Raw genomic sequence first — 108,971 nt, forward strand, 5'->3', positions numbered from 1 at the left:
TACTTTTGAAGGTACCCTCCCCTACCCCATAAAAAAAAAAGAAAGAAAGAAAAGAGGCACAGAGACATTAAGCAACTTGTCTGAAGCTGCACAGCAGAGGTAGGATATGAAACTCAGGGTCCTGGTGCCAGAGACCAAGACTTCTTGGCAGTCTCCTGCTGCCTCCCATGATGGTCAGTTCCTGCCCCCTGAGGCTGTGAGGAGAGGGGACAAAAAGGGAAAACCCACAAAAGTGATGTGGCAAGGTTTCGAGCATTTGGCACTTGCTCAATAAAATTGTAGCCATTATATTTATTGTTATTTTCCTCTTTATTATACGTTTTGGAGAGCCTGAGATAAATGACGACACAGTCAGGGCAAATGGAGGATGGGAAAAGAGTCAGGGCTTGCCAGAGTTCACAGAGCAAGTCAGGGTGGGTCTGCCAGACTCCAGTGCCCAGATGGCACCCCTTCTGCCCCACCGCCCCGCTCCCCACTGCTTGGTCTTTCTGGAGAGTGGGGTGCAGCCGGGCCATCCAAGGCAGGCTGGGTCAGGCTCCTCAGCTGCGGATCCAGCAGTGGCTAAGTGGCCTCCCTCGCTGCTCTAATGAATTCCCCAGACCCTGAGCCTGTGGCTGGGCCCGCCCAGGGCAGGGCGGCTGCCTTCCCGACATACTTTCCCTCTGGATTCACAGGAGAGGCGGCTGGGCAAGCGGGGGGCGCCCACATGTCTCCTGGCCCAGCAGAACTCTGCCAGGGAGGGCTCCGAAGCCTCATCACACAGGCACCAGCCCCTCTGCCCAAGCCTGGCCAGGCTCCTGGAACCGCTGGGTCTAGTGTGGTGGGAAGGGGGGCTGGCTGGGGCGCCAGCCAAGGGCTCAGGCCAGGAGGTCCCGGGCAGCAGTCTTCACAGCTAATGAGGGGCCCGGGTTAGCATTTCTCATCTGCAACCTGTGGCCAAGGGCAGAGAGGGGTAGTGTGAAAGCCTCAGGGGTCCTGCCTTCTCCAGGTCTAATCCTGCCTGTGTTAGCTTGAGCTGTCTCATTCCCTCTCTGAGGAAAATGTGAGTAAGAACAATCTGAAGTATAACTGACTTCGTGTATAAGTTCCGTGTTGTATAATGAGGCTAACACTGGAGGTAGACACTGAGCTCATTCAGTCCTCTCAGCAGTGATCACTCCCACTTTCTAGGTGAGGCAACTGAGGCACAGAGAGGTCAAGCAACTTGCCTTAGGTCACACAGTGAGGCTATGCCCAGCTGACATTCGAACCCAGGCCATGCGGCTCCTGAGTCTGTCATAAAGTACAGCGGGAGCAGGGGTTACTGTTATTAATAGTAACTATGGTACACGAATTATAAGAGACAATAACCATGTGCTACTCATCGTGGCAGGGCTCTCTGCGGGCCCAGGGGCCCCTGGGAAAGGAGGAACAGAACAAAACACAGACATCCCCAGTCCCCTGGAGAGGTCACCCTTTCTCTGCCAGAAATACTCTGTCAGGCATCCTAGGGGAATGTCACGCAGCCCCTAAGCCCTGCCTGAGAAGATCAGGGAGGGCTTCCTGAAGGAGGGGGCATCAAAACCAGATTTGGAGGAAGGAGAACGGTATTTGGGATGGTGGGGAACAGCAGGTACAAGGGCCGGAAGTTCACCCAGAGTGAGTGAGTGTGTAATGTGAAGCTGCCAAGGTGTGAGGGGGAGGAGGGGGCTGCTGCCTGGAAGTGGGGTTTCAGAGCCAGTGGGATCCAGAGAGCAGGAACATGAAACCAGATTGCCCGGCTCCAGGCCTCTGCTGTCTGATCTGCAGACTGGGACAGCCTCAGGACTGCCACCTTCGCCGTTCCCTCTGCCGAGAATACTCTTCCTCATAACTCCTCATGGCCCAGCCATGAACACGGCCACACGTGCCCATGCTTCTAGCCCCATGCCAAGCCTGTGGCAGGGGCCTGGCTTCCATGTGTCCTCATCCTAGCTGCATGAGGCACACGCAAGCCCAGAGGCCCTCCTGGAGCCGTGGTTTTCCCAAGAATCCCAGCACCAGCCGGGAGCGGCCCCCAGGTATGCCGGATGCCAAGGGAAACAGGAGGTGAGCTCATGGCCCTGCCACAGGCAGCAGGGCACAGGCTTCACTAGAAGTGCCCAGGTTGGGATTGGCTCTTCAGCCTCCCCTCCAGACCCACCACTCCTCACTCACCCTCTGTGGTTCCCCATTGCCCTCAGGAGACAGCCCAAGCCCTGTACCACCTGGCACCAGTTCTCCTGAGCCCCACGATTTCCCTACCCCGAGATCAATCTGTCCAGCAGACCAGACTCACTTTTGTCTCAGGGCCTTTGCACATACTGTTCCTCTAGCTAGAATGCCTTTCAGCCATCTCTTTATCTGGCTGTGGTCTCTTCACCTTCCTGGCCATAGCTCTGTGTTCCCTCCTCTTCTAAGAAACCTCCCTAGACTCCCCCTGATGCCCCAAGCTGGGTCAGGCACCTTCTTGGAGCTCCCACTGCTGCCTGTCCCTTGGGACGATTATGGTGGGCTCCCCACGAGGGAGGAGCCCAATCTGGTTTGTCCACTTCATGTCCCCAGCCTCATGGCACATAGCAGATGGTCAATGCGTTTGTGGAATGAATGAATGTGGTTGAAATATCCCCAACTTCAACCTTCACATGTTTCTCTCTGTCAGAATTGTCTTCACCTTTTTTATCCCCTGATCTGAGTCTTCCTTTCCTTTAGATTTCTTGCCACCTCCTCCAGGAAGCCCTCAGTGACTTCTCTGCAACCTCCCACTAGAACAGATCTGGCAATGAGCCTACCTTGGCTTCATCCCTGCCCCTCACAGTGGCTTTCGGCTATTTGCTTCACCTCTCTGGACCTCAGTTTCCCTGCTTATAGAATAGAGGCTTCAAACACTGGAGGGTAGCAGTAGAGAGGGTTAATACCAGAAAACAGAGGTGTTTTGTAGCTTAAGAGCATGGCTGGGCTGGGAGGATTTTCCTGATTAGCAATAATTTCTATTTTTATTACAGGCTGTTCCCACAGAGCTGGACTTGAGCTCCGATGGTATGGGCAAAGTCTCGACAAACAGAAGCACAGGGCTCCCCTTCAGACCTCCTCCAGCCGGAGTCCCTTAATTTGCTAGCCCTCCTGCGGGGACGGACACACACACAGGCGGGTGCACAGACTGGGTGACTGAGCGGGCTCCGGCCTCTGGGCGACCAGGTTGTCACCACCACCTACCCATCAACCAGAGAACGGCAGAGAGGAAAGACCAGAAAGGGGTTGGGGGAGGAGGTAACTCCTAACCTTAAGCCACTCTTGACTCAGTTTCCCCAAGTGTGAGCTAAGGGGAGCCGCTATGGGGCTCGCTTCGGTTCCAGCTATGGTGGAGGCTTGGCACGCAGCCGTCTCTCAAACAAGTGAATGAGAGGGCTGGAGGGCGGTCCTGACTGATTCCCCGCCCCACCAACCTCAGCCCAAGCCCCCTGTGACTCAGTTTCCTCGCCCGATCCGGGTTTAGCAGCGCTGGGCGGGGCCTTGAACGTGGAGGCCAGCGCCGTCTGTTTACCTTGAGGCTGGACGCTGGGCAGGGCCGCGGTGGGCCGTCCCCCGGGCCGGCCGCGCCGCCGGGATAAATAGGCCTCTCAGCCCTCGTGGGCGGCAGAGAGCGAGCCGCCGTCCAGCTCCCCGCCGCCGTCATGGTTCTCGCCGCCGCCCGCGTTCTCTTGCTCACGCTGGCTGCCCTCGGCGCATCAGGCCAGGGGCAGATGCCGCTGGGTAAGCCGCTCCTCCCCCACGCCGTGCCTCTGACTCCCAGAGGGACAGGACTCGCGGGAGGCCTGGGGTCGCGGGCGGCTCCTTGATGCTCGGGGAAAGTTCACCGGGGCGTGCCGGGTGGAGACAGCAGACAGTGGGGCAGAAGCTCAAGTAATTGGGTGGGCGTCAGGGATCCCTGCGGCGGCGGGGTGAGGAGTGGTGATGGGGGTCGCCGGTCCCCGACGCCCCACCAGCGCCCCCTGTCAGCGCAGGTGGGGACCTGGGCCCGCAGATGCTACGCGAACTCCAGGAGACCAACGCGGCCCTGCAGGACGTACGGGACCTACTGCGGCAGCAGGTGCCGGCCGGGGTTGGGGGGTTGGGGGTGCAGGGGAGAAGACAGAGACTTGGAAGAGGGGAAGTGGGTCTCTGAGGCAGGGGAGGTTGGGGGAGTCGGAAGGGACCGGAGAAGTTGGTCCTGATGGAGGTGAAGAGGGGCCGGGTTTATGGAAAGGAAGAGGGAGAGGAGGCGGGGCGGGGGGGTGTCCCAGGGATGCGGCGTTCTACGAGAGAGGGTACGGATCCTTGAGGGGAGAAGGAAATCCCAGGGAAGGAGGAGAAGGGGCTGGGAGAGTAGGGATCTGGGGGTAGGGAGTCCGTGGGGAGAGGGTCCGCGACGGTGGTGCCATGGGGAAGGAGTCTGAAAGAGGGAGAGGGGAGACCGGCGAGGGAGGAGAATGATGGAGCCCCGCTGACCACACCCCATCTCCCTTGCACCAAAGGTCAAGGAGATTACATTCCTGAAAAACACGGTGATGGAGTGTGACGCGTGCGGTGAGCGCAGCCGGGGCGATGGAGACGGGGTGGCTGGGGAGCGAGAAGAGATGGGGAGACAGAAACAGATCCAGAGAGCAGAGGACAGACCGGGAGCAAAAGAGAGAAGAAGACAGAGGTTGACAGAGATGGAGAGATTGGATGAGAGATGGAGAGAGAGGAACAGAAAGGAGCCAGAGAGACTGTGGGAGGGGGAGACCCCCCAAAGAGCCAGAAACCTTGCAAGAGGCGCTGGGAGGTGGAGTCGCGGAGGGAGAAGCGAAAAAAAAAAAAAAAACACAAAAAACAAAACAAAACGGTCGGGTGCAGAGATCCAGAGACTGCAGAGACCTGGAGAGCGGACCACTCAGTACGGGGCGGGGTCGCAGAACAGCCAGGATGTTGCCTGGATGGGAGCTCTGTCTCGATAGGCTCCACCCCTGGGCGTGGCCTTAACCACTCGCGCCCCACTCCCTGCAGGGATGCAACCCGCGCGAACCCCCAGACTGACTGTACGGCCGCTAAGCCAGTGTTCGCCCGGCTTCTGCTTCCCCGGAGTGGCTTGTACCGAGACAGCCAGCGGCGCGCGCTGTGGACCCTGCCCCGAAGGTTTCACGGGCAACGGCTCGCACTGCGCCGACGTCAACGAGGTGTGTCTGCCACCACCGCCCCGACGAACCCCCAACGCTTGCCCCACAACTCCCCACCGCCCCGCCCCGACGACCTCCTCGTCCGCTGGGGGTCCTCCGGGAGAGCACCCCCTCACCTCCGGGGGCGCACGTCCAGACGACCTCCCCACCGCCAGGGGACAGTCACCCCTACCACGCCCCTCTCCACCTAGGACGCCCACCCTGACGACCTCCTCCATAGCCAGTGACGTCCGCCCCGACGACTCCCCTACCGCCGGGAGTGGTCCCCCTCAACGACCCCACTCACCACCGCCCGGGGTCGCCGACCCCAGCGACCCTTCCACCACCGGGGCTCCCCCGTCCCGGCAACCTCTTCACCGACGGGCACGCACGCCCCGACGACCACTTCCCCCCTCCGCTGGAGATGCCCGCCCTCAAAATTTCTTCCCCCGTCCATGAGCATCCAGCCCACCGGGTCCCAGAAACAGCCCCACTCCAGGCAGGCCCTTCTCTTCGCCTGGTCTTGCCCTTTCCCACATCAAGGCAAAGCCGTGTGTAACCTCTGGGACAATAGCCTCTGCCCCACATGGCACCCCGTCCCTCCTATAGCTAGCTGATGGCCCTTGAACTTTACAAGTTCAATAAGCCCTAAGGCGCCTCTTTCGGGGAGGCCCAGCTCCTCATCCTCTGATCCTCCCCGGCCCTTCCTCCTCCAGTGCACTGCCCATCCTTGCTTCCCTCGCGTTCGCTGCATTAATACCAGTCCGGGCTTCCGCTGCGAGGCTTGCCCACCTGGGTTCAGCGGCCCCACCCACGAGGGCGTGGGGCTGGCCTTCGCCAAGGCCAACAAGCAGGTGAGGGCCATCGAGGGTTGGAGAGCCGGGAGGAGCATTTCGGGGTGGGGAGGCATTTTGTTAAGTAAACTCCAGCCTCGCAGCCTGCTTGGCTCCAGGGGCAACGGATGGGGACAGGAGTCTGGGGAAGAGGAAGTTAAGGGTTTCCCATCAGGGATGGTCGGGACTGGAGGAAAGATGCAGGGAAGAGGTAGGATTCAGAGGATTCGTGAATCGGGTCTGGGGGTATCTGCCTGGAGCGTTGACCAGTGCGCTCTCTCCCACCAGGTTTGTACGGACATTAACGAGTGTGAGACCGGGCAGCATAACTGCGTCCCCAACTCTGTCTGCGTCAATACCGTGGTAAGGCCTGGGAGGACAAGAAAGGATTGAGAGATGGAGGGTGGGGCGGAGGTGTCAGGCGGCGGGGGCTGACCTCCTGTGGCCTGGGCTCAGGGCTCCTTCCAGTGCGGCCCGTGCCAGCCCGGCTTCGTGGGCGACCAGGCATCAGGCTGCCGTCGGCGGCCACAGCGCTTCTGCCCTGACGGCACGCCCAGCCCGTGCCACGAGAAGGCCGACTGCGTCCTGGAGCGTGATGGGTCGCGATCTTGCGTGGTGAGTGCGAGCAGGCCAGGAGTGGAATGGGATGAGGGTGCGGGTGTAGGGCCACGCCAGAGCACCCACTTACTACCCCACCCGCAGTGCGGCGTCGGCTGGGCTGGCAATGGGCTCCTCTGCGGCCGCGACACAGACTTGGACGGCTTTCCGGACGAGAAGCTACGCTGCTCTGAGCGCCAGTGCAGAAAGGTGGGGGCGGTGTGGAGGGCGTGGCCTGGTAGAGGGAGGGCGGGCCTACTGGCCACGCCCCTAATGCCCGCAGCGCCCACCCCTAGGACAACTGCGTGACGGTGCCCAACTCAGGGCAGGAGGATGTGGACCGGGACGGCATCGGAGACGCCTGCGACCCGGACGCCGACGGGGACGACGTCCTCAATGAGAAGGTGGGGCAAAAGTGGGGGCCTGGGTGAGACCGGGTGGGGGGCGTGTCTCCGGGTGACCGGTGTGGCCTCAGAGGCTGATCTCGGGGTCCCAAAGGACTGGGGGGGGGGTTTCCATGCAGAGGAGGCGGGGCCTCGGAGCTGGACAGTCTGGGGAGTGACTTTTGACTCTCTAGGACTGCCTATCCCCTAACCGGCCCTCACCTCTAGGACAACTGCCCGCTCGTGCGGAACCCAGACCAGCGAAATACGGATGGCGACAAGTGGGGTGATGCGTGCGACAACTGTCGGTCCCAGAAGAACGACGACCAGAAGGACACAGATAAGGACGGCCGAGGCGACGCCTGCGACGACGACATAGACGGCGACCGTAAGTTCTGGGCAGAGGAGGAGAGGAGAGGAAAGGGCGGGCACCAAGGGGTGGGGTTTGGCTGGAGGCGGGGCTCAGCCTCTTCTGGAAGCCGAGGAGCGGGTGAGCTCGCCTAGGGCGCAAGGGACCGCTGACCCTGCTCCGCGGGCAGAAATGCAAGCTGGGAGGCCGAGGGAAAGAGGGAAGACCTTTTGGAGGAGGGAAAGGGGGACCGTGCGTTAGATGCTGCAGGGGAAAGAGGACAGAGCCATGAGCATGAGGGACAGGGCCCCCTGGAGGAGGTACCATTTTTACAGCCGGGAGAGACTCAAGGTGGTGCACACACTGAGCCAGTCCCTGCACCGCTCCATTCATTTAGTCTCTAGGAGGCTGGGCACTGGGCACGAATACCTGGTTTAACTTTGTAGTTATTGGGAGCCAAAGGTGGAGTGGGGACTCTGTCCCAGGCTAATCCCAGGTCTGCACCTGCTCTGCTGAAGTCAGCCTGGCCCCGGCCCCATCTGGGGATCCGGTTCTGTTCCTCTGCTTCTCACAGGGATCCGCAATCCGGTGGACAACTGCCCCAAGGTGCCCAACTCAGATCAGAAAGACACTGATGGTGATGGTGTAGGAGATGCCTGTGACAACTGTCCTCAGAAGAGCAACGCAGACCAGGTGAGTGTAGGCCGGACTCCAGCTGGGGCAGGCCCCCAGGTGGGTCCCAGGCTGGTTAACAAGGCTCCAGCCCAGTCTGAACAACTTGGGGTTGGGGGAGGGGGTTGTTGCTTGGGCTCAGGAGAATCTTGACTCTGGAACTGGGGGTGGGGAAGAGGCTTCTGAATTCTTCTGCCATGATTATGAACGTCTGTATCCTCCCCCTCCTCTGGTCCCCAGAGGGATGTGGACCACGACTTCGTGGGAGATGCTTGTGACAGCGACCAAGACCAGTAAGCAGGCCATCTGGGGCTGAGGTAGGGACCCAGGGTGGGCAGCGCCTGACCCGGCTTTCTGGGGTCTCATTGTCCCTGTTCCACCCACTCTAGGGATGGGGATGGGCACCAGGACTCGAAGGACAACTGCCCCACAGTGCCCAACAGTGCCCAGCAGGACTCAGACCACGACGGCCAGGGTGACGCCTGCGACGACGATGATGACAATGACGGGGTCCCCGACAGTAGGGACAACTGCCGTCTAGTGCCCAACCCGGGCCAGGAAGACAAGGACCGTAAGGCCGGACGCAGGTCCCGTGGGGGGGATGGGGCCAGGGTGAGGTTTGGGGTGGGCATGGTGGGGGCAGTGGCATTTGTGAGCCGAGCCGGAGGCGTGGCCTGGGCAGGGCCAGTAGCTTGTATGGGCATGGCCAGGCCTGGGGCGGGGCCTGGAGCTCATTCTATCATTTCGGTGGGGGGGGGGCCTCCCACCTCCTCTCAGGCGACGGCGTGGGCGACGCGTGCCAGGGCGACTTTGATGCGGACAAGGTGGTAGACAAGATCGATGTGTGTCCGGAGAACGCTGAGGTCACCCTCACCGACTTCCGGGCCTTCCAGACGGTCGTGCTGGACCCTGAGGGCGACGCGCAGATAGACCCTAATTGGGTGGTGCTCAACCAGGTGGGGGCGGGGACTAGGCGGGAAGTGGGGGGAGCCCAGGACCACCACAGCGGGTCCTAAACTGGGGGCGGGAAGCCCAGTCCTTCTGGCCTGACGCCCTTCTTCCTTTGAACCTCACCAGGGTATGGAGATCGTGCAGACGATGAACAGCGACCCAGGCCTGGCTGTGGGTGAGACGCGGGGGTGGCCAAGCCATGCAGGGAGCTGCTCGGGGGGCGGGGCCGGAGGAGAGGCGGGACAGGGGCGGGCCTGGACTCGGGAAAGGCGGAGCCAGGTTAGGTGGGCTGGACTCTGGGCTTGGGCGTTCTGTACTCCGAAGGGGCAAGGTTCGGGGACGGATCCCGATCCCGGTAGGACAGGGGCTAGCGTGCCTTCCTCTCCCCAGGTTACACGGCCTTCAATGGCGTGGATTTCGAAGGCACGTTCCACGTGAACACTGCCACGGATGACGACTACGCTGGTTTCATCTTTGGCTACCAGGACAGCTCCAGCTTCTACGTGGTCATGTGGAAGCAGATGGAGCAGACGTACTGGCAGGCGAACCCCTTCCGTGCGGTGGCAGAGCCCGGCATCCAGCTCAAGGTGCCAGGCCCTTCCTGAGCGCTTGGTTTCAGCGTCTTCTCTGAGGCCCCCTACCCTTCCACAGACCCACAAGCCTTACAGTCCCCGGCATTATCCTACGGACCTCAAAGGCTTTCTACCGAAATCCTCCCAGTTCCTCCCACAGGCCCTCAAACATTCCCCCAGGATCCCCTGGTCTTCCTGTGGGCACCCAAACCCCCTCACAGAGCCCCAAGCTTTCTCTCAGGTTCCAAATCCTCCTGCAGACCCCCTAGAATAGATGTGCTCAGGCGTGTCCGACTCTTTGCAACCCCATGGACTGTAGCCTGCCACGCTCGTCTGTCATAGGATTCTCCAGGCAAGAATACTGGAGTGGGGTGCCATGCCCTCCTCCAGGGGATCTTCCAGACCCCGGGATGGAACTCCCATCTCTTGCATCTCCTCCATTGCAGGCGGGTTCTTTACCACTAGCACCACCTGGACCCCAGTATTTCACTGAATCCCTGAAATTCCCTAAGTCCTCTAGACTCTAGTTTATCCTACTGACCACTGCTGCCCCCTATAACCTACCTGTAAACCTCCATGTGGCCAAGGCTTCCTTGAGGGTCTCCCATCCAGGCATACCAGGGGCCCCCACCACTCCTCTATGACTCAAAGCTCCTTGCCCGTCTGGGGCCTTGGTGGCCTGTATGGTCCCTGACCCCACTCCCCTCTTCCTGGATTTGGTAGGCCGTGAAGTCCTCCACAGGCCCTGGGGAGCAGCTTCGGAACGCACTGTGGCACACAGGGGACACAGCGTCACAGGTGCGGCTGCTGTGGAAGGATCCCCGGAACGTGGGCTGGAAGGACAAGACATCCTACCGCTGGTTCCTGCAGCACCGGCCCCAAGTGGGCTATATTAGGTGGGAACCCACCCTCCGCCAAAGGGCCCAGAGTCCCTGTTCATTCCTGGCTCTTGTGGGAGAGGGTTGCTTCGGGGGGCCTTGGTCCCCTAGCCTGTAAAATAGGAATAATACAGGCAGAAATAACTGTTTGGCTCTGGGGCACGATACCCCTCCGAGGACATGGGGAGGGTTCAGGTCCGGCAGAGAGGCTCAGTGGGCGGGGCCAGAGGGTAGGCGGGGGCCAGAAGGTAGGCGGGGCCAGAGGGGAGGCGGGACAGGGGCGGGCCTGGACTCGGGAAGGGCGGGGCCAGGTTGGGCGGCCTGGACCCAGGGCTGGGGGTTCTGAACTCCGCACATACATAGCAGAAGGTGGGGTCTCACCCACTCCCCGTTTCCCAATCCCCACTCTGCGCTGCCAGGAAGTCTAGGCGCTATGTTTAGCAACTACTGTATGCGCGCCCTGCACATCCGTCGTCACACAGGGGTACTGAGGCTCACATCAGGAGCCCCCTCTGCCCTGAGTGTGGCCCAGGCAGGGAGACACACACTTCCCTCTCCTAGAGAAGAGAAGCTAGTTCACTGGGCAGGGTGCTGACGCTCTGAGAGGGGAGGGCCTGGCCTAGGGCCCCGAGTCACGGTCTCCTCCTCCCCTGCAGAGTGCGATTCTACGAGGGCCCAGAGCTGGTGGCAGACAGCAACGTGGTCCTGGATACGACCATGCGGGGCGGTCGTCTGGGGGTCTTCTGCTTCTCCCAGGAGAACATCATCTGGGCCAACCTGCGCTACCGCTGCAACGGTAAGGGGACCCCCATCAGAGAAGGCGGGAGTCTGCACCCCCCACCCTCACCCGCCTCTCACCTGCTCACCCTCTCTCCACAGACACCATCCCCGAGGACTACGAGGCCCAGAGGCTGCTGCAGGCCTAGGGATGGGGTTGGGGACCTGCCACTGGGTGACAGCCACCCGCGCGGCTGCCCTCACCGTAGGAAGTCATCAGCACCAGGCCCCAGGAGGCAGTCGGCCTGGGGGGCAATGAGAGGGGCTCAGGGAAGACAAAATAAAGTGTGTCTGTGTGGCGGAGGGGCTGGCTGTGGTCTCTGCTTCGGGGAGATGGTAGGGTCAAGTCTCTGAGGGGAGGCTGGCCCAGAGACCCCAAACTTAGGCAGTGGCGGTGGGGACTGCCACTGACTCCCTGCCTAGCAGCCTGACTAGGAGTGTCGGGCCTCGATTTGCAGGCCCCAGGCCTGCTGCTTCGTCCCCTCCGCGCCCCTGGAGCATCTGGCCAGGGATCCTGCGGTGTGTGTGTGAGGGGCTCAGGCCTGGGTGTCCGTGTTCATGGGTGCGTGGTCTTTGGGCAACTCCCACCTGGCGCGCCTGCAAAACCCACATCTCATCCTTGAGGTGGGAGAAGAGGGAAGGAAAAAAAGGGAGGAGGCAGAGACGAAAACAGTGAATTTTTATTACGTTTCATTACAAAGGATGCAAAGATACAAAGACGATAGCGCCCACGCCAGAAAGGACGGGCAGGGGCTGGCCGAGTGCGCCCTGAGCGCCCGCCCCCGCCCGCTGTGGGCACCCACGCGTGCAGCCCACGGGACAGCCACAGCACAATGTGCATGCTGGGGAGGGCAGAGCCAGCCTGGACAAAGGGACACAGGTGGGACGGGGCCGGGCCTGGAGGGTTTGCATATATCAGTGGTACTGCCCAGCTCCTGGAAGGGGAAGGGCAGTTTCCTATGGAGGGCATGGCAGGGTCAGTGGACCTCAGCTGCCAAAGCCCTCCCTCCCGAAGTCTGGTGGCAAGTGCCACAGCTGTGTCCCCTGGTCCCCGTTGGTAGGTCAGAAATGACAGGCTGGGCATCAACTGCCCCCAGATTCCACAACTCTGTGAGAGGAGGGCAACCCATGTGTCTGGCTCCTGGGGACAGGGTGCTGGGCGCTGGTCAGTTGGGCAGAAGGTGGGGAGAGCTGCCTGGAATCAGCTTCTGACATCTAGCCCCTGCCTCCCACCCTTCCTGGGACGAGCATGGGACCCGGATACCATGGACCTGAGCTCGTAATGACAAGAGGGAACTGAGGCCTTGGTCACAAGAGTCTTGCCCGCCCCCTGGTGCCTTCAGAGGTACCCCAGTCAGTGCCCAGGCCTGGGGGTGCAGGGCACCCCGCTCTGCTGGGGAGAATTCTTGTCTGTGGCCAGGCGCCTGTGGCACACCCATGGTTACGAGAGGTGCCTGAGCCCCACCAGCCAGGACCCCCAAAAGCTGAAGGAAACCAAAAAGAGCTGGCTCGGGCCAAACTGATGAAGGAACGTCCCAGGGACCCCATCATACGCTGTGAGACCCCCCCGGGGGTGGGGGCCCAGGGCCCACAGAGAATGGAACAGGGCTTAGAAACAAACCAGGCTGCCGACTCACCCCGGGCAGGCCTCCCAGAGCAGGAGGCACCCAGTACCCCCCTAGCTCTTAAGGTCGTGTGGCTGGGGTGCAGGCTCAGGCGGCCACAGACCCCTCACCTGAAGCATCATGCCCAAGAGCACCAGGTACCCTTGACCTGGCACCTCTGTGCCCCAACCCCACGCCAAGGGTACCCCGGGGCCTCTGACCACAGCTCCCTCAGAACCCAGGGAGGGTGGGGGGTGGTTGCTCCCGTTTTGTCACAACTAGGGTGGGGGCAAGGGAGGTGGAGGGTCTTTCAACCACACCAGGCCTCACCACGCCTAGCCCGCACCCTGGGGTGGGGACACCTTCTTTGGACATGCGGGAAACTCAGAAGCCGGAGTGGGAGCAGGAGGTTGGCAGCATGTCTGGTTATGAACTAGCTCAGGGTTGGCCCAGCGTGGAGATCTGGGGAGAAGTGTAGCATCCCAGGAGAACTCAGCCCCAGGGAGGTCTCTGGGTCCACAGAAGCCCCTCAAGGAGCAGTGATCGAAGGGACTCTTGAGGCCCCGGCCGCGGGAGCCCTGCCAGCCCCGTCACAGGCCTCACACCTTCCCCCATCTCCCGTGAGCAGGCCACAGCCAGCTCGCACCCGGCACGCAGCCCCTACAGCAGACAGCTACCCTGGCAGGATGGACAGACGACACGGGACCTCTCACCCTCCATGCAAGGGTCTCACCAGCATCTGATGGACAGACAGATGGACAGCCACTCTCGCCCACCCGCATGTGACACAGGGGCCTCATGATGGCCCCACTTGGCCAGCCATCCTCCTCGGAGGTGGGCCGCCTGAAGCAATTAGGCCCAACACACCTAGGATGTCCTAACTCTCCTGGCTCAGCCCTCAAAATCCACAAGTAGGTAACAGCACCCAGAAGCCAGCCAAGCACCCAAAGCCGGGCTCCCAGCCCCTGTGCACACCCACCAGGCAGGCAGGTGGCCCTAAGGCCAGTGGAGAGGCTGGAGGTTAGCACAGAGGTGGCATTCCACACCCACCTGCGCCTGCCTTCCGGCCTTGCAGGCCTGGTCCCAGGGAGCTCTGTGGACCGCAGTTGGGGTGGGGGCTGGACCCAATGCAATCAGGGTCCCTTCTGCTGTGCGCCTGTCCCCAGCAGGGAGCCTGGCCAGCTTCTGGGTACTACTGGCTGTGGGTCCCCAAATTTTGCTGAAGGACAGACCTGCCCCCTGAGCTTTCCATTGAGGGGGTCTCAGGGCCCTCTACCCCAAGGGGCTGGCCCCCGAGCTTCTTGCCCAGGAGAGTGCTGGGGGGAGCAAGGTGAGCCGGGAAAGTGGAGGGGGCGCTGCAGTCCACCCCAGCACTGCCGCCGTCTCCCCTCTGGTAACGGCACGCGTCCTCATGGGCACCTGTGACGGGCTGTGACCCCCAAAGACACCCGCCTTCTCCTCCCCCAAGTCCACCCTGGGCACTGCAGGGGGTGAAGCTGAAGAGCGGAGGGTGGGGCAAGGATACAAACTCTCCTCTCTGGAGAACACAGAAAGAGGCTGACCCCAGGTCTCATCCTCATGGGGGGACACGCTGCCCACCCTGGGGGCTCAGAGGACTGGGGGCAAACCGAGGCATGGCGTGTGCTCCCGAGGGACGGATGAGGGGAGCTCAGCCGCAGCGAGTGAGGGCGCGGTGGTGGGTCTATGTACATGACGCAGGGGCCCCGGCTCACCCCTCACGGCGCAGCTCGCCTGGAATCACAGTATTTTCACATCACAAGTCAAAGGGCTGATTCCCCTAAGCTGTCCTGTTCCTAAAAGTCTTGGCAATTCAAGAATACTTAGTAGAGAAGTGATATATAAGAAAAGACCCAAATCCCCTGTTGTAGACCCCCCTGCAAAGGCCTGCCCGGGGCTAGGAGGGGGCAGCGAATCCTTTGAGGATGCCTGGCCGCTGGTTTCTGGCTGGGTCCCCTCCCCAGGAAAGCTCTGCACCCACGCCCCTCATGGGCCGAGGCTGCCGTGTTAATACAAAGTCACCTGTGCTCCTGGCCAAGGGATGCGAGAAACGGGCCATGGGGCTGGACACCCCTCCTTCCCTGCCCACCTGCACCAAGAACCCAGTGCTGGGCAGATGGGAAGTGTGGGCTGACGGGGTTCCCTCATGGGGTCCCCAGTGCCTTGTTTGAAAGTTGCATCCAGGAAGGTTGTTTGTAATTTTATTAAGGCCATTTTTTTAAAAAGTTCTACATACAAGTCTAATGGTAATCAAACCCTTCTATGTACATGTAGTTCTTCTTAAAAAAAAAAACAAAAAACAGTCCCCATTCTTTGCCCCCAGCCCCCGCCACACAAAGAGGACAGGCCCCTGACCTGGATGGACTGACACTGTGTCCCCCAGCCAGACAACAGCGGTGGAGGCCAAGTGACAAAGGACAGGGGGCTCCCCGTGGGTGTGGCCACCTGGCCACTTGGCTATGTGCTAACAGCCCAGCTGGGGAACAAGAGAGGGACGGTCACTAGGATCTGGCTCCCACAGACACGAGGCGGTGCTCCGGAGACCCTGATGGAGGTGGAAACGCACCAGGCAGGAGGGGCCAGCCCGGCTGGCAGGCAGAGAAACAAGTAAGAACTCAAGATGCGGTGTCGGAGGGAACCAAACAGAGGCTCTGGTTCCAGGGCAAAGCAGAATTCGAAGCCTGCCCTGCTGCCCGCTTGCGGGGCCTGGAGGGCAGATGGCCGGCCTCTGGCGCACCAGTGAGCCCGACAGACGGTCACCTGGGCCTCCTGAGGCACTTTGAGAAGCACCTGGAAACCAGCCTCTGAAACGCACACTGCTCTTTGCCTCCAAAGCCAGCCCTGCCGGGAGCGGCCACCAAAGAGATGGTGGGAGAGGATGAATGTTGGCTGGTTCTCGGGGCGGGCTTGCTGAGGACAGGCTCGTCACTGGGGCGCCTCAGAGCAGAGGGGCCGCAGCTGCCGCCAGCCATGGGGTCTGGGATGGACCCGCCCTGAGGACTGGCTGGCACCTTCAGGAGACCCTTAATGCAAGCCGGGGCTCCTTCCCGGAAGTCGGTTACGGGACTGGAGGGGAGGCACTTCCGGCCGCTGCTGCCAGCTTTCACCGGGGTGTCCGCCCAGTCCAGCCTAACCTCACGTCCTTCTGGTTTGGGATAACGGAGCAAAACTAAAAAGGCAGGAGATGCAGCTCAGACCTGGGCAGGCAGCAGGCTGCTTCCAGTTAGCTCACAAGTATTACAAGATTGGATTTCTAGAGTAAAAAAAAAAAAAACATGCTCTCAGGCAAGTGTTGGCTTGAAGGAGTCAGTTACTCATCCACAACCAAAATGTAAATACGAACCGAAAGAAACCAATGAAAAGAAACACAACAAAAAATGCCCTGGCCACCCCCTCCCCACCCCATTCGTTAAATAACAGTAACAGTGACCACAGTACAAAGAAAGATGGAAACAAGTTGCACCCCGCCCCCAGAAATATCTGCCTCCATGTGCGTCCCCGACAGGCTGGGGTGGGGGTTTCACAGCACAGGTGGCCGCAGAGGGGCCTGGCCGGAGGGTGGGGGGTGGGCGGGTGAGGCAGGGACCCTGGAGGAGACTTAGCTGCTTCCCATGCTGTTCACATGTTCGCATCCCACCTCTGTGTGATGGATGCTAGCGTTCTGTGTGTGCACAGAAATATAAAAGACAGCAGTCCAAATAGTGTTTATTTCGCTTCACGTCCGCCCCCTCTCTCTGGCACTTTCTCCCTTTGGCAGGGTGGGGCTGGCTCGCTACCTATCCAAGGGCTGGGGGCGCGGGCAGGTAGGGGGCCCAGGGACAAAGGAAGGCAGTGAGAGCTGGACAACAGTCGCAAGATGTACCTCAGCCCACCACCGTTGCGGAGCATGGTGCCCACCGAGGCTGGCAGCCCTGCCCAGCACGCTTTCCGCATCTTACAGGGGATGAGAGAGCAGGGAGGGTCCGCGGGGGCGACAACGCGCGGCCTCACGCGGGAGGTGAACGACCGGGGCGGGGTGGGCGGGGGGCGCTTGGCGGCATTGCAAGCTCAGAATCACAAGCTCGGCCGTTTGCGAGGGACGGAGCGCCGCTGTCCCCAGGCTCGGGGCGATGCCATCGGGACCACTGGCCGGCGGGGTGACAGAGCCGGGGGCTGGGCGGCCATGTGCCACGCGACCCGCTCACAGACGGTCCATCCGGAAGGTGTCCTCGGTGGCCGGGTCGGCCAGGACCATATCTGGGTCATTGAGCATGTGCAGTCCATCCAGGGTCAGGGGGTCAATCTTGAGTTCGTCCAGGGGGAACTGGTTGTCAGAGTCGAAGCTGACATCACCGACCCCGGCCAGAGTGCTGGTCAGTTCTTTAGAGAGGCTGGGAGGGGACTCTCCTGTCACTGGGGTGGGGGTACACACAAAAGTCTCGGCTTTACCCTGGCCCCCGGCACCCCCACTCCGTACCTCCACAGCCCCTGTCGACGCTCAGGCCGCACCAGGAAGCTCGCCTGAGCGGTCTGCGCTGTAGGACATCTGCAGTGTCCGAGGGTATTTTTAGTTGTCACGACTGGAGGGAATGCTACTGGTGTCGGGGTGCAGGCTGGGGATGCGGTGACGCTGCTCAGCACCCCACAGTACACAGGGTGGTGCCAGCCCACATGTCGGGGTGCCAAGGCCAGGACGCCCGGGATGAGGTTTGTGACACAAACTTCAGCGTGACCTGAGGGGAGCAGGGGGCCTCTCCAACTCTGCCAGGCAGTCTGCCCTGTGTGCATCAGGGGACTTGGCTGTGGGCAGGAGGGAAGCCCAGGTTTCTCCGCAGAAACCCAGGTTCAAACCTGGGCTCCTGTGAGATCATGGACCTCTGTTTCCCACTCTGGGAAATGGACATGTAAGTTCTGGTCTTTCTGGGCTACTGGACAATCAGAAGCCTGATCGTCTCATACAATCTCCAAGGCCAAGGCTTCTGCACTCAAGAGTATCTCCTGCAGACCCTGGGTCCAGGCAGGTGGCCCTGGGTCTAGTCCAGGCTGTGCGGGGCTCTGGAGAGAGAACCCTCCCATCCTAGAGATGCCAGAAGGACTGCAGAAAGGGTCTCATCCTCAACCCCACGTCAGCCCTGGCTTATGAGAAAACTGCTGCTTCTTTGATAATACCAAGAACCTTTAGGGGCATGACAAAGGGTGGGGAGAGAAAACTGGAAGGTCTGAGCATGGCTGGGTGGAGACGTGTGTGTGTGCGCGTGTGCCAGGGCACTGTGTGTGCATGTGCGCACACGCATGCATGTGCCCGGGCACTGTGTATGTGTGCCCGGGCACTGTGTGTGTGTGTGCACACACGCGTGTTCCCGGGCACTGTGTGTGCATGCATATGGGCGTGTGCCAGGGCAGTGTGTGTGCATGTGTGCACACGCATGCATGTGCCCGGGCACTGTGTGTGTGTGCACACGCGTGTGTTTCCGGGCACTGTGTGTGCGTGCATATGGGCATGTGCCTGGGCACTGTGTGTGTGTGCACACGCACATGTGCCCGGGCACTGTGTTTGCGTGCATATGGGTGTGTACCTGGGCACTGTGTGTGTGTGTGTGCACGCACGCATGAGTGTGCAAGGGCACTGTGTGTGTGCGTGCGTGCGTGTGCCCGGGCACAGTGTGTATGTGTGCACGCGTGCCCAGGAACTGTGTGCATGTGTGTGTGTGTGCGTGCGTGAGTGTGCCGGGGCACTTGTGTGTGTTTTCATGCGTGTGCCCAAGCAGTGTGTGCACGCGTGTGTGCGTGTGCCCGGGCACTGTGCTTAGGCTGCTTGGGGATGCCCAACACAGTATGTGTGAGCTCTTGTGTGTCTGTTGGCTGCACAGGACAAATCCCACCGGGCATGTTCAGCTACTGGGGCACACACGCTGGGCAAGGGGTGAAGGCGAGGTGAGTGAGTGGCTCTGTCCCATCCCTACTCTGCATCCGGGACACTGGACCGAGTCCGGGGTCAGCATGTGCACCCTGGCCTGCATCCCGTAAGCTCTGCAGTGAGTCAAGGTGGGGCTCTGGCCTCCACGGGTCTGCACTGAGGCAGGGCTCCAGCTCCCCCTAGGCTCCCACGGGGACACTGACGTCAGGACCCGCCCCGAAGACGCCCTGACGGGGGGCCTCACCTGTGAGGATGATATTGGGGATGCTGCTGTGGCTGGGGTAGCCGAGCTGCTGTGTGTCTGGCAGGCTCCCGTGGCTGCCCGTCAGGCCCATCATGGCCGCCTGGGAGTAGTTGAGCGTCGAACCTGGGCTGTACAGGCTGCTGGAGCTGATGGCGTTCTCCATCATGTTGAACTGCTCCAGCTGGAGAGGAAGCACGGGGGTGTGAGCCAGCTCCCCCCACGCTGGCCGGCCTGCCTGTGGCTGCCCGGCCCTCCCGCCCCACGGGATGCCCAGCACACCCATGCTCGGGGCTGCCAAGCACGAGTCGCCCTGCCTTCGGGTCTCCCCGTCTCTGAACCTGCCTGGGCTGGCCAGCACACGGCCCCGTCCGAGCATGTGAGATGGATGGATGGATGGTTGGTGAAATGAGTGAAGAGCTCTGAGTAGCAGTCCGCCCTTCCCATGCACACACCCCCTCCACCCCGGGGCCCACGCAAACCCACGTGCACGGCCCACACCAGGGCACCGCTGCCACAGCCCCTGCCCGTCCCTGCCAGCGTCCACCACCTGCCCTTCCTCCCCCTCTGTGGGTGGCCTCGTTCTTCGGGAAGGGTGCAGACGCGGGGGGACCAGGCCAAGCCACCCCCTCCAGGGCTGGGGCCGCTGCAGCTCGGGGAGCGGGCCGAGGAGTGGGCGGGGTCTGGCGAGCGTCTGCGGTGGGCGCCCGCTCACCTGGTGGGACAAAGCATTGGCCTGCCTGGCCGCCATCTGCTGCTCATAGAATGAGTCCCCAAACACGCCGCCCAGGGTGGAAGAGTGCTGCAGACAAAAGAGAGGCCCGCTGTCGTCAGGGCTGCCCAAGCCAGGCAGGGGGGGTGAGGCCGTCGAGGGGCGGTGTGCCCAAGCCAGGCAGGGGGGTGAGGCCGTTGGGGGCGGTGGGAGGGTACGCCCACGGGTGGGCTGCACCGAGACCCTTCCCCCAGGACCTCACCACTGGCCTGGGCTGGGAGAAAGGGGAGGCCTTTGGAACTTCCTGGAAGATGCTCGGAATGTGAGAAGCTGACCCTGTCCATCTCAGGGCTCCTGGGAAAGCCCATGCCCCCTGCGATGGAGGGGTGCACGCCTAACCTCAGGACGATTGCTCCTTTCCACCACCTGATCTTGGGGGCCTTTGCACCCCAACTTCCCTCAAAGTGCCATCCCATCTCCTCTCTGTGAGCCCATTTTCATCAGATGGAAGCCAAGGGGCCACAGGGCCCAGGAACCGCATGTGACAGCCCAGAGGAAAGTGTGTGATTGGAGCAGGGCAGGAGGGTCTCTGGGTGTCCAGGATGCGACGAGTACCTTGTCAGACATGGGAGACATGGGACAGGAGGCAGGCCACACATGTGGGCAGGAAGGCTTCACAGAGTAGGACAAGACAGGCACACAGAAGGCCCTGCCCCCTGGCCCCCACGGCTGAGAGGCCAGAAAGCCCCACTCCAGTTTGCCCAACACCAGCTGGGGCAGAGGGATGGGGCTGCTGGGAAAGGAGCAGGGGGCTGGGGGTCCTCAGAAGCAGCGGAGATGCCAAAGAAGGAGCAGGGAGCTCCTACCCACTCCTGAGATGCTGCCAGCGAGGTGGCAGGAGAGAGTCTGCGGGGACGCAGAGGGGAGCAGAGGCGGAGCTGTGTGCGTGGCCAGCTCACAGCACAGGCAACAGACCTGGGGAAGCAAGTCCCCAGCCCAGCACGCATCCAAATCAGTCTTCACAGACCACAGACCCTGGACCTCCTCTCTTGGAGCGCCCTGTTCTAGAAAGGTCCCCATGTTCTCTGACAACTGCCAAAGCTTGACTCTCAGGCCTCTACTGCAAAGAAGAGTTGGTCACAAAACCAGCAGTCACTCTGAGTGTCTAGTGGGCTGACCACAGAAAAGGCACAGCCAGCCAGGTGGAAGGCGGGGCGGCTCCTGGGGATGGACAGGCCACTAACACCACGGAAGAGTTAAAAGCGCTAATGGAGTAAGAAGGGAGAAAAGCTAACGGGGCAAAAGGCCACCTCTGCCCTAAAAATCACCAGCTGCAGGTTTGGAAAAGGGGGTGGCGAGGCTGCTGAAGGCAGCAGGTGACCACCTCAGCTGAGGCCTGGGGCATGTCTCTCTCCGGGGCACCTGACCCTGCGCCCATGGCCTTGGCCCCAGAGAGCCCCAGCGCACACACAGGAGACCCCAGCTTCTCGTGTAAAGCTGCCACGAGGGTCTGCCAGAAAGGTCTGCTCAGAAGGAAGCGGGGGGGGAACAGAACAGGCCCAATCCCAGCTGCCTCAGGTTCCGGCAGCAGCTAGACAGATAAGACATCCACGCGAGGGCAGGCGTGGCAAGCTGGCTGCCTCATGCCTCCAGGGGAGATGCTGGCTGGGCCGGGAAGGTAGGGGCTGACCCGGGCCCAGGGGGCTGATGAACGCATCCTCTGAGATCCAGCTTCAGTGGGAAGCCCCGTCTGCCTTCTGCCATGGTTTGTCCCCAAGCAGAGCTCCTAAATGGGGCTGAAGGGCCTCTCAGGGCCATCTTCACATCTGAGTGAGCAGCCTTCTTCCCCGCCGGCGCACAATGGATGGACAGACAGACACACAGACACAGGCTTGATGAGACAGCAACATGCTCTCTGCTCAGGACGGACCACTCTGGTCCAGGCGAACCTCTCCCAAGAGAGATCCACTCCACTGTAACCTTCCTCTGCCACCTCACGCATGAGAAGGGCCGTTACTCAGAGACCAACCCAGGCAGGCTGCCCACCGTGGCTTCTCCTGCCTGGAGCAGCATCTCCCATTACCACAGCCCTCCAGCATCACATGACGAGACCAGACACAAGCGCGCAGAGCCCACAGGATGACCGGGGAGCGCGCGGACACCAGGCTGGCCCTCGGCACGCCCTGAGCTCACTGCACCTTTCCTGTCTTCTGCAGAGCCGGGGGAGAGTCCCAGCCCCTGGCTGCCGTGGGTGGTGGAGCAAAAGGCCCTCTTGTGTCAGTGAGCCTCGAGAACAGCTTCTGGTCCCCCCGAGGGGAAGGCCACTGTCCTGACATGCAGGGCCTGGCTCGGGGCACGCTGAGAGCCTGGCAGACGGGGAGAGCGGGGCACGCCCCCCACGGCCCTGCCTGAAAGAACAACTCCTGCTCTGCCCCGGAAGGAAAGCCATGGCTGAGGGTGAGACGTCCTTGGGCGCTGCAGTGACTCCTGAAGTCTCTTGACTTGGTGACATTTTGGGGATGGGGTGGCAGGGTCCTGGGGAGGCTTCACTGCTATGGCAAAAAGCTTTGGGCCCAGACGTCAGCTTTTCAGGAACCCCCTCTCTGATGGAAGGTTCTGGACAGAATGTAGCCAAAGGGGGAGCAGCACCAAGGGGGATTCTGAGGAACCTGCAAAGGTGTGTGTGCATGTGTGAGACTGGGGACCTATGCTGTGCGTGTGTCAGGGAAGCTGTGTGTGTGTGTGATCAGGGACCTATGCTGTGCGTGTGTCAGGGAACCTCTGTGTGTGTGTGTGCATGTGTGTCACAGATCGGGAACCTGTGCTGTGTGTCAGGGAACCTGTGTGTGCGTGTGGTCAGGGACCTGTGTTGTGTGTGTATGTCAGGGAACCTCTGTGTGTGTGTGTGTGTGTCAGGGATTGGGAACCTGTGTGTGTGTCAAGGATCAGGTCCTCTCTGTCTGTGCATGTGTGAGACTGGGGATCTGTGCTCTGCATATGTCAGGGAACCTGTGATGTGCAGGGACTGGGGACCTGTGTTGTCTGTGAGTGTCAGGGAACTTGTGCTTTGTGTGTGTCAGGGATCAGGAACCTGTGTGTGTATGTGTATGTGTGTCAGGGATTGGGAACCTGTGCTGTGTGTGTGTCAGGGAACTTCTGTGTGCACATGTGTGTGCGTCAGGGATCAGGAACCTGTGTGTTAGTGTGTGTGTGAGGGAACCTCTGTGTGTGTTTGTGTGCGTGTCAGGGATTGGGAACCTGTGTGTGTGTGTCAGGGAACCTCTGTGTGTGTGCGTGTATGTGTCAAGGATCGGGAACCTGTGCTGTGTGTGTCAGGGAACCTCTGTGTGTGTGCGTGTATGTGTCAAGGATCGGGAACCTGTGCTGTGTGTCAGGGAACCTCTGTGTGTGTGTGTGTGTCAGGGATCGGGAACCTGTGCTGTGTGTGTCAGGGAACCTCTGTGTGTGTGTGTGTGTCAGGGATCAGGAACCTGTGCTGTGAGTGTGTGTGTGTGTCAGGTAACCTGTGAGTGCGTCAGGGATCAGGAACCTGTGTGTGTGTGTGTGCATGCACGTGTGTGTGTGTGTCAGGGATCAGGAACCTGTGCTGTGAGTGTGTGTCAGGTAACCTCTGTGAGTACGTCAGGGATCCGGAACGTGTGTGTGTGTGTGTGTCAGGGCCAGGGTCCTCTGCGCTGCCTCGTATGAAGGGAGACCTGAATCTGACGGACACGCTCCAGCCCTGTCTGCTGTCGAGGGTGAGCTTCGGGTTCCTCATCCATGCGAAGAGGACGAGGACCTTGGACAGGCCGCCAGGCCACTCAGAGAAGCTTCCCAGGCTGGAGGCCTGGAGGTGAGAGACACACCTTCACGAGGGGTGGAGGGCGCTGAGGAGCAGAGCCCCCGCACAGGCTGGCTGTCACTCAGCTGTTCCCCAAAGCGCGGGGAGCACCCCCCACCTGCAGAAGCCTGGAAGCACGAGGTCTCAGGGCAGACATGGGCAGGGACGGAGCAGAGGCTGCTGGAAGCCTGCTCCGAGCCGCACCCTGGGGTGAAGCTGGCACCGATGTCACTGACGTGAATGGGGAGCCCGCCACCCTGAGCAGGGGCTCCGCACAGACTGCAGAGGTGCTGTGGGAAAGTGAGAGCTCCGGGGGGAGGGTGCCTGCTCCTTGGCCCGCGTAGGGCGGCTGCGCCTCACCGGTCCCCACCCCGATGGAGTGAACACGATGGCGTGGGCTGAGACAGGAGGTACAGATGCTGGGCAGGTGCACAGGGGCCACGCTGGGGGCGCCAGCCAGGCTGGAGTTTGGGGGGGGGGCGGCGTCCCTTACTTGCGGGGAGCTCCCGGGGGAGAAGCCTTGATTGGAGACGGGCGAGGTGGGAGACTGGTTGGCTGGGGAGCCGGCGCTAGCGCGGTACTGCTGCAGAGCCGGTGCCTGCGATGACAGACAGGTCAGGACGCTCGCACGGCCCGGCCGCCTGGCCAGGTCCCCACCCTCAGCTAAGCAGAATACCCGGGCGTCTGTAGGAGGGCACCTGAGCCCTGGGCCGCAAAGGGGCCCGGCCTCCAAACCCAAGTCTGGGAGGGGTAGGAGCACATGGTCAGAGTCCAGAACCCAGCCTCGCAGAGTTGCCCTGGGGGGCTCCGGAAGGGCAGAGGGGTCGGCCTCTACTCAGCGGGTTTAGAGCACTCACACGAAGGCACACCAGTACCCACACACACACACACACAGCCGTGCACACACCAACACACACGCTCGGGCAGGGAAGGCCTCGAGCGATGGCAGGACTGGGTGCAGAGCAGGGGCCCTGGTGCTCGGGGGTCGCTATCACCCATGTTGCTTGGGACCGGCCCTCTGGGTTATGCACAGACTTCTAAAGGGCAGTCACCTCTTCACTTGAATGACAAAGGGTCTTGGCGTCTCACCAGAACCCTGGGGGCCAAGACCCGCTAGGCCAGGACCTGAATCTAGTCCCTGCTCTGGTCCCGCCCAGGGCAGCCCTGCTGCGTGTCTCTCGGCAAGCTGCTTGACCTCTCTGAGCCTGCCGTTTAATGAGACCCAGCTGGCCGGCTCAGGGCCCCCTAAGAACTACGTCTCCTTCATTTCTTCCGTGGCCCGAGAAGTCTGGAATGGGGGTTGAGCCCCATAGGGCAGGGGGCTCCGGTAGCAAGGCTTGAGTGTCCGAGACACAGCAAGGTCGCTTGGCAGTGACCAGCTCAGGTCTTCTCGGAGCTGGGAAGATGAAAATGACGAGAGGGACATTCTCACTTGAGCGGGTGTGCAGAAGCTCACACAGGCTGCCCCTGGAGGCCGAGCCCTGAGACCGCCAGCTCCCGTTGGGGTGGTGGGTGGATTACCCCACCACGGGGTCCTGATCCGAGCTTGGCTCGGACACCCCGTGCCTCCACTGTCCCTCCAGCTCCACCGCTGGGTTCTGCCACTGCAGTGTCATGGGACTGGGTGCCCCGGGCAGCTCCACTGTCAGAGCCTCCCCTGGAACTGCTGTGTCTCTGCAAAAGGCAAGGTTTGGGTGCAGTTCCATCCTGGGGACCCCTGAGGTCTGCCCTCTGAGGGATCAGAGCGGCTTGGACATGTGAGCCTCCCCGTTCGGGGACCTGCCGGCCCTGTCCGGCCCAGGAGGGCTTGTTCTTTACAGAACACACGGTGTTCTGATGACATGTACCCTGGGGCTGGTGGCCATGGGCCAAGTGAGCAAGGAGGGCTGGCTGGGCCCCCAGCATGCATCTGTTTCTCTGAATATGGCCAAAGGTAGCTGTGACCACTCCCTTCCCACCAGGGCAACCTGGATAGAAGTCTGAACAGACAGGAAGGTTTGCAGGTGCCATCAAACCGCCCCCGAAGCTAGCATTTGTTACCCTGAGCCTGGTCCCAGGCCAAGGGGGTCCCACGGGCTGAGCTGCAGGCCCTGGGCCCAGAGCACTATGCGCTAAGAACTGCAGAACTGGTTTCACCCCTTCTGTTCCTCCCAGGTCATCTCCATCACTCTGGCTCCTGGAAGTCCATTCCCTAGCTCCTGCAAGCTGTGTGCTCCCCGCCTCTGAGGAAGCCTTGGGTCGGAAGGGCTGAGGGGGGGATCCAGGCCCATGGGAGAGGGACACAGGTGGCCCATGCTGCGTGAAGTCTGGGGCACCTGACCCTGCTCATGAATCAGTTTCCCCGTCTCTGTGGGGAGGACAAACTTGGCTTGAGGACTTCAGGCAGAATTCCTCACTGAGCCCCTGGCCGCAGACAGCGTTTGCCTCTGCTCCGACCCCTGGCCAAGCTGGCCTCAAAGCAGAGCCTCGAGGTGGCTACAGATAAAGCCAGGAGCCCTGATGCTCCCCCCAGCCCCCAGGTTCCTCCTGCACAAGCCCCCCCGCCCCAAGCCAGGCCCCTTCCCGCCTTACCGAGGCAATGTCGATCCCCATCGGTGGCTGGCCTGCGTTCTCTGGGGGGGACTGGGGGAGAGAGGACGGTACCGTGACCGCGAGCGGGGGCAGCTGGGGCCCCCGTGTCAGGCTGGCACTCGGCATCAGGGAGCCGCCCTGGGGGAGGCCGACAGGCACCTGCGGGGGCTGTGGGGGCGGCTGCTGCTGGGAGGCCGGCGGCGGGGGCGGCGGGGGCTGAGGCTGGGGCGGCGGCGGCTGCTGAGAGCCTGCCTGGGTGAAGAAGGCGTAGGGCAGCTGCTGCTCCAGAGACAGGGCGTCCATGGCCACGGCCTGGAGGGAGAGGAGGGAGTCAGGCAGGAGGCACGCTCAGAGGTGGGGGCCCCCACGGCCTGGTGTGCGTAGCAGCGAAGTGATGGACAGACCAGAGGGTGTCCCGACCCTGGACTGGGACAGCAAAGGCTGAGCAGGCAGGCCTCCCCCAGGGCCCACAGAGGACGGGGCTGCAGCTCGGTGGGCCTGCCCCCAGCGAGGTTTTCTCCCCGCATGCCAATAGGGGGCACCAGTTTCCATATCTGCAGACTTAGAATCCTCTCCTCCTCTGCCTCTTTGAGCTGGAGCTTCCCCGCTGTAGGCAGGCACTGGGCGTACACTCGGGGAGCTCAGTGGGGAGCCAGCACGTAGCCCCTGCGGAGTCTTGTAAGGGGCAGGAACCCCCTTGCCACCTGCAGCCAAGGGGAGGCTGGTGAGGAAGGCACTGGCGTGGTCACTGGGCAATGACCAGCTCTGGGCTCTCTTAAGAGTTGGAAAGAGGAAAACAACCAGAGGGAAGTTCCATCTACACAGGCAGTTCCCCAGGCAGGCAAGGGCTCCTGCCTTCTGAGGGAGACTGGAAGCGTCCGGGAACTACAGGATATAAACACTAAGCAGAAAGACTGGCCTCTCATTAGTCGGTAGGCAGTTTGTGAACAGAGAGAAGTTTTCGAAAGAAGAAGGCAGGCCTCAGGGGTGGTGCGTGGCGGGGAAGGGAGACGAGGCCAGGGTCCCCCAGATGGAGAGACTGAAGGCGGTGGCATCAGGAACCATCCACGGCTCTGGCTCCTGATCTGAACAAGAACTGGATAAGAGGTTCTTAACCTGGTGGGGGAACAGGGCCCAGGCCAGGCATGGGAAGATGTATTAACAGAAGAACTATTGTTAAATTTCATCTTAGGTGGATAAGATCAACAAGGTCATGTTAAAAAACAAACAAACAAACGTTATCTACTAGGGACTATAAAACAGTCGACATGGACAAACTCCTCAGAACGCACAAACTACCAAAACGGACCCAAGAATCTGGAAAAGGAAGTCTGAGCAGATTGGTATCAAGGGAGAAGTCAGATCAGGCGCCACAAACTTTTTAATGCAGATCCATCGAGACTGTGGCACCTACGCTGAATTCTACCAAACATCCCAAGAAGTAACATCGATGCTTCTCAGACTCTTCAAAAAACACAAGAGGAGAGAATACTTTCTAATGTATTCCAGGAGCCCAGGCTAAGTAAAAAAGATTAGATTCCACCTGTGGAAATCAAAAAGGAAAGGGGGAATGTAACTTTACAGAAATTAAAAGGATTATGAAAGAGTGGGCTTCCCTGATAGCTCAGTTGGTAAAGAATCCAACTGCAATGCAGGAGACTCCGGTTCGATTCCTGCAATGGGAAGATCAGCTGGCAAAGGGATAGGCTACCCACTCTGGTATTCTGGCCTGGAGAACTCCATGGACTGTATAGTCCCATGGGGTCGCAGAGTCAGACACGACTGAGCGAGTTTCACACACACCGCCTACAGATGGGCTTCCCAAGTGGTGCTAGTAAGTAAAGAATCTGCCTGCCATTGCAGGAGACTCAAGAGGTAAGGGTTCAATCCCTGGGTCAGGAAGATCCCCTGGAGAAGGGAAATGGCACCCTACTCCAGCATTCTTCCCTGGAGAATCCCACAGACAGAGGAGCCTGGAGGGCTGCAGTCCATGGGGTCGCAAAGAGTCGGACACGACCGAGTGACTTAATGCACAGTCACTGCCTATGAGCAGCTGTGTGCCGGCACGGGGGACAACCCTGATGAAATGGACCAATTCCTAGACACAATCTACCAAAGAAGCAGGTGAAGGAAACCTGGTAAAGTATTTTACCAGGTTTTCTTTTAACAGAAAGACTCTCAATATTGTATTTTGAGAGTTGGGACATGCCAATGAGATCCTAAAGAGACTAGCATACCGAAGAATGGCCAGTCACACGGGCACAATCTGTCAGCCGAGATGGACCCAGAGGACTCCAGGCCACTTGATTTCTACATTCCCCGTGTCTTTGAAAATTTGACCACAAAAAGCCAAAAAAAAAAAAAAAAAAAAAAAAAGGAAGCTTTTTAGAATTCTGCTCCCTGGGAGGAGCATAAGGCCTCCCAGAGAGGCACAGTCGGGCGCACCTCCCCTGCCCCACTGAGCCCTCGCACCTGAGTGATGGGTGACAACGGGGACAGGCTGGGCGACACCTGCTGGGCCTGCTGCCGCCTCGCCTCTGTGCTCAGCGACAGTGGGCTGACGCCGGCTGGCCGGTGCTGCGGTGAGGAACCGGGCGTGCTCATCCCTGAAAGGGAGAGAGGGTGGGTGTGACGCCAGCCACTGGGACCAGGGCAGGAGGCACTCACACACGAAGGGTCACTGCCGAGGACAGCCCGTTCATTCATAGGTACCAGCAGGCACATCCTGATCGCCAAATCCGGGGAGACCCCCCTGAGGCCCTAGTACCCTGACGGGAGGCTCCCCCAGTGCTGCAGGGGCTCCCACCTCCAGTGCTGGCCAACATGCTCCCCAGTGATCCCGCCAGCCCCCTGGGAGGGGCGTGTCCCATAGGCCCAGCCAATCAGCACTTCCCCCACTCTGGGCTACCACAAGATTGTCCCCTGGATGGACACCTGACCAGGCTGGGCAAATGAGATCCTGCCCAGGGGATTTTGATGGAATTCCAAGAAGGAAGGTTCAGAGTTGTGTGCGGGGTAACCACAAGGGAGCTGAGGGGTAGAAATAGCACCTGAGCCCCAGAGGCAGTCATGCTGGCACTTCGTGGTTTCAGGAGACAATGAATTCCCTCCCTTTTCTTTTTGCCTAAAATAGCTTGCATTTGATTAGCTCCAAAACCAAGTTGGTCTTGCCTGATGCTGCAGTTTCTTCCTGAACCTCATCGTTCTCCTCACCCTCATCCCTCCCCAGGACTGCTCCTTCGGCTAGCTCTCCTCTTGGTCCCTCCCCGCAAGGGGCACATCCACAACCTTCGCCGCCGCCCCCCATGCACTTGCCACACTGCAGCACCAACCCCGCTAGTGACCGAACTGGAAACTCAGTTACTTTATCTTCTTCCCGCCGGAGCTTCTGCTGGAGTGTTCCAGGTCACCCCTTCCTTCCCTCACCCTGACCCTCTCCCCCAGCAAGCTGATCCCTGATGTGTCTGTTGTGAAGGAGCCAAGAGAGGTCAGGTTCAGTGTGGCAGCAGTTGGGGCCTGCTGGCAGATCTTGGGGTACAGGGCCAGGAAAGCACAGGCCCCCTGATGCTGGAAGCAGGAGGGGTGCCCTGGGGGCCAGGCTTGATGCCCCCCGACTCGGTTTCCTTGTCCCTTCCAGTTCAGCGTGAGGCCCCAGTGAGGTGTTGACCAGGCTTGGAAGAGCGTCTAGCTTGCAGTCAAGGCCAGGTGAAGTTGGCTGACTCACCAGGGGAGCTGGGCCCAGCCTGCGGAGGGCACCAGATCAACTTTATTCCAGTGGATGAGGTGGCAGGTTCAAGGGTGGACGAGGGTACAGCCCGCACACACTCCGGAAGGGAGATGACAGGCAGCCTTCCCTCCACCCCGAGGCAGCTGTTTGCTGGGGCCGTGTCACCGGTGCTGGGCGAGCCCAGTCATGCCTGCACTTCCCTCTCAGATGCCCTGGCGGCTCCACTCAGCTGGACACCGAGGTGGGGGGTGGGGGCTGACACTGCAGCAAAGCCCCTGGGGGCCAGTTTCCGCACAGACCCTGCACCCAGAATCAGGCTGCTGCAAACACAGCAAAGTCAAGGGAGCCGTCGACAGAGGCCTAGGTGGGTGGCGTCTGGAAGACGCCCGCTGAGGGCACCCTGGAGTCGGGGCCCTGCGCTGCTCCCTTGTCTTCTCTGAGCATCCAGCGCTCCACTCGTCCAGCAGGCCAAGGGACGCTTGCCGCCCACAGAAGGAGTGGATGTCAGGAACTGATAAGCACGAGAAGATGCCGGGGTGAGTAGGCTGGAGGGGCGACAAAGCCAAGAGAGGCCTGCCGCCAACTGGAGAGCTCGAGTCCCTGTGAGGTGGAGGACCTTGGCCCACCACACTGGGCCTGATTCTTCCAGTGAGGACTGAAATCCAGGTTTTTACATGCGTGTTTGAATGTCCATTCAAAGCATCACACACAGTCGGAGGCCAGCCAAAACACACTGGGCGGTTAGGCTGCCCGCCTCTAACGTCTGTGCTGAACACAAGGGAGGTTTTTAATCCTCTGCCTGGCTGCAGTGAGCTCCGGGCCTCACAGGCGGGCAGGCACCACCCCCGAGACACCGGCTGGGCCGAGGGAAGCCTTGCTGCCGAATTCCTTCGGACAACCTGGATCACCTTTGGGAAAAGAAGTGGGGCCAGCTGGCAGGGAGGCCAAGCGTGGGCAGGGAGAGCTGCCAGGGGAGGGCAGGCCAGGTGGCGGGAGCCTGGCCTGGCAGCATGCAAGCCCTCTGTGTGGGGCTGGCTGGCCCCAGAGGTGTGCTGCGAGGAAGGACCCCAGCCTGCCCACCTCCCACGCCCAGGAAACGACTTTAGCAAACGTGGAAGGAGAGAGAGGGGCCTCCCTCTTCCTCCCTGTCCTGACTGCAGGGTGGGCCAGGCAGGCAGGGGGAGGGGGCGGGCTCCACGTGTGCCAGGGGCCGGGTGGCGGCTCTGCTTGATGTAAAACGCGCCGGGAAAACGAGGCCCCGGCCAGGCAAGCTGCCGTGGAGTGGCAGGTTCGCAAACAACCGAACACATGTCAGACATTACTGGGCCGACGCGCCGAGCCAGGCAGGCCGGGGTCTGGGCCCCCGCTTGGGGTCTGTGCTCAGTCCTGCATCTATGGTTTTCACATGTGTTGTGTTTTCCTGTGCTTGTTTAGACTCGGCTCGGGCTGGAAGTGCGTGGCTCCTAGGCGGCTGCTGGGGCTGCGGGTGGGGGCGGGGCTGCCAAGGACCCTCCGGCAGAGGGGATGGTGCTCTGGAGGCTGCTGCAAGGCGTGAGGAGAAAAACGGAGGCCAGGAAACAGTGACTCGGCGTGGGGCGCCCTCCCTAGCAGCCCCAGAGGCGACCCTCCAATTTCTCGCCTTGCACAGGCCTGTGGACACTGCCCACCCACTGGTCTCTTGGCGGGCCCAGGATCTTGGGGTCCCCTGAAACTGCCTGTTTTGTGTTCTGGGCCTTCCCTGGAAGAGGGGGACAGGGGCAGGGCCAGGGCAAGTGTCTTCTGCCTGATGGCTGAGCCAGCTTTTCGCTTGAACACTTAGGGAGCGTGCACTGCCCTCAACAACCCTCACCTGCCCCCAGCCCTGTCCGCATCAAAGCCAGTAAGGGCTCCGGGTTCCTTCACTCCCAACTCCACCTGGCTCCAAGGCTGGCCCACTTCACCCTGAAACCTCTCTGCACAGCTGCCCACGGGGCTCCGCCCTGGCCCAGGGGCTGCTGCCCATTCTTTACAGTCGGCTTCCCCAGAGGAATTGCGGCCAATATGAATCTGAGTGTGTGATTCTCAAAAAATCCTGTGTGGCACCGCCCAGCAGGGGGGAGTGCGGGGTGCAAGTGCTATGGGTCCGTGGACCAGGCGAGCGTGGGGCCCAGGCTGTGGCTCCAGGCTGAAGGAGGGCATGATGAGGTGGTGCTTATCAACCACTGAGTCCCAACACACGTGGGGACACATGTGAGTCCCCATGGCCCCTCTTGCCTGTCCCACCACCAGGCTACTGGGGGACTGCCCCTTCTCCCTGTATGCAAACCCACACACCCCACAGTCAGCATGGGTACAGGGGTCACAGCAAGGATGTGTGAGACCAAGCCCCAGCCCAGGGGATGATGAGAGCAAAGCAGTGACTTGACAGCAGCTGGGTGTGTGCAGAAAAGCCACTCGGTGTGAGAAGGGGCAGGTCATGGGCAGGGGGTCAGGAAGCCTGCAGAAGGGAGAGCGGGTGTCTGAGCAGGGAATGGGGTGAGGAGCCCGGAGGAGGGGGGGGGTCTGTGGGGGAGGGGCAGCATGTGCCAGGGTGCCCTGTGTAAGCTCACTGGCTGGCGAGGAGTTGGGGTGGGGAGCAGGATTAGGGGGCTCCCGGGGGCCTGAGCAAAGGAGAGTGGTGAGCTGATGGCCATTCTGTGTGGGGGGAGAGGTGGGGGGACCCAGCACGTGGGGGCCACGGAGGGGCGTCTGGGGTCCTGTCTAAGTCACAGGGGGACAGTGCCGCCGGGAGTCCTCAGGAGAGACAGGGCCAGGGTGGCACTGAGGGTCCCTGGGACACTGGGACCCTGAGATGTCCTCAGGGATGGGTGGCCGCGCAGTATGGGGAGGGGGCCGGGCTGGAGTGGCCTAGGCTGTCAGTCACAGTGGGGCACGGGAGGGGGAGGGAGATGAGAAGGCGGAGGGGAGTGGGCGGGGCGGGACGAAGAGCAGGTCAGGGGGGCACATGGGGAAAGCCTGGGCTACCCCAACTCTCTGAAGCCCCCAACACCCGATAAGAATTGTGCTCTAATCCCTGGGGGCATGCGCCTTCCCAGCCCCGGGCCTCTGCCCAGAAGCCCTTCCCCTTGGGTCGGCCTGGCAGCCCCAAATCCCCACAGTGGACTCTGCCCTCACTCACACTCACACACACACACACACACACACATGCGCGTGTCATCCTGTCGGGCAGGGGCGCCCGGGGCCCTCCACCCCCGTGAGCTGGCTCAGCCCTCACTCACACACACACACACATGCCATCCTCATTGGAGGGGCACCCCTGTCGGGCAGGGGTGCCCGCCGCCCGGCTGGCTTACCCTGGCCGGCAGCACCGATGCCCAGGTGTGTCAAGTTGGCTGCCAGGTTGCCGGTGCTGCTGGAGCTGCTCAGCGCGGGGAAGGTGGGCTCCTCGGGGTCCAGCGGGGTCGGGAGGGGGGAGGGGAAGTGGATGTTGGTCAGGTCAGGCAGGGAGCCCCCAGTGTTGTGGGTGGCGGGGATCAGGGCTGTAGTGTTTTCCTGGTCGGCGGATGGAAAGATGCTGGGGGGGAAAGGCCAGACAGAGGGGGAGGTGAGCTCTCAGGATGGCAGCTGGCTTATTCTCCCCCAGAAGCTGTGGTGGGGGCAGGAGAAGGCTGGCTGCAAAAAAACAAATCAGCAGGTGCAAAATGACACCCCACAATGAGGCGCTGCTCTGCTGGAGAAACAGCTACCAGCACCTCCAGTGGAAATTGAGGAAGTGGCTGGTGGCTTGGGGCTGGAGGGAGGGGCTTCCCACTGACCAGGAACAGGGTGTGTCTGAGGTGCGAGGGGGCTGGGGAAGGGGCTCCGTCATCTCAGGCAGGCAGGGGTAGGAGTGTCCCCCAGCGTGGGGCTTGCTGGGTGGTCGCCAGCGGCACAGAGCCCTTCTTATCAGGAGGTGTGGCCTCATGAGCGGATGGGAAGACCAAGCAGCCCTTGGTGGCCTTGGGCACACAGGGTGGGCCCTGCTGAGACTTACTTGATTCCAGGAACCTCGCAGGACTTGGGCCTGGGCCCCGTCTGAAAGAGAAGACAGCAGAGCCTGAGCCAGCCTCCTCACATGCACTGCAACCCCTCACAGTATGGCTGACCTCCCTACAAGGGCTACGAAGTACTCCACAAGAACTGAGTTTACTGGGACTTCCCTAGTGGTCCGGTGGCTAACAATCCAGTGGCAATGCAGGGGACACAGGTTCGATCCCTGGTCTGGAAACTAAGATCCCACATGCCATGGGGCAACTAAGCCCATGAGCCCCGGAGCCTGTGCCGCACAACAAGATAAGCTATTGCAGTGAGAAGCCTGCATGCAGTGACAAAGACCCAGCACAGCCAAAATTCAACAGATTAATTTTAAAAAAGAAGAAAGTTTAGTCTCAGATAAAGAATATGTGGCCCCAAAGAATAGGAGGAGGGGCTGCCCCAGACACACCCGGGGCAAAACCAAGAACTGTGTGGAGATGGCTTTCCTACAGCCCGTCCCGGCTTCACTCTACCTGGTAAGGTGCGCATGGACCAGGGGTGGTGTGGTCCCGTCAGAGCAGGCATTGGGGAAGTAGAGGAATCCTGCCCACTCTTCACATCCGAATCCCCTGGGGCTGTACCATGGCTGTTGGCAGCCAGCGGGGGGGGGAGGGGGGCAGGACCACTGAAAACCCACTCAGGTGCCTGGAGGCTAACACCCTATGTCACTCCTGAATCAAGGCAGGCGGGGCTCTGGTGGCAGAGGCTCCGCTGCTCAGAGTCCCTCTGTCCATGGCAAGGAAGGACATCACATGGAGAAGCCTCAGGAGGCTCAAACCGGATGCCACAAATAACACGGAAGATGCTGACCACGCCCCCTGCTGACCTGCTTCCAATGGCGTGGGGGCCTGAGCTGTGATTCCCAAAGGGACCCTGCTGCTGGTGTGCTCCCTGGCCCACACTGCCCAGGGACGGACACTGTGGCTGCCCTGTAGACCAGCCCTGGAGAAAGGGTCCCAGAGAAGCTCTGCTTCCTCTTCCTCTTCTGTGAAGGGGGACACTATCGCCATCCAAGAACCACAGGCTCCAGGCAGGGTCCCTAGACTCTCGTCCAAGGACAAAGAAGGGACTCTCTTCCCCTGGCAAGCGGACATGACTGGGCAGAACCTCGCATGCCAGCAGAGGGCTCGGCTGAGTCATGTCCCCTATTCGTCTCTGCCTCTCAGGCCCTCGGGCACACACTCCCCGTATTCTTTAAGGATTATCAGACAAGAACGTGGACACACCAGCAGAGGGCTAGGCCTGCCTTCCATGCGCACAGCCAGTGAGCTGGGGGGTGGGGAGGAGGGAAGGCCCAACTGGCAGTGATTGGGGCACCGAAGGGGTGGCATGTGACCACCAGGCGTTTAGCCCCTGCAGGGAATGCCGGAGGAACGGGTTTCTACTTGGCCATAGGCTCCTTAATTCCGTGAGTAAACACTCGCTTCATTACCAGATTACTTTTTGCAAAGCTCTTTGACAATGACTTTTTCTAAAGAGTCTTTTCAAACGCATTCCACGGATGTTATGGGATCCTAATGGATTTCTAAACAGTACGAAGAATTCACCCATCATCCCCCGTCCCACCCCCAACGAATCCACAGGAATTCCTTTCCTGACATCCTCACAGATGTATCCTTTAGTTTCGAGTGGCAGTTAAAAGGAGTCTCCCCCAGATGCTGGGCTCTGCCACCCTCCTCTCACTCCAATGATGCGGGGGCTCCTTCCCTCCCCGTCGTGACTCTTGCTATCTTCGCTGGCTTTGCAGCAGCAGCACGCTTGGGCAGGTGCAGGGACCCCGTTCCCCTTACTGACGCACCTCTCTGCAACTGGACATTTCAGTTACTTTTTCCTTTGGGTTGTTAGAGTTTCAAAGGTTTTTACCGAGTAGGAAAATCACATGTGTTCCTCAGGCAAAACTGGAACATGCGGACCGGGTCAAGAGCGCTGGCCACAGCCGCACGTGCGTCTCCCCAGGGCCTGGCCCAGCACACCCAGGGATCTGTGGGCGTCTCTGTGCGTCTTCTGCCTTTCTAAACAGCTTTATCCTCCTCTTTCTGCGTACCAGTTATCTCACAAGTCTCTCACGCCTTTAGATCCCAACTCACACACACAGAGCTTTCTACCCGAGGGCCTGAGGACAATTTCCTTATAACTCCCCCACTGGCAAACATTCAGGCTGTTTTCAGTTGATTTCAGAGGCTCTGAACACACGCCTTCCTGAGCACAGGGCTGCCTGCTTTATCATCCCCCTCCGAGTTCCTCAAGGGAATGAGCAGTTTGAGTTGCTGCCCCTTTCACTGCAACTTGACCAGCAATAGGTGTCAATTCTTTTTTTTTTTACATTCAAAATCGCCTTAGTGTTAAATGCATTTTTGTTCTATTCAAATTCTTTGAAATCTATTCACAGCACAAATTCTATCTTATCACCAGATCTTTTTGTAGGCTGAAACTGAGAAATTTGTTTCTGGACCAAAAATAATACAGAAATCTCAATCCAACTGGGAGTTCCAAGCAGACTCTGTACTGCAATAAAAACTCCAATTACAGTGCAAATAAACGGAAGTTTATGTTTAAAGAAGACGACAAATGACCATAGTTATCCAACACCACGGGTTAGTAGAATGACCACAGGCTAAGAATTAGGTAGAGCAGGTTCTAAACCCTAGGTATCTTCACAAGCTTGTGCACATCACCTAACCTCCCTGGCTTCAATTTCTTTTTTAATTGAGATATAATTGGCATATAATCTTATATTAGTTTTAGGTGTACAATGTAATGATTCTATATTTGTATATACTGCGCTGATCACCATAATAAGTCTAGTTAATAGTTAACGTTCATCAGTACATGTAAACACATGGAATGCTTCATGAATCTGCCTGTCATCCCTGAACAGGAGTCATGTTAATCTTCTCTGCGTTGTTCCAATTTAATACATGCTATCAAAGTGAACATGGATTTTAATTCTTTACATGGTTTTTCCCAGTGTTAACAGGCCTTCCGTTAGCATTTGAGGCCTAACTGGTTAAAGCTAAATGAGGTTTGGGGAATTCCCTGGCAGTCCAGTGCTTAGGACTTTGTGCTCTCACTGCCAAGGGCCTGGGTTCAATCCTTGGTTGCGGAACTAAGATCCTGCATGCTGGGACGCAAAAAAAATAAATTAAAAAAAAAAAAAAAAAGAATGAGGTTCACATTTCAGGAAAGGGGATGTTCCCCCAACATACTATTTCACCATCTTCACTTGGGTTGTGCTTCTAAAAAGAAATTTTTAAAAGATCAAGAAGGGAAACCACTTTTAAAAGCGCTAAGGCTCTTACCTTCTTGGTGTCCCATCCTTGCTTGGAAAGATTCTTGTCCGTCTCTGATGCGGTCTCCTCCATACCCGGGACCGTTAACAGCAAGACTGGGGTGGGGTGGGGTTGGAGGAGAAGCAGAAAAGGGATCTTTGCAGCTTCGCAGTGGTACCAGGTGGTCCCCGACACACAGAGCCACAACCGTGACATGACTGTAACTGCCCCAACAGTAACTTCTGGGGATTGTACTAAAGAACAAAAGAGCTTCATTTTTTAAAAGAAAAGTTAAAAAAAAAAAAAAATCAGAGGACCTGTGATTTTAAAAGAAATGAAACTGAAAGCGCTGGAGCTCAGGGCGTGTGTGGTCTACTCAGGCTTCAGAGGCCTCGGGCCGCAGAGGACCGCCAAGCGTCTCTCCCAGGAGTGACTGTCTTGCCTCATGTGCCCCACTTGCAGCCCTGTGGACACCGGTCTCCTGGGCTGTTAGCACCCAGAGGCTGGGCCCCTATTGGGGTCTTGGCACCAAGCCACAGAGCTCAGCGCAGGCTGAGGTCCATCCACCCATGGCAGCTACGGTCCCATGAAAGACCTGCGGTGCTAACCAGTCCCAGCGGGGAAAGGAGGGGAGAAAGGGGCTAGAAGGCATCACTCAAGGCCCTGGAACCAGCTGTACCGGAAGCCCCTTTCCTTAAACCTTTCAGGCAAGGTGAGAGTAAACACTTTATGAGATCCCATTTCTTTTATGCCTGTTGAAGGTTGCTTTTCACCTGGAATAGCGGAATTAGGAACCTAGCCAGACGGGTTAATTCCTCCTTCTCGAAACCTAGACGAGGGCATGGGAGGACAACCAGGCTAATCCTAGACTCTGTTACTGCCTGGGCCCCTCCTAGAGGAACAGGAGAGGTGTTGTTTCCTGCCCCTGACCCCAAGGCCAACAGGACTTAAGAGTTGCCAGGGGTCACAAAGAGTCCCTGGGAGGGCAAAGTCCACTTGTCCACGCCAAAAGCCCAAGCTTCTACGGGGACCTCCCTCAGGGTAGACCGTGCTCTCTAAGTTCCCTCCAGCATCAGGACCAGGAGGGCCGCGACAGGTGCACTCTCATCCACCCAGGAGTCTGGAATCCTTGCTTTATTATGGAGACATTCCCTTCCGCGATCTCGCTGCTGGTGCCCAATGAGCTGGAAAGCTCACATGAGCAGGGTGCCTGCCAGCCGAGGGGTGAAGCTTTGGTGCCCATCCTCCTCCTATGAGCAAAATCTCCCCGGTGTGTTCACATACTTGCACAGTGAAATGCTACCACAAGAGTGGGAAGCATCTGGACATCGGCGTACATGATTCATTCTCTGGTTTCAGGGTCCTGGAGCAAGTCAGGCCCGCGTGGATTTCGAGGGCTGGCCTCATAGCATCACACTGCCCTCTCTGGGTGTCGCTGCCCCAGTTTTTAAGATGCTGTGTACCTCCCTGGAAGGTCCCAAGGACACTGCCTCCACACCTGGCTCCAAGGAGGGACCAGGGCCTGGGTACAGATCTGCCCCAGCTACAGAGGTGTGTGCACGACCCAGCTGTAAAGGAGGCTCTGGACACGAGTTAGGCAACAACTGGCCTCTCTTCCACTCACTGTTTCAGGATGGACCTTAGGGACCAAGCGGGTTCTGAGCATCAGAGCCAGGAAACGATCCAGTGTGAAGCCAGGGATTGAATGGTAGCTGAAGATGAACAACTAGCCCCAACTGTTGGTCATGAGCTGATAAAAGCCCCTTCTGCTTCGGCTTGCTGCTCCCAACATTTGAAAGAATCTGCAAGGACCCCTAGACTGTGAGGTCTTACCCTGAGTCCATCAACAGAAGCCAGTGTGAGTTCACAGGGACTGTTTTCTCTGCCCAGAAAACCCCTACGCATCCCTCAAAATCCAGCTCAAGCAGTGCCATCTCTGAAAGTTTCTCTGAACTCCTCATGTTACAGGCATTGGCTGAGTCTTCCTTCTTAGGTCTGTGACCATGAGGGCACAGTGGCCACCTACTGGACCTGCCTGACCCTAGGAAAGATGCCCGTGGGCTCTGCCGATACCTCTTTTCTGGTGCGCGTCCTGGGACCCCCCTGTAAAGGGCTCTGGCTGGGTGGGCGTCATTGTGCTCTGGTGCAGGGCGGAGTCAGAATTGGTCCTGGGGAGAGGAGAGAAACAGTGAGCCTCAGCCCCAAAGGGGATAAAGGGATAATCTTGGCTCCACCCCATCTGGGACCCACACGACAGAGGGTGACAGTGGCGGGCATTTTTGTGAGCTGCGCCCTGAGCAAAACCCTGAAGAACAGCAAAGCCCCTGCCCGTCCCTGCCCCTCGGATGGGCGTCTCAGCTTTAGGCAAAGGGTGGTGCCTTCCTGCTGAAAGCCTGAAGAGAGCGGGCCTGCCAGTCCCACAGCGGCCATCACGGAGTCCCCTACCAGTGACAAATAAGCCAAGGAAGGTCTTGCTCCAACCAACCCAATGCTGCCCAGCACCCAGGAGGGGCCCCAATGACATAATATGCCCTGAGCTGCCGAGGCCTGGAGGGAGGCTGCCTAAGAAACCAGAAGCAGCCTTGGGAAGCTGGGCAGACACACAGAGGGCAGGACCAGCTGCACAGCCAACATTGGGGGTGAGAGTAAGAGCCATGTGCGCCCAACAGGAATGTCCCAGATGCTGAGAGTGAGGCGGAGGAAACCTGGTTCAGGGCCAAGAGCAGACGACAAAGGGCGGGGCTGTCTCTGACCCTGGGGCTGGGTGAGCAGTGAGGCGCTGGGGGATCCTGGCCCCCCTGCACCAGCTGTGTGTCCCTGAGCAAGTGTTCTGACCTCTCTGTGCTCTTATGCCTAAAGACGGGGAGAGTAACAGCCCCGACTCTATGGAGCTCTGTGTGTCTTACATCAGTTGACGCCTTACTGACTGGAGACGCTATCAACGCCACAGGCGTTCGTCTGCAGAAATCCCCTGGTCAGTAATGTGTTAACGTATGTGACGGTTGAAATAGGACCTAGGCTATGACTACGTGCTTGGTGGGCATTTAACTGTGTTACTCAATTACATATATTTTGTGGGTTTTTTTTAACAGCTTGCTTACTTTTGATCTTTGTTTCCTGACATCACCTATGTATATTTTTCTGTGTGTATGTACTAAAATAAAGTTTGCCTTTTTAACCATTTTTAAGAATACACGCCTGTGTCATTAAAGTACATTCATGTGTGTGCACGTGGGTACGTGTTAAGTGGCTTCAGTCCTGTCTGACTCCTTGAGACCCCATGGACTGTATCCGGCCAGGCTCCCCTGTCCGTGGGGATTCTCCAAGCAAGAAGAGCAGAGTGGGATGCCATGCCCTCCTCCGGGGGATCTTCCTGATCCAGGGATCGAACCTGCGTCTCTTACGTCCCCCGCACTGGCAGGCAGGTTATCACTGGTGCCACCTGGGAAGCACCAGGTACATTAACACTCGCCTGCAACTATCAACTGTGTTATTGTAGATATTTATATTAGCTCCATTGCCGTTGCTGTATCTCCCTAGATGATGACATTATGGGTTTTTTTAATCTTCTGCATGTATTTATGTATTTCCCTAATTTTCTAGTAATATATAATACTTACCAATCACATTTTCTATGGCTTTTTGGGAATGTGGGACACAATCATAATGGCACATTAAACGAAATAAAGCAAGTGACGACACTGGATATTCCATACAATCCCCACTTTGGTTAAGAAGGAAAGAAAAAGAAAGTCATAAATCAGAGAAAGAAAAAAAAAAAAAATCCCTGGAAGACCCCAAAACTGTGACCTCATTGTTACAGGGATAGAGCTGATTTCTAGAAACTTCTGGATGCTTCTAAGTTTTGCCATTTTTAAGGGACTACATCTTGGTTTTCCAAGTACGACCATGATGGAAGTATTGCTTTGTTTCCAATGAGAGGGCTGGGGGTTGGTTCTGGGTCACTGACCTTCTCCAGCTGGTGTCCGCAGGTGGCGAGAGGTACACGGTGCCATATGGGCAGCTGTCCACGTGCATGTGAGTTAAGGGGATGGTGCTGCTGGCTCAAGCCCTCCCTGAGCCCCAGGAACCCTGAATGGGCCAGCCCAAGGAGCCAGGCTGCTGGGAGGCTGCGAACAGCTGGGGCCTCGGGGCGGGGGGCCTTTCCTGCCTGGCTGCAAGCAGCCCCCAGGGTGCAGCCCCGTCCACCTAGCACTCAGCACTCACCCCCTGCAAGCGCACGTGCGGGCTGCGCCCCTTCCAAGAGAGGCCTCAGCCGTGAAACAGGGGCCCGTGGGGGCGGGGGGCTGCAGGGAGTCTAGTTCAGCTGACCCTGGCCTTGACTCTTAATTCTGGGCTGACGGGGTGGCTCCCGGGGCCCCAAGCGCTCGGTCTGGGGCCCAGCTGCTCAGGCTCCCCCAGCCCATGGAAACAAGAGGCAGGAAAGAACAGCCTTCTCTGTGCTCGAGAGCTGGGCTTCCCAGGAGCAGCCACTCGGATGCTGGGGGCGGGGGAAGCTGGCTGGCGAAGCACCAAGGGGCAGCCAAGTCGGTGGGGGGTTGGATGGGGGGATTCTTGACAGTCTTCTCTTCTTGGCCAAGGTGCAAAGGCAAATTTTGTGTCTTCCGATAGCCTCCCTCTGATCTGTCTGGGTCTGGCTCAGGCTCAGATCCCCCTCAACCCCCCTGCCTCGGCTGGGCTGCCCTCCGTGTAGCCCCCGGAGGGTTCACCACCATGGCCCTGACGTGTGGATGCCCGGCTCACAGCTTTCCTGGGCCCCCCTGCCCAGGCAGGCATCTGAGTGCACCCTCCCAACTCATCTCAGGCTGTGTGCTCCAGGGGTCTCTTCTGTATCACTGTTCCCTGTGCTCCCCTAATCCCCGGCCTGGCTAAAGTCTCCTCAGCTTGCACTGCCTCCTCCAGGAAGTCTTCTGGGGTTGCCATGTGATTGTACGCCCTTCCTGGTGCTGCCCAGTAGCCCTGGAAGACTGGAGCAGCCCTGATTCTATCATGGTATGGGTAGCAGGCTGCTCTGTCAGCTGAAAGCGGTCCCCGCCTCAACCCCCAACCCCCACCCCCGCTGCCCACATCCTCTGGGAAAAGGATATCTGCCTTCCGTGTTTGTCCACTGACAGGGGTCGGCGATGTGGGGAGCCCAGCCGGCCACGCTCCCGGTACACTCTGTCCACTAGCCCATGGTGCCGGGTAGTTCGGCTGGTGTCCAGGCCCGAGGACTGGAAGGGTGTCTGGGGGTGGGGAGGGGACCGATGCGGGGAGGGAGGAGAGGAAGAGATGGAACAAGAAAAGAGAGGAACCCACACCACGGTTATCTGCTGTGATCCGAGATTTGACCCCCCAGAATCTGACCTCAAGGTCCCCCCAACAGCCCCCACCGCCCAGCTCTGGAGACACCCTTGGCTATTCCAGATGGGCCTCCTTTCCTCTGGGGCCCCTGTCCCCAGCCTCCGAGCACTGTGGGGGGGGGGGGCAGCGGCGAGCCGGGGGTCCCAGGCTCCGGGGTGGCAGGCGTGCAGTGCGGCCGGCATGCACGGGCCAGGCAGAGCAGCGCAAGCTCGGGGCCCGGTGCCGGCTGGGGTGCCAGGGTGCAGAGGGCCCCCCTCCAGCCTCGCCAGGTGCAGACAGGCCTCCGCCCTCTCTCTCCGGGCCTGGCCGACCTCCTCTCCCCACCTACGTCATCCCTGGAGGGGCCTGCCAAGAGACAGCCCCAGGGCTTCCAGCCCAGGACGTCAGGGGCCCACCTGGCCAAGTTCGGCTCCCCGGAGGCTCCTCGGCGAGCCTGGGGCTGGTCTTGATTGAGGCTCGACCCCCACGCACCCTCCCCCACGGCCCTGTCCCAGCTCCACCAGGAGCCAAGTGCAGGCGCGCTTTCCGGAGCCCTGGCCCACAGCTTGGCCGGACGGGGCTCCCTTCCAGAACCTGGGGCTGGCATGAGGCCCCTGGTCAGGCCCTGCTCCCGCCCCGGAGGTCCCCAGGAGCCTGCTCTCTGCCTGCCTTGGCGCCACGGGGCCCCCACACCATCTGATGGGGGCAAGACTGGCAGCCGTAGCCTAGCTCTGGATGCAGCTACCGGCCCCTACCCAGCCATCTGGCCCTTGGGCCCTTCTCTCTTCTCTGCGCAGCCAGGCGAAAAGCAATTTCCTTGGGAAGCCTGCTCCTGGTGGCCTCATTGCTCTGCCCCACCTGTCCGAACACCTCAGCTAGCACTCGGGGCTGACTGCTCTCCCTGGCGCCCGGGGACCCGTCTTTCTTGGACCCTGCCAGCTTGGGTCTTTATGTGTTTCTGCTTCCAAAAGCCTGCAGGCCCGGGAGACGGCAGCAACCTCACCATCCAGGCATGGGTACCAGAGGGCACAGGCCGTTCATCTCCTCCAAGAGATGTCTGGAAGCCCAGAGGGGAAACTGAGGCAGCTGAAGCAGAGCCAGAGGCAGAGAGCAGCTCAGACCAGCCACAGCCCCGCTCACCAGGCCAAGTCTAGGACCTGAGCACACGTGTGTGCATGTGTCACAGGAACGAACCCATGCAGCGTCGGCGCGCATGCTCGGATCCCCAGGGCAGGGGTCTCTGGACGCGCCCACACGCACTTCCCCAGACCAGGGGGTGCAGGGCGGATCTGCTTCCACTGGCAGAGAGGACACCTCCCACGGGGCCACAAGGGTGGCCGCACAGGAGTACCTAGCGCCCGCGCACGTGCCGGGGATGCCGAGACCTCAGCCCAGGGGCTCATTTACCAGAGAGACAGGAGCCGCTGCCAGAGCCTCCCCCAGAAATCCGCTGGGCTGAAAATGCAAAGAACCGAGACTTTGAGACACTCTTGCCTCGCCTGGTCCCCCAGCGGGAAACCCCTCTCAGGGGCCCTATGGTAGCCCCAGACCGGGCCAAGCTTGGGGTGCCCAGAGAGACACACTCCTTGAGGAAGGAAGGGATGGGGAAAACAGAGGAAGGGGCGAGCAGGGAGGAGGGGAGAAAACCCACCAAGGAGGGGCCCTGGCCAAGATGAGCAAGACCTCCTGGTGCATGTGCTCTGACGTGGAGGCCGTCGGAGGAGGCCCTGGGGACTCAGAGCTGAGCCAGCCGGACCCCGAGCCAGCCTGTGGGATCCGGGGCCCCGTCACATCCCCACAGTGGTGCGGGAGGAGCACAGCTGGGGAATGAACGGGACTGAGCTCCCTGCGGGGCCGACCCAGCTCCGCCTGGCCTGTCAGCACGCACACGGACGAGGCTGTTTCTGGGGCTGTGTCCCAGCCATGGGACAGGTGTGTGGCTGCTCAGTGGACTTGTCGCTGCAAAGCCCAGACACCATGCTGGGGTGGGGGTGGGGGGGCGGGCAGCTCTCGGCCCGGCTCCCGGGCCCACCATGCCCCCACTTCCACTGCAGATCAGGGTCGAGGGATGGGGCCCGGGGGGAGAGGCAGGCGGTGGGCCTTATCTCTTATTTACGATAAGGATGTACGCGGCAGCTACGCGGCCTGCGGGAGCCGCGCTGTGTGCGTCTCTGCCAAGAAACGTTTGCAGACAAGTGGGGTCAGGCCGCGGGGCGTCCTTCTGAGAACTGCTGGGCGTGCGGATTAGTGAAGCGGGACGGAGCCAAGCCCCAGAGGCCCTGAGCGGTTCCCGCTGCTGCACAGCCGGCCAACAGGTGTAGCGGCTGCCGAAATGCTCACCGCCAGACCTTGGCCTTGCTGCGGGGTCTGCTGACAGGGGACGGGCAGGGGGGATCCAGGCGAGGCCTGGCCAGGCCATCCCAGGGGAAGGAGTAGGCGGGGGGAGGGGGGGGGGTGGAATATGTGGCAGGGAGACAGGTGGCAGCAATTGCCTGGGAATCCCCGACGTTCACAGGCTGGTATACAGGCACTCTCGCGCAGTGATCAGGGTGGGGCCCGGCCTGGAGCACACCCCAGGGGGGAGGTGGCGTGGGGGAGGGAGGGGGGCTCACCTGGAAGGGCAGATCCACGGTGCTGCTCCCAATCTGGTTCACGTTAGGCAGGGACCCGCCATAGTACTGGCCACGGCTTGGGCCCAGCTGCAGGTACTGGGACTTCTGGAGCTGGAGCTGCAACAGAGAAGCTGACAGCTATAGTGGGGGGAAGGGGAAGACACCTCCGGAGCACACCCTGCGGAGCGCCATTCCCAAGGGCCCTAAGCATGACACCAGGCTCAGAGGATGTGGGACTCCCGTGACTCAGATTCTCAAAGGAGCCATGAACCAGCAGAATCAGAGACCCAAGATGCCCCAGGTGGCCCACCCCAGGCAGGGAAACTAGCCTCCCCAACCGGGAGGGTGCCGCCTCCGTGAACTTGAGGGAGCCTCACCAGCTGCTTCGAACAACTGGTGAATAAGCACGAGTATCAAGTGGACCTGGAGCCTGGAAGCCTGAGCAGGAGGCCCCTCACCCACCCGGGGGAGCCATTTCTTATCACGCCAAAGGCTGTGTTCCTGGGGCGCGGGCCAGAGGCTGCGAATTTACGCCCGGACACGGGAGAAATTGTCTTTCCACTGGTCTGAATCAGAGGGGCCGGCTCTGAAGTGCAGCGCTGGCTTTTCAAAGTACAGCATGAGCTGGCCTGCCAGATCCTGCCTGAGTTCTAAGGAGTCCGGCCCAAGCCCCCAGGCCCCCTCTGCCTGTCCCGCCAGTCTCACCCACTGGAGAGCCTTCATCCGGGCTGGCCACATCCCTGCACAGCCGTCTGCCATTCACTCACATGTGGATTTGTCCCCTGGGCCAGGACTCAGAATCAAGAGCCCAGGGCTCCCTGACCGGTCACAGCTGCCTCCGAGCAGGGCTGGGACCTGGCCTTCCCTCGCCAGAGCATCCATTCCACTTCGCCAGGAATAGCAGATGCTCCTGACCCGGCTGACACCACCGGTGGCCTTCGGGCAGGTCCCCGAGGCCCACCAATCTGCCCCGGGATGCAGTACCGTGACAGAGGGGCGGCCGCTGGGCACCAGTGGAGGGGTGGGCGTCCACCCCGGCCGGCTGGGACGGTTGCTAGGGTCGACACTGTGTACACAACAAGAGCAGCTCACGTTCCCTCACAAACAGCTCCTGGCAGCGCGCCGCTCGCTGGCCGCCCACGCCGCCCCACTCTCCCACGCCAGCCCCAGCTTCCTGGGGGGCCTTGGACACCGGAGGGGGAAGTGAAGCTCAGGAACTGGCCGCTGGCCCGGCCGAGCACCTCACCCAGGTAAACAGCTGTTTCCTGTGAAGGGCAGCGGGGCCGGGAGGGAGCCTAACCCCGCTCCATTCCTCCACGGGTGGCTCTCAGGCATTTGCTGGACCCAGACCCTGACTCCAAAAGCTGGAGATGTTCGCCATGAACACCCTGGGTCCCTCCTCCCCAGGGCCCCGGGGCACGCAGGATGAAACAGGCCAGCCCCTGGTCAGGAGGGGTCAGGCAAGGCCAAGCAGGGTGGGCTCGGGTGTCCTTGGACCTGAGACCCGCCCCCCAGGCCCTTCTTGTGTCTGAGCCACAGGGCAGGAACCCACATTTATCCCCACCTCTCAAGTACCACCTGGCCCTGGAGGCTGCAGCCCCTTCCTGGGCCTCAGTTTCCCCTCCCATAGAGTGGGCTGTCCAGACTGAGCGTGTGTGTGTGCGTAAACACCAGGCGTGTGATACAGGAAGTGCTCACATCACACCTTCCGGGCCGAGGGAGCCCAGAAGGGGAACGCACTGCTCACGGCTGTGTGTCTGCAATAATACTGGCCCTCCCAGGCATCTCAGCTGAAGCCTCTCCTTTCCACGGGGGCCCCTGAACCCCACCCACTTTGTTGCGGGAATGTCAGGCTTTGCGGTACGGCCTCCAGAGTGGATCCAGGGTGGGCCCCTCCCTGCCTCTGGGTTGTACGTGGAGCGCCACAGGCAGGCCTTCCCAGGTGGCTCAGTTGGTAAAGAATCTGCCTGCAGGGCAGGAGACCTGGGTTTGATCCCTGGGTCGGACCTGAGTTGGGAAGAGCCCCTGGGAAAGGAAACGGCAACCCCCTCCAGTATTCTTGCCTGGAGAATCCCACGGACAGAGGAGCCTAGTGGGCTACAGTCCACTGGGTCACAAAGAGTTGGAAAGACTAACACTTTCACTTTAAAGAGTTACCCTGGCCCAGGGCTGTTTGACCTTTGCTCCCAGCTCCTGGGAAGTGAAGGTCCTGCCACAGAAAAGTGTGCTTGTTTGCCTGGGGCTCCGGGCCACACTGGGTATCTCTGCTAACAGTGTGGGCAAGGGTGGGGGGCTCAGGCCACCGAGGTTCTCAGCTCTTCTTCTGCTGGGGCTGCGTCTGAATGGTGAACCCCAGGAAAAACCCTGGACCCCAAGGCTCGGGGAGACCCATGGCTGCCAGCCCCAGGCGCGCCACCGCACGCTGGTGCCGGGAGAAGCAAGCGCTGTGCGCGTGACTCCACGGGCAAGGGAGTCCTCCAGCTGTGTTGGGAAATCTCCTGGCCACTGCCCCATTCCAACTGTGACCTGCATCCTCTCACTGTAGCAGACCACGACCGAGGGTTCCCTGGCGGTCCAGTAGTTACAGAATCCACCTGCCAATGCAGAGGACACGGGTTGGATCCCTGGTCCAGGAAGATCCCACACGGCACGGGGCAAGTAAGCCCGTGTGCTGTGCTCCAGAGCTCATGATCTGCGATAAGAGAAGCCACCCCAACAGAAAGCCCAGGCACGGCACCTAGAAAGGGCCCCGCCTGCCACAACTAGAGAAAGCCCGCGCACAGCAACAGACCCAGTGCAGCTGTAAATAAGAACAAATGGATGGATAGAACTCCTAAGAAACAGACCATGACCGTGAGTAGGAAGGTCTTCAGTGACTTCTGAGTCCTTCCAGTGAACCGTTGAGCTGAGTGTAGTGTGTTGTTGTTTTTTTTTTCAGTCGCTCAGTCGTGTCTAACTCTGTGACTCCATGGCCTGCAGCCCTCCAGACTCTTCTGTCTATGGAATTCTCCAGGCAAGAACACTGGACTCGGTTGCCATTTCCTTCTGCAGGAGATCTTCCTGACCCAGGGATGGAACCCAGGTCTCCCGCATTGCAGGCAGGCTCTTTACCATCTGAGCCACCAGGGAAGTCCCAGTATAGTATTGGGAGCCCTCAGTCTCTGCAGCTGGTGTCAGAAGTGAGGGTGGTCTTAAGGGCCCCTTAACTTTTGCAGGGGCTGACTGCTGTCCCATGCGTGGCCAGGAAACCCCAGGAGTAAGCAGACGCTGGGGTGGGGAGGTGCCAGCCTGGGCTCCACCCATAGGCCTGATGCCTCCAAGGGTGCCCAAGGAGGACAAGAGAGTGATGCCACTGGGAAGGGTCTGACCAACTGCTGGACACAGAGCTCAGGCATCTTCCCCCGTCAAACCACAGTCCCTCCTTCTGCATCCCTCTGCCCAGAGAGAGGTTCTCCAAGGCACTTCCTACCCTACCCCCAACCTCACCATAAACCCAGCATCCAAGCCAGGGTCTAACCCTCAGCAGCACCTGCTGGTGGAACAAAGGAGCACAAGAACTCAGAGTGAGTAACCGAATGAATGAGTGAACGAGCATCACGGCTCCCACGCTCGGGAGCAGACTTCCACGAACCAGGTGACAGCCCCACTTGGAGGCCACGCGAGAACCTTCCAGGACACTGACACAGCCCCTGCTGCCCTGAGGCTTGGGCCTGCCCCTCCCCTTGCCCCGTTCCCATGGGTTTTGGCGGAAGGCAGCATGGCAGGGTGGTGACGTCTGGACAAGACCTGCTGGCACAGAGGAGCTGCACCCCTCAGGCACCCCTTAGCTTCTGGCCCAAGGGTCAGACAGCCTGGGGTCCAAGACCAGGCTCCCCCACTGTGAGAGCAGACCCCACTCCAGATGCGGAGGGTGGGCAGGTGCCCTATCACTCACTTTCACAGGGGCCTCCCTGCCCTCTGCTCTCCCCACTCCTCCCTCCCTCCAGCATCCAATCCCAAAGCACCCTGAGTCTGTGCTCCCCCTACCCCAGGGAGCCGCCTGTGACAGCCCCACCTCCACATCCACCCCGGAGGGGCCTCCCTGACACCCCACTCACGGAGCAGGCCCCCAGGTCACCTTCACATTGGCCTATGGCTTTGCTGTTATTGCTGTTGTTATAAGGCATGTCAGATCTTAGTTCCCCAACGAGGGACTGCCTCTCTAACCCTGCATTCGATGCACAGAGTTCTAACCACTGGACTGCCAGGGAATTCTCACTGTTGTTGCTCTTAAGCTCCGTTTTCATTATCAAAGGTTTAGGTTCACAGAAAAACTGCGAAGATGGTAGAGGGAGTTTCTGAATTGCCTACCCAGCTTCCCATAAAGCTACCCTCTTCCTCCACTGAGTTAAAAGGAAGAAAATCACAACAGTAAGAGAACCACTGACCCAGACTCTTCCCATACGCCCCTTGGTTTGTCTAGCCACATTTGCGCGATACAAAGTGCCTGGCCCTCGACTTCCCTGCTGCTGCAGTGGCTGACACTCTTCACATCCAAGGCAAGGGCTGGGTGCGCTCCCTGATCAGGGAACTAGACCCCACAGTTCAGTTCAGTTCAGTCGCTCAGTCGTGCCCGACTCTTTGCAACCCCATGAACTGCAGCACGCCAGGCCTCCCTGTCCATCACCAACTCCCGGAGTTCACTCAGACTCACGTCCATCGAGTCGGTGATGCCATCCAGCCATCTCATCCTCTGTCGTCCCCTTCTCCTCCTGCCCCCAACCCCTCCCAGCATCACAGTCTTTTCCAATGAGTCAACTCTTTGCATGCGGTGGCCCAAGTACTGGAGTTTCAGCTTTAGCATCATTCCTTCCAAAGAAATCCCAGGGCTGATCTCCTTCAGAATGGACTGGTTGGATCTCCTTGCAGTCCAAGGGACTCACAAGAGTCTTCTCCAACACCACAGTTCAAAAGCATCAATTCTGCAGCGCTCAGCTTTCTTCACAGTCCAACCCTCACATCCATACATGACCACAGGAAAAACCATAGCCTTGACTAGACGAACCTTTGTTGGCAAAGTAATGTCTCTGCTTTTCAATATGCTATCTAGGTTGGTCATAACTTTCTATCCAAAGAGTAAGCGTCTTTTAATTTCATGGCTGCAGTCACCATCTGCAGTGATTTTGGAGCCCCAAAAAATAAAGTCTGACACTGTTTCCACTGCTTCCCCATCTATTTCCCATGAAGTGATGGGAAAGAAGATCCCGCATGCCGCAACTAAAGATCCCCATCTGGAGCCCGCCTGCCAGTGCAGGGGACACGGGTTAGATCCCCGGCCCAGGAAGATCGCACATGTGGAGCAACTTAGCCCACGCACACCTGCTGAACCTGTGTGCTGCGACTAGTGAAGCACAGTGGTGGGAAGCGTGTGCGCCGCAACGCAGAGCAGCCCCCATTCGCTGCAGCTAGAGAAAGGCTGCTCACAGCAACGAAGACCCGGTGGGACCAAGAATACATAAATACTAAAAAGAAAAGATCTTGTGTGCCGCCACTAAGACCCAGTGCAGCCAAATAAATAAATTCAGTGTTAAAACAAAACAAACAAATGCCTGACCCGAGACCCTGTCTACCGTCCCCTTCCTGCCCCGCCAGGAGGGGGCACCCGGGACGTACGGTCTGCCAGGCACAATGTGTCTGGTGCCGACCCTGCATGTGGCCACATGGGGCCCCAGGCGTGCCGTCATATATCTGGCCTGGCCTCCCACCAGCACTCTGCAGCCCCAGATCTTTCCAGAACAGTCCAGTTCATGCCTCTCAAACCCTCCTGCTCTCAGGTGTGAACCAACCAGCCAAGCCCATGGGGCCACACCCTAGGGTCCAAGACGGGGCCGATGGGGCCACACCAGACAACCAGAAGCACAGCGCTGACCTCAGCCACCCTCTGCTCAGCATCTCCCTACCCCACGTGCAGCAAACGGCACCCCAGAGGCCCCTGCCACCACGGGGCACAGAGCCCTTCTCTGTATCAGTGCATTTAAGCATCACAAATGCCCTGTCTTGAGTATCCTGGGCTGACTGTAACAAATTCCCATCAAGTGGGTGGCTTAGAACAACAGGAATTCACTCCCTCACAAGTCCAGAGGTGAAGTCCAAGATCAAGGTGTGGGCAGAGTTGATTCCTTCCAGAACCGCAGACAGAGGATCCACCCCCGGCCTCTCTCGGCCTGAGAGGGCTCCGGGCATCCTTGGCTCATGGCTCCGACCTCTGCCTCCGTCTCCACACAGCCTTCCTTTCTGTGGCTGTGTCTTACACCCCCTCTCCTTTCTCTCAGAATAATACCTGTCATTAGATTCAGAGCCCATCCTATTTCAGAATCATCTCATCTTGGGACCCTTAATTACATCTGCAAAAGTGCTCTTGCCAAGTAAGGCCACGTTTCCAGGCTACGGGTGAGCATGTGGACATATCTTTTGAGGGGACACAACTCAATCTAAGACAGGACCTTTGAGGGGGTTCCCAGCATACTCCACTTTCCAGATGGGAAAACTGAGGCTGAGCAGGCAAAGGAACGGCCTAGGGTCACCCGGCTCAGAAGTGGCCAAGTAGGGCAGGGACTACACTCCTGGAACCTAACTCCTGGATAACCTTGTGGACCAGTGGGCGGCTGGGACCACAGAGCGTCACAGAGGCCACGTCACATCACAGATCAGAGCGCACCACCTCGTCTGGAAGCTTCGAGTCAGAGCATCAACCCGACCACGTCGGCTCTATCGAGGTGGGGATGCGGCACGAGTCTCACTGTAAAAAGCCTCCTCAGGGGGACTTCCCTGGTGGTGTTAGTGGTAAAGAACCCCTCTGCCAATGCAGGAGACATAAGAGACGTGGGTTTGATTTTTGGGTCGGGAAGATCCTCCCTGGAGGGGGAAATGGCAACCCACTCTTGTACTCTTGCCTGGAGAATCCCATGGACAGAGGAGCCTGTGGGCTACAGTCCACAGGGTCACAGAGAATCGGATCTGACTGAAGTGACTAAGCCCGCACACACGCATGCAGTGCAGGGCTGAGGGTTCGATCCCTGGTTGGGGGAACTAAGATGTCAAGTGCCTCAGGGAAACCAAGCCCACGTGCCACAAACTACTGAGTCTGCACAGCACAGCTAAAGGCTCCATGCACTGCGACAAAACGTTCCGCGCGCTGCAACCAAGGCCCAACACAGCCAGAAAGTAAGCAGATTCTTTAAAAGGCCACCTCAAGTCCTGCCTCAGCCCTGGGGCCCTTGTTTTTAGGCAGGAAAGCCCCACTGGTCCCTGACCCAGCCTGAGTCAGGACCGACCCCCCACACCCATCCCCACTGCCCCTACAGAACGGTGGGGAAATGGTGACTTCTCCAGCTTCCCCCAACCCCCTTGCTGGAGGGACCCCACGGGGACAGAGTTGCCCTGCAAGGCGTGTATCCCGTTTCTGTGTCCTCACCCCTCCTGGGCACGATCATGGGCCAGTGGCCCTGAGAGGCATGGCAGATGCAATCACCTCCCCAGGGCAGTCCCAATCCTTTGAGACCCCACAGGATGCAATGAATTCCCATCTGTCAGCTCCTCCCAGGCCTCGCTGTCTGGAAGGAGCCAGCCCTGCTCGGGCCCATCACAACCACCATGGCAACTGGCCAGCCTCCTAATGAGATTAAGGGGAGTGGCCACGCTGAAGGCTGAGCTCTGTCCTGCAAAGCCAGGGCAGGCACGGGGGCCACAGCAGAGGGTCCAGGAGGAGCCTTGAGCTCTGAGCAGACCTGCGTCCCCCTCTTGCCATGAAGGCCTGCACTATCTGGCCCCTTGCTCCCCAAGAGTCACCGTACTCCGCCCACCGAGGGGGCTGCCACAGGGCCTTTGCACTGGCACTCCTTCCTCCAAGAGGTTCTTCCCGCTGGACCGGCCCAACATGGTGCTCCTCTCCCCTGTAGGGTCACCTCCACGGCTCACTCTCCAAAGCCACTCAAGGTCTAACTCTTGCCATCAGACTGTCAGCCCTGCGAGGACCCTGGCACAACAGTGTGGCATGGCATCCCCATGGGGACTGAGAGACCAGACGCTGGAAGAACCTGTGAGTGCAGGAACGATGACTCAGTGTGCTCGGAACCCCAGGCGGGACCATGTGCCTCCCATGCCCACGTGGGACAGAGCACCCTGTCTCTGGGGAAACTGAGGCCCAAGGATGAAGAGACAGCTTCCCGGGCACACGGGCAAAGAACCACTCATGAGAGGGAGGTGGAGAGCAAATCCACCACTTTTGTCTGGCTGTGTCCCTGCAGGTTCTTTCCAAGGAACCGGCCCCAAGAGGCTGCCCGGTCTGAGCTCCAGCAGCAGACGAGAGTTTGAGGAGGGGAGGCAGGCCCTCCCAGGCTGCATTCAGCACCGTGGGATGACCTGTCTCTCCGCACACCTCTGCTGCCCGCCCTGGGAACGAACACCTGGGGCTCAGGCAGAATGCTGCAGCGGCACAGGCGCCCAACCAGGAAGGTCCGGGGGCGCTTTTCTCTCCTTTTAAACTTTTTCCTTTCTTCTTTATCAAAGTCACGCAACAGAATATGAACCATTTTAAGGTGCACAAATCAGTGTCATCTAGTACATCCAGAGTACTGTCCAATCATCACCGTTAGCTAGGTCAAGGGCATTCTCATCACCCCAAAAGAGACCCAGTGCCCATTAACAGTCGCCCCTCAGCCCCCTCACAGCCCCACAACCACCAACTTGCTTCCTACTTGTCTGCATTTGCCTATTCCTGACATTTCATACGAAGGGGATTAGGCTTCCCAGGTGGCGCTACTGGTAAAAAAGCAGCCCACCGACACAAGAGACATGAGAGATGTGGGTTCGATCCCTGGGTCGGGAAGATCCCCTGGAGAAGGAAATGGCAACCCACTCCAGTATTCTTGCCTGGGAAATCCCATGGACAGAGGAGCCTGGCAGGCTTCAGTCCGTAAGGGCTGCAGAGTCCGACACGACGGAAGTGCCTTTAACACGCACAAAGGGGACCACACACGATTTGTCTGCGTCTGGCTTCTTTCTCCCGGCATGTTTTCAGAGCTCATCCGCATTGTGTCAGAGCTTCACTCCTTTTGTGTCTGAATTAACATCCCGCCGCACGCATGGGCCACGCCGCGTCTGTGCGTTGGTCTGCGACGGCCGTGTCGCCCCACGTCCTGGCGACTCTGACTATGCTGCTGTGGGCGTGCGTGTACAGCACGTGCGCGTGCGTGTACAGCACCCGCCTGAGTCCCTGCTTCCAAACCCCTCAGGAGCACACCTACAGGGAGAGCTGCTGGGTCATATGGCAATTCCATATTTACCTTATTGAGGAGCCGCCAGACTGTCTTCCACAGCTACCACACCATTCTACGTTCCTACCAGCGGTGTACAAGGGTTCCCATTCCCCCACGTCCTCACCAACGCTGGTTAATTTCTGCTGTTTTGACAGCAGCCATCCTGACGGGTGGGAGGTGGTACCTCATTCTGGTTCTGATTTTCATTTCCCTGATGACTACTGACGCTGAGCATCTTATCATGTGCTTACCGGCCATTTGTGTATCTTTGGAGAAATGCCAAGTCCTTCACCCTTTTTAAACACCGAGTTGCATGTTTTTTTTTCCTTATTGAATATATATTCTAGGTCTTTTTTTTTTTAATTAAAGTGTAACTGCTTTACAATATTGTGTTCATTTCTGCTGTACAACAATGTCAATCAGCTATAAGTATTAGTCGCTCAGTCGTGTCCAACTCTTTGTGACCCCATGGACTGTAGCCTGCCAGGCTCCTCTGCATGGGATTTCCCAGGCAAGAACACTGGAGTGGGTTGCCATTTCTCTTCTCCTGACCCAGGGATCGAACCCAGGTCTCTTGCTTTGCAGGCAGACTTTAATGTCTGAGCCACCAGGGAAGCCCTTGGTTAATCAGCTATATGTATACCTATATCCCCTTAAGCCTCCCTCCCAACCCCAGCATCCTACCCCTCTAGGTCATCAGAGGACCAAGTTGAACTCCCTGTGCTATAATGCAGCTTAGCATTTGGAATCTTAACCTCTTATCAGAGCCTGGTGGGCCACAGTGCATAGGGTCGCAAAGAGTCGGAACACAACGGGAGCGACCTAGCACACGTGCACAGCTCTGTGGTTTGCAAATACTTTCTTTCTCTGTCTTTTCATTTTCTTGACAGTCTTTCGAAGCACAGAAGTTTTCAGTGCTGACAAGGTCCAATTCTGTGCTTGCGCTTGTACTGCTTCCTTCTAGGAATTTTACAGGTTGCTCTCTTCCACTTCAGTTTTTAGTTCGTTTTTAATTCACTGTCATTGGGAATGCCCTGACACTCTCATGGTTAGGACTCCACACTTTCTCTGCCAAGGCCCCTGTTTCAGTCACCAGTTAAGGGGACTTTCCTGGTGGTTCAATGGCTAAGACTCCCTGCTCCCACTGCAGGGGGTCAGGTTCGAACCCTGGTCAAGGATCTAAGAACAAGTGCAGCCAAATAAATATATTAAAAAAAAAAATCCCTAGTTGGGGACCTAAGATCCCACAAGGCACAATGCAGCCAAAAATAATAATAACTCACTGTTGCTAACTTTGTTGCTACCCCAGCCCCACCCCAGCATGGGCCCCCACTCCAAGGGAGGGCTCCACAGGGAGGCGAGGCCAGGCTGACCCCCCCGAAGTGTGCCTGGTACACTAGAGTTTCTCCTGACACATCTGCTGAGCGCAGGAAGGAATAATGAATGAATCAGGGAATGAATGAAAGCGTCACAGGCATGTGGCCGAGCTCGGATTCCAGGCTGAGTCACTCCAGCCCCCGGCCCCTGGCCGGTGGAGACACTCCCCAGCTGCCTCCTCGCTAGTTCCCAAAGTGTAAATACAGAACCAGATACACAAACACCGAGTGCCTCGGAATGCCTTTAATCAGCCTCGGCTGCCGCTGCCAAATCCCCAACCCTGGCGGAATCAGAGGGTCCGCTGTGAGCTCGTTTTGTTTCCTTCGGCGGTGGCGGTTGTTGAGCCCAGACGCTCGGCTGGGGAGGAGGAAGGGTCCCTCGAGGTCTGAGCGCGGCACAGCTGGCGCCTGGGGGCCTCTCCCCCGGCCCGCCAGCCAGGCGCCCACTCTGGGTGGGACCCTGAAGCAGCCCGCAGAGGGAGAGGGCTCCCCTCCACTTGACAAGTAGGGAAACTGAGGCCCTGGGGGAAGGACAGGCTCGCGCGGAGGCGGCCTGAAAAGGGAACGGGGCCTCGGGTACGATCCAGACTCTTGCCCCGGCAAACTGCAACTTCCTGGTGGCCCAGAAGGCCCTCCCATGCCTCCCGCCTCTGGGCCCTTGCACCCACCTCGCCCTTTTCTGGAACCTTCCACGGAGCTCCTTCTCATTCTTTGGGTTTCAGCTCAAACATGACATCCTCAAAAAGCTTTTCCTGACCCCATCCTTCCGAAATAACCCTCTGGGGACTTCCCTGGAAGTCCAGTGGTTAAGACTCCTCACTTTCAGCACAGAGGGTGAGGGTTCGATTCCTCGCTGGGAAAGTAAGATCCCACGTGCCATGTGGCGAGGCCAAAAAAAAAAAACCAAGGATCAAAACGACCCTCTGTATTAGCTCAGGCCACCGTAATCAAATCCCACAGAATGGGCGGCTTTTATTTCTCACAGTTGTGGAGGCTGGAGTCTGAGAGGAGGTTGCCAGCACGGCCTCCGGTGAGCGCCGTCTGCGGGAGGCCGCTGTGGCCCAGGGTCCTCGCGTGGCCTTTCCTCGGGGTGTGCTCAGGAGCAAGTCTCCCCCTCTCCCCCTCTTAAGAGGACACCCGCCCTATGGACTCAGGATGCCCCCCTATGACCTCACATCACCTCAAGCACCTCTCAAAGCCCCATCCTCCACCTCTGGTCATGCTGGATGCTAGGGCTTCCACACAGCAATCTGGGGGCCGCAATCTGGCCCACAGCCCCCTGTCACAGGCAAGCAGCTGGCCTGTGTCTGTCTGGTGGGCCAGCCAGCCTGACAGCTGGGGCCCTGCGTGCCCAGCCTCCCTGAGCGCCTAGGGGACCAGCTCTCGTCCCCAGGAAGGGACCATCGACAGCTGTATCTGGAACTGGGAAGCCCAGAATTGCCCCACACCCCACGTCCTCTGGGATCACCCTCAGCTGGCCAGGCCCAGGCAAAGCCAGGGAGCCCAGGACTCTCCCAGGAGAAGCCCCCAGGCTACAGGATGGGGTGGCCTGCGAAGAAGAGTCTTCTCTGGGCCTGGGCTTGGAGAGGCTGGAAGTCAGTGAGGCAGAGGTGACAAGAGATGCGAGCTGTCCCCGGGGCTGCTGGCAAGAGAGACATGATGGGTGGAAAACCACAGCTGGCGTTCCTGGAATCAGCTGCCTAAATGTAAAGTTGTGTGCCTGCTCAACAGGCGCACGTGTGAGGCAGCACCAAGGCACAGGACCAGCCTGGGGTGAATCTGCTCAGCCCCTCAACTTGGGCTCTAAGGCCCATATGGAACTTCAGGATGGAAACTTGTCTGAAAACAGTTTTTGTGGTTGTGATTAGTTAAGGCTCTTGAGATGAGGTCATCTTGGATTTGGGGAGACCCCTAAATCCAGTGACTGGTGTCCTTACAGGAAGAGAACACAGAAGGCAGGAAGGAGGCCAGGTGAAGGTGGAGGCAGAGATCAGGGGACGCAGCTGCAGACAAGGAGCCTCAAAAGCTTACCAGCAGCCCCCAGAGCTGGGGGAGAGGCCTGGGATGGATTTCCCCTTGGAGCTCCGAGAAGGATCCAACCCTGCCCACATCTGGATCCACGGACTTCCTGTCTCCAGAACCATGATGAAGCAGACTTCTGGTTTTTGTTTTTTCCTGTTTTTGTTTTGAATCTGTTTGCATGCGTGCTCTGCGTGCTCAGTTGCTTCAGTCGTGACAGACTCTTTACAATAACACCGAGTGTAACCCTCCAGGCTCCTCCACCCATGGGATTCTCCAGGCAAGAATACCGGAGTGGGTTGCCATACCTTCCTCTAGGGCATCTTCCCGACCCAGGGATCGAACCCGAGTCTCCTATGGCTCCTGCAATGCAGGCAGATTCTTTACTGAGAAGCCACTGGGGAACCTCTGGTAGTATTTAATCCTTTGATTTTTTTTTTTTTACTGCACTACACAGCATGTGGGATTTTCCCTGATCAGGGATCACACCTGTGCCCCCTGCACTGAAAGCATAGAGACTTAACCACTGGACTGCGAGGGAAGTCCCACTATTACTGAATTCTTACATCATTATTAAATTCATTTCTTCCCCAAAGCAGACAGCTTTTATTGAAATACAGTTGACTTACTGTATTAGTTAGTACAGTAACTTATTTAGTTACTTAGTGTATTAGTTTCAGATGTATAGCAGTGATTCAGTTATACAAATAAATACATACCCACACACACACACACACCCATTCTCAGATTCTTTTCCACTGTAGGTTATTACAAGACACTGAATACAGTTCCCTGTGCTATATATCAGTAGTAGGTCCTTGTTGTTTATTTTATATAAAGTAGTGTGTATCTGTTAATCCCAAACCCCTAATTTATCCCTCCCTGCCTACTCCTTTGGTAACCAAAAGTTTGTTTTCTATGTCTGTGGGCCTGTTTCTACTTTATAAATTCATCTGTACCATTTTTTTAGATTCCATATATAAGAGATGTCATGTGATATCTTTGTCTGGTTTACTTCATTTAGTGTAATAATCTCTAGGTTCATCCATGTTGCTGCAAATGGCTTTATTTAATTCTTTACTATGGCTGCGTAATACTCCACTGTGTAATTGCACCACATCTTCCTCATCCGGTCATCTGTTACTGGGCGCGTGGGCTGCTTCCACGTCTTGGCTATCGTAGACAGTGCTGCTGTGAACACTGCGGAGTACGTATCTTTTCAAATCAGAGTTTTCACCTTTTCTGGATACATGCCCAGGAAGAGACTTCAGTGGTTTCAAGCCTCCCGGTTTAAGGTTTTTTGCTGTAGCAGCCTCAGGAAACTAACTCTGGGGGCCCAGAGAGGAGGCAGGGCCTCTCAGAGCCCAGCTTGGGAGAGGCAGGGACCTTGAAAATGGATGATCGGGAAAGGCTGGATGATGGGAACCTTCAAGTTAACAGTCCACGGTGCAGACTGATCTAGTAAGTGTCCAGGCAGAGGGAATATTAAGGAAAGAAGTGGAAGCCCAGGCAGAGAGGGAAGAGAAGGCCAGGCCAGCTGTGGTGGGCCGTCACTGCAGAGTGGTGAGGAGGGCAGGACTGATGCCCAAACCAGGAGGGCACAAGGAGGCCATGAATGCCCAGGTGGAGACCCAGGGGAAGGTCCACCACAGTGGCCCTGACAGGCTGGAGGGGGGAGGTCTCGGCACGCTGGGGGCTGCAGAAGAGCCTCTCCCTGAAACATGCTCCTCCTGGGAGGCCCTCGAGGTGTCCTCCCCCAACTCTACGCCAACCCCACCCCAAGGTCCGAGGGGCTGCACTGAATGGGGCCGCAGGGATGTGGGGTCTCAGGGGGTGCAGAGCTCTGCCAGGACTACACACCTGCCTCTGGCCTGCATGTGGGCACTGCCCCCAGGGGCCTGGGCAGTGTGGTGGCCGCCAGCCCCGGCGCCACAGCATGTCACGCTCAGGCCCACAGGGGGCCCGTGTGCAGCAGGCTGGAGGGCCTGTGTTTGCTCACCCACCCCTGCCCTGTACACGCCCCGACAGGCTCTGGAGAGGTGGGAGGGGCCCCAGGTGGGACGCAGGGGAGCCACGCTTTACAGGCCCAAACGCAGTGCGGAGACAAAGCCCAGTGTGCCAGCAGGACAACTGGAGGCGCTTCTCCCTGCTTCCACAGCCCGGTGTCCGTGGGAGAGGAAGCCGACTACCCCACAGGCCCAGGAGGACCTGCACGTGAGCGCCGGCCCCAAGCCCATCTGTCCGGGCACCACGTCCCCGGCGCCTGGCTGAGCAGCCCCCAAGGCAGGCGGCCGAGCCCCGCACACGCTGAGCTGAGGCCCCTCCCAGACGGCCACGCGCACCGGTTGCACCTGTAACCTCAGGACGCTCTCTCGCCTCCACGGGGGCTACTCGGCCCTGGCCCAGCCGGAGGGTCTGGGGGAGGCCTCGGGGCCAGGTGGGAGGGACACTGGAGGCCAGAGGGGCTTCCCAGAGTGAGACCAGTAGAATGGAGAGCATTTCGAAAGCAGATCAGGCTTGAAGAGCTGCCCGTTTCTATTCTGATTGTGGTCTAACTAACATAACTCAATTTCTGGAGCTGATAAGATCTAGATTTCTGATATTTTTAAGTTCAAATCCCTTAGACATTGCAGTTCTCTTCTGGTTTTGCTTATCCACAATTCATCCCATGCAACTAAAGCTGAAGCAGCCTGGGAATGAAGTTTGGAACAAGGTTAATAAAGTTCCTTGCCTGGTAACTAACAACAAGAGGACAAGAAAGAGGGGGCATTCTGGACAGTGCCTGCTCCTGAGCCCTGGCGGCCGCACTGGGCGGCAGGGCCCAGTGGGAGGGGGTGTGTCTATGTGGGCAGGAACCCTGACCCCAGGGCCCTCTACGTCCACCCCCTACTCTGAGGCACGATACAAGCTTCCTGGGGCAGACCTAACAAATGACCACAGACGGGGTGGCTTAAAAAACAGGAGTGTATTCCCTCAGCGTTCTGGAAGCCACGAGTCTGAATTCAAGGTGTGAGCAGGGTGGGACCCTTCAGGACAGAGAATCTGCCCCAGGCCCCTCTCCTGGCTTCAGGTGGCTTTCAGCAGTTCCTGGTGCCCCCGGGCTTGGAGCCAGGTCACCCTGATCTCTGCCTCTGTCTTCACAGGACCTTCTCCCTGTGTGACTCTGTTCTACCTTCTTCTAAGGACCCAGTCCCTGGATTCAGGGCCCACCCTGTTCCAGGATGGCCTCACGCTGACCTGATGAGGTTCTTTGTTGTTTTCGTTGTTTAGTCACCAAGTCGTGTCTGGCTCTTTGCAACCCCGTCGACTGTGGCCTGCTAGGCTCCTCCGTCCATGGGACTTCCCAGGTAAGAGGACTGCAGTGGGGTGCCATTTCCTCCTCCAGGGGATCTTCCCCACCCAGGGATCGAACCCGCGTCTCTTGCACTGGCAGGCGGGTTCTTTACCACCGAGCCGTCGAGGAAGCCCGAGAATGAACTAGTGGGCTAATAATTAATAAAGACCTGGGAGTTCAGGCCAAGAGCGGCTGGGAAGCACTGCCACAGGGCAAGAGAACGGGCAGCACCAATCATTTCCTCGTTTTCCCTCTGGACGGGACGAGAGGGACAGAGACCCTGTTTCCAAACAAGGTACCACTCATAGTTTCTGGTTAGATGTGAACTTGGGGGACATCCCTGGTGGTGTGGTGGCTAAGACTCCACACTCCCAGTGCAGGGGGCCGGGGTTCAACCCCTGGTCAGGGAACTAGATTCCACATGCTGGAACTGTGACTCGGCGCAGCCAAATAAAGAACTAAGTAAATGTTTTTCAAAGTGACAATAAATATACTTATTTTTAAAAAACTAAAGATTAAAGATGAAGTTGAGGGGGTGGGGCCACTCTGTGACCCCAAAGTCACGCAGTCCTGTGTCCCCGTGAGGCCCACACTGAACATGGCCCCACAGCGGCAGCCCCTGAGCTCCAGCCCCAGCCAGCGTGACCTCACACACGAGCGGCAGCTCACAGACGCCTGCCCGGTGCCCTTGGAGGGCACAGAGGGGCACCTCCAGCTCCAGGCAGCCCCAGAAGGCTGTGGGAGGAGCAGGCGTGCTGGGGTGGCGTGAGGGGGTGTTGGGTGGGCGCTAGGGTCAGAAGCCCCTAAGAGACAAGGGCGGCGGAGACAGATGGTAACAGCAAGACCGAAGTGGCATCTTCCCGCATCCCAGCCAGGCGTGGCCTCAGCCCCCGATGCAGGTCAGCTCGGGCACAGGTGGCGGCCCCACTTGTGCCCCTAGAAACTTAAGTTCCCATCCTCACCCCAGAAACCGGAGACTCTGACCTCATTTGGGAAGAGGGTCTTTACAGATGGAATTAAGTACCTTGGGATGGAGAGGTCTTCCTGCATTATCCAGGTGGGCCCTAAATCCAACGGCCAGCGTTCTTACAAGAGACAGAAGAGGATGGCGCTTTCCTCGTGGTCCCGTGGCTAAGACTCCATGCTCCCAGTGCAGGGGGGCCTGGGTTCGATCCCTGGTCAGGGAACTAGATCCCACCTGCCACAACTAAGACCAGGCATGGCCAACAAACGCAGAGACAGAAGAGCTAAGACCCCACACGGCCAACAAACGCAGAGACAGAAGAGCTAAGACCCCGCACGGCCAACAAACGCGGAGACAGAAGAGCTAAGACCCCGCACAGCCAACAAACGCGGAGACAGAAGAGCTAAGACCCCACACGGCCAACAAACGCAGAGACAGAAGAGCTAAGACCCCGCACGGCCAACAAACACGGAGACAGAAGAGCTAAGACCTGGCACGGCCAACAAACACAGAGACAGAAGAGCTAAGACCCCACACATCCAACAAACACGGAGACAGAAGAGGAGACACACCAGGAGCAGGCCTCGGGGAGAAGAGGCCAAGACCGGGGAGATGCAGTCAAAACCAAGGAGCGATGGAGCCACCAGAATGCTGGACGAAGCCAGAGAACTCCTCCCCCAGACCTTCAGAGGGAGCCACGCGCCTGCTGACACCTTGATTTCAGGCTTTCGGCCTCCAGGGCTGTGAGGGAATAAACTGCTGGCTTAAGCCCCCCAGCCTGCAGAACCTGCTTCAGCAGCCCCACGACACAGGAGCCATGGACGGCCCAAGTCAGGACAGGCGCAGGCATCTCCTGCCCGCAGGGGAGGCTGGGGGGGGCGGGGGCAGGCCTTGAGCCCCTCCCCCACGCACAGATGGTGACCAATTACCTCTCTCTTTCAACTTGAAAATGAACCTGAACTCCAGCCAGCCCAAAGATCAGCATGCCACATATGCCCACCTCAGTCTAACAGCTGTCACTGCTTTGTCACCTCGGGCTCTCACTCTGCCAGGGGACAGGGGGGGCCCTGATGATGCGGCCAGGGTGCCCACGTGCCTGCTGGGCTTCCCTCTGGGCCACACTGGACCCACGTGCCTGCCAGGCCTCCCTCTGGGCCACACTGGACCTATCACCCTGGGTGCAATGACTCACGACCTGCCTCCTGCGGGGCTCCGAGGGGACAGAGACCAGGAGGAAACCATCTGGCTCCACCCCCCCCCCCCCCCCCCCCCCCGCTCACAGGCCCCTCTGACCATCCAGGGCACAGGGCTCTCTAGGACACCCACCCCACCCCCGCACACCACCGGCCACAAAGCGCCCTGAGGCAAGAGACAAAGCGGACGCGCCCCTGGCCTTCCAGAGCTCCCCGCGGGCTCCTCCATCCAGCAGGCACCAAGCCGACTGCTGGGAGCACTGCCCTGAACCCGACACCGCCAGGAACTCCTGACACTTGAAACTGTCAGGAGGGCGCTGCCACATGTCCCAGGAGGTCAGGCAAGCCAGGCCCAGACCCAGCTCCGCACCTGACGACCCCAGCAACGTGCACGCCCGCCCTTCCCAGGGGCTTTCTCCTCCATTCCTCGCCTGAGGTACTTCCTGAGCTCCAAGGGGAAGGAGCACCGGGGAGGATGGAGACAGGAGTGGGGAGACTTAAGGGCAGATGCAAACACGTTTACTAATCACGGATGCACTGCTCACAACTGCCAGAAGGTGGACACAACCAACCCGATGAAAGGATAAAAACAGACGTGCTCCAGCCGCCCCATGGAATAGTACTCAGTCATAAAAAGGCCTGACGCGCTGACACGGGATGTGACGAGGATGAACCTTCCCAACAGGCTGAGTGAAAGCAGACAGACGCAGAAGGCCGCAGCGTACGAGACTCCACTTTCATGCAACGTCCGGGGCAGTGAATCCAGAGAGACAGAAAACAGATCCGCAGTTACCAGGACCTGCCAGAGGGGTGTGGGGAGCAACAAGCGACTGCTAACGGGGGCCGGGTTTCCCTCTGAGATGATAAAAACGTTCTTGAACTAGACAGACGTGCCAGCCATCCAACACTGTGCATTTACTAAATGCTGTTTTATTCACTTAAAAATGGTGAATTTGGGGATTTCCCTGGCAGTCCAGTGGTTGAGACTCAGCACTTCCTCTGCAAGGGGCACAGGTTCCACCTCTGTTTGGGGAGCTAAGATGTTACAGGCTGCGCAGTGCAGCAAAAAAAAAAAAGAAAAAAAAAAAAGTGAATTTTATGTTTTGTGAACTTCACCTCAGTTTAAAAGCCGACAGCTGCTGGCAGTCCTTGGCGTTCCCCGGCTTATGGATCCATCACACCCATCTCTGCCTCCACCCTCACATGGCCTTCTTAAAAAGACACTAGTCACTGGATTCAGGGCCCCCTCAACTCCGGATGATCCTAAGATTTCTGACGCGGTCACACCTCCACGTCAAAAAAAGGATCCTTTTTCCGAAGGTCACAGTCACATGTTCCAGGGGTTAGGACTTGGACATACGTGTTCGGAGGACACCATTCAGCTTACCCCACGAGGGGTGTCATAAGGCTGACAGCCTGTGTCTGTGCCAATCCCCTCATCCCCCAAACCTGTGGACTGCCATGCTCTAGCCAAGAGACCACAGGCAAATGCATAACCTCTCAGCCTCAGTCTGCTCACCCACAGCATGGGGCTGGGCTGCCTCCCTGGCAGGACGGAGGAGGGGTCAGGTGGCTCTCACAGGGAAGCACCTCGTGCTGGGACACGGCCAGCCTGCACAGGGGCACCAGGGCCCACAGCGCCCGCACACAGACCCCAGCTCTGTGCCCAAAGACAGAAGACCCCACTCACCCCTGGGGCACCCTCGGCCTCACCGGGACCCAGACGCCCCCCAGCACTTGATGGTAAGGACAGGTACCGTCGCTGTACCTCTCAGGGAACTGGGACCTCACCAAGAGCCAGTGGACCTACTTGGTGGAGGGCTGCTATGGACTGAATTGTGTCCCCCGCCCTCCAAATACACAGGCTTCCCTGGTGGCTCATATTATAAAGAATCCATCTGCAATGCAGGAGACCCGGGCTCACTGGGTCGGGAAGATTCCCTGGAGGAGGGCATGGCCACCCACTCGAGTACTCCTGCCTGGAGAATCCCATGGACGGAGGAGCCTGGCGGGTACAGTCCATGGGGTAGTGTCCAATCGAGTTGGACACGACTGTGGACCAACACTTTGAAATACGCGTCCGCAACCTAATGTCGGGAACCTGGGAATGTGACCTTGTCTGGAGACAGGGCCACTGCAGATGTCCTCACTTAGAGCGAGGTCATACTTGAGTAGGATAAGCCCTAATCCAATGACAGAGGTCTTCTTTTTTTTGGCATGTAGGATCTCAGCTCCCCAATCGGGGATCCAACCACCAGGGAAGTCCCAGAATCCTTTTTTTTTTCCCATTAAAAAAAATTTTTTTGGCTGCGCTGTGCGGCATGTAGGATCTTAGCTCCCCAACCTGGGATTGAACGCAAAGTCCCCTGCAGCGGAAGCGCGGCGTCCCAACCACTGGACCGCCAGGAACAGTCTCAAACAACTGGTGTCTCTGCGAGATGAGAAGTGACACAGACACACGAGGGGCCAGGCCGTGTGGAGACGGAGAGGCTGGGGCGACGCAGCCACAACACAGGAACGTTGATGGCGCCAGCAGCTGGACCGGGCGACAGATGATCCCCCAATTCAGAACCTTCGCAAGGAGCACAGCCCTGCCCACGCCCTGCTTGGGACCTCTGGCCTCCAGAACCGTGAGAGGATCCATTTCTGCACTTGATTCACCCGGGTGGCGGCGCTCTGTTATAAGAGCCCCAAGGCTATCATAAACGCACCACGACAAGGCTGAGGTTCCACTCGCGCGTGTGTGCTGTACACGGAGAGAGACAGAGGACTCTGGAACTCAGAGCTTCTTCATCTTGACCCTGAACACACATTGCGTCCAGAACATGTGAACACGTGTCTCTGTTTGTAGCCGGAAAAATGGACCCTTTGCAATTGAATCGTTTACAACAGCTATCGCTTATTTGGCTGCACTGGCTCTCGGCGGCAGCACACAGGATCTTCCGCTGTGGCCTGCAGGATCCAGTTCCCTGACCAGGGACTCAGCCGGGGTCTCCTACACTGGGAGTGTGGCATCTTAGCCACCCGACCACCAGAAAAGTCCTGCAGTTTAACCTTAAATCTCATCACCAACAGGAGGACACAAACCCCCAGCCGGGATGCCGGCCCCTGGAGACCGGGGCTGCCTCTCAGCAAGCAGCCCCTCGGCCCAGGTGTGGAGAAGAGCCTGACTTTACACTCGGACGGGCCACGACGGGTCCCGCGCCTGCCTTTGCCCAGTCTGCCATGAAAACCTCAGGCTGAGTTTATGACAGGTGCCTGAGCCGCTTCGGGGCAGTGGGGCCCCGGTTGCAGGGGAGAGCGCGGCCTTCTGCACGCCATGGGGGTCAGCACCCGGATCCCGGGCGCCGCGGGGCAAGCCGCCAGCAGCTGCTTCGGGCCAATGCCAAACAAATGACTTTTGAAAATGGCTTCTATGCAGAACTCGGGTTCTGGGCTGAAACCGCCTCCCCCAAGCAGCTCCTTCAACGTTGCGTCCCCGCCCAGGATGGCAGGGGCCACAGGAAGATAAGACAAAAGCGAGATGCCCTCATTACCACGGGCCCAAAATAGCTTTTATGCTCCATTTTTTTAGACATAGCACAACTCTGGAGTTACATAACAACACTCCATGTCACTGTGTGGTCCGGGAGGCAAGATCCTGGACCTCTGCAGGCCCACCCCGTGCCCCTCGAGCCCTGCCTGAGCCCCTAAGACCTCCAGCCGCCAGCAGGGCCCTGGGTGGCACCCACTCCACCCAGGAAAATGGGCAGGGTCAGCCCCAGGACTGCCCCACTGCCCTCAGGCCACACTCTCGGCCTGGCGGACGTGGTGTCCAGGGGCCATGCCCTCCAGGGAGAAGACCGCAAAGACACAGGCCCAGAAAGGTGACAAGGGTCCCCCTCAAGCTTGTGGGGACGAGCAACTGGGCAGGCAGACACGATGGGGAGGTCACGAGATGGTCAGGCCAGAGGGGCCGCCGCGACGGGCTGGAGAGGCCTGAGTGCAGGCCGAGGAGGCGGGGGTGGACAGGGAGCAGGAAGTCTCCACGGCTTCTGTCCCTCTCCCCCTGTCGCTTCCATGAGCAAGCCCCAGCGGCGTCCCCAGCAGGGGCCCTGCGCACCCCCGCCCTGATCCCCACCCGCGTCCCCCACCAACAGGACGCCCCACCAGCTCCTCCCCAACCCCCCACCCGGAGCCCCCCGGCATCACTGCCACCAAGAGCGCCTTTCTTTCCTGCTTTAATTCAGTTCAAACCGCATCACGCTCCTGTTTTAAACACGCCAGTAGGTTGCCATCCCATTTAGAAATCAAAGCCGACCCCGGTTCGGCGGCTCCTGGACAAGCTAAGAAAGAGTTACCACGGGAGGCAGCTGTTCTACTCCCTGGCACACGCCCCAGTCAAACGAAGACCGACGCTTGCACACACGTGTTCACGACGGCCAAAGAGGTGGCAGCAACTCCCGGGTGCACGGATGAGAAAACGGATAAACAAAACAGGGTCATCCACACAATGGACTATCACTCAGCCGTAAAAGGAGCGAGGGCGCTGACACAGGCTACGACGCGGGTGGACTTCGAAAACACCATGCTGAGTGAAAAGCAGCTAGCCTTCGAAGCCCACATGGTGTCTGAATCCATTCATATGAAATGTCCAGAACAGGCAAATCCACAGACACAGAAAGCAGATCAGCGGCTGCCTGGGGCTGGGGCAGGGGGTCGGGGGGACCGCCCAGGGGGCTGGGGTTTCCTCCTGGGGTGATGGGAATACTTCTGGACTAGATGGTGGTGGCTGCACCGTGAATACACTAAAAGCCATCCAACCATTCTCTTGACGATGGCTAATCTTACGTTATGCAAAATCACCAATAATCAATCAGTCCGTGAAAATGCATCCTGAACCTGTCACAGGCCTGGCCCCGCCGTGCCACCTTCTCCCTGCCCCGCCACCAGGGTCTTCTTTCTGCTTCCTGGGATGGCCACGTGCCTCTCCCCTCGGAACCTTTGTCTGTCCAGCCCCTCCTCCTGTCCACGCTCAACCCCCCAGCTCTGAGAAGAGCTGTGCCCCAACCTGGGCGGGGTCACAGGCCAAGCCCCCTCCTCCCAGAAGCGCAGCCTCACCTCAGAGTCCTGATCTGCTTCTGGCCCAACCCTTGGCCCTGCCTCCTCTACTGGGCCCAGTACAGGAGGAGAGTCTGCAGGCCTCCAAGCCCCCTGGGGTCATGGGGGGCTGCTGACGAGGGCAAGGCCAGGCCAGCCACTGGACTCGGGAGGCAGCCATGGCCCCACCCCTGCACGTGGCATGGGGCGGCAGCCCTGATCCTCGTCACCGTCCCGAGAAGGCCGGAGCCGGGCCCTAGGGCCACGCTTGGCCCCCAGGGCCACCCCTCAGAGGCTGGGAAGAGGCAGGAGCCCTCCCCTTGGCCCCTGACTGAAGCCCACTTGGACCCCTAAGTCCCAAATCCAGCAGCGTCTTCTCAGCCTCCATCTCACACTTGTCAGGATTCCCTCAAAGCCTCCCACATTCACGACTTCCAGCCCAGTGCCCACCCCCCTCCCAGAGGGGCCACACAATCATCCAGGTGAGACAAACATGTGCTTCACTCACGTGTGTGCAGAGGCAGGTATGCACATCTGCACGCACAGGCTCACAGAAGTGCACCCACAAACACCCGGCACTGAATGCACACACGTGCATGCACACTCACCCACCCTACTCACGTGTGCCTACCCATCCACACGTGTGCTCACCAACTGGTGCACACGGACCTGTGCACACACTCACACCCCTCCCACCAGGACTGCACGTGAGACACGCCCCCGTCTCGCTCCCACACCTGCAGCAGCAGCACGCGAGGCCCTGCCGCTCCCCGCCTCACCTTCCCTCGCCTCCTCTGTCCACACCCAGCTCCAAGCAGCCCCCGGCCTCTGGTCCCACAAATGCTGAAGCTTCCTGCTTGGGGCCCCAAATCAACCCTGCAGCCCCCGAGCCTCTGTGCAGGGGGACACCAGAGTCACGCCAAACTGCCCGCCCCGAGCAGGTAGGGCCTAGAGTGCCTTTCCTCACCCGGCCTCTGACACTGACCTTGGGCAGCACCCTCTCCCAGCACGTGGGCACTGCCCCTACACACCTGCCCCTGCCCCCAGCTCTGCGGGAGCCATGGGTCAGCACCACCTCCAGCACTGACCCTCAGCCCCGGGTCCTGCTCCCATGAAGGTGGGAGTGGGCGCTCTGCACACAGTGGAGCCCCCAGAGGTTGCTGGGAGCCCCCAGGATCTCCCCACCCACAGACCAGCAGGGGGCTTGGCCCCTGGGGTCACCACTCCCACCAGCTCAGTTGCACAGGCCTCAAGCTACGAGTCTGAGGATGCAAATGGAGCTCCAAACAGCAGGAAATCGCAAAAGGCAGCAGGAGGGAACACAAACCCATGCCAAACTCAACCAGGGAACTTACTAGAGCACTGAGCAGGGTGGGAAGAGCAGGGCACACTTGCCCTTTAGCCAACTCAGAGGAAGGCCAGCCCTGGGACCATCTGCACACATAAACAGCACTTTATCCTGGATAGGAAAATACCCTAGATGTGAAAAGGATGCGAGCACAGGTGTGGCCCCCAGGGCTCTGCATTTGGGTCCAGGGTCTTCACTGTGGTGTTGGTCTTTAAGCCACATTCACATATTCCTTATCTTCCATTGTGGGTCGAGGGCGTCCCCGATAGCGCTACTGGTAAAGAACCCGCTTGTCAATTCAGGAGACGAAAAAGACACAGGTTCAATCTTTGGGTCAGGAAGATCCCCTGGAGAAGGGCATTGCAACCCACTCCAGAATTCTTGCCTAGAGGATCCCATGGACAGAGGAGCCTGGTGGGCTACAGTCCATAGGGTAGCAAAGAGTTGGACACGACTGAAGCGACTTCACACATACACACACACACACTGTGGGTTGAACTGTGTCCCTTAAAAAGATGTCCAAGTCCTAACCCACATACCTGGAACGTGACCTTGTTTGAAAACAGGGTCATTATAGATGTCCTCAAGTTAAAATGAAGTCATGTTGGAATGGGGTGGACCCTAAAACAGTGACGGCAGTCCTCACAAGAGAACAGGGAGGACTTCCCTGGTGGTCCGGTGGCTAAGACTCCGCAATCCCAATTCAGGGGGCCCAGGTTCGATCCCTAGTCAGGGAATTAGATTCTGCATGCTGCAACCAGGACCCAAGGCAGTCAAACAAACAAATGTTTTAAAAAAGAGAGAGCAAGAGAGGAAAGAACACAGACACAGAGAAGGGGATGTGAAAGCAGGAGATGCCGTTTGGAAAGCTGTGGCCACAAGCCAAAGAACGCCTGACGCCCCCAGAAGCTGGAACCGACAGGAAGGATCCTCCTCTAGAGCCCAAAGAAGGAACCAACCTGGGTACCATCTTGGTTTTGGACTTTTGGCCTCCAAAACTCCAGAACTGTGAGAGAATAAGTTCCTGCTGTTTTAAGCCACCAGGTTTGTGGTTGTTTCTTGTGGTGGCCCCAAGAAACCTGAAGGGGATGACGGGACAAGACGGTTGGATGGCATCACTGACTCAATGGACATGAGTTTGAGCATGCTCTGGGAGGTGCTGAAGGACAGGGAGCCCTGGCATGCTGCAGTTCATGGGGTCACAAACAACTGGACACGACTGAGCAACTGGACAGCAACAGGAGGCTACTAAACGCAGCACCTAGACTCTCCTGGAGACTCTCAGGGGCCCCCCCCAAGGTCACCTCCAGTGGGAGAATAAAGGCACCAGAGCCCAGCAGCAGCAGGAAAGGCCCTAGAGAGACGCTGAGGGGAGCACGGAGGTGCAGGCAACAGGAGGCAGCCTGCAGGGGGGCGCCCCTGAGGCCATCTCCACCTTCCAGATGTGCGAACAACACCCTATTCCTAACCCACCATCCTGAACACAAAAGCTCTGCAGAGACCCTTCTGCTGCGTGTGGGACAGGCCCGCCAGCAGTAACATGACCAGGGGAGGAGAGGCTGCTCCTGTTTGCTCACAGAATATCAGTTTCGCTTTGAACTTGTTCCAGGTCCGCACTGTGAAGCTGCCCAGACCCCACCATGTCTGCACAGGCCCTACGCCACTTTCCTAGAGATGAAGCCAATATGATGCCGGTGATTTCTGGAGCACCCCTGACCCCTTCCTTCTCCCTGCTTCCCAGGTATGTGTGGCTTGCCTGGGGGCCAGAGGGGGTTACTGTGTGAATCCCAGTGAGCATTGCTAGTCTGCTGCCTCTGGGTGGGCCTGGGAGTAAGGGGAGGCGGGCAGCACTGGAGGCACGTGGCTGCTATTTTCAGGGTGGGTTTCCACACTCGCAGGCAGCACTGCACGGGCGTCCAGGAGCACCTCCCTGGGCTTGCAGTTAGGTGTGCATGAAGGGGTTCCCCGCTCTGGCCCACGCCCTGGGGCTCTGTGCCTGGTGTGTTATGCAACATCTCTGGGCCTTTATGTCTTCACATATAAATGGAACATTCCAGATGGACCAAGGCAGGAATCCCAGCCTGCAACGAGCCCCCAGACACTGAGCTAGGAGAAACTAGCAGTGAGCCTCACAGTTACAGAGCTGCAAGCAAACACCTCAAACCTCCACAATATAAAATAATATAAAATAGCTCCCAAGCTAGGGTGCAACAGAGAACACGGAAAGGGTGCTTTGCAAAACCAACTAGCTCTTGGAAGATGGTCTGGTGGGTCCTCAAAAATGAAAGAGAGCTACCACATGACCCAAAGAACAGAGCTCAGGTGTTGAAACAGAAGCTTGTACATCCATGTTCAGAGCAGCACATGTCTTGATCACCAAAAAGCACAAACAACACACGTGGCCACTGACTGATGAGAGGAGAAACAAATTCAACTCACCCGCGCTGTGGAAGAGCAATGACACACGCCACACCATGCCGTAAACTCGGAAACACCATGTCACCGCACTGGCAGAAAAACAGATACACAGTCCAGCGGAACAGAACTGAGAGCCCAGAATCAAACCCTGGTGTATATGAACAATCAAGACAAAGGAGTGGGACTTCCCTGGGGGTCCAGTGGTTAAGGACTCACCTGCCAAGGCAGGGGACAGGGATTCAATCCCTGGCCCAGAAAGATTCCACATACCACAGGGCCACTGAGCTCGAGCACAACAGTGAAGCCCACGCGCTCTACAGCCAGGGCCACGCGGAAGAGAAGCCGCCGCAGTGAGAGGCCTGCGCACACCCCACCCGCCACAACCAGAGGAAGCCGGCACGCGGCAACAAAGACCCAGCACAGCCAATAGTAAATTATTTAAAAAAAAATTTAATGTCTAAAAAAAGACAAAAGGGCAAAGAAGATACAATGGAGAAAGGATAGTCTCTTCCATAAATGGTGCTGGGAAAACTGGACAGCCACATGCAGAAAATAGACCACCACCTCATACCATACACAAAATATCATCTCCAAGTGGATTAAAGACTTAAATGTACAACCTGAAACCATAAAATTCCTGGAAGAAAACATAGGCTGTACACTCTGTGACATCAGTCTTAGCAGTACTTTTCCAGCTATGTCTCTAGATAGGCAAGGGAAACAAAAGCAAAAATAAGCAAATGGGGCTACGGGAGACTAAAACATTTATGCCCAGCACAGGAAACCATCAACAAGACGAAGAGACGGCCTGCAGAACGGGAGGAGACGCTTGCAAACAGTGTATCTGCTAAGGGGTTAAGATCCAAAACACATAAGGAACTCATACAACAGCAAAACAACAACATCAACAACAACAAAAGCAGAAGGAACCCAGTTTCAAAACGGGCAGGGCAGCAGAACAGATGCGTCTCCAAAGACAACACAGCGATGACCGACAGGCCACGCGAAGACGGTCAACATCCCAAACTATTCAGTTCGGTTCAGTCGCTCAGTCGTATCCGACTCTTTGCGACCCCATGAATCACAGCACGCCAGGCCTCCCTGTCCATCACCAGCTCTGGAAATGCAAAACTGCAGTGAGATCTCATCTCACGCCTGTCGGAATGGTTATCATCCAAAAGGCAAGAAATGAAAAGTGCTGGCCAGGATGTGGGGAGAAGGGCACCCTCAGGCACTGTACAGGGTAAGCTGGTACAGCCGCTAGGAAAAACGGTATGGAGGTTTCTTTAAAAAAAAGATTTAAGAATAGGGACTTCCCTTCTGGTCCAGTGGCTAGGATTCCCAACGCAGGGGGCCTGGGTTCGATCCCTGGTCGGGGAACTAGATTCTAAGTGCTCCACTGAAAAACCTCGCACGCCGCAACGAAGACGGAGGAGCGTGTGACACAACTGAGACCCGCGCAGCCAAGAGTATAAATAAAAATACTCTTTAAAATTAAGAGTAAAAGCACCTTATGATCCAGCTATTCCACTTCTGGGTATTTATCCAAAGAATCTGAGAACACTAATTCAGTGTATGAAATTTAACTGAACCACCGTGCTGTACGCCTGAAACGAACTCAATGCCGTACGTCAACCACACTTCAGTTAATAGAGATACACGTACACGTCCGCACCCGTAAGTTCACTGCAGTGTTACTCACAACAGCCACGACATACAGACAACCTAAGCTCCCATCGACAAGCGAATGAATGAATAAAAAAAGCTGTGGTGTAGGCAAACAACAGAGTACTACCCAGCCACAAAAAAGAAGGAAATGCTGTCATCTGAAGCAGTATGCGGACCTTAAGGACATGATGCTAAGTGAAATATGCCAGATGGAGAAAGACCAATACCATATGACTTCACTCTTACGTGGAATATAAAATAAATAAATAACCAAACAAAAACCAAACAGATACAGAGAGCAGAGCAGGGGTTACCAGAGAGGAAGGGAATGGAGAGGGAGACACAGGTAACGGGAATCAACCCACTGGACAATAACTAAATTTCTGAAGGTTCACAAACTACAGGGGAAGGCAGAAATAGGAATATAATGTTGTACACATTAAACTTACGTAAGGGTATAAACCAGTGTCACCTCAATTAAAAAAAAATTAAAAAGAAAACAATGACAGCAGCCAGACACCAAAGGCCACATACCGTAGGATTTCACTTATATGAAGTGTCCAAAACAGGCAAATCCACAAAGACAGAAAGCAGATTAGTGGTTGCTGGGGGACGAGGGGAAGGAGGAGGGGGTGTCTCTCTTGGGGACGGGTCTCTTTCTGCGTGATGAAACGTTCTAGAACCAGACAGACAGAGGTGGCGGCTGCACGAACACAAATGTGCTGAATGCCACTGAACTGCGTGCTCTAAAATGGTAAATTTCACGTGATGTGACTTTCACCACAATCAAACAATACACAAGAGAGAAGAAAAGCATTCCCAAGGCTCTGGCAATGAGCAAAAGGAACAGCAGTCAGGAGGTGAGCGGTGGATGAGACCTGGAGGCGCCTGTCCCGACCCCCCGCCTGCAAGACCACGGTGTGGAGGGGGTGGTCACCAAGGACCATGCTGCGGCCCAGAGCAGCGTCATGTAACCGGGAAGTCGCCACGGTCCCTCCACAGTCCCACACGTATACACAGAAGAGAAACACAGATTGCCGATCGGAGATCCTGGGCCACGTGGCTTCTTGGCCACGGCATGCCCCGTCTCAGGGCAGCCCACGGTTGACCTGCTGGGCACCCACTCCAGGAGTTGGGGCGCCTCGGCCCATGTCAGAGCCTGTGACCTGGCAGGCAGCAGCACCACGGCCACAGCTGCGGCCTTCCTGGGGTCTAAGAAGCATTTCAAAAAATGCAAAGTACTGGCCAACTTCTAAATTTTGGTTTTGAAATTAACTTAAACATCAGATATTTGCTGGCTCCTCCTGAAATGCTGAAAGCGCCAACAACTTGGGGCCTGGACTCTGGCTCAGGATTCATTATCAGCCAGTGCAGGGCCGTTCCCCACACCGGGACGTGGGGCAGCATGGGTCCCCTCACTTCCCCGCACCGGGACGTGGGGCAGCATGGGCCCCCTCACGCCCCACGTGTGAGCCTGGGTTCTCAGGGGTCAGCCAGCCTGAGGTCACCCACTTGGCTGCAGACCTGGGCTGCCAAGTCCAGCTTGTCCCTGCTGTCCTTCCCTCCAGCTCAGCAGCTGCACGGGCTGACCCAGGCCTGGAGGGAGGAAGACCCCACCCCACGCCTAGAACCAGGCCAACTGGGGCAAGAAGGTACAGAGGTAGGAGGCTGCAGGTGGGCCAAGCGAGGCCCGGAATGCGGGCCTCACCCTGAGCCAAACCCCTGGGAATCCACTGCTGCCTGTCCAGCATTTAACCACTAGTGGCTCCAGCCAGAGTGGACACCGGGAGGTCTGCAAGGCCCCAGGGAGGGGACGGTGGCAAAGACAAGAGGCCAGCAGCCAGGCCCAGGTCCATGTCTGCTCAAGAGCCAGGGCTTCCTGGGGGAGGGCCCACTGGGAGGGTCCACCAGGCACTGCCCGGGGCCTGCAAAACAGGAGGCCCAAGCAGGCAGCTGAAAATATGGGGAGCCCATCGAACAAGGGTGCTGGAAAGGTGACTGGCAGGAAGCTGCCTGGGAAGAACTCTGTGGCTCACGTGCTCACTCATCAACATAAAGAGGTCCTGGGGGACGCCAGGCCCTGGGCTGGGCAGAGGCTAAGAACTTCTGAACGAGGGGTGCCCTGCAGAAAACAAGCAGGAAGTGGGGCGGGGGCGGGGGGAGCAGGTGGCCAAGGAGGTGACACTGGAGCTGGGAGGAGCACTCTAGGCAGGAGGCCCAGCGAGTGCAAAGGTCCTGGGGTCAGGGTGAGCATGACGGTGGGGGGGCCAGTGTGAAAGGGAACACGGGGACAGGCCAGGCCACCCACAGGTGAGCGAGCCGGTGGGGGAGGAGGGCTCGGAGCCTCACGGGATCTCACTCTGTGACGAGAAGCCACAAGCAGTACTAAATGAAGCCAGTGACCTGGGACTTCCCTGGTGGTCCGGGGACTAATATCCACGCTCCTGACAGAGGGGCTCAGGTTCAATCCCTGGTCAGGGAACTGGATCCCACACATCGCAACTAAGAATTCGCAGGTTCCAACCCAGAGTTCACAGGCTGCAGCTGAGATGTGGCGCAGCCAGAAAATAAATTAAGATTTTTAAATAAACAAATAAAGCCATGACTTGAGCTGTCTCCCCTTGCAGAGTGCCGGGCAGGGAGGAGACAGACAGAGGAGTCAGTCAGGCAGGTGAAGGGCGAGCAGACTGGCCTGCCATGGCAGGCAGGGCACAGGGCAGGAGGGCCTCAGACCCCCAACCCCAGCCCTCTTCCAGGACGAGGCCCACGGTGACATGTGGACAGATGAGAGGTTGTGGAGGCAGGAGAAAAACTGCCCAGGGCAGGCGGGACCCGGACGCTCCCCTGCCCAGGGACCAAGCGCCCGCAGCTGGCACCCCTGGGTGCACTTGCAGCTTCCCAGCAGGTCCCAGCCGGGTGTCAACAGGCAAATGGGCGCCCCCCAGTCTTCACCCAGCACCCCTGGCTGGCCACCAAGCTCTTTCTGTCTGTCCTGCTCATCTCCCCATGCAGATGCTGGCCAGCCTTCCTCCCAACATCTCCCTCCTTCCCACCCGGATCCCAACTCAGGCCACGCAACTGCTCCTTGAACAATTATGACAGGGGCCCCAGGAGTTCCCTGGTGCTCCAGTAGCTAAGGCTCGGAGCTCCTGATGGAGGGGGCTCGGGTTCCACCCCTGGTCAGGGAACTAGATCCTTCATACCACAACTAAGACCCGCATGTTTGCATGCCACGTCACTTCATCATATCCGACTCTGTGACCCTACGGACTGCAGCCCTCCAGGCTCCTCCGTCCATGCGATTCTCCAGGAAAGAATACCAGAGTGAGTGGAGTGAGCTGCCATGCCCTCCTCCTGAGGATCTTCCCAAGCAAGGAGCGAACCTGCGGCTCCTGCATCGCAGGCGGATTCTTTACCGCTGAGCCACTGGGGAAGCCCAACTAAGACCTGGCGCAGCCAAATAAAGCAAGTAAATAAAAATAAATTGAAAGAAAGAAGAAAGGTGCTCCAGGGGTCTCCAGGCCAGTCAGCTGCCGGTCCCCTGCTCCAGCGGCTGTGCCCCTCACTGCAGGCTTCCTGCCACCGCCCTCAGGACGAAGTCCCATGTGCCTTCAGGAGCACGAGGCCAGGGCGGGCGCTCTCAGGATCCAGTCTCCTTGGTCCCCACCTTCTCAAGTGTACCCTCCCCCCATGCCAAGCCTCTGCAGCTGTTGTGACCTCTGCTAGGGGAGCCCTCACCCACTCCCTGGGCAAACTTCACTCAGGGCACCACTGAGCCCCCTACACCAGGAGCAGCTGGAGCCTGGCACCTCCAGCACCATGCAGACTCAGAGCAGGCCTATGGATGGGGGAGGGTCACCCCTCCAGCCTGATGCCCGTGGCTGCCCTTGGGAGGGGACCTCCTCCACCCTGCTTCACTCCTCCCCCAGCCTCCAGCCTATGGTCTCCTCCCAGCTCCCTCCCACATGACTTTTTAAGGACTCAGGGCCCCTGCTTCTCACGGGTCGCCCCATCTGGGGAGGCCCTGGATGCCGAGTCAGCTGGCAACACCAGCGTGCCACCCGGTCCTGCGGAATGCTCTTCGTGATGCTCACGGGACCCTCCTCCACCTCAGCACCCCTCACCAGGCTCGCGTCCCCCCAGACACTCCATTCCACTCCCCCGCGCCTCCTGCCTTTGGCAGATGACACCATGACCTTTCCTGTGCAGCAGCCAAAAACCCGAGGGCGGTCATGTTCTTCTCTTGGGCCTCCCAGCTGTGGCTGGCCTGGTGGTCACTTCTCTGCCACAGCTCCTGGGCCCCCAAACCTCCCTCTCACCATGGTCATGTTCCAGGCAATCCCCCTCCACACCTCCATGCCTCAGGACATGCCGTTCCTCCTCCTCTCAGACAGTCACTCCCTACCCACTTCCTGTCCTACCACAGAGCTCTCCTCCTCCAGGCAGCCCTCCTGGCTTGGCCTCATGTTCCAGTAACCTCTGCTCCCTCTCAGTCAGTAGCTCCTCAGGGCAATTGGCAGGCACAGTGTGTGCAGAAACAGTCTTAATGGCTATTCACACACTGACAGGGCTGACCCCCTCCACAGCACATCTGAGGAGGGTCGATGGAGAAACTGACAGGGGCAAGTTATGTGATTGTCCTGGGTCACACAGCCGGCAGAAGGGGAGTAGAACTTCATATCGTTAGGATGGCAACAATACCCAAAGCAACCTTCACAGTCAATGCAACCCGTATAAAAATCTCAACAATGTTTTTGGCAGAAATAGAAAAATCCACTGTAACATTCATATGGAATCTCAAGAGACCCCAAATAGCCAAGAGCATCTTTAAAAAGAACCAAGTTGGAGGACTCACACTTCCTGATTTCTTTTTTTTTTTAAAGAATTATTTATTTATTGGGGGCTTTCCTGGTGGCTCAGATAAGAAAGAATCCGCCTGCAATGAAGGAGACCTGGGTTCAACCCCTGGGTCAGGAAGATTCCCTGGAGAAGGGAACAGCTACCTACTTCAGTATTATTCTTGCCTGGAGAATCCCATGGACAAAGGAGCCTGGCGGGCTGGTCCATGGGGTCGCCAACAGTCGGACGCGGCTGAGTGGGTAACACACACACACATTGTTCGTTTGGCCGCTTTAGGTCTTAGTTGTGGCGTGAGGGATCTTTGACCTTCATTGCTAATGAGAAATCTTTAGATGCGGCACGTGGGGTCTAGTTCCCTGACCAGGGATCAAACCCGGACCCCCTGCATTGGGAACACAGTCTTAGCCCCTGGACCACCAGGGAAGTCTCCTGATTTTTAAACTTGCTGCAAAGCTACAACAACCAAGAGAGTGTGATACGGACATAAAGACATATTCACCAATGGAACAGAAGAGAGAGCCCAGAAATAAGCTCTCGCGTATACGGTCAAATGATTTTTGACAAAGTTGCCAAGAACGTTCAATAAGGAAAGAACAGTCTTTTCAACAAATGGTGCTGGGAAAACTGGATGTTCACATGCAAAAAAAAACGAGGCTAAACCAATTTTTGTATCATATACAGAAATTAACTCAACATGGATTCCAGACCTAAAGCTGAAACTATAAAACTATAACTTTATAACAAAAACTATAAAAGCTAAGACTCCGAAGAAAACAGAGTCTCATAACGTTAGATCTGGCAATGACTTCTTGGCTATGACACCAAAAGCACAGCCAACAAAAGAAAAATATATATAAATTGGACTTCGCCAAAATTGAAAACATTTGTGTATCAAAGGACACCATCAACGGAGTGAAAAGGCCCCATTCCCATGGAATGTGAGAAAATGCTTGCAAATCAAGTATCTGATAAGGGATTAATATTCAGAATATATACATGGAACTCTAAAAACTCAACAGCAAAAAACAACTTAATTCAAAAATGGGCAAAGTAACACACACACAAAGAATCTGAAAAGATATACGCCCTCTTATGTTCATTTCCACACTATTTACAATGGCCAAGATATGGGAACACTCTGAGTGCCCATCGATGGAAAAATGGATAAAGAAAATGTATTATATATATATGTATTTATATGTACATACACAGCACTACTCAGCCATAAAAAAGAATGAAGTCCCACCATTTGAGACAACATAGATGGATATGAGTGTTACGCTATGTTAAATGAGTCAGATGAAAAAAAAAACAAATACTGTATGATTTCACTCGTATCTGGAATCGTAAAAAAAAAAAAAATGAACAAACAAAACAAAAACTCACAGACAGAGAAACGATCAGCGATTTCCAGAGGGAAAAGGGGCTGAGGCGGACAAATGGGTGAAAGGGTCAACTGTGTGGTGATGAACGGCAGCCAGACCTGTGCTGGGGGTCACTCTGCAGCGAGCACAGGAATGAACGAAAATGCTGTACATTTAAAACTCACATAAAAAAAAAAAAAATGGGCAAAGGACCCAAATAGATCTCTCTCCAAAGAAAACGTACAAATGGCCAACATGTGCGTGAAAAGATGTTCAGCACTGCTAATCATCAGGGAAACGCAAATCAAAACCACAATGAGATACCACCTCACACCCACAGGATGGCTGTAATCAAAAAGCTGTAAAACAAAAAGTGGTGGTGAGGACGCGAAACGACTGGAACCCCTGTGCCCTGCTGGCAGGGAGGCACAGCCCCTGTGGAAAACAATATGGAGGTTCTTCAAAAAACTAAACATCGCGTGACCACATTATTCAGCGATCCTGCTTTTGGGCATATTAACCCCCCAAAATGGGAGCAGACGTGTACATTCGTGTTCACAGCAGCATTTCACACCATGGCCAAAAGGTGCAAGTGATCCAAGTGTCCACTGAAGAATGAACAGATAAACAAATGAGCTTCATTCATGCAATGAAGTTTTATTCAACTTTAAAAAGAAAGGAAATTCTGACACACAGTACTACACCACGGATGAACTTTGAGGACATTACGCTACGTGAAAACAAGCCAGTCACAGAAATAGACAAGCATTACAAGTGAGTCCACTTGCATGAGGTCTCTAGAGCAGTCAAATTCATAGAGACAGAAAGCGCTTAACATGAGAGCAGAGGACTTCCCTGCTGCTCTAGGGTTAAGAGCCGCCTGCCGATGCAGGGGACATGGAGTCCCATCCTCAGTCCGGGAAGACCCTGTGTGCCACAGGGCAACCGAGCCTGGGTCCCACAGCTCCTGAGCCCATGTGCTGGAGCCTGAGAGTTGCAACCACTGAGGCCCAAGCATCCATGCTCCGCAAAAGAGAAGCACCGCAACCAGAGGCCGGTGGGCCACAACCAAGAGCAGCCCCCGCTCGCCGCAGCTAGAGAGCGCCTGTGCACCGCAAGGACGACCCAGCGCGGCCAAAACTGAAGCTGTAGACACAGAATCCGCCTGGCAATGCACGGGTCTGGGGTCTGATCTCTGGTCAGGAAACTAAGATCCCACGTGCCATGGAGCAACTAAGCCCTGGCGCAGATCAATAAACAAATCCTTTAAAAATAAACAACACAAAATCAGACTCTCTCAAAACTGAAAGGAAATGAATGCCCCCGCCCCAACAAAACTGAATAGACAGTTTCTAAGCTGTTTCTTGGCACCTGTCACGTGTCTAGTCAGGGCATGTGGGGGCAAAGGGCAAGACCCTGCCCCCACGGCTGCCCCCCAGGGCACCCTGGTGCCCATGAGGTGTGAGGTCAAGTGCTTCGGGTGGGCACGTCATCCAACCTGTACAAGTCTACACGTGGGAAACTGAGGCACAAGAGGAGGTGTCATCTGGGGAAGCCAGCAGAGGCAGGGCTTTGAGCCACAAGAAAAGCCACTTTAGCCTTGCATGGGGAAGGAGAAAATGGGCTCTTGGGCGCAAGTGACCCCCTCCATCCCTGCAGGCCCCTGTTACTGACCCTCAGGGCTCCTTCCTCTGCATGCGCTGAGCCTACAGGGACGAAATGAGCATCTCCCCGGCACCAAGGCCGCTGGGCCCATAAATCTCTCTGGAGGCTGTGCACTGAGTCTGTGATGATGTAATGAGCTGCTCCCATCCTAATTACAGCCATCAAAGCCCTCCTGCCTGGGACAATAGAAGCGATCAAAACAGCACAGGGCTCCCGGATACAAAAGGACCCATGGAGGAGAGCCGCCCAAGTTTTTGTCTCTCCAAGTCACTTGAGAAACACTGAACTTGACCTCTAAAGTGGAAGAGGCTCTTCGGTTGGCCTGGACCAGGGCACCGCAGCCCCTCAGAGGCTCTGGCAGGGCGGACGGCTCTCGGTCTTGGCGGGGCACACGCCGCCTCCCCGTGTCCCCAGCCCGAGGACTGGCCAGCCCTGCAGAGCCAGCCCTGGGCACTCTGCCTGGCTAGGCCGACACTTCCTCCCTGAGATTTCCGGGCGAAGGACCAGCTGGCACGCACCCAACCACCCCCTGCGCCCAGGTGAGCTGCGTCAGATGCACAGAGGCAAACACAGTGCTCAGGGTTTTCTGTTTTCAATTCTCATCAAAGTTTTGATATACAAGCAATTTTTTTTATTAAAAAAAAAAAAAAAACACACAAAAAACACGACAGAGTGCATCCCTGCAAGCCCAGCTGGCCAGGGAGGGCAGTCTGCAAAAACTCTCCTGGAGCTTCTCCCTGGGTGAGCATCCTTGCAGGAGCAGGGCAGCTCAGGAGGGACCACCGAGCTCCCAGGCTGGACCCAGGGATGGAGGCTCAAATGCTCCACAGCCATGGGAGGAAAAGATCATCCACAGCAGAGACTCACCGCTCTGGAGAGGAGGCCAGGCCCCGGCTTTGGGATGAAACCCTTGTGAGCTCTGGGCTATCAGCATGGGACCGCCCAACAGAGAAGGAATTTCACATATGAATTTAGGACTCAAGTCTCTTATCTGTTGTGGAAATGCCTTTCCTCATTACAGGGGGCCACCAGAACATGAAGTGAAAGCGATTTCATATAAACCTCCCCCGTCAGCCCCCTTGGGAATCAGCTTCCTGATTCTTGGGTGAAAGAACTTTGCCAAGTCAGCAAGTCCTGGTCTGGAAGGAGCTGGGTGTTCATCCCTAGCACACAGTCCCCTCCCAGGCCCCTGCAGCCCCTGTCCTCACTCTCCTCAGGCCTGTCCTCATCTGGTGGCTGGAGGGGTCTTGGCTAAAACTACATCACATGTCACTGCCCTGCTCACCACCTTCCTGCAGCACCCCGCCACCAGACTCTGACCCATCACAGGGGCTCATGACGCATCGCCCGCAGCTGGGCCAGACTCTCCCTAACAATGGGCCTCACACACCTCCCCACCTCCACGGTTCACTCCCGTGCCCTGTGGCTCAGCCTGAATGCCATCTCCTCCAAAGGGCCCCCCACTCCCAGCCCATTTCCCTCGCACAGCCATGACCTCAGGGTGGGGACCAGCTAGCTGCTGGCATGGTTCCTCCCTGGGGCAGGGATCCCAGGTGACTTGCTCTGTCGGGTATCCCCAGGGCCCAGTACTAAGTAGGTGCTCAGTGAATACTGACTGAATGCATCCACTTTCCAGTCCAGGCCCTGGCCCCTGCATGGAGACCTCACTGGGGGCCCATGCGTCCCATGTCCCCCGACCCAGGGTCAAACAGGCACCATACTGCCCCAGGCCCTCCCTCCAGCGCCCACGGGGGTCTGCCAGTCCACCCCTAACACATCGTACACAGTCAACACAAACTCCAGGTTTCTCCCTCAAACTGTGCAGAAATACTGGAGTTCCGGGAAGACCTCACTACCCGCCTGGCTCCGCGGCCCCTCACCTTGGTACAGACATTCCCCGGGGGAAACAGGACCTCACGCCACATTCCCACAGCATAAGGGGAGACGCCGGACGGTGTGGTGGGAAGTGGCCCTTTCAGAGGACACCTGCGCAGAGAAGATTCCAGAATGAACTAGTGATAGGCCTGCCCTTGGGGAGGTCACAGTCCAGCGTCTGCTCAGTGCCTGTGGAGTCCCCACTCGGGGCCGGCTGAGTCTATCTGCCCGCTGCCAAGCGCCTGCTGGGCACCTGCCGGGCACACCCTGTACGCCTGCCGAGGGCCTGCCGTGTGCCCGTCGGCTGTCCACTGCTGCCTGCGGAGCACCTGCTGAGCACGCGCCAAGCGCCTCCTGCATGCCTGTCTTTGGACCACCTGGTGCCCGGTGGGTGCTGCCATGCGCTCCCCGCACACACGCCTCCAGAATCTCAGCGACAGCAAGCGCAGTGAGCGCCTATGTGCAAGTCCCATTCCGGACACGCTCCACGGGTTAACCCAGCTCAGTGTCACCATGATCCCGGGAGGCAGGCAGCACCGTGACCCCCCGAGACCCCCAGGTCCAAACTCACCCGGGAGAGGCAGGAAGACACCCAGCGGCATGCTCACTGCGCACCCTCACCACCGCCATCCCAGGCGTTTTCTCTCCTCCATGCCCAGCTGACAACCCTGAGGAGGAAGCCCCGGCTACGCTTCACTTCCATCTGGCGAATAATAAATATTGACTCTCTCTGAATCCTTGGCCCACGAGGCATGCGGTGGTTTCCTTGTTTGCACACCTGGACCCCCAGCCAGCCAGCAGCACCAGAGCCACACCTGGCCGGGGCAGGGCAGACCCCCGGGGAGACCCCAGGGCAGACCCCCTGCTCTGGGACAGGGCTGGATGTGGTGGAGGGAGTGAGGCGAGGAGAGGGGGTCAGAGACACTCCAGCCAGAAATGTGGGGAAACCCATCCAACGCACTCCAACCCATCCCCCCCTTTCTCCCCGGCTCCCCCATCACGCTGGAGAGGCCCCACCTCACCCTCCGTGCTGCTCACCTCTGAATAAACCCTGTCTTCATTACCTCTTTTGTTGTTGGTCAGTCACTAAGTCGTGTCCGACTCTCTGAGACCCCATGGACTGTAGCTCTGCCAGGCTCCTCTGTCCATGGGATTTCCCAGGCAAGAGTACTGGAGTGGGGTGCCATTCCCTTCTCTAGGGGGTCTTCCCAACCCAGGGATCAAACCCGCATCTCCTGCACTGCAGGCAGATTCTCTACTGCTGAGCCACAGACGGAAGCCCCCATTATTTCCTCTGAACTGCCCCAAATTGGCCATCCCTCTGTCCTCACCCATGACCAAGCCCAGAGTGCTGCACCCCCTCCCTGCTGCAGGGGCCACGGAGACAGACGCAGAGCGGGGCAGGCACAGGGAGCCCCCGCAAGCCTCCCAGGCCGAGGAGTCAGAGTCAATATTTATTATTTGCCAGGTGGAAATCAAGTATAGCTGGGGCTTCCTCTTGGGAACACAACGAACCCCTGATTTGCAAAAAACCAGGGGAGACCTCCACGGTCCTCAACAGATGGATATGACTCGAAGCTCAGCCTTGGACAAGAGTCTTCAATGGCTGCCTTAAGAAAAATGTGAGCCCCGGATTCAGACCCAGGGTCGATCCCAGCAGCTCCACACCCAGCAAACCACCCAGTGCCCTGCCAGGCCCTGGCTCCTCCTCTGTGTGCCAGGGGAAACCACGGGCTCATCTTGGAGGGACCGCGACAAGTCGCTGGGCATTCGCGTCCGGGCTCCAGCAAGTCTGGCCCCTGACACTCCCACACCTTCGTGTCACTCACGTCACCATCCTGCTGGAAACTCCCATAACACTCCATGGCCCACCCTCAGGGCCTGGCCTGGGGTCCTCTTCCCCCTCGCCCCTGCCTTCCGCCCAGGCCCTCTGCCTGTGCAGAGTCCCCAGCCGTCCCCTCCACACACAGGGTTCCAGCAGCCTGAAAGGTTCTGCCCTGCCCGGACCAGTGGGCCAACACCCGGAGCCACATGAGACAGGAGAAAATGTGTAAGGGGGTGGGGGACTTCCCTGGCGGTCCAGGGGTTGGGACTGTGCTCCCAATGTAAGGGGGTGGGGATAAGTGATTCCTGATCAGGGAACTAGGATCCTACGTGCCGCAAGATGTGGCCAAAAAAAAAAGAAAACATTTGGGGCCTGGGTCTGTCCAACTGGGGTCAAATCCCAGCTCTCCCGCCTCTAACGCTCTGTGACCTTCGCTCCCTGAGCCGCTCCATAAAGCCAGGAGGAGGCCATCGGCCGCCTAGGTGTTGTCAGGGCGCCAGGTTTGGGGTGTGCACCTCAGGGAACCACGGGCCTCCGCCAACCCCTTCGCGCCTGCACAGCCCTGGCATGGGGGGCGCAGGAGCAGGGCTTCTCCGCCTGAGCACCGCTGACATCAGGGGCCTCGTGGGTGCTGCCCTTTGCGGAGCGGCACCCCCGGCCTCCACCCACCACAGGCCAGGTGCATACCCTGCCCCAAGCCACGATAACCCAAAACGCCCCCAGATGTGACCAAACGCCCACCGAGGCAGAGCTGGCCGGGGCACGCACCCTGCGGGACCCGTTTCTATGCCCCCAACCAGTGAGCTCTTACTGGGCTTCCCTGGTGGCTCGGACGGTAAAGGATCTGCCTTCCATGTAGGAGACCCGGGCTCCATCCCTGGGTCGGGAAGATCCCCTGGAGAAGGAAATGGCAACCCACTCCAGTATTCTTGCCTGGAGAACCCCATGGACAGAGGAGCCTGAGGGGCTACAGTCTACGGGGTCGCACAGAGTTAGACACGACTGAACGAGTAACACACACACCACTGCGTCCGGCCAGTCTCTCCCCAGGCCAGACCCTAGCCCTGACACGCACATGACGTTTTCTAAAAGGTCCCTGTTTAAAAAGAAATGCCCAACACCAAGAACTCTGCATCCCGACCCTCTCATGGACCGCACGGAAGGGAGACCATACCACCAAGCTGAAACCGGGATGCTCCCGGTGCCCACGACGGCAGAGGGCCAGCACACAGCACGACATGTGCGGTGGGCCTGCTCGGGCCCGGAGTAACCTGAGCAACCCTGTGACCCCAACAAGGACCAGCAGGCCCACGGTGTCAAGACGAGGCGCCCGACACCACGCCCAGGCCAGCCTTAGGGAGTGACGGCAGACTCTCCCTGGCCGCATGGACCAAGTGACCACCACAGCACTCACCGAGGCCAGACAGCCTGCTCTCCCATGCGATGGAGGCCTGGCAAAGCCCTGGTGAGCCTGCTGCCTGGGCCTCCCAGCAAGGCCTGAGTGGCAGGGTCCTCAGATCCCACTCAGAACTCGGGGCCCCACCAGAACCTGCAGAAACAGGATCTTGGGGGAGCCCAGGAATCCGCATCCTTTAGCTCTGAGGTGGTTCAGCAACCCCCGAGAGTGGCAGAACCACTGCCCACCGCCTTCTCAACCTTCCTTGTTGCTCTAGGTCAGTGGGGCTCAAACTGTGGGTGAGACTCATTGGCCCAGGGCCGACAAACTCCTCTGAAGGGACACATGGTAGCTATCTGCACCTCTTCGGGTCAACAGGCCTCCGCCGCAATGATTCTACGGCCACAAACAAGGTATAAATGAATGGGCGTGGCCATGTTCTAATAAAACTTTCTTTACAAAAAACAGGCATAGCTTGTCGAACCCTGGATTAACAGGTTATTAAATCAATTTAGTGGGTCCCTGCTGGCATTTTATAATAAACAGAAGGGACCCGATTATATTAATTTTCCATACACACAGGGAGGGCTGGGCTCCTTGGAGAAAACTGTGTCAACTGTATGTTTGGTAGTGGCTGCTGGTATGTCCTGAAACACAGATTTCTAACAGTGGATCCCAGTCAAGGAAATGAGAAGGTGGCCTGGCCTTGAAACTAGGCCCTGGGCGCCCATGCCTGACCCTCACCCAGCCACAGACATGTCTGGTTCCACAGCTACTGCAGGTCCAGGAAGCATTCCTGGATTACCCCCAGCACAGGGGTCCTCCTAGCACTACATACCCTGACCAGCGGCTACCACCTAGTCAATCAATAAGCCAGGCAATCCCACTTCCAGGCATATGCCCACGAGGTAAAAACAGGGGCTTGTGCAAACACTTACACGCACACACGTTCACAGCAGCACCATTCGTGACAGCGAGAAAGTGGAAACAGCCCGCAGACCCACTAACAGGTAACCGACAAACTAAGGGTGGTCCACCCACGTGGCTGAACGATCACGTGACCACAGGAAGGAATGACCCTCCGACACAAGCTACAGTGTGGGTAAACCTCAGAAGCATCACGCTGAGTGAAGAAGCCAGACAGGAAAAGCCACGTGCTGTAAGGACTCATTTACATGCAAGAGGGCCAATCCATAGAGACAGAAGGCAGGCTAGGGGAGGGGAGGGTGGGGAGTGACTGCTCATGGGGACGGGATTTCCTTCTGGGGTGACGGGAATGTTCTGGAACTAGAAAGAGGCGATGGCTGCACAACACTGTGAATGTCCCAGACGCCACCGAAATGTACATTAAAGTGGTTCATTTCATGTGAATTTCACCTCGGTTTTTTTTCAGGATTTTTTTTTTTTTAAAGGTCACTCTGGGACTTCCCTGGTGGTCCCCTGGCTAAGACGCAGAACTCCCAGTGCAGGGGCCTGAGTTCAATGCCACAATTAAGAGCCCACACGCCACAGGTAAAGATCCCACGTGCCGCAACAAAGACAGGATCCCAGTGCCACGACTAGGACCCGGCGCAGCCAACTAACTAAATTAAAAATATATACGTATTTAAAAAGAAGGCGGCAAGGGCCACTACAGTTTTGTTTTGTTTTAGTTTTTATTAAAAAAAAAAAAAAAAGTCACTACTCTGCACAGTTCTGAGGGCCTGGGCTGGCCATGAGCTTTGGAAGGATTCTCTACACAGGACCCCAGACAGGCAGGGCCACTCATCAGTCCCCTGAGGATGTGTGAGTGGAAAGGTCAGATCAGAACCAGGGCTCCCCAAAGACAGCCTCCTTCCAAATGACCACTGGACAAACTTATCTATAAGTGTGTCCCGTGTCGGCCACAGAGACTTTGGCAACCAGCCTGATCTGGACTGCGGCCTTCACAGGGAGAAGAGCCGCATGCCTTGCACAGAGGTGTATGTGATGGTGTCCCAAGGCTGCTGCCTCCAAGGCAAGGACAACTAATGGCAGGAAATATGGATTCCAGGGTCCAAGTCAAAAGAGAAATGTGGGTGTGGCTGGAGAAACTGAGTCATCTTCCAGAGAAACCATGGCCCAAGTGGGGCCAAGTAGACTCTGGTGAGCAACAGAAGGTTCCAGTGTGTGTTCTTAATTCCTTGTTTCAGACATATCGTACATGCTCATCCCAGGGCTGAACACCAGTCCTGTCTCTTCCCAACTGGGATGCAGCTCTGGGCCTCAGTGGCCCCACTGACCCACAGGCCAAGAAGACACCTCTACTCCCTTGGGCTGGCAGGGGGGGCGAGAGGGGGTGAGCAAAAACCACCCAGTGCCCAGCGCTAGGCAGGAACCAAGCCTGCAAAGAGCAAACGTCACCCACCCACCCAAAATCCTCATCCTGCACCCTTGCCACACTCTAATATATATATATATATATATGGTTTTTTTTTTTGGCCACGCTGGGCAGCTTGCAGGATCTTAGTTCCCCGACCAGGGATTGAACCCAGACTCTCGGCAGTGAAAGCTCATAGAGTCATAACCACTGAACTGCCAGGGAATTCCCATCCCCTATCACATTCTGACTGCACTCTTGGTCAGCTCCTTGACAACAAGATGCCCTCTCCTGGGACTTCCCTGCCTGTCCAGCAGTTAAGACTCCACTCTTCCAATGCAGAGGGCACAGGTTCAATGCCTGGTCAGGGAACTAAGATCCCACCTGCCACTCGACACCCGCTCCTGCCCTAGGGCCCACGCTCCTGCTGTTGTCCTTCCGGCTTGTCCACTGTCACCGTCAGGCCCAGTTCAGAGTGAGAGGCCCCAGTTCCTGACGATGGGTGAAATGACGGGTCCATTTGAGGCCTTGAGGAAAACATGACCGAGTGAGCTGCCAGAGAAAGACAAGCGTGCACGTCTGCAGGTGACCCCTAAGGCCCACTGCCTCGAGGCGGCTTCCGCGAGGTGCCCAGGCCCTGCAGCCCAGGGGAAAGTGCCCTGGGGCTGCCATCATAAATTACTGCCAGGGGCGGAGGCAGGGCCATAAAACAAGAGGAATTTATTTTGACACAATTCTGGAGGCCAGACACCCAGAACTGAGCTGTCAGCAGGGCCACAATCCCTCTGGAGGATCCTGTCTTGCCTCTTTCAGCTTCTGGGGGCTCCACGCATCCTTGGCTCATGGCTGCAACAGTCCAATCTCTGCCTCCATCATGCTCGGCCTCTCCCAAGTGAGTCTGTGTCTTCTCCTCTTTTCCTGAGGGTGCCAGTCATCCGATCACCCTAAATTCAGGACAAGCTCATCTGAAGATCCTTACTCTACTCATATCTGCAGAGGCTTTTTTCAGAAATCGGTCATACTCACAGGTTATTGGGCTCTGCCGGTGGCTCAGAAAGTAAAGAACCCTCCTGCAATGCAAGAGACATGGGTTCCATCCCTGGGTCAGGACGATCCCATGGACGAGGGCATGGCAGCCCACTCCAGTATTCTTGCCTGGAGAATCCCATGGACACTGGAACCTGGCAGGCTATAGTCCACGGGGTCACAAAGAGCCGGCCACGACTGAGTGACTAACACTTGACTTCACACGTTCTGGAGGGCAGGATGGGGCCTATCTTCTTCAAGGCCCCCATTCCACCCCCTATTGGGCAGGCAGCTCACAAGCTGGAGAGCAAGGAGACTGCTGGGGCCTTCTGGAGGCGGGCGACGGTGCATCCCATCCTCTCCACAGAGCAGCTCAGCGAGTCCTGCGTGCATGCGTGTGTGTGTCAAGGCTGCAGATGGCACCAGACACTCAAAGCAGCCGGCACAGAGGCAAACAGTGCCAAAGCCAGGACGGAGGCCAGGACTGGGGGCGGCCTCTACGCTCAGCTAACCCAAGACACCACTGTGCGGTGGCTGAGGCCCAGGGGCCTGGTTTCCCAACAGCCTGTGCAGAGCCACCCCCGTCACAGGGTAGGACCCAGAGAACGCCCGCCTTCGGCAAAGCAAGAGCCAGTGGCCCCAGCCGGGTCCCTGTGGACCGCTTTGCAGGCAGGTTTTTTCTGGCCCAGGCGCTGCTCCCCGGGATGTTCAGTGATCGGTCACAGGCAGAGCCTCCTGTGTCCTGAGCCGCTGGCAACTAGGCGACTAGCCCGCATCCCTTGCCCTCACCTCCCACATCCGATCCATCCACACATTCAGTCACCTCTGCTGCCAAAATATCACTAATATCCACTGTTCTGGGTCACTGCCATGGCCAACTTCTCCATTCTCCAACCCAAGGCTACCAGCGGCCTCTCACCATCTGCCTGCTTCCCTTCTCACCTCTCCTGCCCGTTCAGCTCTTGGCCATCTTTGTAAGACACGAAGCATCCTTAAATGATCAAATGGAGAGTTACCACTTGAGTGAGCAACTCTACTCCGTGGTACAGACACCCAACGGAAAGGAGGACCTACGTCTATACAGGCGATCGGACAGGAACGCCCATGGCAGCGCTACTCACAATGGCCAAAGAGGCAGGAACAACCCAAGCGTCCCCTGATGAACGAATGGATGCTCAAAACATGGCGTCTCCACACAATGGAGTACTATTCACCTTAAAGAGGACTGAAGCGGAGCTTCCCTGGTGGTCCAGGGGTAAAGAATTCGCCTGCCAATGCAGGGCACACGAGTCTGATCCCTGGTCCCGGAAGATCCCACATGCTGCGGAGCAACTAGGCCCGTGTACCACAACTCCTGAAGGCCCGCGCCTAGAGCCCAGGCTGCAAAACAAGAGAAACCACCACAGCAAGAAGCCACACTCCGCAGCGAGGACCCAGTGCGGCCAGAGATGGATAATTTTTTTAAAAAGACTAATAAAGCAACAGATGGTGGAGAAAGCACGTACCACCACCTAACTGTTCACAACGGCTAAGACGGTAAATGGATGTTTTGCATGTTTTACCACTGTTTTTCAAAAGGGAAGGAAGGACTGATACGCCCCACAACATGGATGAACCTCAGAAACAGGCTGAGTTTATGTCTGAGACATCAGACACATAAAGCCACATCTTGCATGATTCCATTTCTCTGAAACGTCCAGGACATGCAAACCCACAGGGATGGAGAACAGATCAGTGGTCGCCGGGGGCTTGGGGAGTGACTGCCAATGGGGAGGGAGGTTTCTTTTTTTTTAAGTATTTCTTTTTTATTATTCTCATTGTTATTTTCCCTTTTTGGCTGTGCCAAGCAGCATGTGGGATCCTAGTTTCCCAACCAGAAACTGAACCTGTGCCCCCTACACTGGAAGTGTGGAGTCCCAACCACTGGAAAGCCAGCGAAGTCCCAGGGATGGGGTTTCTCTATGGGGTGATGAAAACATTCTAAAGTCAACAGGTGATGGTTATACAACTCTCTTTATATGGTAAAAACCAGTGGATGGTACAGCTTCAATGACTGGTCGGAACGTATTAGGAATGATATCTCAATAAAGCTGCTACAAAAACAAGCAAAGGACCAGGCCGCTGACCATCACAAATCTTCCCAGGGCTCCTCACTCAAGGGCCAGTTTCATCTCTCCTGTCTCTCAACACGCAGCTTCAACCGTGCCAAGCCCTTCTCACCTCTGGGTCTCTGCACCTGCCTCCCTCCCAAGGGACAACCCTCCCCGGCATGGGGGGCTCTGTCTCACTGCCAAGCGTCAGCCTCCCGCCCTAGCCATTCCTAGCACATGGATTTGCATCTCTCTGAGAGCATCTGCCTTGTTTATTGGAGCAAGTCTCTCCTGTCCCATGCTAAAACCATGCTGCCTCTCCAAGCACAGGGTCCTCATGGGCCTCAATATGCTGCTGGCCCCACTGTGGTGCAGGGGAAGACTCCTGAGAGTGCCTTGGACAGCAAGGAGATCATACCAGTCAATCCTAAAGGAAATCAACCCTGAATATTCACTGGAAGCTGAAGCGCCAATATTTTGGCCACGTGATGCAAAGAGCGGACTCCTTGGAAAAGACCCTGATGCTGGGAAAGACTGAAGGCAGGAGGAGAAGGGGGCGACAGAGGATGAGATGGTTGGATGGCATCACCGACTCAATGAACACGAGTGTAGACAGTGGAGACTAGTGAAGGACAAGGAACCGTGGTGTGCTGCAGTCCTTGGGGTCACAGAGAGCCAGACATGACTTAGCTACTGAACAGCAACGACCCTAGAACCCAGCACTGTCTCTGGGATATGCTGGGCAAGTAAAAATGTCATTTTGTGCAGTAAGCACAGATCAGGAATCTGAGGCCCAGAGAAGTTAAGAAACCCGCCCCAAGTCACACAGTAGAGTGTCCCAGCCCTCCCTGCACATCAGGCCGCCCAAGTCCAAGGATGAGGAAGGAAGGTTCACGCACTCACCCCTCTACCCTGCTACTCGCAAGTGGACCTCACTCCCCGTCCCCCGACCCGACCTAGCCCTTGGGGTCAACACAAGTGGTGCCACTCGCTCCGGGAGCGGACGGGCTGACCAAGAGAGGAGGCCCCAGCTGCGCCGCGCCCCGCCCATCTGCAGGCGCGGGGCAGCTCCTGGCGCTGACCGCCGGTGGAGGCAGCACAGCAGGCTGCGGCCACGGGGGCTGCGCAGCAGGAGACCCGCCCCAAGCAGGCTAGCTCACCTGCGCCACACGCCGCAGCTGTACTGCGCGCCACAGGCAGTCCCGAGAACGGGTGGGAACCAGCCTGCCCAGCCCAGTCTCAGGCGCAGGCAACGGCCCACCCACAGTGGGCGCAGAGTTTTGAACTATCTGCCCAGGTACGTAGCTCGCACTCCCCTGCCCACACAGAGTTTCCTGCAAACCAAAGGCTTCTCAGCCCTGGCACTGCTGACAGCTGCGGCCAGATCACTGTCCGTGCATTGTGGGGTGCTGAGCGGCACCCCTGCTCTCTACCTACCAGACGCCAGTAGCAGCTCTTCGCCCAGTCGAGACAACCAGAAATGTCGCTGCCCAATGTCCCCTAGGACAGAACTACCCCCAACAGAGAGCACTGCTCTGTTTGTAAAAATCTAGTATAAGCTTACCTCTGCCCAGGGCCCAAGCCCACCCCACCTCCCCAACTTCCAATGTAAAGGAGGCCAACAGAGAGATGGGAAATGGTTACCAGGGGCCAAGGGAACGGCTGTCTGCAAATCTTAAAAAAGCTTTTCTAGGGACTTCCCGGATGGTCCAGTGGTTAAGAAGCCATCTTCCAATACAGGGGCTGCGAGTTCAATCCCTGGCCAGAGAACTAAGATCCCACGTGCCGTGGAGCAACAAAGTCCGCACACCGCAACTAGAGAGCCCTCGGGCCCCAATGAACCCCCAGCGCAGCCAAAATAAACTTATATTTTAGAATCTCTAAATCCATCAACCAATAAATAGATAAACAAATGTGGTCTGTCCACACCCAGGAATATTACTCAGCCGTAAAAAGGGAAGAGGAGGACATGGCAACCCACTCCAGTATGCTTGCCTAGAGAATCCCACGGACAGAAGAGCCTGGCGGGCTACGGTCGCAAAGAGTCAGACACAACTGAAGCGACTTAGCACATAAAAAGGAAAGAAGTTTCCCAATAATGCTAAAACGTGGATGAACCTCAGAAACATTACACTGAATGAAAGAAAGCAGACCCAGAAGGCCACATCTGGTGTGATTCCATTTATACGAAATGTCCAGAACAGGTAAATCACAAAAACAGAAAAGTTGGTGGCTGCCAGGGGGCTGGGGGAGCAGCAAATGAAAAGTGACTGCTAATGGGTGAGGAGCTTCTTACGGGGGTGATGATAACGCTCTGGAATTAGACAGCGGTGATAATGGCACAACTCCGTAAATATACTAAAAACCACTGACCCATACACTTCAAATAAGTGGATTATATGATACACAAACTATATCTTGAAAAGCTGTTATTTTAAAGAAATGTTTTCAACGATAATTCATTTCCAACCTTACAGCTGAAACCTGAAGACTGCCACAAATCAGTGTGGCCCCTTCTTCCTGTCATACCACATACACCAGACACCTACTGCACTCTAGGACGCGCTGCATGCTGGAGACAAGATGAAGTGGACGCTCCTGTCCTTAGAAATCTTGACGCATGGAGGACACTCAGGTTGCACACTGTCATTCATTCATTCACCAGTCACATCCTGGAGCAGGGACAGGCAGCACCTGCCTGACAGTGAGCACCCAATTGATAGGTGCTGAATAAATGCATGGAAATGGAGATACACATTCTAGTCTTAAGGTCATGATCTCAAAGAGAAACAAGCAACTTATTTAAAAAAAAAATCACCCCAAAATCCCACCCGAGGAATCAAAGACTGAGGCTCACATCACAAAGGTACAATGGATCTGCCTAGAAGAGTCAAATGTTAGTTGCTCAGCCGGGTCCAACTCTTTCTAACCCCATGGACTGTAGCCTGCCAGGCTCCTCAGTTCATGAGATTCTCCAGGCAAGAATACTGGAGTGGATAGCCATTCCCTTCAGAGGATCTTCCCAACCGAGGAATCAAACCCAGGTCTCCTGCATTGCAGGTGGATTCTTTACCATCTGAGCCACCAGGGAAGTCCAAGGACAGTCAACTCAGATGCCAAATCCAGAAACCAGTGAAGCAGGTGTCTGTAGCTCCCACTCAACCCCTCCCCAAGGCCCCAGGGTGCAGCATGGAGGTCCCATCCCTCCACAGGATCAAAGCAGAGATTTACTGCCACCTGTGCAAAGCATGCTCCCCTCCCTCAACCACCAGGAAGGGCTTGCAAGACACATTCCACAAAGGAGGCCACCGAGACCCAAGGAGTCTGCACTTCGTGGCGGTTGCCAAAGAGCTGGGGCCCAGAAGGAGAGCCAGGCCCCCGAGCCAAGCCACAACCAAACCCCTGCTCCAGGCCCACAAGAGCTCCCCAGGTGAGGCTGGCAGGCCATCTGGCCTGCCCCTGCACACCAAATGCACCCGCCATCTGACAGAGAACTGTCCCTCCACCCCGGTCCTGAGGGGGCAGGGGCCATCTGTGGCCAGCTGTCCCTTGTCCTTGTGGGAGGAACAACACCTGGTCCCCACCATATGGGCTGCATTGGGGAAGGGGCAGCTGTCGCCACTCCAAGCTCCAAGACTGAGTCCAATCTGCCTTCCTGACCCCACTCAGGTCCCCACACGCAAGGCGCCTGACCTTTCCCTCAGATATCCAGAAGGGAGAAACACCTATCCCACCTCAGGTCTGCAAGTAGGGGCACCTGTCCTTCCCCCAACACTCAGGGAGTGAGCGCACAGATGACAATGATGTAGAGACACCTGTCCTTTCGGGCAGCAAGGGTGAGGGGGCAGCTGTCCCCTTCAGGTACCAATGATACAGGAGCACCTATCCCAGCTTCCCAGCTAACAGTGACGCTTGCAAGCAGCACCCAATTCAAGCACCTCAGTATCACTCCCCTAGGGAGCAGTGATATAAAAGCACCTATCAGGTAGCAATGTGGGGACACCTTCCCCCCCTCAGGTAACAATGATGTAGTGGCACCTGTTCCCTCCAACTAGTAATGATGCAGAGGCTCCTGCTCATACAGGTAACCGTGATGTAGTGACACCTGTCCCCCACTTCAGGTAGCGCTGATGGAGAGACACCTGCACCCCTTCAGGTATCGATGATGTGGGGGCACCTGTCCCCGCCCACGACGCCCGGGGCGTGGGGACACCTGTCTCCTTGGGCCGTGCCAAGCCCCGCCCCCGCCGCGCGCCCCGCCCCCGCCGCGCGCCCCCCGCCCCGTGCACGCGCGGGACATGCGCCCCCTCCCTCCCTCTCCGGCCCAGAGGGGTCGGCGAGGGAAGCCCCCTTACCCGCGCGGCCCGCGTCAGGCTCAGGTCCTTCATGACCTCCTCGAAAGCCGCTGTCTCCTCCGCTTGCTTCTGGTTGTGCAGCGCGATCTTCTCGCTGAATTTCCGCGGATTGTTCGAAGTCGCCATCTTCTCGCCGCCGCCTCCTCCTCCTCCTCCTCCTCCTCCACCTCCTCGCCCCCCCACTCGCCGGTGCCACCACGCAAGCGCCGACCAGACCCGCGGGCGGCGGGCAGTGCGCAGGCGCGTCGGCGGGCGTGAGAGCGGCGCGTGCGCACAGGAGAGGCGCGCGACGCGGGGGCGATGGCGCATGCGCGCGCTTCGGCGGCAAGCTCAGAGGCCAGAAGGGGAGGCGGGAGAGGGCGGGCGAGGACTTCGGCGCAGGCGCAGTGAGCCGTCTCCTGGCCCGCTGGACAGCGGCTGTCTGGCTGTTGGCCATGGTCCGGGAGCGGACTGGGACCCTGGACCCCCCAAGAGAGTGACTCCTCGAGGCGGATCCTTCCAGGTCACCAGGTTGGAGCAAGCACCCACTCCAAGGACAGGTAGCTCTCGAGGCTGAGCCTCGGCACGGACCAGTTCAGCTCAGACACCAGTTCAGGGCATTGCTCATCCATGCATGCATTCATTCATTTATTGAATGCCTATGTATGCCAAGCATATTGGGGAAACGGCATGAGCAAGGAGACGTGGTCCCTGCCCTCATAGGGTGCACAGTCGAGGAGAGCGGAACAAAACCCACCCACAGATGATCCAAAAACTTTTCAGATGGAGAGAAATGTGATGTGGAAAATAAAACTAGTAATGGATAAAGAGGAGAGTGGGCTTCCCTTGTGGCTCAGCTAGTAAAGAATCCGTCTGCAAAGCGGGAGACCTGGGTTCGATCCCTGGATTGGGAAGATCCCTTGCAGAAGGAAAAGGCTACCCACTCCAGTATTCTGGCCTGGAGAATTCCATGGACCGTATAGTCCATGGGGTTCAAAGAGTCGTACGCAGCTGAGCCACTTTCAGTTAGAGGAGAATGATGTTAGGAAAGGAGGCTCCTGTGGCCACCATAGTTTGGGGGGTGTGATCAGTCACCAACCCAAAATCCCAATGTCATCCTTAACACCTTTCTTTCCCTATTCCTATTCCCTCTCCAGTCCCTATTCTCTGGATCCTTAAGCTCGGAAAACTGGAACTACAGAGCTTCGGCCTCCTCTCTGTGAATTTCTCCAGTCCAGTTTTACTCAAGGAAGTACAGCTTTTTCATCAGGTGCTAAAGGACAGGTCCAGAAACCCCGCCCAGACCCAGCAGTGAAACGGAGAGCAGAGTCTCCCCGATGACCTTGGGGTGGGGGGAGACCTAGGGAGGGGGGGACTCTGACATCTAGTTGTTCCTACCCAAGCAGAGGGACCAAAACCACCAATGTCGAAAGTTTATATTCAGGAGGCTCTAGGGATTTCAGGGTATGGGCAGGGCAGAAATCAGGAGGGGCAGCCAGCGGAATTTGGGGTACCTGTAATTTCATAACAAGCACACTTTTTACCAGGGCGAGGGATGGCTGGAGGGGACACTGATGGAAATCATAGGGGGACACCAGCGTTTTCCAAACATGCTTTTATTTACATCTGGTAACATTTTAATGAAATGTCCACATTAAATACATACACATACACATCTTAATTTGGAATGTTCTGGGAACTGCCATGTCATACTGTTAATGGGGTTCTCAAGGCAAAAATACTGAAGTGGTTTGCCATTCCCTTCTCCAGTGGACCACGTTTTGTCAGAACTCTCCACCGTGACCTGTCCGTCTTGGGTGGCCCTACATGGCATGGCTCATAGTTTCCTTGAGTTAGACAAGGCTGTGGTCCATGTGATCAGTTTGGTTAGTTTTCTGTGACTGTGGTTTTCATTCTGTCCGCCCTCTGACAAGGATAAGAAGCTTATGGAAGCTTCCTGATGGGAGAGACTGACTGTGGGGGGTCGAAACTGGGTCTTTTTCTGATGGGCCAGGCCATGCTCAGTAAATCTTTAATCCAATTTTCTGTTGAAAAACGGGGCTGTGTTCCCTCCCTGTTGTTTGACCTGAGACCAAACTATGGTGGAGGTGATGAAGATAATGGCACCTCCTTCAGAAGGTCTCGTGCATGCACTGCTGCACCCAGTGGCCCCGACCCTGCAGCAGGCCACCGCCAACCCACGCCTCTGCCAGAGACTCCTGGACACTCACAGGCAAGTCTGGGTCAGTCTTTTTTGGGGTCACTGCTCCTTTCTCCTGGGTCCTGGTGCACGCAAGGTTTTGTTTGTGCCCTCCAAGAGTCTGTTTCCCTAGATCTGTGTAAGTTCTGTGGTGAAATCCCACCGGTCTCCAAAGTCAAATTTTCTGGGAGTTCTCAGTCCCTTTGCGAGATCCCCAGGTTGGGAACTCTGTTGTGGGTCCTGGAACTTTCTTAACTCTGCAAGAATATCTTTGGTGTAATTGTTCTGCAGTCTGTGGGTCGTCTGCTCGGTGGCTCTTTGGTGGGGTTAATGGTGATGGGGTTAATGACCTCCTCCAAGAGGGCTTATGCCACATGCCATGTGTCCCAGGTCTGCTGCACCCAGAGCCCCTGCCCCTGCGGCAGGCCACTGCTGACCTGTAATTCCACAGGATACTCAAACACAGGTCTGGCTCAGTCTCTGTGGGGTCTCTAGGACCTGGTGCTCACAAGGTTTTGTTTGAGCCCTCTGAGCATCTCTGGTGGGTATGGGGTTTGATTCTAAATGCAACTTCGCCCCTCCTACCATCTTGCTGGGCCTTCTCCTTTGCCCTTGGACATGGGGTATCTTTTTTGGTGGGATCCAACATTTTCCTCTCAATGGTTGTTCAGCAGCGAGTTGTAATTTTGGAGTTCTAGCAGGAGGAAACAAGCACATGTCCTAAGAACTGATGCTTTTGAACTGTGGTGTTGGAGAAGACTTGAGAGTCCCTTGGACTGCAAGGAGATCCAACCAGTCCATCCTAAAGGAAATCAATCCTGAATATTCATTGGAAGGACTGATACTGAAGCCGAAGCTCCTATACTTTGGCCCCCTGATGCAAAGAACTGACTCCTTGGAAAAGACCCTGATGCTGGGAAAGATTGAATGCAGGGGAAGGAGATGACAGAGGATGAGAGGGTTGGATGACATCACCAATTTGATGGACGTGAGTCTGAGCAAGTTCCAAGAGGTGGTGATGGACAGGGAAGCCTGGCATGCTGCAGTCCATGGGGTCGCAGAGTCGGACATGACTGAGGGACTGAACTGAACTGGGGACTGCCACTGCTCTGTTTTTAATATTTATTTTTATTTATTTGACTGCACCAGGTCTTCTTTGCAGCATGTAGGATCTAGTTCTCTGACCAAGGATCAAACCCAGACCCCCTGCGTTGTAAGCTCAATGTCTTATCCACTGGACCACCGGGCAAGTCCCCACTGCTCTTTTTATCCTTCTTGTTCATACTGTTTTGAGCACTGTCTTGGACTTCTGGCCTTTTTGCCTACTAAGTATCTGCCCCCTATCTGGGGTATTGACAACCAACTGCCCTTCACTTACTGACTTTCAGTCCCTGATTTGTGGCAGAGTTGGTCTCATGGCTCACTCTCCCCACAAAGTCTCCCCCTAAAATTTGAAAGTCTTGGCCCATCATCAGAGCCACTGCTCTGACCATCATGATTGGATGAGGGTAGGCACGTGCCCCAGTTTTCCCAGTGAGATACAAGTCTGGAATTTTTGTTTGAAGCATGGGAAAGAGAAGCACTGTCTTTGCTTCGGTAGCTGATCTGAAGGATAACACAGACCCCTGGGCTTCCCTGGTGGCTCAGACAGTAAAGAATCCGCCTGCAATGTGGGAGACCTGGGTTTGATCCCTGGGTTGGGAAGATCCCCTGGAGGAGGGAAAGGCTACCCACTCCAGTATCCTGGCCTGGAGAATTCCACGGACTGTATAGTCCATAGGGCTGCAAACAGTCGGACACGACTGAGTGACTTTCACTTTCACTGCAGAGCCCTAGGTCACCACTTGAAGAGAGGAGGCCTGGGGATTTCCCTGGTGATCTGGTGATTAGGATTGCATGCTTTCACTTGAACAGCCTGGGTTCAAGCGCTGGTTAGGGAACTATCCTGCAAGCAGCACACCACAAGTACAGACAAAAGCAAAAGAGAGAGAGAGGGCAGGGCTTCCCTGGTGGCTCAGTGGTAAAGAATCTGCCTGCCAGTGCAGGAGACACGGGTTCGATCCCTGGTCCTGGAAGATGCCACATGCCACAGAGCAGCGAAGCTCATGCTCCGCAACTATTGAGCCTGTGCTCTGGAGCCTGAGCTCTGCAACCAGAGAAGCCAGTGCAGAGAAGCCTGCGCACTGCAACAGAGCATCCCCAGCTCACCGCAACTAGAGAAAAGGCCCGCACGGCAGTGAAGACCCATCACAGCCGAAAGTAAATAAATAAATAAAACAGAAAAACAGAGACAGAGGGAGGTGACCTGAGAGTGAACCCACACAAAAGCAAACAGGACCAGAGGGAGAGATCCTGTCTGAATTCCTGCACCTAGCCATTCCTGAAGCTAGACGCTCCTGCCTTTTCAGTTATATGAACCAATAACTCTTTCTCTCTCTTTTTTTTTTTTAGGCTGCACTGGGTCTCATTGCTGACCACAGGTTCTTTATTGTGGTGCACAGTTGCCAAAGCAATAAGCTCAGTAGTTGTGACATAAAGGCTCATTTGCTCCATAGCATGTGGGATCTTAGTTCCCTGACCAGGAATCAAACCCAGTCCCCTGAATTGGAAGGTGGATTCTTAACCACTGAGCCATCAGGGAAGTCCCTGTTCTCTTTTGTACTGAAGTCGATCTGAAATCCATCTTCTCTCCATAGCACTGAGACTGGAGCTTCTGGGAGTCAGATAAGGGGCTGGGCATTCTATTTATATGTGACTTCTCGTTCCTGCCACCATCTTGTGAGGTTGGAGAGGAAATAGTGACAGAGAGCAGGGACAGCAGCTGCCCATAGCAAGTTAAGTGCCAGACCAGGACTAGAACTCAGACCTGACAGCAGAGATCAGCTTCCTTCTCTACACCGGGTTTTGTAAAGTTTAAATGAGGTTAACATGTGTCAACTGCCTGGCTCATAATAAGTGTTCAAAAAATGCTGGTTACCCTGATCACTTACATATGGCTGTATTAAGCCTGTTTCTGCACAGAAAAATGCAAGAGAAAAGATTTGGGGGGTAACAGCAGCCACAGCAAGGGGCCATGCCTACAGGGCAGAGGTGAGGGGCCTGTGCGTGCCCTCCTCACCCCCATTTACCCCACACCCTGGCGGTAACTTGATCCATCCGAAACCCTAGTGATGAGTCAGAGGGAGCCACAGGCTGCTTATTGCGCAATGGCCGGACAGTGACCCAAGCCCTCCTCCCACTCCACTGACCCCCAGCCCCGAGGAGGGTGAGGCCAGGGTGTCTGGTGACCCAGGCAGAACCCAGCCCTGACGTTTTCACTTTCTCCCTTCATCAAAGGCAGTTTCCACCACGCAGTGTGGCCCGGGCGGGACTTCTGGAGCAGCTCACGGTCTTTGTAAAGCGGGGTGGATCGCATGCTCCATATCACATTCAAGGGGGAAAAAAAAGTCCACCCTCTTCCCAGTGGCCTGCAGGGTCCTTGCACACCCTGGTCCCTCACTCCAGCCACCCCAGCTTCTGTGCTGTTCCACCTTCAAATCTTTGCATGCGCTGTTGCCTCTGCCCACACTGCTGTCTCCCCAGATCCTTTCACGGCTGGCACCTTCTCATCTTTCAGGGCTCTCTTCTGACAGACCCTCCCCGAGGGCCCTATCTACAGCGTACCCTTCCTTGGATGTGCGTCTCATGACCCAGGAACATCACATTCTCTGAAGGCAGCTATCTATGTCTTAGGGTACTGTCTACTCCCCTATAGACTGAGCAGAAATTGGAAGCTAAAAGCATGTTCACCCAGCTAATACGCTCCAGGGCTTGAATTTCCTGTGGGACGCAGAAAGAACACAGACACACCCAATTCACTACTCCTAAAGCTTGTTCTTTGTGGATGGCTCTGAGCACTTTAGGCTGCATTTTATATTCATCTGTGTTCATTCTGTTTCCCTGGATCCCCGGGGCTAACACAAAACTAGGCAGAGTGAGGACATTAGGAAGTGTTTGTTGAATGATTCGTTTTCTGATTAGGAAACTCCTATCTGTCTCTCAAAACCCACCTCAAATGTCCCCTTCTCCAGAAAGCCATTCCTGACCCCAAAGCAGACCTGTTCCTTCCTCTAGACTCACACAGCCATGGATCCTTCTCCAGCCAGCCCTGACCCAAAGGGAACAGGAGTATCCCATTGTTAAGAAGCTCCACTTGAGTTACAGAACACATCTGAATGTAAGCTCAGAGGCAAGTCAAATAAGCTACTTCTTGCTGCCTCCATGAAACAGTTTTCTCTCCTATGCTCCATAACTGCCTGGCCGCCTTTTTTCTCTGCCAGCTTCCTCTCCCACCCTTCTCTTTCTTGTGCTCTCCATCCAGCTTTGCTGATCTTGCCTCAGGGCCTTTGCACAGGCTGTCTTCCTGCCCAGAGTGCCCTTTCCCCTGCATCCACACCACAGCACCCCTCAATATACAGCTTCTAGATACAAGCTGAATTAAAACCTAAGTTCTTGAGCATTTCTGTGTGGCCAAGCCCTTCTCCAACTGTGTGACAACGGGCAAGTGACTTCACCTCTCTGAGCCTCGCTGTCCTCCTGTGTGAAATGTGGATAATTGCGCTCCTCAGAAACCAAGCAGGGTCCTGTGGGGCTCCTGTGGACAAAAGTCTTTCTGTGATCCCCATTTGTTTGATTACAGGAAACAGGCTTCATTCAGTCTGCATGACCTTCCCTGAGTTCCAACAGGCAGATTCAAGCACGTGTTAATTAGGAAAGGGAGGGGATGCAAGGCAAGGGAGAAAGAGTCAAGAGAAACAGTTGTGCAGGGACTTCCCTGGGGGTCCAGATTAAGACACTGCTCAGAGTGGGTTCAATCCCTGGTTGGGGAACTAAGATCCCGTATGCAGTGTGACGCCACCAAAAAGTGGGGGGAGGAAACAGTACAGGCTTGAGGCAAGGTCCTGGCTCCCCTTGAAGGGATACACACAACCATATGTTTGAGCTGGGTTTTGTTTGTCTGTTATTGCTGCAATGTATATGGCAGAAGGGGTAAGGGAGCTCTCTAGGGTCTCTCTCTCTTTCTTTCTTTATTGGCTGCACTGGGTCTTCATTGCTGCACACAGGCTTCCTCTCCTTGCAGCAAGCAGGGGCTACTCTTCATTGCGGTGGCTTCTCTTGCTGCAGAGCATGAGCCCTAGGCTCACAAGCTCAGTAGGTGTGGTGCACGGGCTTAGCTGCTTCACAGCTTGTGGGGTTCTCCCTGACCAGGGATCGAACCTATGTCCCCCGCATTGGCAGGCAGATTCCTAACCACTGGACCACCACAGAAGTCCCTCTTTGGACCTGTTTTGCAGGTACTGAAACCTCTCTCAGGTGGGAGAAGCTAACAGCGGACGATGGTATGCTGCCCTCGAGCATGCAGACCCCAGACCAGTTGGAACCTGAAGGCTGATGGCGCTGACTCCCACTCACCTCACGACCAACCCCTCAGAAGCATGTCCGCAAGCTGATCACGCCCTCTTTGAATCATTGCTGTAAAACTTCTCACTATCCTAAGTGGGGACATGTAGGTTTTCAAGGCAGAAGCCCACTGTGTCCCCCTTTGCCTGGCAAAGTAATAAAGCTCTCCTTTTCTACTTTACCTAAAACTCTGTCTTGGAGATTCAGTTCAGCACTGATGGTAGAGGAGCTGAGCTTTCGGCATCAAGAGTAGTTTCTTGGGAAGATTAAATAGATAATGCATGTAAAGCACTTAGCCCAGAGCCTGCTTCCTTGCAAGCATTCAGTCACTGTTAGGGAAGCAAAACCCTACCTCGAAATGTTAGTTTTCATGGCTTGCTTTTCTGCACTGCCTTATATGGAATCTTAGTCAATCTGGGGTACCCACATTGCTGAAGGTGAACTCAGGCCATTTGGAGCGGGAAGACAAAGAGGAAAACCATCCAGGGCCCGTCTTTGACTTCCAAACTGGGCCCTCCTCAGACAGTTCTGAAAAGCAAAGCAGGAGCCAGGTTTGATTATGAAGCGAAAGGGAAGAACGCGGTGGGAAGTCAGAAACGTCAGACGTGGAGCTCGCTCCTTACGTGACTGAGTAAGAGGTTAGATGAGGACCCAGGCCTCTCGGCCTCCCACCGCAGGCTGAGTGAGGGGTGGAAGGCAGGGCAGGGCGGGCTGCTGGGAAGGCTGGCGTTAGGGAGCAGCAGGGACCCACGGGGACGGCTCTGGGCATGGTGGGGCGGGAGGAGCGCTAGCAGCCCAGTCCCTGCTGTCACGTCCATGCTGAAGGGATATCTGGGGCAGTGACCCCACAATGCCCTGAGGCTTGGGTGAGCTCCGGCCGAACTCCCCACACAGAGCGCCCCTCCGTTGTCCAAAAGCGCGGGACGCTTACAGCCCCAATCTACTCAACAGTAAAAGAGGAGGGTTCCCCACCTTCTCAGGGACAGTGTCTGCAGAAAAGATACAGCTGACTTTTCTTTCTGGTGGCCCAGCATCTGGAGGCTGGGGAGTCTCCATCATGGGAATTTAGTCCCCCACTGACAATAGAGGCTCCAAAGCCAATGGCTGTTGTTCAGTCACTCAGTCGTGTTCAACTCTGCAACCCGGACTGCAGCATGCCAGGCTTCCCTGTCCACTATCTCCCTGACTTTGCTCAAACTCATATCCATTGAGTCGGTGATGCCATCCAACCATCTCTTCCTCTGTCACCCCCTTCTCCTCCTGCCCTCAATCTTTCCCAGCATCAGGGTTTTTCCAGTGAGTCGGCTCTTCATATCAGGTGGCCAAAATATTGGAGCTTCAGCTTCAGCATCAGTCCTTCTCATGAATATTCAGGGTTGATTTCCTTTAGGATTGACTGGTTTGATCTCCTTGCTGTCCAAGGGACTCTCAAGAGTCGTCTCCAGAACCACAGTTTGAAAGCACCACAGAATTGCAAAGAATGTTTAAAGCCAGTGGTATGATCAATCAAATAACAGGCCTCTGCTTCCCACTTGTCTCCATGTTCTGCTACCCTGCGCCACCCTGCTGTGCATTCCTCCTGCACAAGGTGGGGGATATTTCTCCAACCCCGATTTTGACCTTGGCCACATTATTTGCTTTGGCCAAAAGAATATGGGTAGAAGTGACAGCACAAGAGTTCTGAATTTGGGTCTTAGGAGGCCTCACCTGATCCCACTTGTTCGCTGGCACCCCTGTAGGAGGAGAACATAGGTTAACAAGCTGTTGGTCCCAGGAGGATGCAAGGCAGGTGGAGTTGAGCATCCCAGTTACTCCACAGTCTTGCACTTGGAAGCAGAGCTGCCCAGCCAAGGGAAGCCCAGAACAGACACCCTGCCCTCAAGCTGAGTCACAGATATATGAAAAAATATTTATGTTTGCATGCCATTGAGAGTTGGGCTTGCTCGTTACTCAGCAGCAGTAGCTGACTAATACACTGATGTATTAACTTTCCCTACCCCCGGGCAGCTAATGCATTGGAACAGGACATGGGCTGGACCAACAGCATGTTTCCAAGCGATGGAAAGAAACAGCACTGGGGCAGGGGCATCTGGTCTCCAGGGGCAGCTATGGCGGAGTGCCAGTGGCAGTGCCATTTGAGGCATCTGGATTCTGTGGCGGTGGGAGGAATGACCTCACCAACCAGTTTCCTGGCCTGATTTCAGCTGATCACCCTCGCCTTCTTGATTTCTACCATTTTCTGAGCCTGGTTTTCCAGCCTTCCTGCCACTTTTGTGAGGAACTGAACAGCATTCCAATGCACATTCTTGCTATTTAAATTGGCCAGTGTTTTGTTACTTGCAAATTAAAACCTTGACTTACATAAGATGGGGAAACCCCAGCATCTGTTACACTTATAATTTTGGAACTGTTTGAATTACAATTATCAGAATATCTGACCACTAGTATCTTAAGCAACACAGACACTGTGATTTCTCATAAAAAGAAGTCTGGAGGTTAGAGGTTCCAGGGTAGGACTGGTGCCCCCATGATTTCAGGGCTCTGGGAGGCAGCCTTTCTGTGTGTGTCTTAACTTGCTCCTCATGGCCACAAGATGGCTGCAGAAGCTCCTGGCATTGTGTCCTTGTAGGAAATAATAAGGGAGGGAGGGGGGCAACAGCACTTCTCCTATGTCCAGAAACCCCCACCCCGGACTTCCCCTTAAAACTTGCTGGCCAGAACTGGGAAACATGCCCAGATCGACAACCCCCACAAAAGACGTTGCCAAGAATGGCTCAGCCAAATGCTAAATTAACCCCCAAGGCTGGGCACCAAATCGTGGCTCTACTGGTAGGATGGCAACAAGCACGGGTCAGTCCCAAGAACTAAGCTGGGCCTTTGTTGTGGGCAGCAGCACGGTTTCGTGGCCCTCTTGCCCCTAGGGTCTGTAGGCCCATCGTGCCCATGGATGCTGGAGCCGGATAGGCTGTGCTCCTACCTCCCCGCCCCCAAAGCTCTCATTTGTGCAACAAACGTTCAGGCTGTGCCTCTCGGGATCCATGGCCAGGTGCCCCTAATAAAACCCGTGCGCTGAGGCTCCACCATGAGAAGCAAACTCTCCAGAGCCCGTGAGAACAGAGAAGCTGGGGCTGCGTTCTCAGAGATGAAGCCAGGGGCGCGTTTCCAAGCTAGCCAGGTCTGGGGCAGATTCCCACCTCACACGGCTCCCCGGAGGCCCCCTTGGCCCTCGCTCACTGTGAGGCCCCAGAAGTCACACTTGGCCTCCCTCTCTCGGGCCTCCATCCCACTGTCCCGGGAGAGGGCGTTTTCCCACAGCCCAAGCCCAGGTGCGGAGGGAGGCTCCTGCCGGCCGCATCCAGGGCCACGGTGGGGAAGCAGGACATCTGGAAGCCGAGGGGATCTCCACACACTCAGTCCCTACGTGCCCGAGCTGCACTGGGCGAAAGGTGAAGGAGGTGACGGGGTGATGAGCTCCAGACCTCTGCACGGTGCTGTGTGGAGGAGAGTCAGGCTGGTCCTGGAGCGTGTGTGTAACTGTGCGTGAGAGAGCACGTGGGTGCACAGCACAAGCCTAGGAGCCAGGCTACCTGTGGGCGTGAGCGGGACCACGTGGATGAGCGTCTCAGATGCCTGCGTGCAGGTGTGCGTGTGAGGGTCTGCGTGCCTATGTGCACGCATGTGCCGCCTCTCTCTGAAGGACGCAAATGTGCACGAGAGTGAAGACTCAAGCCAGTTTCTGCTAAATTAAAAACAGCTTTTTCGTGTTTAAAGTTTACAATACGAAAAATAATTTTCCTTTCTTTGGGGATGGGGGAGGTCCGTGGGTGGGTGTGGAGAGGGAGGGGCAGGGGCCCCCGGAACGTTCCATGAACCAGCCCAGACGGTTATGCACAATCGACCCGGTTAGATACGGCAGCCCCCCAGCCCACCCCCGGCTCCGTGCCGGCACCCCTGCCAGCTTACTGGGGACAAGATGTTCTAAGGTGTGAGCTGAGCTAGGGGGGACTTGCAGCTGGCAGAGGCTTCTCCCTGCCCCCCTGAAGGGGCCGTGCCTCTAGCAAGGAAGGGTTCTCTTTGGGGGAAGCTCAGGTTGGGGGGTGGGGATGAGAAAGGGCTGGAATGTTCTGGTAAATCCCCGAGGGCTGCTCTTTTCATTTCTTCGCCACTGACAGTGTGGACTCATTACAGGTTCCCAATCAAGTTTCTATTTCAACCCTGTCCCCCCACCCCTACACAGACTCAGCTTCACCCCTGGACCCTGATGGCCATGCACAGGAGCACCAGGCCTGCGGATACATTTTGAGGGTGATCCCAGAAGCCGGCCCTTTCAGAAGGCTGTCAGAAAACTACATTCTCCACAATGCAGCAGTGGGGTTTGCAGCGAGGCCTGCTATAGGGGCTGGGACTGGGGGCAATTCACGGAGCTCTGGGGCCCACACGATCATTCCTTGAGGACCCGCCCTGCTTCTCCCCTATCCCAGCCTTTGGGGCGAGGGCTCCTGGCTGCCCACTCTGGAGTCCTGCAACTGAGTGCATGGAAACAGAACCCACCAGGAGCTCTGGGGCTGGCTGATGGCAGGGGGCTGGGCCACAGGCACAAGGAGCAACATGGAAAGAGTCTCTCCAAGGCTGCCCCTCCTGGGCCGGGTTTGCCCTCTGTCTTCCCCACTGGAAGTGGAAGTCCTGGCTGCACGCCCACACCCGCACGCACACATCCGCTCAGTCGTGTCGGACTCTGCGACCCCATGGACTATAGCCCTCCAGGCAGCCTCTGTCCATGGGATTCTGCAGGCA

The 108,971-nt window shown here is 57.2% G+C and overlaps 2 protein-coding genes and 1 non-coding gene across 7 annotated transcripts; 1 reads left to right on the forward strand and 2 right to left on the reverse strand.

Annotated features, from left to right (window-relative positions):
• Window positions 1–3,640: 3,640 nt before the first annotated feature.
• Window positions 3,641–11,480, forward strand: COMP (cartilage oligomeric matrix protein). The gene is made up of 19 exons (XM_055566479.1): window positions 3,641–3,750; window positions 4,002–4,087; window positions 4,512–4,563; window positions 5,023–5,192; window positions 5,888–6,025; window positions 6,293–6,367; window positions 6,461–6,619; window positions 6,707–6,811; window positions 6,898–7,005; window positions 7,213–7,372; window positions 7,908–8,026; window positions 8,246–8,298; window positions 8,395–8,576; window positions 8,783–8,961; window positions 9,083–9,131; window positions 9,347–9,543; window positions 10,252–10,424; window positions 11,063–11,202; window positions 11,286–11,480. Exons 1-19 carry the CDS (start codon window positions 3,672–3,674, stop codon window positions 11,330–11,332), a joined length of 2,271 nt encoding a protein of 756 aa, XP_055422454.1. The 5' UTR covers window positions 3,641–3,671; the 3' UTR covers window positions 11,333–11,480.
• Window positions 11,481–14,993: 3,513 nt separating this feature from the next.
• On the reverse strand, window positions 14,994–96,747 carry CRTC1 (CREB regulated transcription coactivator 1). Of its 5 annotated transcripts, XM_055540902.1 has the most exons (15): window positions 96,560–96,747; window positions 45,071–45,187; window positions 43,866–43,913; window positions 42,224–42,361; window positions 41,086–41,147; window positions 39,189–39,283; window positions 37,146–37,231; window positions 33,806–33,846; window positions 33,126–33,346; window positions 28,539–28,672; window positions 26,067–26,378; window positions 23,989–24,093; window positions 19,658–19,744; window positions 18,946–19,126; window positions 14,994–17,197 (listed from the first exon to the last, which is right to left on the reverse strand). In XM_055540902.1, the coding sequence occupies exons 1-15, from the start codon at window positions 96,683–96,685 to the stop codon at window positions 16,986–16,988; spliced, it is 1,965 nt and encodes a 654-aa protein (XP_055396877.1). In that variant the 5' UTR covers window positions 96,686–96,747; the 3' UTR covers window positions 14,994–16,985. The 5 variants fall into 5 exon arrangements, with proteins under 5 accessions (XP_055396877.1, XP_055396878.1, XP_055396895.1 ...); XM_055540903.1 differs by lacking the exon at window positions 43,866–43,913; XM_055540920.1 differs by lacking the exon at window positions 23,989–24,093.
• LOC129642545 (U6 spliceosomal RNA) lies at window positions 36,680–36,781 on the reverse strand. Its single transcript, XR_008709809.1, has one exon. It is a non-coding gene; the product is annotated as a U6 spliceosomal RNA (small nuclear RNA).
• Window positions 96,748–108,971: the final 12,224 nt, after the last annotated feature.

Source organism: Bubalus kerabau, chromosome 1 (genome assembly GCF_029407905.1).
Source record: "Bubalus kerabau isolate K-KA32 ecotype Philippines breed swamp buffalo chromosome 1, PCC_UOA_SB_1v2, whole genome shotgun sequence".
NCBI classification, from domain to species: Eukaryota; Metazoa; Chordata; class Mammalia; order Artiodactyla; family Bovidae; genus Bubalus; species Bubalus kerabau.

What these genes read in the sequence shown, in the direction of transcription:
- COMP (XM_055566479.1), top strand. Translation starts at nt 3,672, where the DNA reads ATGGTTCTCGCCGCCGCCCGCGTTCTCTTGCTCACGCTGGCTGCCCTC. An exon ending in GATGGAGTGTGACGCGTGCG is followed by an intron (nt 4,564 to 5,022) that starts GTGAGCGCAGCC and finishes CACTCCCTGCAG; the next exon opens with GGATGCAACCCGCGCGAACC. An exon ending in ATGGGTCGCGATCTTGCGTG is followed by an intron (nt 6,620 to 6,706) that starts GTGAGTGCGAGC and finishes CCCCACCCGCAG; the next exon opens with TGCGGCGTCGGCTGGGCTGG.
- CRTC1 (XM_055540902.1), bottom strand. Translation starts at nt 96,685, where the DNA reads ATGGCGACTTCGAACAATCCGCGGAAATTCAGCGAGAAGATCGCGCTG. An exon ending in GGACGCGCACCAGAAAAGAG is followed by an intron (nt 37,232 to 39,188) that starts GTATCGGCAGAG and finishes ACCCCACCCCAG; the next exon opens with TCTTGCTGTTAACGGTCCCG. An exon ending in AAGGATGGGACACCAAGAAG is followed by an intron (nt 33,847 to 37,145) that starts GTAAGAGCCTTA and finishes CTTCTCTTTCAG; the next exon opens with ACGGGGCCCAGGCCCAAGTC.